General features: G+C 45.7%; 3 protein-coding genes and 1 pseudogene across 4 annotated transcripts; 3 read left to right on the top strand and 1 right to left on the bottom strand.

Annotated features, from left to right (window-relative positions):
- Nucleotides 1-19,003: 19,003 nt before the first annotated feature.
- LOC130705687 (carcinoembryonic antigen-related cell adhesion molecule 5-like) lies at nucleotides 19,004-62,953 on the top strand. Its single transcript, XM_057533726.1, is given in 8 exon segments — nucleotides 19,004-19,340; nucleotides 20,844-21,011; nucleotides 21,014-21,091; nucleotides 52,383-52,661; nucleotides 55,798-55,848; nucleotides 55,851-56,051; nucleotides 60,621-60,848; nucleotides 62,880-62,953. Coding segments are annotated over 8 exon segments (1,416 nt in total).
- Nucleotides 62,954-66,483: 3,530 nt separating this feature from the next.
- CEACAM20 (CEA cell adhesion molecule 20) lies at nucleotides 66,484-79,975 on the top strand. Its single transcript, XM_007198723.2, is given in 8 exon segments — nucleotides 66,484-66,535; nucleotides 69,731-69,875; nucleotides 70,419-70,696; nucleotides 71,490-71,783; nucleotides 73,223-73,501; nucleotides 77,072-77,350; nucleotides 79,559-79,673; nucleotides 79,882-79,975. Coding segments are annotated over 8 exon segments (1,536 nt in total).
- Nucleotides 79,976-88,570: 8,595 nt separating this feature from the next.
- ZNF180 (zinc finger protein 180) lies at nucleotides 88,571-119,386 on the top strand. 2 transcript variants are annotated; one of them, XM_007168103.2, is made up of 5 exons: nucleotides 88,571-88,807; nucleotides 91,737-91,826; nucleotides 104,689-104,763; nucleotides 109,448-109,574; nucleotides 110,695-119,386. In XM_007168103.2, the coding sequence occupies exons 2-5, from the start codon at nucleotides 91,776-91,778 to the stop codon at nucleotides 112,437-112,439; spliced, it is 1,998 nt and encodes a 665-aa protein (XP_007168165.2). In that variant the 5' UTR covers nucleotides 88,571-88,807; nucleotides 91,737-91,775; the 3' UTR covers nucleotides 112,440-119,386. The 2 variants fall into 2 exon arrangements, with proteins under 2 accessions (XP_007168165.2, XP_007168166.2); XM_007168104.2 differs by lacking the exon at nucleotides 104,689-104,763.
- On the bottom strand, nucleotides 100,452-102,206 carry LOC130705727 (tigger transposable element-derived protein 1-like; annotated as a pseudogene).
- Nucleotides 119,387-121,896: the final 2,510 nt, after the last annotated feature.

Here is a 121,896-nt window from a genome sequence, read left to right as displayed (position 1 = left end):
AGTGGGATTGCTGGATCATATGGCAACTGTATTTTTAGTCTTCTGAGGAACTTCCGTACTGTTTTCCATAGTGGCTGCACCAACTTACATAAAACGGAATGAGCTCTCGATCCACACAACTTGGATGCATCTCAGATGCGTGATGCTGAGCAAAAGAGGTTGGACACGAAAGACCACATGACATCTGATTCCATTTCCACGAACTGTCGAGAAAAGAGGCCTCAGAATGTCCGAGACTGGCACCAGCAGGCTTCAGGGAGAAGTGGTGTCTGGGACTTAAAACCAGGGAGTCATGCGCCCCCTGGTGGCTGACTTTCAGAGACAAAGTCGGGGTCCGCTGCAGCCATTTTCTCCCCTTGGTGGAGAGAGCTTGTCAGTGAGAGGATTTTTTTTTTTTTTTAATTATTTATTTTTTGTTGGCTGCGTTGGGTCTTCATTGCTGCACGCGGGCTTTCTCTAGTTGAGGTGAGCGGGGGCTACTCTTCGTTGCGGTGCGCGGGCTTCTCATTGCGGTGGTTTCTATTGTTGCGGAGCACGGGCTCTAGGTGCACAGGCTCAGTAGTTGTGGCTTGTGGGCTCTAGAGCGCAGGCTCAGTAGTTGTGGCTCACGGGCTTAGTTGCGCCGCGGCATGTGGGGGTCTTCCCGGACCAGGGCTCGAACCCGTGTCCCCTGCATTGGCAGGCGGATTCTTAACCACTGCGCCACCAGGGAAGTCCCCGAGAGGATAATTAATATAAAGAATAATAATGCACATTATACGTAACGTATATAATTATATGTTATAGTCACACATAATATATATACATATATGATAACAAACCCAAAGCCACGCTGTGGGCCAGGCAGTGTTCCCACAGGAAGGAAAGTTAATATTTTCCCTCTTTTTTTTTTTTTTTTAACATCTTTATTGAAGTATAATTGCTTTACAATGGTGTGTTAGTTTCTGCTTTAAAACAAAGTGAATCACTTATACATATACATATATTCCCATATCTCTTCCCTCTTGCATCTCCCTCCCTCCCACCCTCCCCATCCCACCCCTCTAGGTGGTCACAAAGCACCGAGCTGATCTCCCTGTGCTATGCGGCTGCTTCCCACTAGCTATCTATTTTACATTTGGTAGTGTATATATGTCCATGACACTCTCTCACCCTGTCACATCTCACCCCTCCCCCTCCCCATATCCTCAAGTCCATTCTCTAGTAGGTCTGTGTCTTTATTCCCATCTTGCCACTAGGTTCTTCATGTCCTTTTTTTTTTCCCCTTAGATTCCATATATATGTGTTAGCATACTGTATTTGTTTTTCTCTTTCTGACTTACTTCACTCTGTATGACAGACTCTAACTCCATCCACCTCATTACAAATACCTCCATTTCGTTTCTTTTTATGGCTGAGTAATATTTCATTGTATATATGTGCCACATCTTCTTTATCCATTCATCCGATGATGGACACTTTGGTTGCTTCCATGTCCTGGCTATTGTAAATAGAGCTGCAATGAACATTTTGGTACATGACTCTTTTTGAATTATGGTTTTCTCAGGGTATATGCCCAGTAGTGGGATTGCTGGGTCGTATGGTAGTTCTATTTTTAGTTTTTTAAGGAACCTCCATACTGTTCTCCATAGTGGCTGTATCAATTTACATTCCCACCAACAGTGCAAGAGTGTTCCCTTTTCTCCACACCCTCTGCAGCATTTATTGTTTCTAGATTTTTTGATGATGGCCATTCTGACCGGTGTGAGATGATACCTCATTGTAGTTTTGATTTGCATTTCTCTAATGATTAAGGATGTTGAGCATTCTTTCATGTGTCTGTTGGCCATCTGTATATCTTCTTTGGAGAAATGTCTGTTTAGGTCTTCTGCCCATTTTTGGATTGGGTTGTTTGTTTTTTTGTTATTGAGCTGCATGAGCTGCTTGTAAATCTTGGAGATTAATCCTTTGTCAGTTGCTTCATTTGCAAAGATTTTCTCCCATTCTGAGGGTTGTCTTTTGGTCTTGTTTATGGTTTCCTTTGCTGTGCAAAAGCTTTTAAGTTTGATTAGGTCCCATTTGTTTATTTGTGTTTTTATTTCCATTTCTCTAGGAGCTGGGTCAAAAAGGATCTTGCTGCGATTTATGTCATAGAGTGTTCTGCCTATGTTTTCCTCTAAGAGTTTGATAGTGTCTGGCTTAACATTTAGGTCTTTAATCCAATATTTTCCCTCTTGTGCATGAGAACAAGATGAGGACACTGAGGGTCAGAGGGGTCACGCAACTGGAGATCACACAGCTTGTGGGGCATGAAGTGGGATTTGAACCTGGTCCGTCTGAGTGCAGGGAAATGGAGAGAAGCTGCTCTGAGGGTGCGGGGGCCCTGGATGCTCAGGTCCATGAGACCCAGCCCCATCCTGTCTTTGATTTGGAGGCAGCCTTTGATCTCTTGATAAAAAACCTCTTCACACTTGAATGATTTCACTTTGGGATTTCCTGCCCTTTGAGGCCAGCAGTGTGTTGGCAGTGCATGGGCCTCCTCAGGGGCCCCAAACCCTGACTTGCTTTGAGTGCCCTTCTTGGGGGTGGTTTGCTTCATTGAATCATTGTCCATCTAGTGGGGCAGTTTCCTGCTGAGCCTCTTGGGAGTGGTTTGCCTTCCTCTTGTGTGGCCTCCTTTGTCCACTGCCCATTGATACCTAGTTCATGTCTCATGACCAAGGGGATGAGGTGGGGGTGACCCACGACACAAAAGCTCACAGCTTTCTTTGGGGGTCCCTTCCCTCAGAAGGCTCAAGCAGCCTCGGCAGGCACTAAGAGCTGGAGGGCTGTGCCTTTAGCAACCCCAGCTGGATGTGACCATTCTCTTCCACAGCCTCAGGATTGTCACTGAACCAAACTTGGGTCTGCTCACCAGCTTGCCGTAAAGCCAATCTCCTGACACTGGGTTGTGGTGAAGGAAAGTGCGGTGTTTATTGCAGGGCACCAAGCAAGGAGTATGGGCATCTAATGCTCAAAAGACCCAAACTCTCCAATGGCGTTCAGAAAAAGGTTTGTAAAGACAGGGTGGGGGAGAGTGTTGCGGGGTGCGTGATCAACTTGTGGACATTCTTCTGCTTGGTTGGTGGTGAGGTAATTGGGAGTCAACATCATCAGCCTTCTGGTTCCAACTAGTTTGGAATCTCTGTGTTTGTGGTCAGCATACAGTTAGCTTCTTCAAGGATATGGCTCAGGATATTATCTATAGTCCTTGAGGAGGAACTAACGGTCCTTGACTTTGTTTGATGGCTAAACTATTGTTGTTTTGTCTTGTTTGATTGTTTTCCTTTGTTTCTGCATGTTTCTCACTTCTCTGATTAAATTGCTCTTTGAAACTTGCGGAAGGCCTAGGAGGCTAAAGCTTTTCTATAAACAAGAGGCAGGTAGAGGACTTGGGGGGAGGTTGTCTGTCCCAGGAAGGCCCCATGGGGTCCTGCTTCGTGAAAACCCCCCTTTCTTTGATACTCCTCAATCGTGATGGGGAGCAGGTTCAGGACAAGAAAGGGAATAAAGTTGTGGATAGACAGGTTAATTATAAACTGGGCAGAGGGACTTGGTTTCAGGATCAATTCACACAGCTTGCATGAATTCTTTTTTTTTTTTTTTTTTTTTAAGGTCAAGTTGTTTTTGTTTTTTTGTTTTTTTAAAATTTATTTATTTATGGCTGTGTTGGGTCTTCATTTCTGTGCGAGGGCTTTCTCTAGTTGTGGCAAGCAGGGACCACTCTTTTTTTTTTTTAATTTTATTTATTTATTTATTTATTGGCTGTGTTGGGTCTTCATTGATGCATGCGGGCTTTCTCCAGTTGCTGCGAGCGTGTGGGCTTCTCTTGTTGCGGAGCACAGGCTCTAGGTGCGCGGGCTGCAGTAGTTGTGGCTCGTGGGCTCAGTAGTTGTGGCACGCGGGCTCTAGAGCACAGGCTCAGTAGCGGCGCACGGGCTTAGTTGCTCCGTGGCATGTGGGATCTTCCCGGACCAGGGCTTGAACCCGTGTACCCTGCATTGGCAGGCGGACTCTTAACCACTGCGGGGGGCCACTCTTCATCGCTGTGCGCGGGCCTCTCTTGTTGCGGAGCACAGGCTCCAGACACGCAGGCTCAGTAATTGTGGCTCACGGGCCCAGTTGCTCTGCGACATGTGGGATCTTCCCAGACCAGGGCTCGAACCCCTGTCCCCTGCATTGGCAGGCAGATTCTCAACCACTGCGCCACCAGGGAAGCCCTTGCATGAATTCTTATCCCATTTAACTGGGTATAATATTAAAAACGATGGGGGTTTAACATGTGTTTATCACTTAATTAAATGTAAAATTTAAGATGTAAGATATATCTAATATATCTCCATACAGCTTTCAGTAGTGTAAATTGAACACTCAAATAACACAGTCTAATGATATGAATTTAAAAAGCAAGGGAAGGCTTAGCTCATAAGGAAAATGACATTGCAAATGTGAGCTATTCTTTTAAAATTCTTTTAAAATACTATTTTTAAAGAGGATTTAAAGTTGATTTATATGTATCTTTGATGGGAAGCATTCCCTAACAATTCAGCTAATTCTTAGAGTTAAATGTGATCTAATCACCCACAATCTTATACACATGTATATGCTGTAATGTTTTACTCAGACTCATGGAATCATATTTTACATAATTTTAAATATGCTGCCATCCTTTGCATAGAAATGCGAACTACAAACTTTGATGTAGGAAATTTTGAAGATCATAGTGTATTTAACAAGGTATAGTTTGAATATAATTTCAAGGTTTTCCTTTATATACTTATGCTCATAAAAGCTATTTATCTCAAAATGTGGTATATTATTAAAAATACAACATTAACAAAAAACAACAACAGTTGCAGCAGATGCTCTCAGAGCCTTGCCCACATCCCTCATATGTTCCGTGGCACTCTAGTGGACTTCCAGTGTGCATCTTGGTACCTGTGAGCTATTTTCTGGAACCACAGAAGGCCACTCTGCCAGCATGGGCCAGACTGGGAGTGCCAGGAAATTAACACCCTGGGGGAGCAGCCCTCAGGTGACAATTGAGGGAAACTGGAGCAAAAACAGTGCCCTTGCCCCTCAGGTGTGCACTCTGTCCCACTTCCCAGACTCTCCCTGTTGGCTTGATCTCTGGTTACCTGAAGTGGCAGCTGGCTTAGTGGCCACCCTTTATTATTTAATTTCCCTTCCCTGTATCACCTCCCACCGCTGTTCACTGCACTCCCCAGACTAACTAGGAAGTTTCAGGGTCATCTTCTGGGAGATTCTAAACTAAGACAATAGCTAATACTTTTGAGCCCTTTTTGGTGCCAGGTCTGGTTCCAAGCACTTATGATTTCATTTAATCTTCACCACAACCTCAGAGGTGGGTACTGTTGTTACCCCCATTTTAAGGATGAGGAAACTGAGGCACAGAGAGGAGACATCTATCCAACTGTGGTCGGCTGAGTAATGGTCCCCTAAAGATGTCCACGTCTTAGTCTCTTGAACCTGTGAATATGTTACTTCACATGGCAAAAGGGACTGCAGATGTAATTAGGCTAATGATCTTGAGATGGAGAGATCATCCTGGCTTATGTAGATGGACCCAGTGTAATCACAAGAGTCCTTAGAAGAGGGAAGCAGAGGATCTGAGTCAGAGAAGGAGGCATGATGATGGAAGCAGAGGTCGGAGTGATGCGGGGAAGGAGCCGTGAGCTAATCCAAGGAGTGCAGATGGCCTCTAGAATAGGGGAAAGGCAAGGAAATGGATTCCGCCCTAGCACCCAAAGGAATGCAGCACTGCCAAGCCATCGTAAATTTCTGACTTCCAGAACGGTGAAATAATACACTGATGTTTTCTTAAGCCACTATGCTTGTTGCAGTTTGTTATAGCAGCCACAGGAAGCTAATATACCAAGAGAACTAGATGGAAGCTCCATGGCCTTCTATGACCTCACCAGGAAAGTCATGCAGCATCACTTCTGTCTTACACTATTGGTTGAAACAGTCCCAAACTGGCCCAGATTCCAGGGGAGGGGTTGTGGTCCCCACCTCTTCGTGGGAGGAGTGACAGAGAATTTGCAGCCATTTTAATATCTTAACAACCTCATGATAAACGTATATCGGGACTTCCCTGGTGGCGCAGTGGTTAAGAATCCGCCTGCCAACGCAGGGGACACTGGTTCAAGCCCTGGTCCGGGAAGATCCCACATGCCGTGAAGCAACTAAGCCTGTGCACCACAACTACTGAGCCTACGCTCTAGAGCCTGTGAGCCACAACTACTGAGCCCACCTGCTACAACTACTGAAGCCCACGTGCCTAGAGCCCGTGCTCCACAACGGAGAAGCCACCGCAATAAGAAACCCGCGCACAGCAATGAAAAGTAGCCCCTGCTTGCTGCAACTAGAGAAAGACCTGACGCAGCCAAAAAAAGAGAAAAAGTATATAGTAACCTCTATTTATCAGATGAGGAAATGGAGGCTCAGAGAGGTCTAGTAATTTGCCCAAGATCACTCAGCTGGAAAGCAGTGAGTCAGAATTCAAACCCAGAGCCCATACTTGGAAGCATTTCCAATTTGCTTTCTAAATCAATGTGTTCAGAGCCCTTTGCTTCCGGAAGCCAGGATGTTGACACCTCTCACTTCCTTTTTTTAAAATTTATTTTATTGAAGTGTAGTTGATTTACAATGTTGTATTAATTTCTGCTGTAGAGCAAAGTGATTCAGTTATACACACACATATATATATTCTTTTTCATGTTCTTTTCCATTATGGTTTGTCACAGGGTATTGAATATAGTTCCCTGTGCTGTACAGTAGGACCTTGCTGTTTATCCATTCTATATATAATAGTTTGCATCTGATAACCCCAATCTCCCAATCCGTTCCTCTCCTCTCTCACTTCCTTTATTCCTTCCCTGCTAAGTGGATCTGGCCAGATGCTGATCACACATGATTGTGATGTCAGTTCAGACAGATGAACCTCAATTCCACGTGTATTTTAGGAAAACTAACACTTAAGACTTAAGAGAGCTAACGGCATACAATAAAGAGAAGATGAATCACTATTCCAGACAGCAGAATAACTGGAGCAGACAGAACAAGAAGTGAAAATAAGCTTGATATCCTCTGGTAGATGAAAGAATATTGGAAGTGGGAAGCCAGAGGAGCACATTATAAAGACGACGCAGCCAGAGGCATTCGTTGTGAAAAGTATAACTGCTGAAATGAAAAGCTCAATAAGTGGGCATCATAGAATGCAGGCAGCTAAAGATGAATAAGTGAGCTGAAATGTCAGGTCAGAGAACCTTCCATGAGGACTTTCGTGGTCTGGAAGCAGCAGTGAGGAGTAAAAGGGCCGCCCACCTGCCTCTAATCTCGTTGGCAAAGATCTGTGGGAGAGAAGAAAATAACCACCCCTAGAGAAGGCTACGGGAAGAGATGTTCCCTGGGGGAGAGCAGGTTTCCCTTGGAGCAAAGAGAAGGCAGAAGAGGTTGCCTTCTCTGACCTGGTTGGTACAGAACCTGACTTTCTGGGAGCTCAGTGGAAAGGTTTCAGGAGTTGTGGTGAGAGGTGGGAAAGTTGGGGATGGAAAGTAGAACTTGCTGAGTCATAAGGGGATTAAAGTGTAGAAGATGAAGGGTGATCTAGGCTTCTGGAACCCCTTGTGGTGACTACCAGAAATTGGGATGAAGGTCAGAGTTAGTTCTGGTGGATGCAAAGTTGTGGAGAGAGGTGGCTACCAAGGCTGTGGGCACTGGAGACAGGGAGGGGCAGAGAGTCTGTAGCTTAAGGCCTGACAGTTGGGTTTTCTCTTTTTTGTAATGCAAGTGCCTGATTTAAGCTTTGAGTGCTGAGGCATCCACTTCAAAGTTGGCTATCTGGACTAAAAACGTTACCAGTCACGTAACTATTGGGTTGGCCAGAATGTTTTGGCCAACCCAATAGATAAAGAGCCAGACTACTTCCACACCCCACCACTCTCACCCCACCTCCTGCCCCAGGCTCCTTTGTCTTAGAGATCTTGGTTCGTTTCCATAACTGACCATTCGGGCCACTTGTTTTTTTCTCTTCCCATGCTTTAAATTCCCACTCTTATGCTCTAAATTCACCAATAAAGAGTGAACCCACGAAACCTTAGGCCTCCACCCTTGACCCCAATGAAAGCAGAACCCCAGGCCTGTGCTGGTTCTCTCTCTCTCTCTCTTTCTCTACCCATGACCTCACTGTGTGAGCCCAGGTATGCTGTGTAATTTCCAGGACCTGTAATAAAACTTTTCCCCCTAAGTTTCCTGAAGGATATTGCTGAAGGGTGTCTTGCAATCATCATAAGAAGCACAAGGGCCAGTCCGGCCACAGCATTGTTTGTCGATAGGCAAGACCAGCACACAACACAGTCCGAGGTGTTTAGGACACACCTGTCTGGCCATCCCCGAGGCCTCCAGTTTGCTGGGGTCACCTTGCCCTCTAAGTTTTAACTGTAACTACAATACATTCACCAGTTGACTCAGTTTCTGGGCATTTATTCCACAGATACTCTTGCACAGGTATGAGCTTGGGAACCACACAAATGTCCCTACACAGGGGCCTGGCTGTATAAGCTATGATATAGTCTTAACAGTGGAACACTATGCAACATTAAAAAGTTAGGGAAATAATGCACGATGTAAAAAAAAATTGGTGTAGAGTAAGGCGAAAAGAGTAAGCTCCAGGACTGTGCTTATTAAATGTAGACCCTCGACGTGGCTTCTGAGCCCTCTCGGCTCAGTCGAGTGTAATCATGTGTCTCCCAATGGTTCCCTCCCTCGTTCCTACCCTGAGCCCACAAGATGGGGGGTCTGGGCAACCTCCTGCCTTTCATACTCACCTTTGGGGTGATCAAAACCATCCCTCCACCAGACTCATCTCCCCGAAACTGGACCCCACTATTATTTTATGACAAAGGCAACCCGGTTCTGGGGCCCCCTACGATCTTCAACTGGAAGCCCACCTTGGAGCCAGTTCCCCCAAACTTTCCAGTTGTCAATAAGCTGCTCAAAGCCCAGAATAAATCCAGCCCTGCCTGGACTCACTAGAGTGGACTCTGTTGTCTGCAACCGAGAACTCTGCCTGCTGCAGTAATAAAGTGGGTCGGCATTCAAGAGCACAGCCCCGGGACACCCTCAGCTCGGGCATCCACAGCTTATGTCCCGGGGCTGGAACCAGCGTGCTACCTGTGTCTCTGCTCCCCATGTGAAGAATTAATTGTCCTGCTTTAAAATTTTTTTTTCTTTTGGCCTCACCTCGCGGATTGTGGGATCTCAGTTCCCCAACCAGGGACTGAACCTGGGCCACGGCAGTGAAAGTGTCAAATCCTAACCACTAGACCACCAGGGAGCCCCCTTGTCCTGCTTCTTTATGTCACTAGCTCTCAATTCAAAGTCCAAGGAGGGCAGGTCAGGTTGCCTGACTCCTGGTCATGTGTCTGTTTCCTATCTCAAGGGAGGCTGGGAAAACAAACATCTGAACTTTGAGGCTTCAGTTGGGAAGGATGCGCTCAGCCTATTCCCAAGACCCACGTGGTCGGCGTTTTTCCAAACACAGGAAGGGATGCCAGACAGCTAAAAATTCCAACAGATATACACCATATCGCTTATTAGTTTGGTGTAGATCTTTCTAGAGCTCTCAAAATATGTGTACATAATCCCGTGGTTGTTGTTTTTTTTTGTTATTTGTAGGTTTCTTTCCAATTAATAGTACGTTTTGGGGGATCTTTCCATATCAGTACTTACCTCATTATTTGTAATGACTTTCTAATATCTCATAGTAGAAATTTACTAGCATTTATTTAATCACTCTGTTATCAATCAACATTCAGCTTGTTTCTAATCCTTTGCAATTAAGAACAAAGCCTCAGTGAACAACCTGGTACCTATACCTTTGTCCACATGTGTGATTATTTCTGTAGGATAGACTCTCAGAAGTGGAATTTCTGGATGAAAAGGGTACACGTATTATACATTTTAATAGATACTGACATCCCAAAGATTTTTATCAATTTACTTTCTCTAACAGTGTTTGGAAGGGTCTCTTTTCCCAGTCCTGTATATAATTAATAGTTCACATTTTATTGCCCATCTTTGTGTGAACATTCATTCCTCAATATTGTTTTAAATTGCATTTCTTTCACTAGTGAAGCTGCATCTCTTTTCCGAAGTGCGTTGGTCTTTTGAAGATGATAGGCTTTGTGAATTGCCTAGCTGCATATTTTACCCATTTAAAAAATTGTGCTGTTTTTCTTTTTCCTATTGCTATTTAGGAGCTTTTTGTATATCAGGGATTTTAAGCATTTGCCTTTTCTAAGTGTTACCCTTGTCAACATTCACGTCCTGGGACACTAATGGGGCAGGGCCCGTGAATGGCCACCAGGGGTCGGAGCTTCCCTCAGCCAGGTATGAAAGACTGCCTTTTGGCATTGGGAGGGATATTCAAGGGATCTCCTTGCAGAAGGGCTTGCTCTGACTCCTTATATCCTTTGCTTCTTATCTTTGAGAGGTTTCCTGGTTAACTAAGGGGATATCAAGGGGGACAGCCACTGGCATTTTCTCTGGGCCTTGGCAGTACCACCCCCATGTCTAGGGGCAGAATAGAATGGTAGTTAAGAATATGGGCTTTGGGTGGTGGGGGGAGGGAGGGATTGGGAGTTTGGGGTTAGCAGATGCAAGCTATTATAGATAGGATGGATAAACAACAAGGTCCTACTGTATAGCACAGGGAACTATATTCAATATCCTGTGATAAACCATAATAGAAAAGTATGAAAAAGAATATATATTCTTTTATATATATGTGTATATATAATATATATATATATAACTGAATCACTTTGCTGTACAGCAGAAATTAAACACAAGATTGTAAATCAACTATAATAAAATTTAAAAAAAAAAAGAATGTGGGCTTTGGCATCAGACAGATGTGGATCCTACTCCCAACTCTTCCCCTTTTGAGCTTTGTGTGACTGGAAAGTGACCTGGCCTCTGAGCCTCCATTCCTGTCTGTGTGCCATGGGAATGAAAACCCTCACTTATTTGGATTAAATAAACTGCTGGGTGGCAGGATCTCACACATTCAGTCATGAAATATGTATTGAGCACCTATTATATGCCAGGCACTGTCCTAACTTCGGGTGGATGACAAAACAGACAGAAATTCTGGCCTCATGGAGCTGATTTAGGGGGAGGCAGATAATCCACAAAAAAAACACAAGGCAGAGAGAGGGTGTCAGACAGTGATGAGTGCTTCGGAGTGAAATCAACCAGAGAGGCGGGACACAGAGAGAGCTGGGGTGTGCAGAGAGTGGTCAGGGTGTAACGGGACGAGACTTGTACCAAACCCAAGTTCGGCAGCTCCCTGCTTGAAAGGCCAATACTCAAGAGACAAGTGTTGGTGGAAAAGGAAAAGTTGCTTTATTCAGGAGGCTAGCAACCTGGGAAAATGATGGACTAATGTCCTAAGACCATCTCCAAGTTGCCGGTTAGGAGACAAAGGTTTTTTTTTTTTTTTCTTTTTTTTGGCTGTGTTGGGTCTTCATTGCTGCGCACAGGCTTTCTCTAGTTGTAGCGAGCGGGGGCTACTCTTCTTTGTGGTGCGCAGGCTTCTCATTGCGGAGGTTCTCTTGTTGCGGAGCATGGGCTCTAGGCGCGTGGGCTTCAGTAGTTGAGGCACGTGGGCTCAGTAGTTGTGGCTCGCGGGCTCTAGAGCGCAGGCTCAGTAGTTGTGGTGCATGGGCTTAGTTGCTCTGCGGCATGTGGGATCTTCCCCAACCAGGGCTTGAACCCGTGTCCGCTGCACTGGCAGGCTTATTCTTTTTTTTTTTTTTTTTTAATAAATTTATTTATTTATTTATTTTTGGCTGTGTTGGGTGTTCGTTTCTGTGCGAGGGCTTTCTCTAGTTGCGGCAAGTGGGGGCCACTCTTCATCGCGGTGCGCAGGCCTCTCACTGTCGCGGCCTCTCTTGTTGCGGAGCACAGGCTCCAGACGCGCAGGCTCAGTAGTTGTGGCTCACGGGCCTAGTTGCTCCACAGCATGTGGGATCTTCCCAGACCAGGGCTTGAACCCACGTCCCCTGCACTAGCAGGCAGCCTCTCAACCACTGCGCCACCAGGGAAGCCCGGCAGGCTTATTCTTAACCACTGTGCCACCAGGGAAGTCCCGGAGACATTGGTTTTAAAGGCCGAGTTAGGGAGGGCGTGACAGGGTTTATGATCAGCTTGTGTACAATTCTCGGATTGTTTGGCATCAAGATACAGTTTTGAGCATCACCTATCTCGTTTCAACCAGTCTGGGGTCTACGTGCTTGCAGCCAGCAGCTTTCATCTGGTGGGGTCTGCTTCCTGTAACAACAGCGTAGGAATGTGTGTCAGGCCTTTATCTGTAGCTTTCAGGGAACAGGGAGCTTGGGGACTGCTCTGTGGCTGATTTAGAGTCAAATTGTTACCAGTTTCCCCACCCAACTGTGATTCTTTGTTTCTACATCCTCACATTTTCTAACTCTTGAGCCAGCCTTTTGAGACTTGAGGGGAGGCCTGGAAGACTAAAGCATTTCTACAAGCAAGAGGATGCGGGGGTGGGGGTTTGTCCTGGGAAGGCCCCATAGGGTCCTGCTTGGTTACAAGGGAAGGTCTCTCTGAAGAGGTGACATCTGAACAAGACCCTGAATGAGGTGAGGGAGGAAGCCTGTGGATATCTAGGGAAGAGTGTTTGGGGCAGAAAGAAAAACAAGTGCAAAGGCCCTGAGGCAGGACTGCGCTCTGTTTACAAAACACTGGAGAGACAGAGTGGCTGGAGTGGCGGGAGTCACTCTAGGGACTTTAGCATTTTTGCTGGGTGAGATGGGAGGAAGCTTTTGACCAGGGAAGGGACAATACCAACTTAGGTGCTCATAGGATCCCTCCCGCTGGCTGTCATGTGGGAACAGACGGTGGAAGGTGAGGGCAGGAGCAGGGAGCCCAGTGGGCAAGCAACCGCAGTGGTCCAGGCGGGAGATGTTGATAGTGCTGCTGGAGCTGGTAAGAAGTAGTCAGGTTCTGGAGAGATGTGAAAGCTAAACCACAGACTCTGCTGTTGCATTGGCAAAGCTGGTTTCCCAGTAAATATGGGTTTCCTTTCCTTTTTGACCAGCCCACCTAAGGCTCCCGAAGAAGGTTTTCACTTCCCATTTCCACATGGGACCTCAGACTGGCCCGGACACGTGGGAACCCAGCCAGGGCCAGACTTCAGAGTCCCTGGGCCATCCAGGGAAGTCGCTTGCTCTCTCTGGGCCTCTGTTTCCCCAGTTTTACAGCAGGACAGGGAACTTCCAGCAGGCCCTGCCTACGTTTGCCTACCAGGAGAGCAACCAGGGCGAGCAAAGGGCATGAGTTCCGGGCCGGGGACCTGGTCAAAGATGAGGAGATAATGGGACGTTGAACAGTAGTAAACTGAGGAGGGCTCTACCAGCCTCTCCCTGGGCTGGCTGCCAGAGCACTTGCACACGGCCCTTGTCAGGGGCATGGAAGTCCAAGCCATCTCCCCTCAGAGCTGAGGTTCTGGGCTGGATCCACCACCTGCCTGCCTCTAGAGGCCCTGGCGATTTCATGGGATGTTCTCTGCAGACCAAGGCCCCTTCAGGAGGAAGCACTCCGGGGGACTTTGACGGCCCATGGCTCAGCATCTTGATGTTCCCCATGGCCGGGGCGAGCCCTGGGTGGGGACCCTGCTCGTAGGTGAGGAGTGACTGAGGGCTGCGGTGGGGGAGGGCGTTTCTCAGGGGTCTGGCCAGCCTTCAAGGCCTGGCTGGCCCCACTTTTGACTCCCCATAGCCCATGTACTTGACATATATTCATCGTGCTAGATCCAGGGACGGAGTTTCTCTCTGTTCAGTGATCATGTCTAAAAGGGAGGCTGTGGGGCAGGGTGGCTTTGTGTGGGACCAGCCAAGTTAATGTCTTGCTTTAGCTCTGTCACCTCTGTGACCTGAGGTAAGTCACTCAACCTCTCTGATCCACTCAATTTCCTTATTTGGGAAATGGGCAATGATTGGACCCCCCCTTAGGGCTGCTGTGAAGACCAAATGAACACTGTTTTGAGTGCCTGGAAGGTAGTAGGCAGGGGGCTTTAGGCTGTGATTAATGAGAATGATGAAAAGATAAAAGGCAGGGACTAGGATTACAGTCCGGTAAGTGATGATACTCTCCGATCGGGCTTCCCTGGTGGCGCAGCGGTCGAGAGTCTGCCTGCCAATGCAGGGGACACGGGTTCGAGCCCCGGTCTGGGAGGATCCCACATGCCGCGGAGCGACTAGGCCCGTGAGCCACAGTTACTGAGCCTGCGCATCTGGAGCCTGTGCTCCGCAACAAGAGAGGCCGCGACAGTGAGAGGCCCGTGCACCGCGATGAAGAGTGGCCCCCGCTTGCCGCAACTGGAGAAAGCCCTCACACAGAAACGAAGACCCAACAGAGCCATAAATAAATAAATAAATAAACCCAAAAGTTAAAAAAAAAAAAACTCTCTGATCCTCACCAGGTACTGAAGATGGGCCAGACACTACTGCTCCAGGTGCGTTCATAAGCAGCTCATTTGGTCCTCACAATCCCTCTATGAGGGAGCACTGTTACTATTAGCCCCATTTTCCAGATGAAGAGACTGAGGCCCAGAAGCAGCACAGCATAGTTGCCGACGTCATGGATTCAGACCCAGCTCTGCAAGATACACTGCGTGAGCTTCTACAAGCCATTTAAGCTTTCAGGGCCTCAGTCTCCTCACCTGAAAAATGGGTAGTAATAATCCCTGCCTCATAAGGTTGCTGTGAGATTCTGTGGGTTGCTACTTGTAAAGTATACAGAAAATCCCTTTTACACAGCACATCCTTAATATATGTTTGAAAGAAAACTGCCAGAGGTGTGGGTACCTTGCCCAGAGTCATACAGCCATGTGAAGTGGGTGCTAGAATCAGAGACTGGCTCTAGCATCTTCCCTGTTCATCACTTGTAGTTGCTTTTCAAGCCCTAAGGGAGGTACTTGGAGACCATGAGGAGGCACCCAACATACTCCCAGGAGGTCAGGAAACTGGTGGAGGTGATGTCTAAATTCATCCTTGAAGGATGAGCAGGAGTTCACCAGGCAAGGGGAGGATAGTATCTCCCCAGTCCAACCCTCATTGCCTTCAAGAAAAGAAAAAAAAAAAAAAAAAAAGAAAAGAGAAAGAAAGAAGCCCAGTGGAAGGAAAAAAGAAAAAGCACACACATTCCCATGATGTGGGTTTAATCTGGCTGGTATATGAAACTCAAGTGAGTGATCAGCAAAAGATGAAGAGATGGAGCTAGGGAGGAGAACAAGAGATATGTCATGAAGAGCTGCATGTATAAATCTGTTTTGCATGTCACAGATTATTTTCTTAGGCTGAATTCCTGAAGGTAGAATAGTTGGGTCACATTTTAATCCTTGATACATGACGTAAAATTGCCCTTCAAAATAACTATGTCAATGTAGCCTGCCACAAAGTGTGTATGAGAGTGCCCGTTTCTGAATATCTTTGCCCACACTGGGTATTATTGCTTTAAGAAGTTTTGGTGATTTTATGCCATTAAAAGTTTCCAAGGGGAGAATATTTCCATTGAAGTCCTGGGGACAGTGGTGTTTGAGGATGAGGGACCTGGAGGGATTTGTAGGATGGATGCCAGGTGGGAAGGATGGAAGGTAGGAGGGAGGGAGATCAGTTCATGGGTTTGACACCCGGACAGAGGTTCAAGTACATGACACCAAGTGGCTTTTAGTTTTGAGATGCTTCTGATGGGGGGGGGGAAATCCCAGTTGGAAAACAAGACCTCCTGAGGAGGTCCCCATCGTTTTCCCCTTCAGTGACAGGGAAATCACTACCTTGCCTCCTGAACAGCCTGTTACATTATCTGGTTCCTCTGACACTTTTCTGTTACTATCTGTATTAGTTTCCTAGGGCTGTCATAACAAATTACTACAAACTTGGTGGCTTAAAACAACAGAATTTTATCTCTCACAATTCTGGAGGGCAGAAGTTGAAATCAAGGTATTGGCAGGGCTGCACTCCCTCTAAAGGTTCCAGGGGAGGAGACTTCCTTGCCTCTTCCAACTTCTGGAGGCTCCAGGTGTTCCTTGGCCTGTGGCTGCATCACTCTTATCTCTGTCTCCATCTTCACATGGCCTCCTCCTTTGTGTGTCTATGTCTTCTCCTCTTTTGTCTCTTATAAGGACACTTGTCACTGGATTTAGGGCCCACCCAGATAATCCAGGATGATCTCATCTTGAGAGCTTTAATTTAATTACATCTGCAAAGACCCTTTTCCAAATAAGATCACATCCATAGTTTCCAGGTGGACATATCTTTTGGGGGACCATCATTCAAACCACCGCACCATCATTCTTATCATTGGAAATCATCTTCTAAACACAGTTGCATTCCTCACTATTCACTGGCCATGCAGGCTTCTTTTATTTCCTCAGACAGTCTATGCTCCTTCCCTCCTCTGGGTCTTTGCACATACTGTTCCCTCTGCCTGGGTGTCCTTTCCCCCATCTCACAATTTTTTTTTTTTCTCAATCTGGATGACTCCTTCTTCAGATCTCAGTCTAAACTTTACACCTTCATGTTGCCATTGCACCCTGCACCTCTTCATTAATACTGCGGTATGTAAATTTACATTTATTTGGATGGATGGATGGATTGTTAATGTCCATTTTTTCCATTGGACCATCCACAGGCTCCATGAGGGTAGGGTTTTGATTTTACAGTTCATTATCTTATCCCATTGCCCAGCTGTGGTCCTGGCACATGGTAGGTGCTCATCAAATGTTTGTGGTATGACTGTTGATTGAATAACAGTTGAAAGCTCCCATTTATTTAACTGCTGTGTTTCTCACTCTGTCCTGGGCATTTTACGTGTCTATCCTCATGAACCCTCAAGGCAGTGTTGCTTCTATTTTAAGAAAACAGAGGCTCAGAGGCTCAGTGAAGCCACCTGTCCTAAGTCATTGTCACAGGTTGGGTTTTTCAGAAGCAGACTCTGAAATGGAGTTGGGGGAGGTGTTATGAGTCGAATAGTGTCCTTCCCCCCCCCAAAAAGATATGTTGAAGTTCTAGCCCCTAGAACCTCAGAATATGACTTTATTTGGAAATAAAGTTGTTGCAGATGTAATTAATTAAGATGAGGTCATACTGCACAGACATAGAGAACAAAGGTATGGATACCAAAGGGAAAGGGGTCTGGTGGGAGGAATTGGGAGACCCTGATTGACACATACATATTATTGATACTATGTATAAAATAGACAACTGATGGGAACGTACTGTATAGCACAGGGAACTCTACCTAATGCACTGTGGTAACCTAAATGGGAGGGAAGTCCAAAAGGGACAGGATATCCGTATGTATATGGCTGATTCATTTTGTTGTGCAGTGGAGGCTAACACAACATTGTAAAGCAACCAAACTCCAGTAAAAATTTTAAAAAAACGATGAGGTCATAGTGGAATAGAGTGGGCCCCTTGCTCCAACATGCTTGGTGTCCTTATAAGAAGACAGCCATATGAAGACAGAGGATTGGAATGACGCTCCGACAAGGCAAGGAACGCCAGAGATTGCCAGCAGAGCACCAGAAGCTGGAAGAGGCAAGAAACAATTCCCCTACAGGTTTCTGAGCGAGCACGGCTCTGCCCATACCTTGATTTTGGACTTCTGGCCCCCAGAACTGTGAGACAATAAATTTCTGTTGTTTTAAGCCACCCAGTTTGTGGTACTATGTCATGGCAGCCCTAGTTAACTGACACAAGTGCAGGATGTTTATTAGAAATCAATACCTGTGAAAGGAAGGAGGGGGAGGCAAGACTGGGCAGAGAGAGAGAAATTGATCAGTGATGCAGGCCTGACAAAACTTCAACTGATTTAGCCGGGAGCTCAGGAGAGAGTATTGCCCCCCTCAGGGTTGTTCCGTATCAGGATGAAATGGCCAAGACTTGCTCAATCTCCGGATATAGGCCACCCTGGGAAGGACATGACCTTGGAGGAGATGACAGCTGGAGGCCATCTGCTGATTCATGGGGCAAGTCCCTCCTGGAAGTGGTCCTGTCCAGCTGTGGAGCTTTTCATGTAACTATCATCGTCTCCCCGAAGTCCTTTCTGACCCTCTAACTGGGTCAGGTGTCCCCTCTGGTTTATCGAAATCCCCTGGAATTCCACATCCCAGCTCCTCCCACTCGGGGCCATCACTGTGTGGGGCTGAGTCTGTCTCCCTCACTGGACCATGAGTCCCATGAGGGCACAGACTGGAATGGCTTGATCCCTGCTGTACAGAAAACACTAGTTAAATGAAGTAACAAATGGATGAATGGATGGATGGATGGAAGGATCAATTAATGGTGGTTCCCTGATGCAGCAGATTACACTAAATCTCCTTGTTCTATGCTCCCAGTGACATCTTTCCCCTAGATGATATTTTCTAAAAATAGCTCATATTTTGAGTCCTTACTACGCCCTTTAGAACTGGGAAGCCCCAGGAGGGCAGGGCTAGGACTGACTTGGTCACTACTGTGACCCCAACACTGCCCAGCACAGAATGTGGCTCAGAACAGATGCCCAGTAAGTGTTTGTTAGGTGAAAGATTAAATGAATAATCAACATTATACATTGACTAATACTTTGCATAACATTTGCTATTTTCTAGCATCACTGCCTCTGCCTAGATTCGGCAAAAAGGCCACACATATGTATCTGAAACGACTTAGTCTCCTGGGGTCATCTATACAGTATCTCCTTCCCCTCCCCCATCCCTAGTCCAAGGGCAGGGACCAAGGGTACAACGCTAGGCAGTTACTATCTGCAGGATCCCAGGCCAAGGGTGTCACGTACGTTAGTTCATGTCGTCTTCACAACAGCCCCATGAGGCTGGCGCCTATTTTTGGAGGAGACTGAGGCTCAGAGGGGGAAGGTCAGTGTGGCCACGTTCACCGAGATGGGCAGTGGTTTTGCTGGGGTTCAAGTCTCCTTCTCTCTCCATCCCCCCTTCACAGAGAAGCTGGCCCCACCCACCATCACAGCCTCCACCTTGGCGCCCCTGGAGCTGCGGGACTCTGTGACCCTGAGCTGCCAGTCCCCAAGCAATGACGCCACCTTCCAGTGGTACACTGGCAAGGAGCCTGTGGTGGGCAGCGGGCAGCTGGAGCTGTCCCTGGACCAGCAGAGACTGACTATCCACCAGGTGACCCGGAATGATTCAGGACCTTACCACTACGAGGTCAAGAACCCTGCCATCACCAGGCTCAGTGAGCCCCTGCTCCTCTGTGTCACCTGTGAGTGCCCATCCCACACCCCCTGCCTCCTTTAGGGTCACCTCCCTGAAACCCACCTTGCCTGGCAGGTTGGGCTGCGGGGGGCGGGACCCCGGGGCACATGGAAGGGTTATAAAGGCAGGATCAGCTGCAGGTGCCCATGTCTTTCCTTTTTAAAAAATAATTTATTAATTAATTTATTTATTAAAAAAAATTTTTTGGCTGCTTTGGGTCGTCGTTGCTGTGCGCGGGCTTACTCTAGTTGCAGTGAGCGGGGGCTATTCTTCGTTGTGGTTCACGGGCTTCTCATTTGCGGTGTCTTCTCTTGTTGCAGAGCATGAGCTCTAGGTGTGCAGACTTCAAGAGCTGCAGCACGCGGGCTCAGTGGTTGCAGCACTCGGGCCCTCTAGCACATGGGCTTCAGTAGTTGTGGCACATGGGCTCAGTAGTTGTGGCTCATGGGCTCTAGATCGCAGGCTCTGTAGTTGTGGCGCATGCGCGTCATTGCTCCGTGGCATGTGGGATCTTCCCGGACTAGGGATCAAACCCGTGTCCCCTGCATTGGCAGGCGGATTCTTAACAACTGCGCCACCAGGGAAGTCCTGCCCATGTCTTTCTAAAGCATAAATTGGACTCTGTTCCTCCCCTCCTCACATCTCTTCCATGGCTCTCTAGTGCCCCCCAGGAGGAAGTCCAGCCCACTTAGCCTGGGCTACAAGGCCACAAGTCTCTGTTGGCCCTCAAAACCTCATTTCTCAGTACTCCTTACACACCACGGTCTGGCTGAGCCCCAGCCCCACACACTGTGCCCTTTTTTTTGGTGCCTCCCTTCCCACCACTGCTCTCATCCTTTGCCTGAATAACTCCTCCTCATCTTCCAGGTTTCAGCTCAGGTGTCCTTTCCTCCAGGAAGCCTTCCCTGACGCCCCAGCCTGGGTCAGCCACCCTCTCTGGGCTCCTCCATCCTTGCTCAGCTCACTCTAGATCATTGCTGTCAGGAACAAGTGTTTCTCCCCAACTGGACTGGGAGCCCTGTGAGGGCAGGGCTAGGCCTGTCTCAGCCTCTGGTGTGTCCCCAAACCCAGGACACTGCCTGGCACAAAGCAAGAGATCAAAAAACACTTATTGAAAAGATGGATAAATGCTCCCTCTCAGCGAGACATGTGTCTGCCTCTCTCACGGGTAGAGACGGTGCTGGAAACAGCTCTGTGGCCCCAGCAGAACTCATCCAGACCCTCGTACACAATAAGCCCTGGTTAACGTTGGTTCATTTGTCCACTCAACATATAATTACTGAGCATCGAACATGTGCCTGACACTGACACAGACATAGCCCCTTCCCTCAAAGAGTATACAGACCAGTGCGGAGCCCACTGACTCAGAGAGGGGAGGTGAGCTGCCCAGGGTCACACAGCAAGTAGGAGCCCAGGGAAGGGACCAGATTGAGAGGAAAAGGCCGGACCAGGCAGAGACCCCAGGTTCCCGGCTATGACTCTCTCTGGGAATTTATTTTGGCTGCTACAGATGGTCCAAACATGCCCCCAGTAACCGCCACTGACCTCAGCTTCATAGTTGGGTTCGACCTCACCCTCTCCTGCTCCACCATGTGCAACCCTCCAGCCCAGTACTCGTGGACGATCAGTGGGAACCCAGGGCCCTCTGGCCAGCAGCTCTTCCCGTCCACCTGGGCACAGTTGGAGTCTACACCTGCGAGGCCACCAACCCTGCCTCAGGCAGCCGCAGTGCCACAGACACCCTGATTATCATCCCTGGTGAGTGGGTGAGTCTGGAGGGGACTCTGGTTGACCAAATGGAGCTTGAGGAGCCCTGGGAGACCACCCACGCCAATCGCCGCCCTTCCACAGAGAAGGAAGAAATTTGGTGGGAGGGTATTCAGGAATTCTCACGGTCACAGAGGAAGTTATTGGATGAGACCACAGAGCTTTATCCTAAACCCTTGAGTTTCTGAAATTCATCATTGTAGTCTTAGGAAAATGCCCTGAATCTCTGAGAATCTCTGGCCCTTGAGTTTCTGTCCCTTTAAGGTTTTAGCAGCAGCCCAGAGGTGATTAAAATCACCTCCTGATCAATGCCTTATTAACTTATTCATTCACATATTTATTAAGCAACTAATATGTTCCAAATACTGTTCTCGGCATCAGGGATAGAGTGATAAGCAAAGAGAGATGTGGTCCCTGACCTCCTGCAGCTTAAGGTCTAAAAGGAGAGGTAGGCCATTAAAAGATTGTCACACAAATAAATACATAATTGAAAAATGTGTTAAGTGCTCTGAAGGAACAGAAGATATAATGAGAGGCTAATGGGGTAATGGGGGTTCAGATTTACATAGAGTCACTGGGGAGGTGTATCAGTTAGCCATTGCTGCATAACAAACAGTCACAAGAATCTAGGTGGCCTTTCTGTCTATGATAACAAACAATTATCACATGTCTGCAGGTCACCTGGGACTGCTCTGCTGTTCTCAGCTGGGCTCACTCACACACATGCAGCTTGGTTGGGAGGTCTGCTTCTCCAGACTGGGCCTGGCTGGGCTGGACTCCTCACTGTGGGTTGGACTCAGGTCTGCTCCGCCTGTGTTCATTCTGAGGCTTAGGTTAAAGCAATGGCACCTTTCCAAGAGGGAGCTCTTCTTCATGATTATGGCAGAGGTGCAAGGGGGCACACCCAAGGACACAAGCACATTTCAAACACCTGCTTGCATCATGTCTGCCAACATCCTACAGTCAAAGGCGAGGGACAGGGACTTCCCTGGTGGTCCAGTGGTTAAGACTTCACCTTCCAGTGCAGGGGGTGCAGATTCGATCCCTGGTCGGGGAGCTAAGATCCCACATGCCTCGTGGCCAAAAAACTAAAACATAAAAAAACAGAAGCAGTATTGTAACAAATTCAATAAAGATATTAAAAAGGGTCCACATCAAGAAAATCTTTTTAAAAAAGGCAAGGAATATATTCTGCCTTTTGTGGAAAGGACTGCAAAGTTACTTGGTAAAGAGCGTGAATACTGGGAAGAGTGTAGGGAGGAGTGAGGTAAAGAATTGCAGCCAATGATTTAGTCTACCACAGGAGGCTTCTCAGAAGTGGTGGCATTTAAATGGAGACCTGAAGGATGAGCAGGAGGTGAGTTATTGAAGAGTAAATGGGAGTGGGAGAGGGACTGGCATGTGCCAAGGCCCTGTGGCAAGAAGAACTTTGGTGTGTGGAAGGAACAGAAAGAATACTAGCCTGGGGCATATTAAACAAGGAGAAGAGTAGTAGGGGGTGGGGCTGGAACAGTTAGCAAGGAATGATCATTTAGAGCCTTTGTCCTAAGGAACCAGGAGCCAAGGATGGTCCTTAATCAGGAGAGACACACAATCCAATCTTTTTTTTTAAAAAAATATTTAAATATTTATTTATTTGGCTGTGCTGGGTCTTAGTTGTGGCACACGGGATCTTCATTGCTGTGTACGGGATCTTCATTGCAGCATGCAGGGTCTTTTTTTTTTTAATTAATTAATTTATTTTATTTTTGGCTGTGTTGGATCTTCATTGCTGTGCACGGGCTTTCTCTAGTTGCAGCGAGCGGGGGCTACTCTTCTTTGCGGTGCGCGGGCTTCTCATTGCGGTGCCTTCTCTTGTTGCAGGAGCACGGGCTCTAGGCGCATGGGCTTCAGTAGTTGTGGCTCGCAGGCTCTAGAGCGCAGGCTTAGTAGTTGTGGCGCATGGGCTCAGCTGCTCTGCAGCATGTGGGATCTTCCCGGACCAGGGCTCGAACCTGTGTTCCCTGCACTGGCAGACGGATTCTTAACCACTGTGCCACCAGGGAAGTCCCAGGATCTTTTTTTTTTTTTAATTGCGGCATGGAGGCTCTTAGTTGCAGCATGCGTGCGGCATCTAGTTTCCTGACCAGGGATCGAACCCGGGCCCTGTGCATTGGGAGCATCAGGAAAGTCCCCAATCTTTATCTTAGGAAAAGATCTTTTTGCTGCCACATGGGCAGCAGATTGCACAAAGGCAGGAGATTAGAAGGACAGTTAGGAAACTGTAAATGTATCACAGTATCTGTGTATATATTATCTCTTTTAATCTTTATGAGGGGCAGTGCAATTATCATTTGACTGGAAGGACACTGAGGCATGGTTTCATGGTAACTCATCAGCTAGTGAACTCAGTCTGATGCCAGATCCTGTATACATAGCCAACTAGAGTAACGCTGTCCAACAGGAATATAATGCAAGGCACATATAGGATTTAAAATTTTCTAGCAGCCACAATAAAAGAGTAAAGCATAACAGGTGAAATCAATTTTAATAATTTTGTTAACCCAATATATTCAAAATATCATTTCAACATGCAATCAATAGAAAATTTGTTGATAGCTTACATTCCTTTTTTTTTTCCATTTTGGAAATCCATTGTTTATTTTATACTCATAGCACATCTTAATTTGGATCAGCCACCTTTCAGGTCCTCAATAACCACATGTGGCTGGCAGCCATCGTACTGGACAGTGCAGATCTAGACTAGATTATACTAACTAGACTGCATAGGAGGATGTGTGAATTTCCAGGCCCTGGGAGGAGGTGGCTTCAGGAAAGGGGTGAGATGCACAGAGGTCTAAGGGGAGGAGGTTAAGGATTGCAGAGGTCATCAAATTAACTGTGAGGAGGATCCCCCTTATCTCACTGCCGTTCCCTCTTTGCTCTGTGTCCCTGAGCAGAATACATGCCTCAGCCCAGCATCCTGGCTGACAGTGTCGCCCCCGTGGAGAACACAGGCTCTGTCACCCTGATGTGTGTCCCCCCAAAGAGAGTCATAGCTATCAGGTGGTTCAGAAACAGTGATGTCTTTTCCGGTGGGGGCCGAGGGGAGCTGTCCCCAGACCACAGGCTCCTCAGCCTCCGGAACATTACATGGAGTGACACCGGGCTCTACCAGTGTGAGGCCAGCAGTTCTGCCACTTCCAGCCTCAGCAACCCCCTCCCTGTAAATGTGAATTGTGAGTCTCTTTTGCCTTAGGCCTTGGGGGCACCCTGGGGAGGGAATGGAGCAAGTTCAAATAATAATAATAGTTACCAGTATTTGTTGAGCACATACCATGTGCCAGGCACTGTTCATGTTGGAACTATTTTAATCCTAACCCACAAACTGTGAAGCAGATACTATGATTATTCCCATTTCACAGATGAGGAAATCAAGGCTTAGAGAGGTTAAATCAGTTTCCCAAAGTTCATACGTGGTAGTCAGATTTGAACACAGCATCTGGCTCCAGAGCCCCGCACTTAGCTGTCTTGCTAACTTGTCTCCTCCTTGCTTCCTGAACCATGAGACTTAGAGGCCATCTCATCAAATGTCCCTTTATTATGACTGGAAAAACTGAGGTACAGAGAGAGGGAGAGGTTACCCAAGATAGGTAGGAGTTGTTTGGTTAAGGGGAACAGAAACCACACGAAGCTGAAAGAAACAGGAGAATGTACAAGAAGGTCACAGAGGTGCCATGTGGAAGCCAAGGAATTCTGGACTTCTCTTTTTTCTGTGGGGCTTTCATTCTCAGGGGTTGAATGACAGCCCCAGCAGGTCCACACCCACAACCCACCCCCTTAGCCACCACAGGAGAAAGAAAGTTCCTCAATCCTTTGCAGTTCCAGCTAAAGTCCCAAGGCTGACTCTCATTGGCCCATTTTCGGTCATGTTCCCCCCCCCCGAACCAGTCACTGTGGAGGGAGATACTGTGCTCTCATTGGACAGTCAGGGGTCATGTGTCTGCCCACAGCCTATGAGGGGCAAGCAGGAGGACCCACCCCAGTGGAACCAGAACAGGCAGACTGAGGCTGGAGGAGGGATAGTTCCCTAAAGGACTTCACTACTGGGCTGAGGAGTTTGGATGCTGGTCAGGCAAAATCTGCATATGGCCCTCAGCTGGGTCCACCCTGGGGCAGGAGTGGGGTTCAGTCTCTCTTTTTAGATAAGAGTCATGGGCTGGGGCAGCACCACCCCTACCCCTATGGGGTTGCTCTCAGCTCGATGCTGGGATTCCTAGCGCAGTGCTCACCCTGTGCCGCTACCTTCCTTTCCTCTCGCCACCGGCATGGGGATCGGTGGGTGTTTTGGTTGACAATCAGGCTTCATGCTCTCTGTATTCAAGCTTCTTCTCTTAAGAGGAATTGAATATTAATGTTAATAAATCAGATTAACTAGTCACTTATTGGCAAATATCTAGTACTGACCACAGGCCAAGCAGACACATATCCCAGTGAGTCCACACAATCCAGTGAGGTGGCCACTCTCTTCGCTGATTTTCACAAATGAGGAAACTGAGGCTCAGCACTAACACATGCGATTGCTAGGATCGGACTTCTGCCCGTCAGACTCCAAAACCTGGACTCTTAATCCTCGTGCTATAGCACCTCCTCTCACGGGTGTGTAAGGAATATAACTTAGAAGGAACAGTGGTCCCTCCACCTTCTTCCTTCTCTCTCCTTCCCTTCCTCTCTCTAACATGGTTGGGGGTGGGTGGGTCATGGTCCCATTTGTGGCAGAAGTGTGATAGAAGTCGGGCAGAACTGTGACTCCGTGGGCCTGGGCTAGAAGCAGAGAAAGTATAGCGCGTTCTCCTCCCTTTGAAATGTCTGTTCTGTCTTCCACAGATTGTCCTGATGTCCCGGTGATAAACCCCATGGACTCTACCTTTGTGGTTGGCTGCAACCTCACCCTCTCCTGCTTTGCCAACTCCAGCCCCCCTGCTGAGTACACATGGAGGGCGGATGGGAGTCCAGGGGCAGCAGGGCAGCTCCCCTCCATCCTGGATATCACACTGAACAGCTCAGGGCTGTACAGCTGCCACGCTGTCAGTGCAGACGCAGGCCTTCAGAGCATGGCCCAGCTGGCGGTCCACATCAAAGGTGAGGGGCCTCCTCTTCTTATCCATCCATCCACCCACCCACCTATTCCTCCATCAACACACATACCAGCCTATCTACCCACCCATTCACTTGCTTATCCATCCACATACCCACCCGTCATCCATCCCTCCACCCATCCTTCCAACTACCCACATACTCACCCAGCCACCCATTCACATAAACATTCACCCACCGACCTATCCATCCACCCAGATAGTCAACTCAGTATGGGCAGGGAGGGTCAGAGACTTCCAGGCGGAGGAAACAGTGAGTGCAAAGGCCCTGTGATGGGATGGAGCAAGGAGAGTTTGAAGGCCTGGGTTTGGTTCACCTGGGTTCTCTGAGAAATAGAAGAGCCCTTATCATAAGACTTCGAGGTCTCACGATGAAACTGCTTCCATAGAACAGGTGCCTTCCCTCCCCGTGTCCACTTCCTTGGGGCTTAAAGATCAATTTAGGGGCACAAACAGCATCAGGCATCTTCTGGTCTCGGTTTGGCCTGGGGGTGAAGGAAGGTGGGCTGGGCATGGTTCTTGCCCTCAGGGAATATACAGTCTACAGTCTAGCTGGAAGCCAGGATGGAAACCTAGAAAGGAAACTCAGCAAATTACACCTGCGTGCATTCACTTATTCAACAGATTGCATGTGTCTTGATTATAAGACTCAAATTCCACGCGCCCCCCTTTTCACTTTGTTATTAGCATACCCACAGCCACCATTAAAACAATGATGCAATGGGTGATGGGCAACATCTTCAACTGAGAAAATACAGCATTTATGAAGCACCTACCGTGTGCCTAGAATGGGGTTAGGCCACAGGGAGACAGGAACGTAGTGTAAGCATGGTTCCCCCAGAACCCAGGATGAGTTTAAGTGATAGATGAAATGTCCTCAGGTGGTACCTGGAAATGGTGTGAGGTATCATGACATAGAAAGACAGTCCCTCTTAATTTAGTTCAGTCTTTCTGATTACATTGAGAGAAAGTCTTGATTTGAGCTAGTTATCTTTAACTCTCTCCTTAGCACTTGCTAATTTCTTGGCCTAACAAGGAGAGAACAAGACTCCGTTGCTGCATCTTGCTAGAACTGAGTGGCATCGCTTTGTTTATATGGAACTTCTTTTAGAAGTTAATTTTTTTCTACTTAAATTTATTTAATTAGAATTGTGAGTCGATATAAAGAAACATATTAAGGCAATAATGTAAGCGGGGAAAATATTGTGAAGGGAGAAAGTGAATGATGTTAGTAAAGTACTGTGTCGGGGAAAGAAGAGTGGGTGGGGGCTGGATTCTTGGGTCTTGGGCCTTGGGGGAATCCAGTATTCTCCTCTCTGAGCCCCAACCTCTCCATTTGCGAAAATAGACACTGGAATCAAGGAGCTCCCTCTTCGGGTCTTATGACTGGGAGGGCTGTAGATTAAAGATGCTCAGCTGAGAGGGCAGTTGAAATCCAGGGTGGGTGGATGGTTCACGGTGGTGTCAGGCCTCTGTAGTGGTTCCACATGGCCGCTGTAACGATTCCGCTCTTGGTGGCTTACAACGACACACAAATGTATTCTCCTATGCTTCTGGAGGTCAGAAGTCCAAAATCAGTCTCATGGGACCAAAGTCAAGGTGTAGGCAGGGCTGTGCTCCTTGGGAGGCTCTAGGGGAGAATCCATTTCCTTGTCTTTTCCAGCTTCTAGAACTGCATCCCTTGCATTCCGTGGCTCATGGCCCCTTCCTTCATCTTTAAAGCCAGCATCACAGCATCTTCTCTCTTTGACTCTGCTTCTGTCTGCTTCTGTCTACTTCTTTCTGCTTCTGTCACGTGGCCTTCTTTATTCTGTGTCAAATCTCCCTCTGCCTCCCTCTTATAAGGAAACTTGTAACTGTATTTAAGGACCCACCTGGATAATCCAGGCTAAAATCCCTATTTCAAGATCTTTAACTTCATCACATCTGCAAGGTCTCTTTTTTACCATGTAAGGGAACAGTCACAGATTCCAGGGATTAGGAACTGGAGATCTTTGGGCACCTACCACAGCTTCCCCCACTCTGTTTCTCTTCTGCTCCATAGATGCCACATCTGAGAATGACCAGGGCCCAGCATTCTATGGGCCACCCATCCCTGGAGGGGGCATCGCTAACATCGTGCTTGGAATGGTGGTTGGTATTGCTCTGACGGCCACTGTGGCCTATTTCCTGGGCTTCATGAGGGACCAGGTAGCCGTGATTCTCTTTTCCCTAAAGGAGGGTTGGGTACCTGTCTATGAAGGGAGCTTGAGGTAAACGGGAGTCCTGGATAGGATGAGGATAGAGAGAGATGAACCAGATTCCTGAGTTTTCCTTCTGCTTTGATGGAAATTTATGGTGGACAAGTTGGCAGAGCCCAGATTGTAGAGGCCTTGAATGCCAAGCCGAAGGCCTCAGACTTTACCCTGTTGGACCTGGGGAATCAAAGAGTGCTCCTTGCACGTGAGACACCCCTCCACTCCTCTGGGCCTGGTGGGACGGCTGGCTAGGAGAGGGTGCAAGGGTAGTGAGTGGGGAGCAAGAGATGAGTGCTCCTTTCTAGGTATGGAAGCTAATGGTGAAAAGGGAGGCATGGGACTCTTTGCAGAGACCTTGAACTCCAAGCTGAGGACTTGACTTCTCCCATGGGGAGTTAGTGAGTGCCATCTTCAGGCAAATGTTCAACATCCTTCCCTTGATGTAGGCCTGGGGCGTGGAGATGGGAAGGTGTTGAGTGAGGGACGAGAGAATGGAGTTCCCTGTGCATGTGTGTGCATGTGCCCGTGTGTGTGTGTGTGTGTGTGTGTGGTGGGGAGTGTGGAGGGAGAGGGGTGGTGATGTGCACTCATGGTGGGAAGGCTGGCAGGGGTTGTATCGTGGGGGCCTCCAACACTAGACCAAAGGATTTCATTCCTTGTCCCGGGGAGGCAGTGAACAACTACGCCCCTTATACTGCGCCCCCCTTCCCCACCCCCAGCCCTGGGGCAGAACCTAAATCCTCTCTCCTTTGTCTTCCCCTCCAGATCAGGGCAGCTGTGTTTTCTCACCTGTAAGTCAGGTCATTATTGCTGACAGGGGGTCACCAGATACGTTGAAACCAGGGCTGGGGGCGGTGGGAGTGAGTATGGGGGGTGAGGGGGAGGGAGGAGCTTGGAAGCTGTTAAAATACCTCTGTAGATAAACCATGTGCACCTTCTTGGCCTCTGGGGGGGATGAGGAGGGGCCCACTGACTGGTCTAAGGACTCCTGTTTACCCCAACCCCCCTTCCCTTTATTACCCTCAAAAGATGTATGAAGAGTGAGAGCTTGAAAGGGTGGGGAGTGATTGCAGGAAGTCAAGAGAAGTTGAGGCAGCTCCTTCTCAGCCGGTCCCAGTCCTGGCATTCCCAGCTCAGAATGCACATCATGGACAATGTGAACATGATTCCATTGGAATGTCAGCTCCGTGGGGCAGGGCCTTGTCTGTTTTGTTCGCTACTGTGTCCACAGTACCTGGAGTAGTGCCTGCCACACAGTAGGTGCCCAGTATATATTTGTTGACTGATTGAGTGAGTGAATAGATAATTTCTGGGACTGCAAATTCTGCGAGGACCAATGCACAGACTTTCAAAGCAAAAGCACTGGATTGAGTAGATGCGTCACCATCTAAAATCAAGGGCCTCTATCAGGCAGAGTTCTCCCAGACCTCTCTGTGGCTGTTCCCTCCTCTAGTCCTTGGGCTTCCTGGGTTCAGTCAGTGAAGGTTGTGATGCAGGGAGGGGTTACCTTCATCTCCACACGTGGCTGAGCTTTAGCCCTCATTGATCCTGCTTTTGTACTTTGCAGATCCAGACAATTCAACGTGGAGTCATGGTCCAGAAGGCCAGATACCACCCCGATATTCACCACTTGGACTTTTCTCCTGTCAAAGAAAAGAAGAAGGCACCCCAAACGCAAGCAACATGTGAAGAGATGCTCCAACTCGGAAGTGCTAATTGAAACAACAGGATATAATTATACACATGGTAGCCTGGAAATCTGAGAAAGCTGGGTGATGACAGGTGTTCATGGGGACATAGGGTCACAGGAACCTCAGACACTGCTGCTGGGAATATGGGTGGGGACGGTGATTCTGTAGGACAACCTGGCAAGACTTGGGCAAATCAAGCATGTGCAGCTGCCTAGGACCCAGCAATTGTCCTCCTGGATACAATACCCCAAAGGATTGTTCTCACAGTCCAAAGGAACGTAGAAAAAGGTGTGCATTGTGGATGTCCACGGCTGGGGGAGTTGGCAGGCAAAATGGTAGATCCACGCTGGAGAGCGTTTGCAGCAATTAGAAGCGCTGTTTGTTCATGTAGCCACACAGACGGATCCTAGAAACGCGATGGTGACTGGAAAAAGTAGTGTATATTCATCAGAGTAGGTAAAACTAGCTGCTGTTGAGGTATCTTCTTTTTTTTTTTAATTTATTTATTTTATTTATTTTTGGCTGCATTGGGTCTTCGTTGCTGTGCGCGGGCTTTCTCTAGTTGCGGAGAGCGGGGACTACTCTTCATTGTGGTGCGCGGGCTTCTCATTGCGGTGGCTTCTCATTGCGGTGGCTTCTCATTGCGGTGGCTTCCCTTGTTGCGGAGCACGGGCTCTAGAGCGCAGGCTCAGTAGTTGTGGCTCACGGGCTTAGTTGCTCCGTGGCATGTGGGATCTTCCCGGACCAGGGCTCAAACCCGTGTCCCCTGCATTGGCAGGCAGATTCTTAACCACCGCGCCACCAGGGAAGCCCCGAGGTATCTTCTTTGTGTTGATTGAACAGTTCTGTATCCTAACTGTTGTGGGGTGAATACATGAATCTCTACATGTGATAAAATTTCATAGTACATACACACACACACACACACACATACACAAGTGCATGTCAAAGCTGGCAAAATATGAATTAGACCTGTAGTTTAGTTAATAGATTGTACCGATGTCAATTTCTTGGTTTTGATAACACCTAAGGTTAGGAAGAGCTGCATGAAGGGTACATGGGAACATTATTTTTACAATTTCTTGTGAGTTTTTAATTATTTTAAATTAAAAATTTTCTAGTTTGAAATTTTAAATTAAAAACCATTTTTAAATTTTGAGCATATAAAATAATGGAATCATCTATTGTAACAGTTAGGCCCCCAAATCTCAGTGGCTTAACAAAATAATAGTTCAATTTGGGTGGGTGGGGCACTCTGCTGCACGAGTCATTTTGGTGCCCCAGGCTTTGTCCCTCTTGGGGCCTCATTCCCCTCTAGAGCCTTCTCCAGTCAACCAGTGGATGGAGGTGGAGGATGGGAGGATTTTATGGGTCAGGCCTGAAAGCAACTCCCATCACTTCCATCACATCAGATTCCATTGGGCAAAACTTGGTCACATGGCCACACCTAACTGCAAGGGAGGCTGGGAAATGTAGTCCAGCTGTGAGTCCAGGAGGAAAATGGGAACACAGTACTGGTGGTCCTTGACCATCTCTGCCACAGTAAGAAACAGGATGAGAATTTTGACACAATACCAGAGTCACACATTTTAAATATATGAACGCCAAAGAGCAATACCCATTTTTAAATAACACAAACAAATAAGAATATACACTTTAAATCCGGTAGAATGGTTGGCTGTACGGGAAGAGAAAATGGATTTGGGAAAAGTGATAAACTGAAATAAATATATAAATATGATGATGACAATGTGCCATAAACAGAAGACTGAGTAAATTGCGCCTCTTTTCCTGAGATCCAACCTTTTATTTTTTTATTTTTGTATGTTCTATAATGTGCTTAGTATATTAACATTGTCATACTTTTTTTTTTTTTTTTGGCTGTGTTGGGTCTTTGTTGCTGCACACAGGCTTTCTCTAGTTGCAGCAAGTGGGAGCTACTCTTCGTTGTGGTGCGCAGGCTTCTCATTGCAGTGGCTTCTCTTGTTGTGGAGCATGGTCTCTAGGTGCGCGGGCTTCAGTAGTTGCAGCACGTGGGCTCAGTAGTTGCAGCACGTGGGCTCAGTAGTTGCAGCTCGCGGGCTCTAGAGTGCAGGCTCAGTAGCTGTGGTGCGCGGGCTTTGTTGCTCGGCGGTATGTGGGATCTTCCAGGACCAGGGCTCGAACCCGTGTCCCCTGCATTGGCAGGCGGATTCTTAACCACCGTGCCACCAGGGAAGTCCAAGACCCAACTTTTTAAAAAGCCACAGGTTCTTAAATCCTCCATGCTCCCAATTCCTACTCTCAGCCCTTGTGACTTTCAAAGGGTGAGAGTAGATGGAAATTCTCAAAGATCAAGACCCTGCCTTCATCCCTAAGTCCTACAGAATCAGATCCAGCACCCAGCACAGGCTTAATAAATGCAGGCTGACCCAGAGCCTTCCCCCAGGAGTGTGTGACTATCATCAAATGTGTGGTCTCTCACAGGAGGGCTGGGAACCCTGTGCTGGTGGGCAGTGGCTCCCTGACCTGATCCTCTCATCCCTGGCACCCCCAGCCTCACTTATTTTAGTTATTGGAACTTTTTGTACACCTTCCACCACAGGGCCTTTGCTTATACTCTTCTCTCCGTCTGTAACACTCGTTATGTAAAGGAAGGATTTGGTTCAGCTGCATAAAACAGACACTCAAAGTAACATTGGTTTTATTAATATAGCAGTGTAGTTCTCTCTCATGTGAAATAAATTATGGTAGTTTGATTGCAACAATGGCCCCAATTCTCCATTCCCTATATCCATGCCCCTTGTAATGTGACTTTACAACTTTTCCCCTCAACAGGTGGAGTCTATTTTCCTGCCCCCTTGAATCTTGGCTGGTCTCATGACTTGCTTTGACCAAAAGAATGAAGTAGAAATAACAAAGTGGCAGCTCTGAGCCCAGGCCTCAAGAGGACTTGTGCACTTCCTCTGTCTCTCTCTTGAAGCCACTAAGCTTTCGGGATGTTTGTTACACAGCAATAGCTAACTGATAAACATATCCCAGTCTGATCTTGTGGCTTCATGGTCACCAGAGATCCAAGCTCCTTCTATGTTCCTGCTCTGTTGTACCACGCATAACTTCCTTCTGTAAGTTTCCTCATTGTTCAAAATGACTGCTGGAGATCCAGCTGTTACACTCCTGTTACTCTCTTTGCCTGAATAATTCTGACCCACCTTTTTGATCCCAGATCAAACATCAGTTCCTCAGGAGAACATCTCTGATGCCTAGACCATGCACTCTCATTGGATCATATACCTTTCCTTCATACCGCTTACCCCTGGCCCCAGAGTGGCTTGCATTCCACACCTAGCTATGCCACTTACTACTTGCATAACTTGGGCAAATGACTTTCCTTTTCCAAGCCTCAGTTTTTCCATCTATACAATGGGGACATTGAGAATTAAATGAAATAATGCATGGTGTACATATCTGGCAATAGTAAGTGCTGACCAACTGGCAGGGAGAATGTACTTTGCCAGCTTGAGAGGTAGAATAGTGCAGTGGGGAGGAGAGCCAGCCTGGGAGGGTTCAAATCCTGGCTCTGCCTCTGAACTTTGGGCCAGTGGTTCTCTGTGCCTCAATTTCCCCATCTGTCAAATGGAGATGGTGATAATAGTATCTCCTTCCTAGGACTGTGATAAAGATGAAATGTGTTCACCATGTCGCAGGACAGCATCTGGCCTTTGGTAAGCATTTCCTAAATATTATCGTTATGAACTTCAACAGACCCATGAGGCTAATTAGCTGCTGAGGAAACAGGTGATGCTACTCAAGGTTACAGTCAGTTTGTTAAGGATCTCGCCATCGGGGACCGACTGGATTGTGGAGAAGAGAAGGCCCCTGCAGACGATGAACACAACATCACTGATCACTATGGCAACAGTTATCTCAGAGCCCTGGCCTGTCCCCACCGGCCTGTACTTGGCTTCCAGGCAGGAGGCCAACACGTGTGTGTAACCTGGCATTCCCGAGAGGCTATCAGACAGACTCTGATCAAAGGGCCACCCAGGGCACTCACCTGCCTAACAGGTGTCAACCATGCTTGGACGGAGTGACTGGGGTGAAACAGGGCCTCACTTCACTGAGTCTTGGTTTCCTTTCCTGTAAAATGGGTATAAATCCCCCAACTCTACAGGGCTTCCTTGAGGACGAAATGTGATTGATCTCATAGGACACTTGGCAAACAACAAGAACAGTGGTGCTGATATCAAGAGATACCCTCTTCTGATTTGTGTCTATTCTGTTTGGGATCAGACACATTACTTCCTCTGGGAGTCTCCCAGATCCCTCAGGGCTGAGTTAGGGGCCCTACCATTAGTATCCCACAGACTCATATCTGTGGTAGTGAGCCATTGTCACCTTGTCATTACATCCTTGACTTTGTCCTGCCAGATTGCAAGCTCCCCAGGTGTGTGCTGGGTTCGCTCACTGTGGACCCCCTAACATAGTAAGAACCCAATATTTGTTGAATGAAAATTATGTTTTAGGCTCTCTGGGGATTAAACTCATATGGATCAATGAATATTTTTTATAAAAAACACAAAAAACCATGGGATTCCCAATTAACAAATGGGCAAAGGATCTGAACAGCTACTTCATTAAAGATGATATACAGATGGCAAATAAGCACATGAAAAGATTGTCAATCATTAGTCATTGGGGAAATGCAAATTAAAGCCACAATGGATGCCCACTAGCGCCTATTAGAATGTCACTGGCTAAAATTAAAAGGACCAACCATACCAAGTGTTGGCGAGATTATGGAACAACTGGAAATCTTTTTCACTGCTGGTAGGAATGTAAAATGTTACAACCACTTTGAAAAAGAGTTTTGCAGCCTCTTTACCCTCCTAGGTATTTACCCTGGAGAGATGAAATCACGTTTCCATACAAAAGACATATAAAGCATGTTCATAGCAGCTTTATGGGTTAACAGCCAAAACCCGGAAATAAATCAAATATCCATCAGCAGATGCACGGTTAAAAAAACTGTGCTTATAGCCATACAGTTGAAAACTTCTAAGCAATGAAAAGGGATGATTTACTGATACATGCGATAACACGTGTGAATCTCAAAATAACTATGCTGAGTAAAAGAAGCCAGATAAAAGAGTACATACTGTGTGATTCCATTCAGCTAAAACCCTAAAAGAGCAAACGGATCTATAGGGACAGAAAGCAGGTCAGTTGTTGGCTGGGGTGGGGCTGTGGGGAAGGGCAGGAAGGAGGGATTACCGCAGAGCATGAGGACATGCTTTGGGGCGATGGGTATGTTTACCATCTTGATTGTGATGATAGTTTCACTGGTATTTAGATACATCACAACCTATCAACATAGACACTTGACATGCAATTTGTTATATGTCAACTGTACTTCAGTAAAGCAATTTAAAAAACAAACCAACAAAAAGGGATCCCCATTTTTCACCTATTAAACTGTTAACATTGCTTGTTGTTTTTAAAGATCACACCCAGGGTGGTTGAGTATGACATCATTTCAAACACTGAGTTGTAAACTTGATAGAAGGCAGCTTGGCCGTGTGTATCAAAATGCCTTGAAATTTACATTCATTGTGACCCATTCATTCTACTTCCGGGAATATTTTCCAATCATAGACGTGTACAAAGATAGAGCTACAAGGGTGGACATCATAGCCTTATTTCTTTTCTCTAAATTGAGATATAATTGGCGTATAACATTGTATTCGTTTTCCGTGTACAACGTAAAGATTTGATATACGTATATATTGCAGAGTGAATTTGCAGTAAGTTTAGTTAACATCCATCACCTCACATAGTTACAATATTTTTCTTTTTTTCAATTTTTAAAAACTTTTTTATTTTTATTTTTTTTAGCATCTTTATTGGAGTATAATTGCTTTACAACAGTGTGTTAGTTTCTGCTTTATAACAAAGTGAATCAGTTATACATATGTCCCCATATCTCTTCCCTCTTGTGTCTCCCTCCCTCCCACCCTCTCTATCCCACCCCTCTAGGTGGTCACAAAGCACTGAGCTGATCTCCCTGTGCTATGCGGCTGCTTCCCACTAACATATATACAATGGAATATTACTCAGCCATAAAAAGAAATGAAATTGAGTTATTTGTAGTGAGGTGGATGGACCTAGAGTCTGTCATACAGAGTAAGACAGAAGAGAAAAACAAATACCGTATGCTAACACATATATATGGAATCTAAAAAAAAAAAAAAAAAGGTCATGAAGAACCTAGGGGCAAGACGGGAATAAAGACGCGGACCTACTAGAGAATGGACTTGAGGATACGGGGAGGGGGAAGAGTAAGCTAGGACAGAGTGAGAGAGTGGCATGGACATATATACACTACAATATTTTTCTTGTGATATGAACTTTGAAGATCTAGTCTCTTAGCAACTTCCAAATATAAAATACAGTATTGTCAACTATAGTATATCTTTATTTCTTAATATAAAAATAATCAGAGCTAACAAAAACATCCAATAGTCTAACATTAAAGTGTTGGTTATATAAATTATTTTGCATCTATATAATAACATACTCTGAAGCCATAAAATGAAGTTATTGAACAATGCTTAATGACATAGATAAAGGTACCATGTCAGGTTTTTTTTCTTTTATTTATTATCATGTCTGTTTTATTACTCATCTTTAATCACACTTGTGAACATCTTTTATTTATTTATTTATTTTAACATCTTTATTGGAGTATAATTGCTTTATAACAAAGTGAATCAGCTATACATATACATATATCCCCATATCTCCTCCCTTTTGCGTCTCCCTCCCACCCTCCCTATCCCACCCCTCTAGGTGGTCACAAAGCACTGAGCTGATCTCCCTGTGCTATGCTTCCGACTAGCAATCTATTTTACATTTGGTGGTATATATAAATCCATGCCACTCTCTCACTTCATCCCAGCTTACCCTTCCCCCTCCCCGTGTCCTCAAATCCATTCTCTATGTCTGCATCTTTATTCCTGTCTTGCCCCTAGGTTCTTCATGACCATGTTTTTTTTTAGATTCCATATATATGTATTAGCATACGGTATTTGTTTTTCTCTTTCTGACTTACTTCACTCTGTATGACAGTCTCTAGGTCCATCCACCTCACTACAAATAACTCAATTTCATTTCTTTTTATGGCTGAGTAATATGCCATTGTATATATGTGCCACATCTTCTTTATCCATTCATCTGTCGATGGACACTTAGGTTGCTTCCATGTCCTGGCTATTGTAAATAGAGCTGCAGTGAACATTGTGGTACGTGACTCTTTTTGAATTATGGTTTTCTCAGGGTATATGCCCAGGAGTGGGATTGCTGGGTCATATGGTAGTTTTATTTTTAGTTTTTTAAGGAACCTGCATACTGTTCTCCATAGTGGCTGTATCAATTTACATTCCCACCAACAGTGCAAGAGGGTTCCCTTTTCTCCACACCCTCTCCAGCATTTATGGTTTGTAGATTTTTTGATGATGGCCATTCTGACTGGTGTGAGGTGATACCTCATTGTAGTTTTGATTTGCATTTCTCTAATGATTAGTGATGTTGAGCATTCTTTCATGTGTTTGTTGGCAATCTGTATATCTTCCTTGGAGAAATGTCTATTTAGGTCTTCTGCCCATTTTTGGATTGGCTTGTTTGTTTTTTTGATATGTGAACATATTTTAATGTAAATAAATGTTCCGCTCTAATTTTACTCCTCAGATTTGCAAAATATTCCATTGAATGGGTTTACCACAGTATATTTTCACAAATACCCTATTTAGGTAGTTTCCATACTTTTTTCTTGCTGTAAACAATACTTTTATGATTAGCCCAGAAGTAACTATTTTCATACATCTTGAATGATCGTCTTAAGATAACTATAAGAGGCATTGTGAGTTCAAAGAGGGGGGTGCACATTTTCCTGTCTTTGGACACACCTTGCCTAATTGCTCTCCAGAAAGCTTGCCCCAACGTACACTCTCCTTATTCTTGCCAGTACTGGATGCTATCATTTAAAAATTCTAGATCAGTGGTTTTCAAACTTATTTTTTCCTTTGTTTTCTCCCCTACTGATCAGGTAATAATATTTGCCAACCCTCTCTGCAGCTTCACTTTGCTTCCCAAGCAGCCTGCATACTTGGAAAACCCAGGGTCAAGGTGATTTGAAAGTAAGTTTTTTTGTTTGTTTGTTTTTAATTATTTTGGCTGTGCCGGGTCTTAGCTGCGGCACGTGGGATCTTTAGTTGCAGCATGTGGGCTTCTTAGTTGCGGCATGCATGTGGGATCTAGTTCCCTGACCAGGGATCAGACCCGGGACCCCTGCATTGGGAGCACGGAGCCTTATCCACTGGACCACCAGGGAAGTCCCAATTTGAAAGCAAGTTGCTTCCCTTGTCATCTCTAGGCCTTTGAACCAGGAAACTGCTGCCAGGCAGAATCTGAGGCGGAGAGGCCACCTTTACCTTTATCTTGTTATCACTTGTTCTGGTAGGCTCCTGTGCACGGCCTTCAAGGCTGTCCAATGTCAGCACCTCCATACCAGGCTGCAGGCGCCTAAGAAAAATTAACCCTGAGACCAGGCTTGTGCCAACAGCGCTACAATGCCATGCGGGGCCAACACGACATGCCAGCCACACCAGTGGTACCTCTGGGACACAGAGGACCTCTGGGACAACGGAGGCTACCCCGCCTGCCCTGGGGGCACAAGGCCACATGCCTTGTCAGCAAATGCAGTGCCAAGCTGCTCTTTCTGACCTCGGCAGTGCTGGACCTAGGTAGCTGGAATGTCGCAGAGCTTAGAGGAATCTGCAGAATTGATGAGACCCCAGCCTGTTGCGAGTGGACCCTGCCTTGCCCTTTCCAGGTTCCCAAACCCCCAAGGCCCTGGGGGTACTTCTAACTCTTACTGGGAGATCTGGGGTGAACAGGGCTGGAACTCGGGGAGCAGGACTGATGAGCTCTCTTTGGGGATGAGGGAAAACCAAGGACCCTGCAGGGGAGAGGGGCTTCTCAGACACTCTGGCTTTTCTTCTAGGCCTGGACTCTTTGACTGAAGAGATAGAAAGACATCATGAGGCCATTAGACCATCGAGGCATCAGGAAAACATGGCTGGCCCCTGGGAGGGTCCCTGCAGAGGTGGTGGGCTTTGGAAATGTCTCTGTCTCACAGGTAACAGCTACAAGACCATAATTCCTGATTCTCTTCCCCAAGCTCCTAAGTCCCCCCTGCGTCTTCATGCCTCGGGTACGGCACCTCCATCCTTTCAGGTGCTTGTGCCCCAAACCTCAGAGCCATCTCTGACTTCAGTCTCACGCTCACACCCCACATCCTATCTGCCAGCAAATCCTATCGGCTTCAGATTCCCAGTCTCACCATTTCTCAGTTTTATTGTTGCAACCACTGTGGTCCAAATCACTGATGTCTCTTGCCTCGATTGTTGCAGATACTTCCTAACTGGTCTCCCCTGCTTCTGCCTTGCCTGGAGTTGCCACGTATAGCTGCACAAGTTGTGCACTGCACAAGTGCTGGCAGCACTGTTTGCGTTAACTGTAATGTGAATGGCAGTTCACTCTGTGGAGCTGAGTGATGTAGCAACTCTACCCTCAGACTCCAAAATCAATTCACTCTTCAGCCAGAAGGGTCATTTCAGAACAGAAGGCACATCATGTTACCCCTTAGCTCAAAAGTCTCCAGTGGTTTCCTAACTCTCTTGGAACACAATTCTTAAAATGGTCTACAAGTGCCTAAATGAATTGTTCCCAAACAGAGCTAATACCGCCCCACTGGTGGGTATTTGGCAATGTGTGGGGATGTTCTTTGGTTGTCTCAGTGCCTTGGAGGGAGGGTCAGAGGTGCTGAACTACTCGCAATGCACAGGACAGTCCTACATGATGAATGACTGTCTTGCCAAACATGCCAATAGCATCCTCTGACCTTATCTACTTCCCTCTCTCTCTTTCACTCAGTTCCAGGCCCACTAATCTTTCTGCTGTGCCCTCAAAACAGCAATCTTACTCTGCCTTGGGGCCCTGGCGCATGCTTTCCCCTCTCTAAATGTCGAACTCCTATGAGTGAGAATCTAAGAGGGGCTGATTCTAGTGTTGAATGTGGCTAGGAGTCTCCCTTCTCTCTCAGCCTTCTTTCTGAGCTCCTGCTGCAAGCAGGTGTCTGCCCAGTTGACCATCACCTCCATCCCTTCCCGGGCCATGGAAGGGAACAATATCACCCTATCTGTCCAGGGGCGCCCTTTGAATCTCATCTCCTACAACTGGTTCTGAGGAGCAACCACTTCCCAGGATACCCGGATCCTTAATTTTAAATTCACCAACCATGGCCACACTCCAGGACCAGCCCACACCAGCCGGGAGATGGGCAGTGCTGATGGTTCCCTGACCATCACTGATGTGCGAGTGTCAGATGACGGAATCTACACCCTGCAGCTCATCTCTCTGGATGGGACCAGTGGCCATTATGCTATGCTACTTGTCTCTAGTCTAGTAAGGGCATTCCTGTCGGTGGCGGTGGGGGTGGGAATGCTCTCTGGTGGGAATGCTTACTGGCAATTGTAAGCATTTATTAAGCGCTTTCTGTGTACCTGATGCTATTCTAAACCCTCTGGAAGTAGGAGGTCATGGCCCCTCACTACAACTTTTAGACTAGATTATGAACAGGGAAATTGAGGTTCAAGGATGCTTAACAACATGGCCAGTGGCACCTGTGGAGCTGGGATTTGAACCCAGTCTCTGCTTAACCCTAAAGCCCGTGTTTTTGAGTACTGCCTCAAAGTGTTATTACACATAAGTAATATAATATTACACCCTCTCCTTTATTAAGGTAACACACTCTTAACATGTTCTTTTTCTGAGGAATTATGTTGTATCATTCCCGTACTAATACTTAATTTTACATAATTATCACATAAAATCCTTTATATACAATATATAAAGAGTTCCCACAAGTAAACAAAAGGGAAAACGCTTCAATAGAAAAAGGAAGTGTAAGATTTGGATAAATGGTCTGTAGAGGAAGAAATATAAATGGTCAATAATGCTATGAAACGATGCTCAGTTTCACTAATAATAAAGGAAATACAAAATAAAGCAAGATACAATTCCTCACCCACAAGGCTGTTAAAATTTTTTTCCAGGTTTATTGAGGTATAATTGACATATATGACAATATGACATAGGCATTGTGAGTGATTACCACAATCAAGTTAATTAACATATCCATAACACGACACATTAACACATAGATGCCTTGTGTGTGTGTGTGTGTATGTGATGAAACATTTAAGATCTATTCTCTCAGCAAATTTCAAGTATACAATACAATATTATTAACTATATTCCCTATGCTGCAATTCAATCCCCGGAAATTATTCGTCCTAAAACTGAAAGTTTGTACCCTTTGACCAGCATCTCCCTATTTCGCCCACTTCCTCAGCCCTTGACAACCACCATGCTATTCCCTGGTTCTATGAGTTTGTCTATTTTAAATTCCACGTATAAGTGAGATCATACAGTATTAGTCTTTCTGTGTCTGGCTTATTCCACTTAACATAATGTCCCCCAGGTTCATTCATGTTGTCACAAATGTCAGGATTTCCTTCTTTTTTATGGCCGAATATCCCAGTGTGTCTATGTGTATACACACACACACACACACACACATATATATATATATATATATATATATATATATATATATATATATATATATATATATATACACACACCACATTTTCTTTATCCATCCATCCCTTTCCATCCCTTGGCTATTGTGAATAATGCTGCAATGAACGTGGGCACAGATAACTCTTCAAGATTGTGATTTCATTTTCTTTGGATAGATACCCAGAAGTGGGATTGCTGGATCATATGGTGGTTCTATTTTAAATGTTTTGGGAAGACTCCATACTATTTTCTATAATGGTTGAACCAATTTACCTTCTCACCAACAGTGTGCAAGGGCCCCCTTTTATCCACACTCTCCCTGACACTTTTTATCTCTTTTCTTTTTGATAATAAGGGCTGTTAAAAAATTTTAAGGTGTGGAAATAGACTCATAGACATAGAGGCCAAGGGGTGGGGGGAGGGAGAGGGATGGACTGGGAGTTTGGGGTTTGTAGATGCAAAATATTACATTTAGAATGGCTAAACAACAAGGTCCTAATGTGTAGCACAGGGAACTATACTCAAGATCCTGTGATAAACCATGATGGAAAAAATATTTAAAAATAATGTATATATATGTATAACTGAGTCACTTTGCTGTACAGCAGAGATTGGCACACCATTGTAAATCAACTATACTTCAAATAAAATTAAAAAAAAATTTTAAGTGTGATACCAATCAATGTTGTCAGGGGCGTGGGAAGTGAGTACTCCCAGGCATGGTTGATGAGGGTGTAGGGGAACTTATAAAAATTGCAAAAATTAAAAAGAATACAAAGAGTGTCCATATATCCTTCACCTAGACTCACCTATTGTTAATACTTACCCCCATTTACTCTATCATTTGTGCTCTCTGTCTCTCTGTCTCTGTCTCTCCCCTTCCCCAGACTCCATCTAAAAGTAAGTTACAAACATCATGACCCTTCACCCCTAAATACTTCAGTGTGTATTCCCTAAGAACAGGGATATTCTCTTACATAAGCACACTTATGGACTTCATAACTTTACCGGGATGCAATACTTTTATCTAATAGTCCATCCATATTCCAACTTTGTCCATCGACACAATAAGGTCCTTTTTAGCATATTTTACCCCATCCAGTACAGGAGTACAGGACCCAGTCTACAGTCAGGTACTGCATTTAGTGTCCCCTCTCTTTAGCCTCCGTTAATCTGGAACTTTTCCACAGCCTCTCTTTTTTTAAAATTGAAGTATAGGTGATTTACAATGTGTTAATTTCTGCTGTACAGCAAGGTGATTCAAAGTGTGTATATATATATTCTTTTTCATATTCTTTTCCATTATGGTTTACCACAGGATATTGCATATAGTTTCCTGTGCTATACAGTAGGACCTTGTTGTTTATCCATTCTACATATAATAGTTTGCATCTGCTAACCCTAAACTCCCATCCCTCCCCCACTCCCCTCTCCCTTGACAACCACAGTCTATTCTCTATGTCTGTGAGTCTGTTTCTTTTTCATACATAAGTTCATTTGTGTCATATTTTAGCTTCTATGTATAAGTGATATCATATGGTATTTATCTTTCTCTTTCTGACTTACTGCATTTAGTATGATAATCTCTAGTTCCATCCATATTGCTGCAAATGGCATTATTTGTTCTTTTTTATGGCTGAGTAATATTCCATTGTATATATGTACTACATCTTCTTTATCCATTCATAGGTCGATGGACTTTTAGGTTGTTTCCATGTCTTGATTATTGTGAATAGTGCTGCTTTGAACATAGGGGTGCGTGTATCTTTTTGAATTATAGTTTTGTCTGGATATATGCCCAGGAGTGGGATTGCTGGATCATACGGTAATTCTATTTTTAGTGTTTTGAGGAACCTCCATACTGTTTTCCATAGTGGCTGCACCAACTTACATTTCTACACATCATTATCAGAAGAGTGACAGTGCCCTGGTTCCTCGGGGAGAGAACAACAAGAAGCTAGAGGGTTCCCTTTTCTCCATACCTCTCCAGCATTTATTATTTGTACACTTTTTAATGATGGTCATTCTGACTGGTGTGAGGTGGTACCTCATTGTAGTTTTGATTAGCATTTCTCTAATAATTAGCGATGTTGAGCATCTTTTCCTGTGCCTGTTGGCCATCTGTATGTCTTCTTTGGAGAAATTTCTATTTAGGTCTTCTGCCCCACAGCCTCTCTTCATCTTTAATTGACATTTTTGAAGAACATACATACCCCTTTACAAAATAGAAAATTTCTCATTTTGTGTGTGTCCAATGTTTCCTCGTGATTAGATTGCAGCGGAGCATTCTTGATCTTGAATACTACATGAGTGATGCTGTGCTCTTCTCAGGGCATGTCCATCTGTCCATCATTGTTGATGTAATTTTGATCACCCAGTCAAGGTTTTGCCCACTTACACCACTGTATGAGTACTGTTTTCTTTTTCCTCCCTTGCCACAAAAAAGCATTCTGTGGAAAGACACTTTAAGACCATATCCTATCCCTAATCAAAATTCCCTCCGGGATTTATCATCTACTGATGATTCTTTTTTTTTAAATTAATTAATTTATTTATTTATTTTTGGCTGTGTTGGGTCTTCGTTTCCGTGCAAGGGCTTTCTCTAGTTGTGGCGAGCGGGGACCACTCTTCATCGCGGTGTGCAGGCCTCTCGCTATCGCGGCCTCTCTTGTTGCGGAGCACAGGCTCCAGACGCACAGGCTCCAGACGCGCAGGCTCAGTAGTTGTGGCTCACGGGCCTAGTTGCTCCACGGCATGTGGGATCCTCCCAGGCCAGGGCTCGAACCCATGTCCCCTGCATTGGCAGGCAGATTCTCAACCACTGCGCCACCAGGGAAGCCCCCGCTGATGATTCTTGCTTTGGAGGTGTTTACTAGGAGGGTTGCAAAGATGGTTTTCTAAGTCCAGCACTCTCTCCACATTGACCAGTCAGCACTTGGAATTCTGTAAGCAAGAGCCCTCTCCCCCTCTTTCCTATCTATCATCTATCATCTCTCACTCTCTCTCTTTCTCTCTCTCTCCTTATCTTACGTCTACCTACCTTCCTACCTACTCATCTATCTGTGTGTCTACCTACCTTTGTATCATCAATCTAAATCTATCTGTCCATCTATCTTACCAATCTATCTGTATCTATCTGTCTCCATCCTACCTATCTATGCATCCTATCTATCTATCATCTATCTATGTATCTATCCATCCTATCTATCTATCTATCCATCTATCATCTATGTATCTATGTATCTATGTATGTATCTATGTATCTGTCTATCTACCTATCCATCCTATCTATCTATCTATCTATCTATCTATCTATCTATCTATCTATCTATCTATCTATCTACCTGTCTTTCCATCCTATCTATCTACCTAACTATCCATCTATCTATGTATGTATCTATGTATCTGTCTATCTACCTATCTATCCATCCTATCTATCTATCTATCTGTCTTTCCATCCTATCTATCTAGCTAACTATCCATCTATCTATCTATCTACCTATCTATCCATCCTATCTATCTATCTATCTATCTATCTATCTATCTATCTATCTATCTATCTGTCTTTCCATCCTATCTATCTAGCTAACTATCCATCTATCTATCTATCTATCTATCTATCTATCTATCTGTCTTTCCATCCTATCTATCTAGCTATCTAGCTATCTATCTACCTATCTATCCATTCTATCTATCCATCTATCTATCTATCTATCCATTCTATCTATCTATCTATCCATCTATCTTTATCTATCTATCCATCCATCCGTCTAATCTCTCTCTCTCTCTATTACTATCATCTCTATCTATCATCAGTATGGACTCATGAATTTCTATTTTTAATAGTTTATAACTCATCACTGTATTTAATATTTTGGTGCTTAAAATATTCTAGATTTGGCCAGTAGGAGCCTCTTTAATATTTCTTGTGTCATGCCCCCCCCCCCACCCATTTTAGCACCTCTTTCATTTCTGGCATAAGATATTTCAGGCTCATGTCCATATCCTGCTTCAGTCCTGGATCAGCCATTTTGCGGGGCGGAGCCCTGGTTCCTTTTAGTGGAGAATGGCATCAGGGTGTACTCATTACTACTGGGATGTCTTTCTTTCTAGGACATTTTGGAGAACAGAGCTAGGAAATATATGCATGTACACACACATACATACACATATAAACACCTATACACATACATTATATACAAGTGCACTTATGCATACATATACACAAAATTATGCATATTTTCAAAATCATGAGTTTACAACAATACCTCAAGTTCCAGGTTCCTTCTTACCTTCCCCCATTCCATATTTGTATGTTTCTTCTTCCACAGTGAGAACGCTGGCTCCCAACAATATTAACACATTTTCTTATTTGCTCAATATAATAATTTTCTCATTGTAATACATCTAAAATATTTTTGAATTGCTTCACCTATACCACTACAAAAAAGTCCTACTAAAAAGAGTTCTGAATTTATTTGCAGTTCTCCTGCCAAAAAGTGTGTGTATATAGTCAAATAATATATTCGCAAATTACTTGGGTGGTCTCTCCCCCCACTTCCTCCCTTTCTTTCTCCTCAGTATGATTTTGATATTCATTTGAAATACAACTAAGTTTGTTTTAGTTTGCTTTTCAGTTTTATTTCTCCCTCTTCCAATTCTTATGGATTTAGTATCTTGAATATATAGAATAGTAACATGATTCCAGAGGTCAACACTACACATAAAGATGTACCCAGAGAACTGTCCCTCCCTCTCAAACCTTTTCCACCTTTATGGGTAACCAACTTTATTGTCTTCTGGTTTATCTTTCCTATTTTTTTTTTGTAAAAATAAGCAGATATGTGTATGTTTCTTATTGTCTCATTTTTCTTAAACAGCAGATAGTATACTATAAATGTTCTTTGTATTATAAATGTTCTTTGTATTTTGCTTTTTTTCACTTTACAGAATTTCTGGGAAATTACCCCATGTCAGTTCATAGAGCTCTTCCTCATTTTTTTTCTCATTTTTTAAAATAGCTGCATAGTACTCCCTTGTGTAGAGGTACCATAATTTATTCAACTGTTGTCCTATGCTTGGGCATTTAGGTAGTTTCCAACATTTTGCAATGATAATGTTGTAACAAATAACCTTCTGCACATGTGTTTTCACATTGTTGCAAGTGTTTCTTCAGCCTAACCTCCTAGGAGTGGGATTGCTGGTTTGAAAAGTTAATGCAAAATAACAAGCATTGGTGAGGATGTGGAGAAAAGGAGCCCTTGTGCACTGTTGGTGGGAATGTGAATTGGTGTAGCCGCTATGGAAAATAATATGGAGTTGCCTAAAAAAATTAAAAATAGAACTACCATATGATCCAGTAATTCCACTTCTGGGTATTTATCCAAAGAAAACAAAAACACTAACTCAAAAAGATATATGCACCCCCATGTTCATTGCAGCATTATTTACAATAGCCGAGATATGGAAACAACCTGTGTCCATCGATGGATGAATGAGTAAAGAAAATGTGATATATATGGAATATTATTCAGCCATAAAAAAGAAGGAAATCTTGCCGTTTGTGACAATGTGGATAGACCTTGAGGGCATTATGCTAAGTGAAATAAATCAGACAGAGAAAGACAAATACCATATGATCTCATCTATATGTAGAATCTGTTGTGGTCCGAGCGCGGGTTGGAAAAGAATCTCCAAACACGAAGTATTTTAGAAAAGAGAGAGTTTATTGAGAACAAAGAACAGAGTTAATGAGGGGTGCTGCAAATACAGCGGGCTGACTTCCTGATAGACCAGGGCCTAGTAGCCAACTTTTATAGCCTCAAGACAAAGACAATTCCTGCTGGCAGGATGGCATTAGGTGATTGGTCAGGATGCTACAAGGTTGCTACATGGTGAATATTTTACCTACTATGGAGTCGGGGGCTATCCCATTTAGATTAGGAGAGCCCATGGCAACAGTTGCTATGGGGGCTTGGTTAATTCCGGAGTTTTTGTCCTGTGTCCTTGATGTAGGGCTCCACAGAATCTAAAAAAATTTTTTTCAAGCTGAGCTACAGATATAGAGAACAGACTGGTGGTTGCCAGAGGTGAGGCGTGGGGTGAGCGAAATGGGTGAAGGTGGTCAAAAGGTACAAACTTCCAACTGAAAATAAATAAGGCATGGGGATGTAATGTACAGCATGATGACTGTAGTTAATAATACTGCATTGCATATTTGAAAGTTGCTAAGAAAGTAGATCTTCTTTTTTTTTTTTCAAACATCTTTATTGAAGTATAATTGCCTTACAATAGTGTGTTAGCATCTGCTTTATAACAAAGTGAATCAGTTATACATATACAATATGTTCCCATTTCTCTTCCCTCTTGCATCTCCCTCCCTCCCACCCTCCCCATCCCACCCCTCTAGGTGGTCACAAAGCATAGAGCTGATCTCCCTGTGCTATGCGGCTGCTTCCCACTAGCTATCTATTTTACGTTTGGTAGTGTGTATATGTCCATGCCACTCTCTCACTTTGTCACAGCTTACCCTTCCCCCTCCCCATATCCTCAAATCCATTCTCTAGTAGGTCTGTGTCTTTATTCCCGTACTGCCACTAGGTTCTTCATGACTTTTTTTTTTCCTTAGATTCCATATATATGTGTTAGCATACTGTATTTGTTTTTCTCTTTCTGACTTACTTCACTCTGTATGACAGACTCTAACTCCATCCACCTCATTACAAATACCTCCATTTCATTTCTTTTTATGGCTGAGTAATATTCCATTGTGTATATGTGCCACATCTTCTTTATCCATTCATCCGATGATGGACACTTAGGTTGCTTCCATGTCCTGGCTGTTGTAAATAGAGCTGCAATGAACATTGTGGTACGTGACTCTTTTTGAATTATGGTTTTCTCAGGGTATATGCCCAGTAGTGGGATTGCTGGGTCGTATGGTAGCTCTATTTTTAGTTTTTTAAGGAACCTCCATACTGTTCTCCATAGTGGCTGTATCAATTTACATTCCCACCAACAGTGCAAGAGTGTTCCCTTTTCTCCACACCCTCTCCAACATTTATTGTTTCTAGATTTTTTGATGATGGCCATTCTGACCGGTGTGAGATGATATCTCATTGTAGTTTTGATTTGCATTTCTCTAATGATTAATGATGTTGAGCATTCTTTCATGTGTTTGTTGGCAATCTGTATATCTTCTTTGGAGAATTGTCTGTTTAGGTCTTCTGCCCATTTTTGGATTGGGTTGTTTGTTTTTTTGTTATTGAGCTGCATGTAAATTTGCTTTTAAGGAGTAAGGACAAGGCGGGGAGGAGTGAGACAAATGATGGGGAGGCATAGGCAGTAGTTTTCTGGGAAAGAGGCAGGGCTTTCCTGGAACGGGGGTGTTACCCCTTTACTGTCCCTTTTTGATCTCTGCCTTCTGGTCATGGCCGTTGGGGTAGGTGTGTCATTTAGTTTGCTAATGTAGTAAAATCAGCATAGAATGAGGCTCGGGTCTGTTGGAGGTCAGACTCCTCACCATCTTACTTTCATCCGGTTCTGTGTTTTTGTTTTTGTTTTTTCTAAATTTTTATTAGAATATAGTTGCTTTACAGTGCTGTGTTAGTTTCTGCCATACAGCAAAGTCAATCAGTTATACATATACATATATCCACTCATTTTTAGATTTCCTTCCCATTTAGGTCACCCCAGAGCATTGAGTAGAGTTCCCTGTGCTATAAGTATGTTCTCATGAGTTACCTATTTTATACATAGTAGTGTATATATGTCAATCCCAATCTCCCACTTCATCCCAACCCCTCCTGCCTTGGTCACCATAAGTTTGTTCTCTACATCTGTGACTTTATTTCTGCTTTGCAAATAATAATATCGCTTAGATGAATTTATTTGGTTCTATCTGGTTTTTGGTTTTCTCTTCCTATAGCTTCCTTTCTTTGTGTCCAGACCTAGTGACTTAAAGATATTATGTTAGTTCCTGTTCAAGGGAGGGGTAGGTGGGTTTTGAGCAAGGGTCTGGTGGCAACTCTGGCAACAGATGGATAGGAGCATGTATGGACCGCTGAGCAGGTAGATAGATGGTGATGCTGGGCAAGCTGAATTAAATGTCCAGGCTTTTGTTCTACTCTTCCAGAAGAATTTGGCTGAGGAGCACAAAGGAAAAACACCTAGAGGCTGAGGCATAGAGAGAAACAAAGAAGCAGTTACTTAGGAAAAGAAAGCACGCACTCAGAGAAGAATGCCCGCGTCCTCGCCTGTGGGGAGCACCCGAGGGGCTTTCTGACCCCTCTTTTTATTTCATTTTAGTTCCTTGAATGGGTGGAGGTGTTTTCAGTTAGGGGTGGGGTATTCATTGTTGGGAGGATGGGGTGGGATCTTGATTGCACCTGGTTACATCAGCTTCCACTATTGCGGGTCTGGCTCCTGAAGCCACTGCACGTGAGCTCTAAGAGCCATTTCCCCTTAAATTTTTCCTTACTAGTCAAGCGCCGCACGTGGAAGGTTGTAGAGTGGTCATTTGCAGCCTGTGCATTTTTATTGCGCATGCTCGGCCATGCTCTGCAGGTTTTTATGGTCAGGGTTCCCTATTCAGGTGTCACAAAGTTTAATCAAAGTCTAATTTATGTTCTTGTTGCTGATGCCATCCCCTCCATGCTTCATGATCTCATTCAGTGCAAAACAAGGAGGTGCTTTTGGTTTTTTGTCTAATGCCTATACATGAGGAGACTCTCCTTGGGCCCAGTCTGTTGCCAAAACCTGGCCCTGTTCACTGGTGCCGAACAGAAATGCGGAGACAAGAGTTTTGGGTGAAGTAGAAAAGAGTAGCTGTATTGCTTTGCCAGGCAAAGGGGGCCACAGTGGGCTAATGCCCTCAAAACTGTGTGTCCCACCCTGGAGGAGGTAGTGTTGCAGCAAAAATAGAAATGAAGTTTTCCCTCCCCTGAGAACAAGGAAAATAAAGGGAACCGTGAACAGGCTAGAGAAGAAACATAATCGGGCCTGAAAGAGTTAATCACTCCTAGTTTGTTGTTGTTTTTTTAAACTGTTACTAATCTGTAGTGTCTGCAACTAGATTTGTACTTCACAAAGCTAACCTATTACTCTTTAACACTATGTGAATTACATCCTGCACTCCCTTGTAGCAAATCACCCCTTGTAGCATTTGCATTTCAGAAAAAAGGTCGCAGACCTATAACACAGAGACAAACGGACCCAGTTACCGGGCTGCCTGACGCCAGCTGTGACTGTTTTGAAATAATGCAAGAAGAAGAAGAATGCAAGACCTTCACTACTTTGATCCTTATCATACACCCCTGACTTCAAGCCCCGCGTATAAAATCTTCTCCGATTCCCAGAGTGAGGGGGGGGGCACAGTTCTTGAAGCGCTATCCTGCTGCGTCTTCCCTTCTGCCTGGCAGAAAGATAAAGCCATCTCTTTCTTCCTCCAAAATCTCTGTCTCCGTATTTCTGTTCAGCATCAATGCATAGAGAAGCCGGGATTTCGGCAACAGTAGTGAGGAGTTTTCTAGTGTTCAAGGAGCAGGGCATGATCAGCTCGTGGACAATTCTCCAATTGGTTGGCATCAAGGAGAAGTTTCAAGCATCATCAACCTTCTGGTTTCAGCCAGCCTGGGGTCTACGGGCCTGTGGCCGGCAGTTTTCAGCTGGTGGGGTCTGCTTCCTGTAACAACAACGTAGGAATGTGTCAGGCTTTATCTCTATCTTTCAGGGAACTGGGAGTTTGGTGATTCTGCAGTGTGGCTGGTTTAGAGTCTAATTTGTTACCAGTTCCCCAGCCAACAGCTATTCTTTGTTTCTGCATCTTCACATTTCTCAATCATTAACTTTTTTTTTTTTTTTTAGCTGCGTTGGGTCTTCGTTGATGGGGCTTTCTCTAGTTGTGGCGAGTGGGGGCTACTCTTCATTGTGGTGTGCGGGCTTCTCATTGCGGTGGCTTCTCTTGTTGCCGAGCACGGGCTCTAGGCGCGTGGGCTTCAGTAGTTGAGGTGCATGGGCTCAATAGTTGCGGCACGCGGGCTCTAGAGCGCAGGCTTCGTAGTTGTTGCACATGGGCTTAGTTGCTCCATGGCATGTGGGATCTTCCCGGACCAGGGATCGAACCCATGTCCCCTGCATTGGCAGGCGGATTCTTAACCCCTGCGCCACCAGGGAAGTCCCCCCAATCATTAACTCTTGAGTCAGCCTTTTACTTCAAAGGACAAGGACACGGGGGCTTGTACATGGTTTCAAGTCGTATCTTTCTTGCCTCAGTGGGACGGTGGATTTGTGGGTAGGATGGAGGTGAGGGAGGGAGGGAGGGAGGAAGGAAGGAAGGAAGGAAGGAAGGAAGGAAGGAAGGAAGGAAGGAAGGAAAGAAAAAAGGGTGAACCACTGGGTGGATAGATGTATGAATGTCTGAGCTGGTGGGTAAATAGATGAACTTATGGACAGGTGTATGGACAGGTGATTGGGTGGACAGATTAGCCCATGATCTGTCAGGACTCAACATTTCTACCTCTCCCTAATTTTCCTGCAGAGACACTTCCCCAGCCCAGTGTCACAGCCAGTAACTTAGCCCCAGCGACGCATGTGGAATCCAGCAGCCTGCACTGCTTCCCCCCAGGGAGCACCGTGGCCCTCCAGTGCTAAGTCAGCGGCCAGAATCTCTTCCCTGGAGGCTGCAGGAAGCTGTCCTCAGACCATAGGACACCGACTCTGCAGAACATCACGAGGAACAGCATGGGGCTCTGCCAGTGTGAGAGCTGGAACTGAGCCACCAGCAATATCAGCAACCCCATTCTCGTCAGAGTCATTTGTGAGTTGAGGGCCTTGCTAAAGGATGGGTGGGGGTACCCCAGAGCTGTGGCTGAGCAGTGAAGCAGGGGCTGAAGTCCAGCTAGTTCTGGTGGCCAAGTTGGTGGTGTCTGCCCTAAGGCAGGGGACTTTTATTATTTGCATAAAGGCCTCATATTGGTTGGGGGTCCTGTTTAAGTCTCCCCAGGCCAGAGGTACTCCGTCCCATTATGAGACATGTTACCAACTTCCCAGCAGCGGATCCAGCTGGGCATTTAGGAAAGCTTGCAAACCCCATGTGCAAGGACGTGAAACCCTAGCTCCACCAGCAATAAACAAACTCCACGGGGTGGGAGATTAGCTCACGGATCTCTTTTCAGCACCCAAGTAGGTCCTCAGTAAATATGTGTTAAATGTATGAATTAATGAGCGTGTGGCCTTGGGGAAGTGGTTTTTGTACTCCGAGCCTCAGTTTCCCCATTGTTAAAATGGGAATGATAAAACCTACGCTGTAGGATTTGGTGGAGAGTCAAATGAATGAAAGCATTTACAGTACCTGAAAATGTATCTGGCACATTGTAGGAGCATGGTAAATGATAGCTGTTGTCATTGCTAATTAATGCATGATGTTTGATTGACTCTTAATTATTCAATAAATTGAAAATATTTAGAGGCTGACTGTGCACCAAAGCACTGTGTTAGGTCTGGGGTGTGCAACAGGAAACAAAGCAGATCCCTGGTCCTGTCCTCCTGGGGTTTCTACTCCAGTGGAGGAGACAGACCTGTCCCAAGACAGTGGCAGCCCAGAGTGGGCAGGGCTCATATGGGGGAATCTAGGAGGCTGGAGGAAACCCAGCAGGGGTGCTTGACCAAGCCTGGGGGTCAAGGAAGGCTTCCTGGAAAAGAAGACCTGAAAGATGAATCTGGAAGAACCAGGTGACAAGGTTAGGGATAATAATGTTCTAGGTGGCGAGAGCAGCTTGTGCAAAGGTCCAGAGGCACAAAGTAGCAAGAGAGATCATGGAAACGCAGAAAAATAGGAGTAGAGGTGAATAGAGTGAAAGATGAGTCTGGAGACTCAGGGTTGTATCATGCAAGGTCTTGAAGTCCTTGCCAATGATTTGTTCTTTACCCCTAACGGCACTGGAGAGCTTTGGAAGGGTTTTAAATAGAGGAGTGACAGGGTCAGATTTGCATTTTAGTATTTGCATTTAAATATTCTCTAGCCTGTCATGTTGAAGGTGGATTGGGGGAAATGAAAAGGCCATTCCGGAGGCTCGGTAACAATCAGGAGGATAGATGATAAAGAATGAACCAGGACGAGGACCACAGGGAGGGGATGGAGGTGATGCATCCTGAGGCACAAGGGAGGGAGGACTGATGAGACTTCTCCACCTCTGGCCTTAGTGACGGGATAGAGGACGGTGCCACCTTCTGAGATGGGAAGCCAGAAGGAGAAGCAGCTTTTGAGGGAAGACACTGTTTTAAAATATAGTATGTTCATTTGGAAATTTGAGGTTCAGTAAGGCCAACAGATCTGGAGACAATTGCCATTGAAAAGATAGTTTGTTACAGTTCACAAAAGGAGGGGGTGCACTACACCACGACGGCTACATGGGGAAGCACCAGGGTCAGCCAGGAGGCAGAAGAAACCGTGAGCAAGATTCTTTACTGCGGTTTCTGTAGGAAGAAATGGGGGAGACAGAGTAAGCAGGTTTAGGATTGGCTAGTTTGAGTAATCTCAGTGGGTTCTGGGGGCATAGAGGCTGTCCCTTGTTGTCTGGGACCTGCCCCAGGGTGGTTAGGGCACATAGATAGTAGCCTGGAGTGTGACAGACGATAAAGGAGGTGATTCAGGTGTGGGCTCTGGTTTGGTTGGTTTGCATTTGCAAAACTTGCTCGTGAGTAAGTTATTTAATATCTCTAGGAATTGGCTAGCCCTGGGAGGGGCAGTCCTCCCAGGATTCAAGTCCTCCCCCACCCCCCAAAAGCTCCAAGATGTCAAAGCATCAGAATATAACAAATAAAAGACATGGTTAATACGGACACCAAGTTCAGCGTTGGACCCGGTGAGCTTGGGGTGTTACGGAGACATCCAGCATCCAGCAGGTAGATGAGTGTGGAGCTTAGAAAGAGGAGTTGACTGGAGATGTCAGTTTGGGACTCAACACACTGGGGGTGGTGATTTAAGCCTTAGGAGTGCATGAGATTGTCTTGAGCGGGGATGTATAAAATGAGAAGGGTAGAAAGCTAAGGAGTGTGAGTCCCGGGGTCCACCAGACTCAGGGCTCCAGCGGAGGAAGAGGAGCCCACAGAGGGATTGACAGGGGGTGGTCAGGGGCAGGGAGTGGAGAGTGGTATCTGAGCAGCCAAGGGGGTGGGCTTGAGAGTTATTTAACCAACATGGGTTGAGCACCTACAGTGTGGCAGGCACTGTGCTAGGTGCTGGGGACACAGCAGTGACCACAACAGACAGAAGTCCGTGCTCCATGGCACTGACATGCTAGTGGGAGGAGGAAGACAGTAAACAAATAAGCAAATAAAAATACAATGTCGGGTGGTGATTGGTGCAAGGACGAACCAAAGTGAGAGCAGAGAGAGTGGCAGAGAGTGGTCAGAAAAGTCTTTTGAAGAGAAGACCCGGAGGAAATGAGGGAGCATGCCATGTGGATATTTTGGGGGAGAGGAGATTGCAAATTCCAAGGCCTGGAGGTGGGCGTGTGCTTGGTGCCGTTTGAGGAGCAGCAAGGGGGTCAAGGGTGAATGAAGTAGAGTGAAGGGGGAGAGTGAAAGAGATGAGGTCTGCCTTCCCACAAGAGAGGTAATAGGGGCAGATAGCACAGGGCCTGTGGGCCGTTGGTGAAGGCTTTGGCTTTTACTCTGTGTGAGATGGGAGACAAGGAAGGGCTTTGTGCAGAGGAGGGATGACATGTGACTTAGGTCCGGGTAGGGACTGAACAGGGTCCCTCTGGCTGCTTGGGGGAGAATAGAGTGCAGAAAAGCAAGAGGAAAGCAGGCAGAAGAGGGACGATCAAGTCTCAAATGCTGCTGTCCACTGGATGGGGATGAAAAAGTGTCCTGGGGGTCAATGGCCCCACAGCCTCTGATGAGACAGACCTTCCTCTTCCCGGTGGCCTGACCCTCTCAATTCTCTGCAGATGGCCTAGACCCTCCCATGGTCAACCCTCCAGACCCAGAGGACAGGGCTGGCCAGCCCTCACCCTGTCCTGCTTTGCTGACTCAAAGCCCCCTGCCCAGTACCATTGGGAGGTCGATGGGAAGTCAGGCCCTGCCACTCAGCACCTGGTCATCCCTGAGGTCTCCCTGGGCCAGGAGGGCAGGTATACCTGTGAAGTCTCCAAAAGCATCACTTACCTTTGCAGCTCAGCCAGTGGAAAGATCTGGATCTCAGGTGGGTGCGGAGATGTCATGGTGACAATGGCTCAGGCTCTCTTGCCCTTATATAGGTTGTGTTGGGGTTTGTGTCAGCCATACACTATCTCAATAAAGCTGTATAAGCCCTCCCACAAAACTCAGTGGCTCAATACAGTAAACATTGATTATGACTCACAAATCTGTGGGTGATTCTCCTGGACTTGACTGGATCACTCATGCATCTGTGATCAGCCGTGGGTTGGGTAGGTGGCTCTGCTGATCTTGGCTGGGCTCTTTCACATGTTTGGGGGCTGGCTGGTGTAGGATGGCCTAGGCTCTTGGTATCTCATCCTCCAGCGGGCTAGCCTGGGCTTATTCTCATGCATAGGCAGGAGTTGGAGAGAGAGAGAGACAGACAGACAGAGAGATGGGGTGGGGGGGTGTATGGAGGGAGGGAGGGAGAAGGGGAGGGAGGGAGGAGGAGGTGGAGGAGAAGGAGAAGAAAAAGGAGGGGCAGGGAGAAGAAGGAGGGGAGGGAGGGAAGAGGGAAAAGAAGGAGGAGGAGGAGAATAATACTAATCTAAGGTGAAAGCAGAAGCTGCCAGTTTTGAGGTCTATGCTCAGAATTTGCATAACATCCCTTCTTCCCATTCTATTGGTCAAAGTAAATCACATGACCAGCTCATTCAAGAGGTAGGAGGAGCTGAAAAGTCACATTGCAAAGGGCGTGTATTCAGGGAAGAGCCTAATGGGGACACCTTTGCAAGCAACCCACCAGAGGGCCGTCCTGGGAACAATGACTGCACGGTGTGTTGGTCTTACAGGATGCACCTGGGAAGCCGAGGAGCTGGGATTGCACCCCAGCCTGCCTCAAGGAAGCTGCTGATTCCTGCACCAACCATCATTAGCTCCAGGTCATTCAAAGACAATGGCTGTTGGCTCATTGCTAACACTTCTCACAGGCATCCATGAGACCAACATGGTACAAACCGGTCTTCTCCCCAACCTATTCCTTCTCTGTTCTTGATGTATCTACTGTTCTAACATCCCCCGGATTCATCCTGGCCCTGGTCATCCATAAAAGAATCACAAAAGCACAAAGGTCCCAGGCTCCCTCCTAAATGCCTTGTACATATGAGCTCATTTACTCCTCCTCAGCACTCCGTCAGGGGGGTACCATCGTTACCTCCACTTTACAGATGGAGAAAGCTGACTTCACACAGGTGAAGTGACCTGCCAAGGCCACCGAGCCCGTGAATGGTGAGGCTGGGATTGGAATTCTGGCTCTAGTCTCTATCTTTCATGCTCTTGGGAAGCCAGGCTCATCACTCCTTCCCACAGCGGCCACCTTGGTCCAAGCTACACAGGTCACATGTGTCACCTGGACACCTACAATAGCCTCTTCCTCGCTGGTCTCCCTTTTCCATGGTGCCATCGTCCTGCCCTGCCCAACATCAACTCTGCAGCCACAGTGGGCTCTTATTATTATTTTTTTTTTTTAATTTTTTTTAAATTTTTATTTATTTATTTAATTTTTATGGCTGTGTTGGGTCTTCGTTTCTGTGCGAGAGCTTTCTCTAGTTGTGGCAAGCGGGGGCCACTCTTCATCGCGGTGCGTGGGCCTCTCGCTGTCGCGGAGCACAGGCTCCAGACGCGCAGGCTCAGTAATTGTGGCTCATGGGCCGAGCTGCTCCGCAGCATGTGGGATCTTCCCAGACGAGGGCTCGAACCCGTGTCCCCTGCATTGGCAGGCAGATTCTCAACCACTGCGCCACCAGGGAAGCCCGGCTCTTATTATTTTATTTTGTTTTATTTTCTAGGTAATATTTGATTTTCATTTAACTTTCTCTCTCAAGTTCTTTTTTTAAATTAATTTTTATTGGAGTGTAGTTGCTTTACAGGGTTGCGCTAGTTTCTGCTATACAGCAAAGTGAATCACCTATACAGAGTGAGCTTTTGAAAGTGCAAGTCAGTGGCCTTGCTCTCCTGCTTAGAGCCCTTACATGTGTTCCCATTGCTCTTAGGACACATTCAGAACACTCAGGTGACCACCAGAGCCTGATGTGGTCTGGTTCTGCAGGCCTTGGCAGCCTGTGACTCCACTCAGGCCTCTGCTCTCGAACTCCTCTGGTTGGAGCCCGCTGTGTTCTCCTCTTGCCTCATCATGTCACTTCTCATCTCCATTGCTCCCCTGCTGATAGATCCGGTCCAGGCTCACGGCTTTAAACTCCACCCGTATGCCGGTGAGTCCTCCATGTGTATATCCAGCCTGGTCCTCTCGGTGAACTCCTGGCTCATATCTCCAGTTGTCTGCTTGACGCCTCCACTTGGAGGTCTGATAGGAATCTCCAATGCGGCGCAGCCCAATCTGCACCCCTCACACTCCTCAAAACCCACTCTACCCACTTCTTCTCCATCTCATCGGATGGAAACTCCATCCTTGCAGATGTTCAGGTCATGTATGGACTCCAACTCCTCTCCCTCCCCATGTCCAATCCCACTGGCTCTGCCTTGAAAATGTATCCAGAACCATTTCTCACCTCCTCCGTGGCCTCCACCCTGGTCAAGCCACCACCATCTGCTGTGTGGCCCATGGCAGTCACCTCCTCATTGTTCCCCCAGTTTCCACTCTCGCCTCCTATAGTTTGCCCTTCACACCTCTAAACTCAACTCTTGTGACTCTCCTCTCACTTGCTCTCAACCACACCAGCCACTTTGTGGTTCCTCAGACACGCCTGACATACTCTTGCCTCAGGATTTCTCTTCCCCGAGGTGACATCAGCATGGTTCCCTCCCTGTGTTCAGGTCTTTGCTCAGATGTTCTTTTTTAGTGGCGTCTACCTCCACTAACCTATTTCAGATTCTAAACTAGCCCACTCTCCTGCTCCACCTTGTCTCTTCTGCTCTGTGGTTCCTTTCCCTGACCCCTGCTCTTATCTCCTTCTAACCCAGTAGATGGTTTACTTAATTATCATACTGATTTTTTTCTTAGTACTTTACTTTTTTAAAAAAATTTTTATTGGCGTATAGTTGATTTACAATGTTGTGTTAGTTTCTGCTGTACAGCAAAGTGAATCAGCCATACATATACATATATCCACTCTTTTTTAGATTCTTTTCCCATATAGGTCATTAGAGTATTGAGTAGAGTTCCCTGTGCTATACAGGGAAGTCTATACAGTAGATCCTTATTATTTATCTATTTGATATATAGTAGTATGTATATGTCGATCCCAATCTCCCATTTATCCCTCTTCCCCGCCCCCCTGGTAACCATAAGATTGGTTTTTACATCTTTAACTCTACTTCTGTTTTGTAACTCAGTTCATTTGTACCATTTTTAAAATAAATTTATTTATTTATTTTTATTTTTGGCTGCATTGGGTCTTCGTTGCTGCACGTGGGCTTCTCTTGCTGTGGAGCACAGGCTCTAGGTGCGCGGCTTCAGTAGTTGTGACTCGTGGGCTCTAGAGCGCAGACTCAGTAGCTGTGGCGCACGGGCTTAGTTGCTCCGCGGCATGTGGGATCTTCCCAGACCAGGGCTCGAACCCGTGTCCCCTGCATTGACAGGCGGATTCTTAACTGCTGCGCCACCAGGGAAGCCCCTTTTGTACCATTTTTTAAGATTCCACATATAAGCAGTATCATACGATATTTGTCCTCTTTCTGACTTCACTCAGTCAGACTGATTTTTTTTATCTTCAGTCTCCCTGTCAGATGGTCAGATCCATGAGGGCAAAGACCATGTTTGTCTTGTTGCCTGCTGTGTCCTCAGTGACTAGAACAGTTTGCTGAATGAATGAATGAATGAATGAATGAATGCCAGTCACTCTGCCCAGGAGACTCACCCTTTGACCAACTGATCTTGGATTCGACATTTGGATCTCAGCTTAAATGTCATTACCTCCAGGAAGCATTCCCTGATTACCCCAGGTTAGATCTCTCCTCCTGTAAGAGCCTCACAGAGCATCCCATTCTGCTCATTTATCACAGTGGCATGAGTTTAATGATACTTATTTGCCCCATTGTGTGTTTTCTGTCTCATTTCCCTCCTAAAGTGTAAGCTCCAGGACGGCAGGGACTTCTGTCTGCTCTGTTCCCTGCTATATCTCCAGTACCTAAAAAAGTACCTTGCACACAGTAGGTGCTTAATAAATGTCTGTTGATTGGGGAATAGATAAATATGATCCCCAGAAGCTGAATAATGGAGGGGTTCAGAGTATGGGTTCTGGCATCAGTATGTTTCAAGTTATAACTCTACCACATGTGCGATCTTGCTTAGGTAGTTTAACCTCTATGTGCCTCAGTTTCTCCCTCTGAAAAATGGGGATATTAACAAGCCTATCTTACAGAGTTATGTTGAGCAATAAATGAGATCATATAGTTTACTGGTCATTATCACTGTTAGCCATGACTATTATAACTGTTATCTGGTCCTTCTCTGGGCCTCAGTTTTCCAGTCTGTAAAATGGGGGCGGGGGGGGGGGAAAGGGCACACAAAGGGCATGACCAGCTCAGAGGACCTGAAACTCACCCTTGTACCTGCTCTCTCTCAATCTCTCTCTGTCTGTCTTTCTCTCTCTCTCTCTGTTTCTCTCTCCTGCAGAGGCTCCAGAGAATGACCTGCAGCCGGCCTTGCTCAGGACCGCCATTCCTGGTGGGGGCATCGCGGGGATCACATTGGGTGTCCTGATCAGCATGGCACTCACAGGGACGGCCGGCTACTTCGTCGGGGTCTTGAGGTCCCAGGTATCAGCTCTGGGCTCTTCAGTGGTCACAGAGCTGGGACTGAGTGTCTGGGGAGTTCAGAGGGGGCTGCAGTTCTGGGAGCTGTGTGGGCAGGGAGCTGGGGTATCGACTGGGGCTGGTCTGCAGGGGAGGAATGTGCCCCAGGACCTGGAGACCAGGACTGGGGCTGGGGGTGGGACACTTCCCACTTGTCCCAAGTTTAGTGTAGTGATTAGATCTTGGGCTCCCCAGTTAGCAGAAGTGAGCTCAAATCCTCTGACATCGCCTTCTAGCAGTGGTGATCTTGGAAAAGTGACCCAACTCCTCCTGCCTCAGTTTCCTCATCTGTGAAATGGGGATAAATGTATCCATAGGATTGTCTTGACAGTTCACTAGCAACACTGGGGCTTAGCCAGTTTTTGCATTTGGTAAATGGTCACGAAATCTATTATTTTTAATAACATTGTTAAAGTAAATGTCAAATTATAACTAACACTTATATAGTGCCCACTAACTTCTAGCTATTATAATATTATATTACATCATTGTTAATCATAAATATTGCTAAATTACAAAGAGCTAACTGCACCAGTCATAGTTCTGGGTTTACTCATGAAAGCCTTCCAACAGCTTTAGGAAGAAGCTGTGCATATTATTCTTTCCAGTTGAAATGGAAGCTCACAGAATCAGAGACTTGCCCAGGGTCACCCAGGATCTGCACTTGACCTCATATGCCAAGCTGCCGCACATGCAAAGAGACCTGGGTTCAAGTTGCTGCTCCACCATTTCTGGGCTTTTGTCACCTTGGATGAATTCTTGTATATCCCCTGGGTCCTTTTATACTGCATCCTTCCTTTTCTCATTTATACTGCTCCTGCTTTTCCTACACAGTGGGCACAAAAAGTCAGTGGTACAAAACTGAATTTCCCGGGTGCTCCAAGAAGACTCAGCTATATGACCCTGGAGAAAAACTTCACTCTCCCCTCTGGGCCTCAGTTTCTTCATATAGAATAGATGAGAGCTAGACAGGAATCTCTTTTTAAGCAGAGTAATCATTTTGAGTAGACTTCTCACAGTAAGTTTTACAAGTTTTATTATCCTCTAGGACAAAGGGCACAAGCCCCATAAACTCTAGGCTTCTAAATGATCAGGGTTTTCATCACAAGGTAAGCAATTCCAATAAACATTTCCAATGGTGACTGGACAGGGTACCAGTTAGGATGCATTCCACTGCAAACAAAAGATAACCTGGCTCACAGTGGCAAAACCCATAACTGTTACTTTACAAGGTGTCCCAGGCCTCAGTGAAATCCTTCCATTCATCCCTCCATCCTCAGTTTGTTGAATATCCTCCCCAGCTTGCTACCTCATGGTCTCAATATGGCTGCCTCAACTGTAGATATCCTGCCCTCACACCACATCATTGTGGTAGGCAGAAGAGATGCCCATGCCCCAGTCTGTGAATATGTTATGAACCTGTTACATAGCAAAAGGGACTTTGCTGATGTAATTGAGGTTACAGACTTAAAGATAGGGAGAAGAGTAGCCTGGATTACCCAGGTGGGCTCAGTTGAATGACACGAGCCCTTCAAAGCAGAGAATTTTCTCTAGCTGGAAACAGTGGAGAGGTGCGGCAGAAAGGGAAGTGGAGAGATTCCAAGCGTGGGAGAGATTTGTTGCGTGTTGCTAGCTCTGAGATGCAGGGTTCATGTGCAAGGACAGGGGAAAAGCCTCAGGGGCTAAGAGTGGCCCACAGCTGATAACTGGTGAAATGGGGACCTTGGTCTTGAAACTCCAAGGAATTGGATTCTGCCAACAACCTGAGTGAGCCTGGGAGCAGATTCTTCCCACAGCCTCTACAAAAGAGACCAGCCGGCGACGGCTTGATTTCAGCTGAGAAACCAGCTGTGCCAACCTGGACTTCTGACCTTCAGAACTGTGAGATCATGAATTTGTGTTGTTTCCAGCCACTAAGTTTGTAATCATTTGTTACGTCAGCAGTAAGAAACTCATATGGTTATTTAAATGCAGGAAGCAGGGGATGGCTCCTTGGGACCCTGCCTCTATTTTTTCAGAAGTTAATTAATTCCCAGGAACCTCTAGATGTCTGTGTGTTTCACCCTTTCACCTCCTTCAGGTTGTTCTGGATACTGTATCGAGACTCAGACCACCCGATTTAGTCCTGCATCCATGCGCACCCCAGCACTCTGACTCCCTTGCCCTGATCCCCATCACTTTCTAACATCATAGATAATTCAGTTATTTATTATGTATCTTGCTTATTGTTTGTCTCCCTCCATCCCTCCCCCATCCTTGCATAAAATGTAATTTCTTTAAAAGCTGAGGTCTATATTTCATTGCTAAAAGCAGTACATGTTATCATCTAATTAGGACAAACTTAAAATTGGGCAAATGATGCATATTATATGAAATCAGTATTGTAAGGCCTGCTTTTGTAATCAAAACTGAGAGATTGCAGAACGCTGTACTGATAAATATCCCTCCCCTTTCTAATACCATGTGTTAACCTGTTTTCACGGAGTGGCTATTCAGAATTGGCAGGTTCCCACATTCTATTCAATTTAACCAATATTGGCTTGTTTTTTTCCTAGTGAAGGCTTGGTTTTAAAACATTGTGATACTGATACAGGGAACTTGATACAGTATTTGTATCTATTTTTATGATTTTTTTTATTGGGGTATAGTTGCTTTACAATGTTGTTAGTTTCTGCTATACAAGGAAGTGATCAGCTATATGTATACATATATCACGTCCCTCTTGGACCTCTCTCCTAACTTCCCCTGCCATCCCACCCATCTAGGTCATCACAGAGCACCGAGCTGAGCTCCCAGTAAGCACCTAAAATAGTGCCTGGCACTAGTAGAGACAAATAAATCTTTGCTGAGTGAATGGTGGGGGGCAGCCCTAGGGCGGCAATATGGGTTGGAAGGTCAGCAGAAGTCACGCATGGGAAGACACAGCCGTGAGCCAGCCTGCCCGGCTGAGACTGTTAGGTGAGGGTGTGGAGGCGGGAAAGACCTGGGTTTATTTTCACCTGTTAGAAAGAAAGTGGAAGTTGGGCTACAGGAAGGAAACAGAAAGTCCTTCTTTCTTGTAGGGGCAGGAAAAGACAGAACCTGCCATGGGGAGGGGTGTGGGTAGGTGGGGATTTAGGGAGAGAAAACCTTGTTCCTTATGAAGGGGCAGATTTGGGAAGCCCACTCCAATGGCAGCTGTGTCCTCTTGGGGGGGGGCGGAGGGGAGGAGGAGAGGGGGCCCCAGGGTGGGTGGGACAGAGCAGAGGTAGTCGGGAGAGAAGCCTGGCTGAGGAGTGGGTGGGTGATCAGAAGACTCAGATTTTTTCGGGAAGAACAGGATGGATGGTGGAGACCTTGAATGCTGACTTGTCTACACCAGGTGCCCTCAGCCCAGGAGCCATGGAGTTTGGGAGTGTGCTGGGGTAATGTGGTCACAGGCGTTGATGGATCTGGGTGTACAGAGGAGATGGGACTGGAGGTCTCCAGAAGCCACTTTGGGACCTTGGAAGGTGGTGCTCATGGAGGTTAAGAGGCAGGTAGACCAGAATCCCTGGCCTGAATCAGGCAAGTCATCACAACTCTGTAAGCTTCAGTGTTCTTAAATGAGATGGAATAATAATTATCGCTTACCCTACTCTACTTTTCATTTTTCCATAGCATGTATCATCTTCTAATATCCCACATAATTTACGTACTTGTTAAGTTTATTGTTTATTGTCTCTTTACCCACTAGAGCAGTATTTTCTGTTTTGTCCCCTGCGTTCTCCCCAGAGCCTAGAGCAGGTGCAGTTGGTGCTCAGGAAGTGTGTGCTGAATGCCTGAGTGTATACCTTCCTCACAGGGGCTGCTGTGAGTATTACAACATGCAACAGTCAGAACACCTAGATGGGATTCGCATGTACTGAGCGCTTACTCTGTGCCAGGCGCTGTTCCCGGTACTTTCCCAGCGTTAACTCCTTTGATCCTCACAAGTTTCTTGTGAGGGGAGATTGTTGTTTATGTCCAGTCTGCAGATGAGAACATTGACATACACGGGGTGACATAACTTTCTAAACAAACCACAGCTGGGGCATGGAGAACTCAGGCCACAGCTTTCGAAGAGGCAAAACCGTTACCATCTCCATCTTATAGCTGAGGAAAGTGGCCACCAGAGAGGGGAACTGAGGTACCCAAGGCTACACGGTTTGCAAGTGGAGGAGCCAGGATTCCAAACCCTGAAGTTTGGCTCCAGAGCTGGTTTGCTCAGCCTCATGCTTCGTTGGAGCAGATACATGGTGACTGCCTGTGACATGAATGAGATCCAAACAGGGGCAGCAATTCAAGGCAGGTGGGCAAGCCGAGATCTCTTTTCCTCCATGCTAAGCTGCCCCTCATGCCCTGTGTAATCACTGTAGAGTTTTCTCAGCCTTATCTTGATCCACCTACCCTCTCACTTCCTTTCTTCTGGAGCCACTTGAATTTCCTTCTGTGCCTTCAACTCAGCACCTTCTCATATGCCGCTCCCTCTGCCTACCAGAGTTACCCCCTGGCTCATCCCTGCATCCTCCAGATCTCAGCTCTGATGCCCCCTCCTCCGGAAAGCCATCTCTGATCCTCAGGCTGGGGCAGGCACCCACTCTGGTTTCCCCCACCCCAGCCCTGCCCACTCTGAGTCATCGCTGACTGGGGACAGGTCTGTCTCCCCTGCTGGACCTTGAGTTTGTGAGGGCAGGGCTGGGGATTTCTTGGTCACTGCTGTGTCCCGACACTACTAGGCAAAGGAATCAGCCCAGAGGAAGAGTTCGGGGAATATCTGTTATATGAATGAATGAATGAATGAATGAAGGTAAAGAAAACATGGATTAAAGGTAGTTCCCTGACCTGGTTGATTACGTTCAATCTTGGTTTTTTTAATGCTCCCAACAGCTTGTCTTGCCCAAAGGGATTTTTTTTTTTCTAAAAAAGAAGAATTAACTGTCATATACTGAGCCTTTTTTATGTCCTCCAGGTCTCAGCTCAGATGCCTCCTCCTCCAGGAAGCCTTCCCTGCCCCCTCCCCACAGGCTGAGTCAGGCACCCCTTGGGGCTCTCCCCGCCCAGCTTGCTCTGTGCCATCCTGCCCTTCTGACTCCAGAGCCCTTGTTTATGACCAGGATTCCATTTCCCAAGCATCACTTCAGCTCATTTAATATTTCCAGGCTGCTCATAGTGAGCTTGGCACTGTTTTGTTAAGCTCTTGACAGCCAGGAACCACCATTATTGATTTTATTGTTAGAGCTGTTGACAATGATAATCTTAGTTCCTGGGCCCTTTAACATTCTTGAATTGTCCCACCCTGGCACCACCTCCTCCTGGCTGCTCCCTCATCCTGGCAAAAACAGCGAGGAGGGGGGCTGGGGGTGGCAAGGGGCATCATTCTCAAGGGGATCCAGGGCCAGAGGGCGGGGCTTTCTTTCTTCTTCCCCACCTTGGGGGAAACCCCAGGCTTCCCGGGGCTTCTGTTCTCTCCGTGCTGGGAGGAGGAAAGTGAGCCCTTGGGTGGAGGGCGGAGGCGGAGCCCAAGTCTGTCCGGGGAGCCACTGTCATCCAAGTGCCTTTGAGTTTGAGTTTGCAGCAGGGCAGAGGGGAAGAGAGGGGAGCTGGAGGGGCCGCAGCTGGAGTGAGGACGGCGTCTGTGTGCACAAGCCGGGGAGACAGTCAGCTTGGTGCTGTGAAGTGAGCCCATGGGGTCCGCTGACCTACGGGGCCACCGCTGGGCAGAACTCCTGCTCTCAGGTGAGTGCGCTGCTCTCTTCAGGTGGGGCGCGGCGGGTGTGTGTGTATAATGTGCATGAAAGAGACACAGAGAGAGACACAGAAATACACAGAGACAGAAATAAACACAAATACAAAAGACATTGACAAAGGGAGACAGAGGCAGAGACAATGACGTATGTACAGAGAGATGGAATCAGAACCACAGAACCAGAGAGAATCAGAGAGAAAGACAGAAATAGAGTGAAAATAACACTAGAAACTGCACCAGAGGGAAATACAGAGAGGGGCAGAGAGGAGAGAGGGAGACAAAGGAAAAAGAGCAAGAAAACTCTTCAAAGACACACAGAGAGAAATAGATTCAGGAAGAGTCAAGGCGGGGAGAGACAGAGACACAGACCCAGAAACGGAGCATAACAGAGAGACAGGAGTGAGACAGGCAGAGAGAAGACGTGCTAGCCCTGAGAGGCCAGGGCACGCGTCAGGACGGGGGTGGGTGTGAAATTCATGCTTAAAGGGCATCTAAGGCAAAAGGGAGAAACTAGAGTGTTTCGATTAAAAAACCGAAACAGATTCACAGATGTAGAAAACAAATTTATGGTTACCAAAGGGGAAAGCAGGGGGAGAGGGATAAATTAGGAGCTTGGGATTAACAGATGCGCACTACTATGTATAAAAGAGAAAAACAACAAGGTCCTACTGTACAGCACAGGGAACTATATTCAATATCTGGTAATAACCTATAATGGAAAAGAATCTGAAAAAGAATGTATAATACATATGTATGTATATGTGTGTGTATATATATTATACATATATATGTATATGTGTGTGTATATGTATATTATACATATATATGTATATGCGTGTGTGTATATATATATTATACATATATATGTATATGCGTGTGTATATATATAATACATATATATGTATATGCGTGTGTATATATATATTATACATATATATGTTTATGCGTGTGTATATATATATTATACATATGTATATGCACGTGTATATATAATACATATATATGTGTATGCGTGTGTATATATATTATACATATATATGTGTATGCGTGTGTATATATATTATACATATATATGTGTATGCGTGTGTATATATATATATTATACATATATATGTATATGCGTGTGTATATATATATTATACATATATATGTATATGCACGTGTATATATATAATACATATATATGTGTATGCGTGTGTATATATATAATACATATATATATGCGTGTGTATATATTATACATATATGTATATGCGTGTGTATATATATTATACATAAATATGTATATGCATGTGTGTGTGTGTATGAATCACTTTGCTGTACACCAGACAGTAGCACAACATTGTAAATCAACTATCCTTCAACTTTTATAAAAGCGTCTTGGAGGCAAAGACGTGATTTTGCAGTGTGTGGCGTGCAGAGGTGAGGGCTCAGCCCGGCTTTGCTGTGTGGCCCTGAGACCGGCTCTCCCCTCCGGTCGGAGCTTCCTGGCTGAGCCCGGCAGGCTGCAGGGGCTTTGCAGTCCTCCTGGGGACGGGGGTCTGACATTTATCAGCCCCATCATCTGTGGGTTTTTCTTTGAAATTTGCCTCCTCCTGGAGAGACAGAAGGCAGGGCCCTCTGGGGAGGGGGCAGGGGGAAAGGGTCCAGGTGGAGGATTTGCAGAGAGAGAAGTTTCCTCTTTCAGATGGATATGATGAGGCCCACTGTTGATGCTTTCACTCACATTCTTTCATTTATCCTATGACAGTTATGAGGCGGGAACTATTATTACCCTTGTTTTACAAATGGGGAAACTGAGACTCAGACAGAGGACATCACTTGCCCAAATAAACAGCAAAGGTGGGATTCAAAACCCAGGGAGTCAGGCTCTGAGCTTATGGGCTTTACCTCTAATAGCATTGAAGATAGAGAAGTACAAGCACAGGAAATAATAATGATGATAATAGTGATAATAAAAATAGTATAATACTATGGGACTTCCCTGGTGGTCCAGTGGTTAAGACTCTGCACCTCCACTGCAGGGGGCTTGGGTTTGATCCCTGGTTGGGAAACTAAGATCCTGCATGCTGTACAGTGCAGCCAAAAAACAAACAAACAAACAGTAGTACTAATAATAGTGACTGACACTTACTATGCACTGTCATTATCTGATATCAGACCTCACAATAACCTGATAAACTAAGTTCTACTATTCTCCCCATTTTGCAGTTGAAGAAGCTGAGGCTCACAAAGAGAAAGCCCTTTGCCCATGATAATAGAGAAAGTAAGCAGCAGAGTCCACATTATACTAAGAGCTCATGCCCCTAACCTGATTGAGCAGGGGATGGGGCACTGCTTGGGCTAAACTGGGGTCATTTGAGGGGTAGAGAAGGGCATAGCTGCCAGCCTCTGTTAATTGGGCTGATGGTTAGGGCAAGGGGGGAATGTCAAGGTCAGCTGCACATGGGCATGGCTGCTGGGGTTGAGGCTCCCCATCTATGCCCACAGTCTTTAAGTTGCCACAAAACCGTGTGCAAAATGGCCAAATGGAAAACTGGAAACTCCTACTACCTTGTTCCCTTTTCTTCCCCTGTGCAAGGGAAATCTCTGCCTGAGGGCAAGTATGAGGAAGTACGAAAGGTTAATTTCTCCCATCAAAGATAATAAAAGAAGTTCCCCTTTATCAGGGGTTGGCTCTGTGCCCATCCCTGGACCAGAGGAATTGCACGGTGTTGAGAGCGCAGTCTTTAAGGGCTGGCAGGCCAGGTTCCAGTTAGCTTTTGACACTTACTCTCTGGTCTTGGAAATTGACTTCACCAATCTGAGCATTCGTTTACCTCCCTGTGGAAGGGGGAGGCTGACCATGCATCTCCCACGGAGTGGGCATCGTTGGAGAGAGCACAGTAACCCTCAGGAGACCCAGTTAAAGGTTGACAGTGTTCATTACCACCCACAACAATCCTAGGAGGCAGATGACATTATTCCTATTTTACAGCTGGGGACATTGAGGCTCAGAGAAGATAAAAACATGCCTCAAGTCACATGGCCAATAAGTAATGGGTAGAAGTCAAGCCTCTACCCATTACTACAGAGGGGTGGATGGCCCCATCCGTGACCTCAGATCTCCCTCCACTTAGGAAGACCATAACTGGGCACCCCCAACACACCTCTTCCTCCCTGAATGCCTCCTCTTTCCCCTCCAGCCTCACTTTTGACCGTGTGGAGCCTGCCAGCTGCAGCCCAGCTCACCTCTGATGCCAACCTGCTTAAAGTCACCCGAAGTGAGAAGGATGTTGTTCCGTCTATATTTGGGGCCCCTTGGTCACCCTAGACTCATGGTAGATTCAGGGCACAGAAAACAAGGCTGTCATTCTGATTTCCGTCTCCACACCTCAAGCGCCCATCAGGGTTCCATGCCCAAAGTCCCAACATGACAAACCTGATTGGGCTCACTCAGGGTTGGGCAACAACTGGTCCGATCATTTGTGTCGAAGCTGGCGGGGGGTGGGGGTCGTGGTAAAGATGTGGGCTGTGGCTATCAGGGCTGTGGGTGGGGAAGGTTGGCTAAGAAGTGGGTAGGGGGACCTGTCTGTCATCCATGTTACAAGCTTGACTTCCTTGCATGACCCATTGTCATATCCCATACCCTCCATTTTATTTGTACCATCCCATTTAATGGGCCTTGGAGAGGGGAAGTGAGTGGCCCAAGATCACACCTAGAATGGGAAGTAGATCCAGCATTTGAGCCCATTCATGGAGCTCCAGGGTGTCTGCATGCAATTCCAATCCACCCCTGTTTCTCTGGGTCCCTCTGTGACTGTATCTTGCTTGGTCTTCCTTTATCTGTGTCTCTGCCTCTTGTTTCCCTCTCTCTGTTTCTCCCTCTGTAGAATCGCTGGCCAAGCCCACCATTTCAGTCAGCCAGGGCACAGCCATAGAGCACAGGGAAAACGTGACCTTCTACTGTGGTACCAAAGATGTCAACATTACCATCTACTGGGTCTCCAACAATCAGCCCCTGGTGTTGCGTGAGCGCATGCAGCTGTCCACGGATGGCAAGACCCTCACCATCTTCCCTGTCCAGCGGGAAGACACCGGGACTTACCAATGTGAAGTTTGGGGTGTCCTCCAGGTCATGAGCAGCGACCCCACCTTCCTGGTTGTGAACTGTGAGTCCCTCTCCATTCTCCCAGCCCCTCCCCAGCACCCACTTCCTTGGTGATCTCGTTCAGTCTCGCAGCTTTATTGTTTATTTCTTTATTTAAATAATTTATGGCTGCGTTGGGTCTTCGTTGCTGCGCACGGGCTTTCTCTAGTTGCGGCGAGCGGGGGCTACTCTTCGTTGCGGTGCGCGGGCTTCTCATTGCGGTGGCTTCTCCTGTTGCAGAGCATAGGCTCTAGACGTGCGGGCTTTAGCAGTTGCAGTGCGCGGGCTCAGTAGTTGTGGCACACGGGCTTAGCTGCTCCGCAGCATATGGGATCTTCCCGGACCAGGGCTGGAACCTGTGTCTCCCGCATTGGCAGGCGGATTCCCAACCACTGTGCCACCAGGGGAGTCCCCAGTCTCGCAGCTTTAAATACCATCCGAATGCGGACTTGTCCACGCTTTAACTCCAGACGTATAACTGTTTGATGTCTCTACTTGGATTCTCCTGGGAATGTCCAGCTTGACATACATAAAACTGAGCTCCTTAACTTTCGGATGTTTGATCCAAAATATTGCCTAGGTAGTGGTGAGGAAAGAGCATTTGCTGGCATGCTTTAGATATTTCTTCCAATCCTGCTTTATCCAGGGATGAAGCTGACATGTCATCACTGTCAGACTCTTGCATCTCCTTTGTAATGTTTCCAGAGCTTGAGTGGGGAGAAGAGAAAAATTAATGTTTATTGACTGTCTAGGTTCCCCTAAGAGAACTGTCACTGACGCTATTATTACTGCTACAATTGTTCTCTTCCTCCCAGATGGTCCTGACCCCGTCAGAATCAAGATGGAGCCCGGGGTACCCAACGGGGAGGCAGTTGAGGTGATAGAGGGCAGCAACGTGACCTTCTCGGTGGAAACTCAGTCTCACCCACCCGCTGCCTATTTATGGGTTTTCCCCAATGACTCCAAGCCCATCACGAGCTCGTTTCTCACCGCAAGCACATTTACCATCTATGCCGTGTCCAGGGAACACGAGGGCACGTACAGCTGCTTGGTGTCCAACAGTGCCACCCAGCTGTCCCACCTGGCTACTCTTAAATTCCACGTCCTTGGTGAGTCTCTTTCCCCTATATTCCTCCCCTTTGTTTCTCTGAGAATCAGAGCTACACCAATATCCTAGAGTTTGAGGAGGACCCAGTGGAGTGGGACTTCCCATGTGGCTGGTGGCAGATCGTGGCTCTGGCCGCAGGCAAGGACCTGGGTCCTGGCTTGACACATCCTCTCCAAGGCCTTGTAGGCTCTCTGTGGAGCGTCTGTCACTTGATTCTCTGCAAGTGGGGGAGGCGATTCTCTATACATACAAACACTGACACAACACTCACACACCCCATACACACATAGGGACACACACACAAATAACAATCACACATGCAGGGGACTTCTCTGGCAGTCCCGTGGTCAATACTCCATACTTCCACTGTAGGGGGCACAGGTTCGATCCCTGGTCAGGGAACAAAGGTCCCGCATGCTGCACAGTGCAGCCAAAAAAAAAACCAATCACACATGCATAGCACACTCACACATGTGCACCACAGACACATACAACTCACACACAACACGTACACAACATACAAAAGCACAGAATACACACACTCACACAAGATACATATAACACGTACCCAACAGATACACACAATACATGAAACACACAGTACATAACACATCACAGACACACAACACATACACATACCATACACACAAACCCACAACATGTACATACCATGCACTCACACATATGCACAGCACATACACAATACTCACACACAAAACACAGGCACATATCTCACATATGGAGCAAACAATACCACAGGCACACAACATATTCTCCCGTAAAACACATACACACAAAATGTAATATGCACACAGTAGACACACACACACATCATAGACACTCAACATCCTCATGTACAACACAGAAAACACCCCACATACCATACATTCAACACCGTCAACACATGCACAATGACACAGAACACACACACAATGCATAACTGTACTACACACACAATTTAGTGATACACAAAGCATATACGCACACAGTACAATATATACACATACCACATACACTACCACAGACACATAACATATACTCATGCACAGAAAATATATACACACACAATACACACTCACTTGCACACAAAGTACCTATATATACACCACCATACCTCACAGTCACAAAACATATACACACAACACACACATATAAATAGACACAAAGCACACACTCACACACAGAACACATCCACATACCACACACTCTCCATACACACAAAACCCGTAACACATTCACATAATTGTCACACAACACACACTCATACACAAAAGACTTAGATGTACCACCCACACAATACAGTCATATGCAAAACAGGTATACACACACACACCACCCACAACATACACACACAGCCCTGGAAAACTCTGCGGGCCCCATATGGGTGGGAGACTGACAGAGGGACCCTGGACCCCATCCTGTCTCTCTATGTGTTTCCAGAAAGGCTGACCAAGCCTTGCGTCATGCCCCCGAACCAGACTCTCGTAGAGAACGCCAGCCTGGTGGCCCTGACCTGCCAGACCGCCCATGAGAGAGCTGCAGCCCAGTGGTTCCTGCGGGGCCAGCTCCTTCTGCCCAGCAAGCACCTGGTGCTGTCAGCTGACAACAGGACCCTGGCCATCCATGGCCTTCAGCGCAATGACACAGGGCCCTATGAGTGTGAGGTCCTGAACTGGAGCAGCCGGGTGCGGAGTGACCCCCTCAAGTTGAACATCAGCTGTGAGTCGCCCCGAGCCGGGACCTTCTCCTCCTCCCTTCTCCCTCCCCTGCTTCAGTTCTTCCTTCCAGCCACTCATTCCATAATTATTGAATACCTGCTCTGTGCCAGGCATGTCTGGGCACCGGACAAGACAACCCTCATGGAGCTTACGTTCTAGTCGGGGAGACAGACCATAAACAGCTAAGCAAGGGAGATTCCTGGTGTGTCAGATGGCACTAGAGGCGGCACGAAAGACAGGCGAGGCTGGGACACTGGGGAGGTGTTGCAGTCCTAGCTGGGGTGGTCAGGGGAGGCTTCCCAGAGGAGGGGGTGTTTCTGCAGGAGGAGGCCGGGAGTGAGCCGTGCAGCTAGCCAGGGGAAGTGAGTTCCAGGGGAGGGAACAGCACGTGAGATGGGGCTGTGCTTGGCATGTCAGAGGAATGCAAGGAGGCCCAGGTGACCAGAGAGGTCAATTATGGGAACAGAAGAAGCTGGGAGAGTGGGGTAGACCGCACAGGGTCCTGCGGGCCATGGTGAGGACATTAGGAGCCACGGAAGGCTCTGAGCAGAGGAGAGAGAGGATTAGACTTGGGTTTGCACAGGGTCTCTCTGGCCCTTGTCTAGGGGCTGGAAGCAGGGGAGAGGGACGAGGTGATAGAAGGAGTAGAAAGAGGTGTGTTTGTCTGGGTCCATGGAGACAGATCTCAAGATGAGATTATATGTGCAAGGATTTTATTAAGGGAATGCTCCTGTGCAGAAAAAGTAGGGAGGGAACCTCAAAAGGCTGGGAGGGCCATCAGACTGAGATCTAAGTGTGACTCCGAGTGAGGAAGAAAGGGAGAGAGGGTTGGATGGGAGTGTGTGGACTGCCATGTAGTCTAAGGAACATCGTCAAGACTCTCGGGGAGCCCATGTCTCCCAGGACAGGGTCTGCCTTAGTTTCCCCAACACACTCAGGTACTGGCAGGGTGCAGCCCAGGAAAGGCCTGGGGGTACAGCAGCTGGGCTCTTGGTCAGTCACACTCTTACCATTGGAGGTCTGTGAGGCACCCTCTCGTGGTGGCCACAGTCATCCATCAAGAGATGATGGGGCTGAGCCAGTGGCAACAGTGGGTGATGAGAAGTGGTCAGCCATGAATATATTTTAAATATCAAACTCACAGGATTTGCTGCTCATTGACCTGAAGCAAGAGAGGAAGGCAGGAGTCAAGAATGACTCCAAGGGTTTTTTTGCCTGAGCTACTCAAAGGATGAAGAAGCCATGACCTGAGCTTGGGAAGACTGGGGGAGAAGAGGTCTCTGCAGGGAGAGAAAGTAGGGGTCCACTTTACATGTGCACATTAAACAGCAGGGGGATAGAGAGACATGGCTTAAATACATTGCTTTTCCTTCCTTCCTTTTTTTTTTGTGGGGGGGGCCGTGTCGGGTCTTAGTTGCAGCATGTGAGATCTTTCCTTGCGGCTCGCGGGCCTCTCTCTAGTTGTGTTGTGTGGGTTTTCTCTCTCTAGTTGTGGTGCGTTGCACGCAGGCTCCAGGGCGTGTGGGCTCTGAAGTTGCAGCATGCGGGCTCTCTAGTTGAGGCACGTGAGCTCGGTAGTTGTGGCGCGTGGGCCCAGCTGCCCTGCGGCATGTGGGATCCTAGTTCCCCGATCAGGGATGGAACCGGCATTGCAAGGCGGATTCTTTACCACGGGACCACCAGGGAAGTCCCCTCCCTTCCTTTCTTGCTCTCTCCTCTTTCCTTCCAACTCTGGTCATGAAGCCAAAAATGTCTATTTTGTTCTCTCTGTATGCTGAACAACAAGTAAGGCACTTGATGATAGCCGTGACTTTCAGAGCTCACAGCCTACTCAGGATTGGGAGATCAATAATCAGGCAAGGGCTTCCCTGGTGGCGCAGTGGTTGAGAGTCTGCCTGCCAATGCAGGGGACACGGGTTTGAGCCCTGGTCTGGGAAGGTCCCACATGCCGCGGAGCAACTAGGCCCGTGAGCCACAACTACTGAGCCTGCGCGTCTGGAGTCTGTGCTCTGCAACAAGAGAGGCTGCGACAGTGAGAGGCCTGCGCACCGCGATGAAGAGTGGCCCCCACTTGCCACAACTAGAGAAAGCCCTCGCACAGAAACGAAGACCCAACACAGCCAAAAATAAATTAATTAATTAAAAAAAAATCAGGCAAAAAAAATACAGTGTGATAGGTCCTGCCATGGGACCAGAGATTTGGGGAACCCAAAGGGAGCCCCCACCCAGTCTTGGGGATGTGGGAAGGCTCACCGTGAGAGGTGGTGTCTACCGCGAGACCCGAAGGACGCGTAAGTTAGCTAGGTAGAGCAGGCTCAGGAGAATAGCGTTCCAGAGAAGGAAGAGAGTATGCGATGACTCTGAGGGAATGGAATATCCAAGTAGGATCTTTTTTTTTTTTTTTTTGAAAACATCTTTCTTGGAGTATAATTGCTTTACAATGGTGAGTTAGTTTCTGCTTTATAACAAAGTGGATCAGCTATACATATACATATATCCCCATAACTCTTCCCTCTTGTGTCTCCCTCCCTCCCACCCTCCCTATCCAAGTAGAATCTTATTCCAGGATTGAAAGTGGGAGGTGTGGAGAGGTGAGTGGTGGGACTGGAGGGGTCTACAGGGACCCTGTGAATGAGTTCATCAGCCTTGGGCTTTGTCCCAAGGACCCTAGGGAGCCATGGAAGGTTCTGAGCAGGGGAGGGATAGTGTCAAGTTTGTACTTAGGAAGACACTTCTAGCTGCTGTGGGCAGGATTTGAGACCAGCACGGGGGGACCAGGATGGGGGCAAATGAGGGATCCTGATGGCCATGGGGTTAGGATGGAGAGAAATGAACAGATTCAAAGGATATTTAGGGACAAGGGCAAGATTTCCCTCATCTCCTGGAATGTCCCAACTAGAACCTCTTTGCATCCTTCTTTTTAGTAGTTCACATTAATTTCAATCAGACAAGACTCAAACTCTTGGTTTGCATGAGAAATCCAACAGCCATTTCCTTTGTTTCCTTCACGTCTATGGGAGGAGAGCCAAGTACCATTGGTCCCCTTCTGGCTTAACAAAGAAAATCCACAAGCATCTCTACCTTTGGGAATACATGGAGATGTAAATTTAGATATTGTCACCGGGCTGTTTGTTATTAAGAGATTCCATCAGAATTGTAAACATTTTGGAAGTTAGGGGCTACATTCACAGGACACAGCAACAATTTCTGAAGCCTGGATGTCTTATAAGGCTCCTTTGTTAGAATTCACTTTTGCAATGACAGAGGTTTTTGTTTTTTATTTTAATTTTGTTTTGTTTTGAATTTTCCCCCGCTCCATGTTGTGGACTACAATCTGTTTGCTCGGCAGCTAAGGAGGAAAGGGGAGCATTTTCTCTTTCTTCTCTTGCTGGGATTCCTTTCAACAGCAGTTGAAGAGCCCTTGTTTTCCAGGCTACAGCCTGGAATTCCCTTAGTTAGAATTGAGAAGGAAAAAAAAAAAAGGCAGAACTTCCAATGTGGAATTGAATGGGATGAAATAGGACATCTCGCCAGTGGAGGATGGGTGCATAACATTTGGATCTGCACACAGATGGCCCTGATCGAGTGGACATCACCAGGGGGTCGACGTCCGAGGTGGTCAGCACCATCAGGGCGGAGCTCAACTCCAGCCTGACCCTGCAGTGTTGGGCTGAATCCCAGCCGGATGCTGAGTTTCACTGGACCCTTGAACCCTCCACGAGTGTCTGTACAGGGGAACAGCTGGTCATCGAGGCCCTGACTTGGGAGCACCAAGGGATTTACAGCTGCACAGCTTTTAACTGTCTCACGCAACTGGCCCGCTCTGCCTCAGTCCTGGTCAGAGTGATAGGTGAGTCTTTCAGGTACACCTTCTCCTTGGGTCCAGGTGACTTTTCCTGATGCTGGCCTCAGCAATCTGATCTTCCCTTACCATGGGCTGGGGTGTGCCAGTGACTGTCCTGCAAGGGCAGGTTCCTAATCCGGAGCTGTTGGATCCCAGCTGCTAACACTCAGGCTCTAGAACCTCTACTTCCTACCTGTGTGCCCTGGTAAACTCTCCAGGCTGCTCTGAGCCTCAGTTTTCCTATCTGTAAATGGGGCTTATGATGCCTACCTTTCAGAATTGTTTAGAAGCACAGTGAGTCAGGGAGATCACCAATGAGAGAAGGAGTGAGCTGATAGGTGGGGTCAGGAATTATATTAATAACAACCTGGGTGTGACTGGCAGAGAGCCCCTGTATTTCTGCCTTGAGTTCTTGAGAGGGCAACATAGTGTCGCTGTTTGCCAGTCGCTCTTCACATCCTGGCTCCAGTGCTGTGTGACCTTGGGCATGCTACTTAACCTCTCTGGGCCTCTGATTCCTTGTCTGTAAAACAAACATAATAGTTGTGTTTACATCAAAGCATTGTTGAAGATTAATTAACATTTGTAAAGTTCTTATGGCAGTGCCTGGCATATTGTGTTTGCTAAATAAAACTATTCTTTATCGCGCCTGTGTCACACCCTGAAGCAAGCCTTTCCATATATATTATCAGCAAACATTTCTTGGGTACTCTTTGCCAGTCAGCTATGAGGCAGGCCTGTTGGTATTTCCACCGTTCAGGAGAGGTTGAGACTTAGAGACTAAAGCCCCATTACTAGGGTTTAAAAAACCGGCTGGCCATCTCAAGAGCAGTGTTATTGTTGTTGTTGTTGTTTGGCCGCAGGATCTTAGTTCCCCGACCAGGGATCGAACCCGGGGCCCCCTGCAGTGGAAGCGAGGAGTCCTAACCACTGGACCGCCAGGGAATTCCCACAAGAGCAGTGTTCTTAGTTGTCTGCAAAGTAGAGGACCCCATAACAGCTTTCCAAATTACCTCATTCAGTCTTCAGAACAGCGCTCTGGTCTTGTTAAGACCATTTGATGGATGAGAAACAGAGGCTCAAAGGAGGAAGCAGTGAGTTTGCTTGATGCTCACAGGGATGTTGTAGGGTTTGAATTGGATCATGTATGAAGGGCTCTCGGAGCTTAGAGCTTGGTAGATGGCAGCTTCTGTCATCATCATCATCATCGTCATCATCTTTGCCTCTTATAAAGCACCTCCTAAGTGTCGGGCACTGTGCTGGTCCTTTTACATGTGATCTCATTTAATCTTCTCAAAAGCCTGTAGGGTTACAGATTACTATGCTTGTTTAACATTTAAAGAAATGGATACTCAGAGAATAAAACCAAGAACTCCTCAGGCATCTAGGAAGCCCCCTCCTGCCCCTCCAAAGCAGAATCTTTTCCTTATACCCCGACCCTCGTGTGGCTGCCTTCTTCATTCCTGGGGCTGGACTTCACCCCTTTGAGAAAGGTTCTGGGCGAAAGTGGGATGGGTAAACAGTAGGCCAATGTTCATGATAACAACTGCCATTTATTAATCAGTCACTGGGTGCCAGGCATGAACATTCGTGACCTCATTTCATCTTTGCAACATCCTTACGCAGTGGGTACCATTTCCCCCACTTTGCAGATGAGGAAATGAGACTCAGGAAGAGTAGTTACTTTTGTCTGTGTCCACAGGGCCCCAGAGAGTCAAAGGTGGCTCACTCGGGGGAAAGCCAGGTTTCTGGTTGCCAAAGCCCTTTTCTGTCTCTGAAGGCCATGTTTGATCCATCATCCTAATTAGTAACATCGTCACAGCAACATTGACCGATCACTGTAGGTCTAAATACTTCACCTACATTGAACATACTGAACATTGCATATGCTGAACATGAATACGTATATGTTTAATCTTTTCAGCAACCGTATAGAGTAGACTTCATATTATCTCTCTTTACAGAAGAGCCAATGTACCCACAGAGTGGTTAAGTAGCATGGCATGGCCAAGGTCACACAGCTGAGATGTGAACTTAGGCTGTTTGACTCCAGAAATGATTCTATTACTACCACAAACTTCAGCTTCCCAATGGCTGGAAGACAAGTGCTCATCAAATTATCAAGTGGAGATAAAGCCACAAACTTGGGAATGGGGCTGGGGACAGGGATGAGGGTGTGTCAGGCCCAGGTCCTGATTCTCTCTCCTTGCCCAGGTCCCAGGTCATCTCTCTCTGGAGGGGCCATCGCTGGCATTATCATCGGGATCCTGGCCGTCACTGCTCTGGCCACAGGGCTGGGCTGTTTCCTCTACATCAGAAATGCCAAAGGGTAAACCTGGGAATGGGAAAGGGGGTGTGGCCCACAGGGGACCTGACTGGCAGGAGTGTTGCTGACCTTGGTGCTGAGCGGTATCCATGGCACGTGGGGAATTGAGAGGGTTTGGCCCATTGCCCAAAATGTACATGGGATATAGGCGGAGTCTGTGCAGATGGGCAAGGACTAGAGGCACAGAAGAACGATGGTCTTGGGTTTTCAGGCCCTCAAGGAGAACGACAGAGGAACCCATCTATGAGGCCACGACACCCACCTCTGAAGAGGGTCACCTTGCAGAGCTTGGTCGCAGTAAGTGACTTCATAGCTGATGCCCAGGGCAGCAGTGAGGTCTGGAGAAGAGGCTGGTGCAGAGAGCCCAGGCCTCTGCCCCCAGCTTACCCCCAAGTCACTCTGATATCATGGGCAAGCCCTGTACTCTCAGAGTCTCCAGGTCCCCATCTGGAAAATGGATGAGATTGGAGGTAAGAGCTCTGAGGAGTTCTGCCCGTTCCAACAGCCATAACACAAATAGGGCAACGTGCTGCCATTCTTTTCTTCCCCGCTCTCAGAACACTTTGTTAATTGAGTGCTATAAACAGAGAGAATCAATCACAACGCTCCTCCCTGCTAAACTCAAAACCAGTCTCAAAGTCCATGTCAACACAATGCCTCTGTCACCCTCTACTAATGGATGGGAATTGACCAAAGGCAAAATGAAACATCTTTGTCATGTCTGGCCTACGATTCTGGTATGATGGGCTCATGAAGTGGACGTCCCCTGGAGACTCTCCAATTCAGCTCAGTTTTACAGAGAAGAAAACCAAGGCCAGGGAGGACATACGATAAACCCAGGCTAAAGAGGACCCTGGTATAACTGGGGCTAAGTCTTAGACTTCTGTTCTCATCTGTGTCATCAGACAGCCTTAACTAACCCAGAACTTGATTTCCAGGACATTCCCGGGTTAAGATCACTGGAGATGTGATGGGGGGTCCTGGGGAGAAAGGAAGGAAGGTTTCTGCCACATCCTTCCTGGGGATAGAAGTGACCTGGGCAAATTGCCCCTTCCCTCCTATCTCTTCCTAACTCCAGCCCTGGGCTGGCATTCACTTTCTCTAGACTGGTGCATGCCTATGTATGCCAATGTACCCGACACTCAAGGACAGATCCAAGTCATAAAGGTGGGTAATGCTCCAGAGGTGCCCTCTCTGTTCCCCCAACTGTCGGGCCCTTTCCCAGCCCAGGAGGGCTGTTACAGTCCTACCTCTTGGGGTTGGGTGGGGTTCAGGCATATGCCCTTGAGGATGCCCAGTGGCAGCTTGGGTCTCTCTGCATCTCCTCCTTTGCTTTCTCTGGGGATCTCAAGACCTTCCATGGCTTTTTCATCTCTTCTCCTTGTCTTCTTTCTCTTCAACATGACAATGCCTAACCTGGACCCACTCTGGGAATCAGAAGGGATGTAACTGCCTCTGAGGCCTAAGCTATTTCCAAGAACTTCCAGGGGTGGCCTTTATCCCAAGCCCCACGACCTCTTCACTACTTTCTTTTCCCCCAGATGCGGACACTAGACCCTCCAGAGCAGTTCTATGAGGTAGGTTGGCCCAGCTTGATTTTATTAAAGAAGCTGCAAGCGAATACAATCTGAGAATGTTATATTTGACAAGCCTGAGAAGTCATCTTGTCTAGATCCTTCATTGAGCATTGCAGGGCCAGGAATGAGGCGAAAGTGGCTCAGAGCCTCACAGGGAGCTGGGTCAGATTCTAGGACTCTGGCTCCTATACTGTGCTGCTTCCATTTCCAGTGCTTGGAATTGGATTGCAAATGAAGTGGCACTGGCCTAACAAGTGATGGGGTGCAAAGGAAGTTTTGGAGTAGAGATTGCAGAGGTAGCCAGGTGAGAAGGAAGAGTTCTGGGCCAGGGGTAGGGCTCTGGGTCCTAAACCTATTTCTCCTTCTGATCCTTTGTAAGAACTGGGTCAAATCTCTTTGTCTCTGGATCTCTGAAGGGTGAAAGTTGGCACTTTCCAGTTGCTGTGATTCTAAGGCAAACTGTGCCTGCGGTCCCTAACTGATCTCTTTGTTCACTTCAAGAAGGAATCACCTTCCACAATCCATGGGGACTATTCTCGTGGCCCCAGGAAGCCATCGCCCAAGCTTGCATTGCATCCCTTGGTCCCAACTCTACCAAAAGAAAACACAGAGTCAAAATATGAGGTACTTTTATGCCACACTGAGTCTTTGGACAGATGGAGAGCTGCCACTAATCTGCTTTTTCCTCCTTGCTAAAGAATCTGTAGGATAAACTATCAAGAGATTTCCTTTCAAAAATCTTTTCAATCCCATTCCACCCATTTCCATCCTATCACTTTCTGGTTCATTTCATTCCATTCCCTTCCAATCTACTCCATTTTACTCCATCCCACATTTCCATCATATTTATTTTCACTCCATCCATTTCCTTTCTATCCATTTAACTTCATTTCCTTCTCACTTAATTCCAGCTATTTCCTCTCCATTCCAGTTAGGTTTATTTTTCCATTCCATTCCACTCCACTCCTCCCCACTCCATGTCTTTCCATAAAATTCCTCTTACTTCCTTTTCATTTCTTTTATTCCTCTTATTTTTCCCATTCCATTCCTTGTCATCACTTCCCACCCACCCCACTCAATGCCATTCCTTTGCATTCCATCCCACTCCACTCTGCTTTATCTCATTGTGTTCTGTTCATCTCTTTCTTCTTTCATTCCTTTCCATTCTTTCCCACTCCTCCCTATTACATTTTATTCATTTCTATTTTTTCCTTTTATTCCCGCCCCATTCATTTCTTCCACATTCCATTACTGTCTATTTTATTCCTATCACTTTCCATTTCCATACCATCACTTTATTTCATTTCCATTCTTTTCCTTCCCATCCCATTTCATTCCTGTTCTTTCCAGCCACATATTTAATCCACTCCATTCATTCTATTTCCTACTATTCCACTCCTTTCTAGTCAGTACCCTACTTATATGCATTTCCATTTGATTGGCTTTTGTTTCATCCCACCACCTTCCATTTCTTCTCATTCTGTATATTTCTTTTCCATTCACTTCATTTTCTTTCCATTTCCTTCTTTCTTTTCTCTTCATTTCCCCTTCCTCATCCCTTCCCTTTCCATTCAATTCTGTTTCATTGTTTTCTATTTCCTTTCATTGCACTCTCTTCCCTTCTATTTCTACTTTTTAGAAAAAATTATCTTACTGAAGTATAGTTGATTTACAACGTTGTGTTAGTTTCTGGTGTACAGCAAAGTGATTCAGTTATACATATATATAATAGTCTGCATCTGCTAATCCCAAACTCCCAATCCACCCCCCGCCACCCTTCTATTTCTTGTTCATTCCTCTTTAATCCATCTCACTCTGTTGTATCACATTCCATTCTGCTCTATTACCTGTCAGATGAACCATTCTCAAAAGATGTGAATGTCTATATATCTTAGGGTTTTTTTTTTAATAAGAAAGACAAACCCCTTGAAGGTAGTTCGGATTAATTAAGGTGTGGATTAATTGAGAGAACAGTGGGGAATCTCAGATAACTCAATGTCAGAAATTACTTGGGGGCCCTCATGGGGACTGTAGTCAGGAAGTTTCTCTCTCTTATGTTTGCTCATTTTTGCTGATCAATGAATTTGTTCCATTCTCTTCAGTCCAGATTTAATTCCTATGCAAGCTTCCTGGTCACTACTCCTCTATAATTTCAGATTACATATGACAACATCCTCTACTACGATTTAAAGGTTTCTAGGTTCAAATTCTTCAGAGGAGAAGCACACTTACTCCAGCCATTGTATGGATTGTGCTGACATTTGTCAGCTCTCCAATTAGCTGTGAACTGGTGCAAACATAGCCTTCTAGGTCCCTCTCTTCATCAGGGTCTGGGGAAAGGAGTCGCATTTGTTTCCTTTTATCAGTAGAACAAAAGCTCTTCCTGGAAATCTCACCCAGTGCACTTCCTCTTGTATCTCCTTGGGTCAGAATGCTGTCACATGGTATTTCTTCTTGCAAGGAAGGCTGAGAAAATGAGATGTTATCCTTCCCAGTCTCTTCAATAGAAGCAGGCAAGGGAGAAGATATGGGGAAGAGTGTCAGGTCAGCCCCCTCAGTGTCTGCTACATTCTGAAGGGATGAGAAGGAGCAAACAATGCAAAGCGTCTGGAGTAGAACATTCTGAGTTGACGGGCATCAAGTGAAAAGGCCCTGAAGAGAATGTCTTTGTTATCTGTTGCTGTATAACAGATTACCACAGACTTAGTGGCTTAAAATAACAGGCATTTATCATCTCACAGTTTCCTGGGTCAGGAGTCTAGGCACTGCTTAGATGGGTCTTCTGCAAGGCTGCAATAAAGGTGTTGGCCAAGTCTCAGGTCTCATCTGAGGCTTGACTGGGGAAGGATCCACGTCCAAGCTCATATGGTTATTGGAAGCATTCAGTTCCTTGCAGGCTGTCATAAAGAGGGCCTCAGTTTCTTACTGGCTGTCAGCTGGAGGCTGCGCTTTGCCATGTAGCCCTCTCCATAGGCAGCTCACAACATTGCATCTTGCTTCTTCAAAGCCACGACAGATGTCATGCTCTTATAGAACAGAATCACATACATGTAAGCATGTACATCCTGTCACCTTTGCCGTATTCCAATGGTTAGATGCAAGTCACAGGTCTTGCCTTCAAGGGGAAGATTACATAAGGGCATGAATACCAGAAGGTGAGTATAATGGGGGTCACCTTAGAGTCTGTCCTCCACAGTGGGGAAGCATGGGCCATTCCAGGAATGGAGAGATGCCAGCATGACTGAAATACAATGAGAAAGGAGGAAGACCTTCAGAATTTTCAAGGATGGGGAAGGAGAATGCCAGAAAGTTTGGGTTCCTACAGCAAGTAGCCCAGGAAAGCCCACCTAGAAATGGAACTTACCTTTTCTCTTTGTGTAATAGGTGCTTGTGAATCCAGAACACAACATGTACTGCCAAGTCAACCCCTTCATCTAACAGAAGCAGAGATCTTTTCTCCAGAAATCCTAAAGAAGCCATGCTTAATCATACATTCAACGACATTTATTGCGTACATATTATATTCCAGCCATTCTCTTTGTAAACCTTGTGACATTCTATTTCAATGTGTTTTTCAGGCTCTGGACCCTAGCTCCCACCAAATCTTAAGCTTTTGGCTCATGTTTCTTTAAAAGCAATAGAAACAAGGCAAAAGCGGCCTAGAATTAGAGGGCCAAGTTCTGATACCCAGAAGCAGGGGATGCCATAGTATTTGCTGCATCCCAAACATGGGCAAAGACTATTGATGGACACAGCAACCAAGGGAGAAGTGTGAGTCTGAGTCAGCCAGAGTAGAGCATGGGATGTATGCACGGGTCAGACGAGCAGTGTCTTTTCAAATCGTGGTAGAGGATAAGGAACAAGGAGCTATTAAGAGATGACAAGAGAAAACATAGAATGAAGCATGGGAATGAGGCACCTGGGGAGGCGTAGACATGAGATACTTAGAATCCTGAGGGGCTCAAGGATGGAGATGTGAGAATGAGATTTGCTAAAGGTAAAGAGGAGTCAAGGATGACCCCCAGGTTTCTGGCCAGAGCAACTGGATGGCTGGCAGACCACTTTCTGAAGCAACAGTGGGGGAGGAGCAAATTTGGGATAGAGAGGGGAAATCAAGAATTTGATTTGCCATGTCAAGGATCAGTTGGAGAATCAAGCAGGTAAACGTTCATAAAAGTCTAGATAGAGCAGGGCTTGTCACTGGGGTTTGAAGTTATGGGGCTAGATGAGATCTTGTGTCAGGGGTCCCCAGGACCACCCTCAGGCTCAATGATTTGCTAAAAGGATTCAGAGGACCTAGAAGTTGTCATACTCGTTGTTATGGCTTATTACAGCAAAAGGACAGAGGGTAAAATCAGCAAAGGGAAAAGGTACAAATGAAGTGGAGTCTGGAGGAAACCATGCATAAGCTTCCAAGGGTTCTTTCTCTGTGGAGTCACATGGGGATTCCCACGATATGTGACAACACATGTGAAGTGTTGCCAACCAGGAAGGCTCACCCTGAATTTAAATGTCCACGGTTTTTACAGGGGGTCAGTCACTGAAGCTTCCGACCCCCAGAAGGAAAGCAGGTGTGTTCACTATAGATCACATTGTATAACTATCTGGACAAACTGGTACAGGCATGCAAATACACTTCTACCAGATAGAACATTATAAAAGCTCAGTTCCCAGAAGCTGACCAAGAACTAGTGCTTTGAAATAGGCCTTTTTGGGGGAATGTGCAGGGTTTGAGCAACTTAGGCCTGCTGAGTTAACCCTTCCCCCTACAGATCCCAAAGAGACTAGATAACACAGAGAAGAGTAGGGGCTGACAAACTAAGCACTGGTGCCTCCAACATTTATAGTTTGAGGTAGAGGATCAAGCAAAGGAAAAGGACTGTCCTTTTTTTTTTTACCTGCCGAGAACTTCTTCCCAGCTTTCCTCCCGAATATCCTAAGGACAGGTCACACTCTCCGTCTCCCTTATCTTTATCTTTAAAGCAAATGAATTTACAACCCCCTTGCTCTTCAGTAGATGTTGAGTCCTCACCCAACTCCTTGCCAGTAGAACCTCAGTATGAAACTTGGGTCTCAGCCAATCCCCAAACAACGGAGAGAGAAATCTCTGTGTTAGTTGGGCATCTTTGTAGAAGGAGTTCCTGTTCCACAGTAGTGGCTGTTCCAAAGTCCCTATAAAATTCAGGTTAGGTCAGGGATTTGGGTGCTCCTGGAAGTAAACATTACCATTTGTTCATTTTGAAAGAATGAAAAAATGACCACACAAAAGACAAAGTCAGTTTTAAGTTATATATTACTAATGCTTTAATGTCTGAATATCTTGAAGTAAACACACACAAACAAGTGAACAGGAAAGAAGGAAGATGAGCTAACACTCAAAGCACCCCATCGTGATTTTGTCCTATTTGTACTGAATCTGTAGATCATTCTGCAAAATTTGACACCTTTACAACACAACCATTGTAACGTGGCATTTGCACATCTTTTATCTCTCTCAGTAGGGTTCTGAAGGTTTCTTCTAATGTCTCTATACACCTTACTAAATTTATTTGTAAGACTTTTTTTTGCTTCTGTTATGAATAAATGTGAACCTTTCTCTGTCTTGTTTGCAAACTTAGCATTGCTTGTGTAGAGGAAAGATATTGATGTGTAGGCAAGGGGCAAAATAATGTAAAAGTTAAGAGCATGGACTCCAGAGTCAGACTTCCTGAACTCAAATACCAGCTCTGCCCTTACAATACAATCTAAGGTAAGGTACTTAATATTATTGGGCTTCTGTAAAAGGGAATATCTGGTTTAAAATACTGTTAAGGAAGAGATGAAAGTATTATCTGTAGATGACTGTCTCACTAAAGAAGCCAGGAGAATCAAATGGAATACTATAAGAATTCACAACATTTCAATAGGTTAACCAGATACAAAATAAATATTTTTTTAAAAAAATCAACCACAATAACCAATTATAAGGAGCTTTGGGGGTAGAGATTACATTTCAAACAGCAATAATTTTTTGTTGTTAAAAGTCAGATTCACGTGAGGAAAACTACAGGAGTTCTTTGACAGCATTAAAAGAAAAAGCTTAAAAATACCTTATTTTCATATAGCAGGGCTCCAGTTTTTAGCCTCCTCCCTGATGGGGTGGAAATAACCATCACAATTTCCTCACAGGGTGATTGTGCTGGTTAACTTGACGATAAGATGTTAAAGTGTTTAACGGGGGGCCAGGAACCTTTTTTCAAAACAAAATATTTGTTGAGCAGCTATTATGTGCCAGATACCTTAGGTGCTGGGGATACAGCAGCGATCAAAATAGATATAAATCCTTTCCCTTACGGAGCGCAGGGTCTCGTGGTGAAGGCAGATAGACAATAGACCAAAAACAAAACCAAACCAAAAACAACAAAAATACACCTAAACTATATTCTACGTTAGTGAAAAGTTCTTTAGGGAAAAAAATAACGGTGGGGGGAGGAGGGGGTACGTGGGGAGTGAAGAGTGGGTTTGCAAGTTTACAATGGTTGGTGGGGGAAACGCCTCAAGAGAAGGTGACATTCGCCTAACGACCAGACGGTGAGGGAATCCTCAGAGGAAGAGCCTGCCAGGCAGCATGAACAGCACAGGCTAAGGTCCTGAAGTGGGAGCCTGCTGGAGTTGTTGGAGAAAGTGTAAAGGCCAGCGTGTCTGGAACTGAGCCAGGAAAACGCTCAGGAGATGAAGGCAAAGAGAAAAGAGGAGGGGTGGGGAACAGATCCTTAAGTCCTTATAGGTAGGGGGAAAAAAACCCTCAAAAAAAAAAAAGGATTCTTACTATTTTACTATTATTGACTACAAAAACATTTCAGACTCCTGAAGGGCTTGACAGGAGCTCCCTGGACTGTATAACGGGTTTGTAGCAACTATCTTTGCCCACGAGGACCAAAGGAGATGCTGAGCGCAAAGCGTCTGACAAAGGCAGCAGGCGCCCAGGAGGGGTCCCCGCCGTTCCCCTCCGGATCCCGTTTTCACTGTCACTCCTGGACGTCAAGCCGAGCCCAGGGCCGGCCTTTCCCAAGCCAGCCACTCCCCACGCATCGGTGTCTTGGCCTCGGCCTCCGATCTGGCTCCTCGTCTCGGCGCCCCGCAAAAACTCGGACACGCACATTCTCAGCCCCCAGCGGGGACCCCAACCCTAGCGCTTTCTTTCTGTGTTGCCGCGTCCGGGTGTCCACCTTCCCTAAGGAGCTGGAACCCCTCCCAATCACCGCCCGCGCCGCCGAGCCTTCTGGGAATTGTAGTCCAGGCTCGCCGAGCCCAAACGTACTTCCGGGTTCGGCCAGAAGCGCAGCCATTGTCCCGCGCGCGGACGTTTTTTGTCTCCGCGCACCTCGGTCCTTCGGAGGTTAAGTCGAGTGGCCCTGCGGATGCCGACTAGGGGAGGGGACAGAAGTAGCTTAACCCGAGTCTGTCGTGTGCAGAATTGGGGCAGAGAGTTGCTTAACCGAGCTCGTCTTGCCGCAGAGCCGTGCTGGGCACTGAGGCTGGGACAGGCCCTGCCTGGCCCTCGACCCGGTGGACGCCCAGGTTGGTGAGGGGCGGGGCAGCGCCGGGTGTCCCGTGCGCGCATGCGCAGGGTCTAGGCGGTCCGCTGGGATGGCGTGTGTGGGTGGGCGATCTGGGACCTGCGTGGGCGGTGCTTCAGCCTCGGGTCACAGCAGTTGGTGGTGATACTAGTGCAGCTGCAGGTCAGGGGACTGTGCTCTGCGCACGTGCGCGGGTACCTGGTCGGGTGTTGCTCTTAGGATGCTCTGGGGATGCCCAGGTTGGTGGAAGACAGGCTATATGCACGGGTGTGGGGGAAGATCCTGAGAACCCCGCCTCCCCCTCATCCAAGGCTGGAGGAGCTGAGAACGACTGGGTTGATGAAGTGCCCAGTTGCAGATTCTGGTTCTCGGAGGAGATGGGCTCTGTCATTCCTGTATTCTTGAGCAGGTGTTTGAGCAGGAAACACGAGATGGGAGGTGAGATTCTGGGTAGTTGACTCTAGGACCCTGGAGCAGACACCACTCTTTTTGCAGACCTGGGGGCGCCCTGGGTAGTGGACAGACTAAGTGGGAGTTGCAGTTTCTTGTTTTAGGAGAGGCAGCGCTACTTCAGCGACCGCCCCCCCCAACCCTCCCCCCCCTCCTCCCGCCGTGAGACTGGCTGATGGACTGTAGACTCCTAGGTTGACGGAGAGACCAGAGCCTAGAGGCAGGTTCTAAGAAGAGGGCTTCCTACACATGTTGGAGATGTGTGAATGGGAAGCAGGGACTTGGACCAGTGATCCTGGGACCCACGTAGGATAGTGCAGAGTCCTAGGACATTCAAGTTTGGTGAAGACACTGGGTGACAGGTGCAGAATCGGAGTCCCAGAATGACAAGCTGCAACAGCTGCCATCAGATTGACAGCTGTTTGGGCAGGAAGCAGGATGCTGCCAGCATGATTATGAAGTAGGTGTTCCCAGGACCTTTGCTCGGGCTGCCTAGCTTGCAGGCGTGAGAATGCTCCAGGTGGTAGAGGAACAGAGTCTGGGCTGCAGATTTGGACTTGGAAGGGGCTGTATGCTAGGTGGCACCCAGGGGTTGACGTTTGGGTTGGAGGAAGCAAAAGGCCCCGGTTCCCATGGGAGCTGCTCTGTCGTGAGCTTGAGAACCCCCAGGCTGGTGAGTGCCCAGGTTCTAGGCCTGATTCTGGAATTCTCTGCTCCAGTTACTGTTTGGGTGTTCTGAAGTTATGGCGGTAAGCAGGCAGTGAGGCTGGGGATCTGAGAACCCTCACAGGGGCTGGTGGGTACTTGAGGTATCCCAGGGAGGTTGAGGAACAGCTTGGGAAATGCAGCCTCTCGTCTCAGGAGCGGGAACTTGCACAGTGCCCCAGGCTGGCCGAGGGCTCAGGTCCTGGATGCAGATTCTGGGTGTGAGCCCGCTCTGCGTGCGTGGGTGTGCCAGCAGGAGGAGGGAACCTCGATGGGTGGCCCCTGTGCGGTGGCTGCTGGAGTAGAGGCCTGAGGGCCCCAGTTTGGAGCTTTGGGTTCTGAACTTGGGAGGGCCAAGGCCGCGCTCTGCACATGCACTGGCATTTGGGCAGAATGGGCGCATGGGCAGTCCTAGGACCCTGGTACTGCCTGAGGATGTCCAGGTGGGTGGAGGGAGCAGCTGCAGATTCTGGGCTGCAGAGGGGTAGGGCTGTGCCAGGTGCCCTCTGTGCACATGCGTAGGTACTTGGGTGAATAAAGAGGAGCTGGAGGTGGGTATTAGAGGGTGCTGGGGTCTTTGTGCCCCTGGCGCCCCGCTCACAGCCTGATGATGCCCAGGTTGGTGGAGAGACAGGATCTCCCTGAGCTGCAGGTGTCCAGAAAGATGTTTGGGAGGAATCTGGGCAGGTGCGACTCAAGTAGGGGCCTGGGGAGGTTGGTGGGGGAAGCAGTTTGGGTGCGGGTTCAGGGTACAGCTGCATTGTGAACTCACCCTATACTGTTTGAGTGAAAATCCAGTGGGGCTGAGGGGTGGGTAAGAGGGAGAGATGGGGAAGGGATGGCGTGCGGAGGGGGGGATTTGCCAGGGGCTGTTCTAGTCTCTGACCCAGAAACATCGAGTTGGTACAAAGACAACTGAGGTCCACATTCGGGGCCTAGGAGGGGCTGGCAGGTGCTGGTGTTTGTCGGGCAGCCCCTGGTCCCATGCCGGCTTTGTTTCTGACTCAGGCCTGAGGACACCCAAGTTGGTGGAGGGGCCAGGTCAGAATTACAGATTCGGGGCCCAAGAAGATTTGGGGTGGGGGAGAATCTGGACTGGCGCTCTTCTGGTAGGAGCCCGCCCACCCTAGAATGGTTGAGGGACCAGGTCCTGGGTGCAGCTGAGCTCTGTGCTTACACTTGGCTGTTTGAGCAGGAAGTGAGAGGCAATCCACCCGACAGGTGCTGGAGGGTCAGGCTTGTCAGTGGATCCTGAGAGGGGCGTGGCTACGTCATGAACTTCCTGCAGTTAGTCACGCATGGAGTTTGAGCCATCAAGCGCAGAGCCCTGCTGTTTGCCTTAGGAAGAGGTGCTGATTTGGGGCTGCAGATTCAGGTTGGGGGTAGCAGGTGCACACCAGGGGGTCCTTGATGTGCTGGGTGTTTGTAGGGGTCCCAGGATCCAGTGGGATAGAGAGGGACTGATTCGTGCTGCAGGTTTTGGTGATGGACGGAAGGCCGCACTTGGCCATGTGGTAGGCTTCCAGGTAGGTGGTCCAGAGGCCCCAGACAGGGGAGGAGCTACAGGCTAGAGCTGCAGAGCCTTGGCCTGGGAGAGGGACTGAGGGACTCTAGGTGCAAGCACAGCTATTCAGGCAGGAATCTATCTGGGCAGGAGCCTCTAGAAGCACAGTTGCCATGGGTACTGCATCCTGGAAGCAGAGACTAATCCAGGGAGGGGGGAGCCACAGGGGACCTGCACGAAGATGCTGTACTCAGGGCTTCTCCCCTTGCAGCTCAGGACCTCAGGCCCCTGCCTGTGCCTGGAGGAGAGCATGGAAGAGCGGGATGAGAAGCCCCCGGGACCCCTGAAGGCCAGCGCACAGGTAAGTGGAGCTTCCCTTCCCTTGGGAGACCCAGAGCTTGTCCCCACCCATGCCCCACAGCCTGATCCCCTGGGTTTGGGACCCTCTCCAGCTCTCTTTGCAGTGTTTTGGGGGCTTCTGGCCCCTCCCAATCAGCAGGCTTCTAACACTTACACACTATACGTTTTATGGGGCTCCCTGCATTTCCTTACCCTCTTAACCCAAATAACTCTTTCTGGAAGGAATTTGGCATCCTGTATCCAAAGCCCTTAGGGTACTGTTTACCCCTTGGCCAGCGACTCACAGCTTTGCTTGAGAATAAGCAGTTGGAAAGAATGTTTGAGAAAGTGCAATGCAAGAGGAGAGTTAATTGAATTCTAGTAAGACCATGAAACGGAATTCACTGTAGCCATTGATAGGATAAAAAGATATTTATGATCTACGTTAAGTAAATAGCATTTTGAAATGATTAAAAAAAGGACGTAGTTTGCGTGTGCATAGAAAATACGTTATAACATATCAGTTAACAAAGATTATCTGTAAGTTACGTTCCCAGTGACTTTATGTTTTTATTTACCTATCTATACTTTTGTACTCCTGTACAACGCATTTTAAGGTTAGGAAATTAATGATTTAAAGCATTTTCTTTGAGAACATTTCATTTCTTAAAGATGTTAAATTAGAATTTCACCTTTCCCTTCCTGGACAGTTCAATCCTGAAGCTATTAGGTGGGGCAGAGCTAGGTAGGCGTCTGCAGTTGAGGGAGGGCTGCCTGCTGTGGGGTGGCACAGTCTGATCAGGGTGACGAGGGCATCCATGTGTGAGGGCATCAGTGACCCAGCGGGGTGAGGTAAGTGTCCACACAGAGGAGGAGTTCTGGTTTGGGGTGACAGGGTCAGAGCAGGTGAGAAGAGCACCCAGAGAGGGGATGCCCCGGTGTGGGCAGCCCCAGTGCAGTGAGGGTGTCCACACAAGGGGTGGTCCAGCTTAGGGTGTCCGAGCCAGAGCCGGGTGAGACGGGCACCCGTGTTGGAGGTGGGGTGCGTCCTGGTGTGGCATATCACAGCCTGAGCAGGTTGAGGGCATCTACACGTGAGGGTGACTCGACGTGGAGTTTCAGCTCAGGCAGGACGTTGAGGGCATCCACACGGCGTCCAAGGCCAAGTGACTCGAGAGTGAGTCCCTGAGAAGAGGCCACCTGGCCTGCAGAGTCAGAGCCCAGGCAGGGTGGCGAGGGCCCCTTGGCAGAGGCCGGCCCCATGTGGGGCGGCAGAGCCCAGGTGGGCTGAGGAGAACTGTGTAGGAGAGGCAGTGGCAGTGGAAATGGGAGATTAGTTACTTAGAGGGGGGTCAGTCAGATAAACAAATCAAATAAGGGTCATGGTGAAAGTGCTAGGTGGCGTTTTGCGGGGGCTTCTTGGAGCTCCAGTTCTTTATGTCTCAGCGCAGAAAGAATTCAGCGAGAGGCCAAGTAAGAGATGAGTGATTTATTAGAACAGGACGCTTGTGAGGCTTACAGGTGGGCAGGCAAGAGGGTGCTGTGCCCCCCAAATTTAGTGGGCTACAGTTTTATAGTCAAAGGAAAAGTGGGGAGGGGGGAAAAGACCACCTTCTTCCTCATTCTTGAGTAGACCTCACGCTTCCATCATCAGTTCTTCCTCCACGTCGGGCAGGGGAGTTTTCTCGTCCCTACGTGATCAAGCCGGGAGTGTCATGGTGCAGTGGAAATGAGCAAAAAGGCGGTAGCGTATGCTAAAAAAATGGTAAATCATCTCAGGTTTTAGTATAATGCCACCTTTTCCTCATATTTTTGTTTTCAGTGCACACAGAGGAGCATGTGCTAGGCATCATTAACTTACTGAGCTCACTGGGCAGGATGTGGGTCTCATGCCACCGTTGTTTTATTGTTTGGGGGCGTGTCTCATGCTTCTGTCGCATGGCTTTGTTGCTGAGCAAGCCCGCTTGGTTTTGTGGTTAAGCAGACCTGTTTTCTTGAGTGATCATTAATTTACAGGGGTCTCCCATACTTCTTTCTTTACTTACAATCCCCTAGTGGCATTAACTATTTAATTACCTATTCTGTCCCTTTACTCTGTCCCTGTCAATCAATGGGAGGCAGGGTTCTCGCTGTCAGCTGTGGAAAGAGAGGACTTTGGAATGAACTTGGTGGTGATCAGTGGAATTGGAGGTATTGGTGTGGCTTATGGTTTTCAGTATATGTAGATGTAGAAATACATACAGATGTTGTGTACCTCTGTGTGTGTTTGTGTGTGTGTGTGTACACACAGATATACACATATATTTTCCCTGTCTCTGTCCGCTGTGAGGGCCTGAGAGCAGTGATATTCTGATACCAGTGTGCACCCCTAGGGTCCAGATCTCAACTTCTAAATATGCCACAGGTTTTATGAGTTTACTGTTAATGGATATTTAGTGTTCGGTTTTTTGCTGTTATAGACAGCACTGCTATAAATGTTTTTGATTATGTAAATGATTCCTTGTACACGTACACAAGAGTTTCAGAGAGAGAAGTTATGCAAATACAAATTTACATACATTTGCATTCACATCTTTATCAAAAGTACAGGTAAAATGAGGTGTTTTTTTTTTTTTTATTTATGGCTGTGTTGGGTCTTCGTTTCTGTGCGAGGGCTTTCTCCAGTTGCGGTGAGTGGGGGCCACTCTTCATCGTGGTGCGCGGGCCTTTCTCTATCGCGGCCCCTCTTGTTGCGGAGCACAGGCTCCAGATGCACAGGCTCAGTAGTTGTGGTTCACGGGCTTAGTTGCTCCGCGGCATGTGGGATCTTCCCAGACCAGGGCTCGAACCCGTGTCCCCTGCATTGGCAGGCGGATTCTCAACCACTGCACCACCAGGGAAGCCCTAAAATGAGTTTTGATGTGACCATTGGTATTGTACTTTAAGCTAGTAACTTCAGGTGTTTTCTGGGAATCCTAATGGTCCTTTCACCATCTTCTTCTATGCTATACAACTGAATTAGCAATCTACTCATTATGATTTTTACTTTCATCAAATATTTATTGATGGACTAACCAATGTAAGGCCCTGTGTGAGGTGCTGGGGAGAAAGATGACTTAGTTCTCACAGATGGAAAGGCTACATAGATAGAAAAAGCAAAAACATTTTCCTTCTTGTATTAGTTATCTCTGGCTGCATCTCTCAAACTCAGCAGCTTAAAGCAACCAACATTTTTTATCTCACACAGTACCTGAGGGTCAGGAATCTGGGAGCAGCTTATCGGGATGTTTCTGGCACTTGGGGTCCCTGATGAGGCTGCAGTAAGTTGTTGCCTGGGGCTGCTGCCTTTGGAAGGCTTGCCTGGGTAGGGGATCCGCTTGCAAGCTCACTCATGTGGCTGTTGGCGAGAGGCCTCAGTCGCACACCACGTAGACCTCTCCCCAGGGCTGCTCACAACACAGCAGCTGGTTTCTCCCAGAGCAAATGATCTGAGACAGATTAGAGAGAGAGCGAGAGGAAGGGACAGAGGGGGAGCGGGAGCTTGCACGCTTAATTGCGCACAACCAAGATGGAAGCCACAGTGTCTTTTATCATTTGATCTCAGAATGACACACCATCATTTCCTCTGTCGTCTGTTGGCCGCGCAGACCCACCCTGGTACCAGGTGGGCAAGGACTACATAAGGGTGTGAATACCAGGAGGCGTGGGGGTCCCTGGGGGCCATCTTGGAGGCTGGTTTCCACACTTCTCAACTCTGAATGGTCTGTAGTTCATTTTAATCGTTATCAGAAGACGCACGGGTGCTTTGGGCCTGGAGGTGGTAAGCAGAGCCCTGGCAGGGAGAGACAACCAGGGGGCCCAAGTCTTGGCTTTGAATGAGGGACACTCAAGAAGCGACTGTATTGGGACATCACCTGAGAGGTTTCGATGACTTACATACCTGGAAGTAACTCGGCCTTGAGGCGACTCTGAACCCTGCCTGCCTTCAGGGAGTGAGACCAAAACGTCCTGCCAAGGTGGTGGTGGAGCCTCGCCTGTTCCCTGTCAGTTTCAGCATCAGAGCCGGGCAGGTTGTTGATGAGTTGGTGACCCCGTGCTGGAGGGTCTGTTCTGTCCATTTGAGGAAAGTTGAGAAGTTTTCATAGATAATGGTGGGGGATGGGAGAGAGAATTTTCTTGTGCATGAGAACTAGCGAGACCCTCCGGTCAGGAGGATCTCTGAGAAAATCAGGCAGGGGAGCCTTCAGCTTTTGGTTTGAGTAGGGGTTGCTTTTCCTCCCTCTCAAATTAGTAATTAAGAAACTCTGTGCTCTCCAAATGGACCCTGTACATCACTTCCCTTGAGCTGAAATGTGAACTCTGCCCTACATCTCCTCTGGGCGATAAGAGAAATTAACACACCAAGGAGGGAAATTCTCCTCCTGCGATGCCTGTTAGAGTTAATATCCTGGACCTCCTCACAGATGGAGGAGTTTCCCAAATACAAAGCTTGGAGAATTGAGTTCAGTTATCATTCTGTGATTTGACCGGAAGCTTTGTTTTTTTCCCCCAAGAACCACCCCCCGCCCCCTGAGTTAGGTATGTTTGGTCAACTCTGTTTACAGGAGAGAGAGTAGCAAATAGTCCTAGGACTGATTTGAGCAAGGGTTCACTGTGAAGGGGACAGGCCACTCCATGAGGGCTCTGCTTGTCTCTCTTCCTCAGCCCTGGGTCACACATGGTTCCACTAATGTCTCAGAGAGAACAGTTATTTTTTGCCTGTAACTCTTCTCCACGTGGAAGTCAACAGGCTAATTCCTATTCCAATTCTGTAAAGTACACAAAGAAAAAGGAAACTGTTCCTTCATTACATGGAGAGGTGATTGTTGAACAAAAGGGATACTTTTAAAAATGCTCCAGAAGGACATTACGCTAAGTGAAATAAGCCAGACACAGAAAGGCAAATACTGCATGATCTCACTTACGTGTGGAACCTAGAAGAGTCCAACTCGCAAAAGCAGAGAGTACAATGGTGGTTGCCAGGGAGTGGGGGAAATGGGAAGATGTTGGTTAGATGTTGCAAAGGGTCAGTTACTTGGGATGAGTAAGTCCTGGGGGATCTAATATACAGCATGGTGACTAAAGTTAACAATATTGTATTGTGTCCTCGAAATTTGCTGAGAGTTGATCTTAAGTGTTCTGACCATATGAAAAAAATCGTAACTATGTACAATTTTTATTTGTCAGGTATACCTCAGTAAAGTTGTAGAATAAAATAAATTGTAAATAGTGAAAAAGAATAAAAATAAAAATGCTCCAGAGCACACAGAAGTGGGGGTAAAGGCTTTTCATTCCAGTTATATATCCAAAACCGTGCACTTATCTCTAGCCTTGTCACATTCAGACAACTCACACTGTGCTCCTGGTCAGTACTGAGGAGAATACAAAGGTGAAAAATATACAGTTCTTTACAGTTTAGGGTTCATGACCCAGGTATATAGACGTGGAAGTAATTCGAGGAGAATGATTTTACTGTTACAGTTAGGGTCCAATAAAAACAGCTAAGAACTAAGGGAAGAAGAGACAAGACTTTGTGCTATCTGGGAACGCTTCATGGAAGAAGTGGCATTTGCTCCGGAGCTTGAATGATCAGACTTTGAGCGATGGGGCCATGGAAAGGGGAGGAGTTCACATCAGGCAATCAGTGTTTGGACCATCTCTGGTGAACTCCGTGGACTTCAATGAGTTTACGAAACTTTATTACCATTTATTTCTGTGTGGGTAAAATTGACATGTCACTCCCTTCTTCAAAAGAGTTTAGATAATTGTGTGAGATAGTCTGTGTTGTTAAACACACTAGCAAATGATAGATATTATCTTAAGGAAACCGCAGGAGCTAAGATGTAAATACAGGAGACATTCCTAAAATGGTTGGTAATCCGAAGTGGATAGAAGGAGTGGGTGGGTGTAGGGGTGTGTGTGTGTGTGTGTATGTGTTCCCATACTTTTGTGACAACATGGTTGTTTTGTTTTGTTTCTTTGGCCGCGCTGTGCAGCATGCAGGATCCTAGTTCCCCGACCAGGGATCGAACCCAGGCCTCCTGCATTGGGAGCGTTGGAGTCTTAGCCACTGGACTGCCGGCGAAGTCCCGACAGCATGGTTTTTGAGCATTTAGTTTGAGAGAGTAAGTTGCGGGTAGGTTCTGGAGGCTGATGCTTTGAATTTTCTGAGAAGAAAGGGCGCCCAACAGAGGTTTCTTCTAACCAGAGGAGGGACTTGAACTCAGCAAAGACTTGGTGCCTTTGGGGACCAAAGGACAATGTGAAGGCTCAGGTAGCACATTCCATGTGGTTGTTTTACTGTCAACACACGTTTATGAAGTGCCTACTATGTGTCAGTACAGTCGGTCCTCCATATTCTAGGGTTCTGCAGATTCAACCAACCCAGGATCAAAAAAAATATTTTTTTAATTCCAAAAAGTTCCAAAAAACAAAACTGGAATTTGCTGCTTGCCTGGCAACTCTTTCCATCACATTTGCATGGCACTTACATAGCACTGACATTGAATGGGGTATTATAAGTAATCTAGAGATGATTTAAAGTAGACGAGAGGATGTATGTCGGTTATATGCAAGTACTGCACCATTTTTATATAAGGGACTTGAGCATCAGTGGATTTTGATATCAGTGGGAGTCCTGGAACCACCCCCCCGAGGACACTGAGTGATGACTGTACTGATTGAAGCACAATGAAACCGTGGTAAATAGGAGATAGGAGAGCTCAGCTCTTACGGAACCCACTCTAGTGGAAGTTGGATTTTTTTAAAAAGATATAAATATACGTGTGATGCAAAGAAATGAAAGCAAAGTGGCGGAATTGACTGCTGGGCTGGTGGCAGGGAAGGACATTTGGTGCAGAGATGACCGTGAGCAGAAGTGATCTCCCTTTTGTTTTCCTTGTGAAAACTTTTAAATCAAAAGATGTTGAAAACAGTTTTGATTAAAGAGAAAGTGCGTCCATATTCCCCAAGTAAAATTGTTTTAGCAGTTGTGGCAGATACGGAGCATTTTGGGGTTTTGTCTTTCCTAGTACCTGCTGAGTTAGAAACATGAAGTTTTTCAGTTCTTGGCATTGTTTCTTAACTGGTCTTAAATGTTAAAAACAAACAAAAAACGTGAAGGATTATGTAATAATGTAAAATACAGTCCAGTGTTTCTAGGTTTTCCTTTCTTGAGAAACTTCTCATTTCCCAGGTAGTTTTAGATTATAGGATGAGTTAACTTCTGGCCCTTAAGTTGTTAGAATTCAACGTCTGCCACTTTTGTAGCAAGAAAAGACAGCTTTGGTGTTGTCACACATTAAGAATGCGATTTCTCTTAGTAGCCGAGTTTCCATGATATTTGAGTCCGTTAGCAGTTTGGGGTCAAAACTTGTGGCTCCTTGGGGCTATCTGTAGTTTGGTTGTTGTTATTTTAGCCTTGTGAGTTAGATTTGTATGTGGGTTTTTAAAAAAATTTATTTATTTATTTATTTTTGTCTGTGTTGGGTCTTCGTTTCTGTGCGAGGGCTTTCTCTAGTTGCGGCAAGCGGGGGCCACTCTTCATCGCAGTGCGCGGGCCTCTCACTGTCGCGGCCTCTCTTGTTGCGGAGCACAGGCTCCAGACGCGCAGGCTCAGTAGTTGTGGCTCACGGGCCCAGTTGCTCTGCGGCATGTGGGATCTTCCCAGACCAGGGCTCGAACCCGTGTCCCCTGCATTAGCAGGCAGATTCTCAACCACTGTGCCACCAGGGAAGCCCCAGATTTGTATGTTTTTGTTCCTTGGCCTTGGAGCTATTCTGTAATGCCCAGGCAGCCATGTTAAGGCAGTTTAACCATCCTGGCATTTGTACTCAACAGTAATGCAGGCAATTAGCGGTTAAGCTTTCACATTGGGCCACCTTTACATTGCGACAACTCCAGTTCATTAAATACTCAGCGTTACCCTCAGTACCTGCCCAGGAATTATAGAGAGGTGTTTTTAGGCTTGGAGAAATCCTTTTCTGACTTTAAGCTAGCCACTTTTCATGACCCTTCCCAATGCAACGGTGAAATTTTATCTAGGTTGGTAAGGGAGGGAAATTGGCACACCTGTGAAAAGTACAGTAGTTTATCTCCTTTTAGTTTATGATTGAGACTGAATGATAACTGAGTTATAATCAAGAATCAACAGTAAAATCATCCCTCGGTATCTGAGAGGGATTGGTTCCAGGAGTCCCCATGTATACCAACATCCTCGGATGCTCAAGTCCCGTAGTTGGCCCTCCACATCTGTGGTTACACGTTCATGGATTCAACCAACCAAGGGTTGTGTAGTACTGTTCGTACTTATTGAAAGAAATTCACATGTAAGTGGACCCGGGCAGTTCAAACCCATGTTGTTCATGGGTCAACTGTACTTATTTCTCAGTGTTTGAAGATGTAAGAAGGAACAAAGTACACAAGCATACGCTGGAGATACTGCGGGTTCGGTTCCAGACCACCGCAGTAAAGTGAATATCGAAATAAAGCGAGTCACGTGAATTTTTTGGTTTCTCAGTGCGTATAAAAGTTATGTTTACACTATACTGTTGTCTCTTAAGTGTGCCAGAGCATTATGTCTAAAAAATGTACATACCTTAATTTAAAAATACCTACTGCTAAAATAATGCTAACCATCATCTGAGCCTTCAACAAGTCATACTCCTGTTGCTGCTGGAGGGTCCTGCCTCACTGCTGGTGGCTGCTGACTGATCAGGGGGGTGGGCGCTGACGGTTCGGGGAGCTGTGGCAAGTTTTTAAAAATAAGACAACGATGAAGTTTGCCTCATCCATTGACACTTTCTTTCTCGAACAATATTTCCATAGCATGGAGTGCTGTTTCATAGCATTCACCCACAGTAGAGCTTCCTTCAGAACTGGAGTCAATCCTCTCAAACCCCGCTGCTGCTGTATCAACTACGTTTATGTCGTATTCTAAATCCTTTGTTGTCATTTCAACAATCTTCTCAGCATCTTCACCGGGAATAGATTCCAACTCAGGAAACCACTTCCTCTGCTCATCCATAAGAAACAACTCCTCATTCATTAAAGTTTTTCCATGAGATTGCAGCAATGCAGTCACATCTTCCGGCTCCACTTCTAATTCTAGCTCTCTTGCTGTTTTCACTTCATCTGCGGTTACTTCTTCCACTGAAATCTTGAACCCCTCAAAGTCATCCATGAGGGTTAGAATCAGCTTCATCCAAGCTCCTGTTAATGTTGGTATTTTGACCTCTTCCCATGAATCACAAATGTTCTTAATGGCATCTGGAATGGTGAATCCTTCCCAGGAGGTTTTCAATTGACTTTCTCCAGATCTGCCAGAGGAATCACTATCTATGACAGCTATAACCTTATGAAATGCATTTCTCAAATTATAAGACTTGACAGTTGAAATGATTCCTTGCTTCATGGGCTGCAGAATGGATGTTGTGCTAGCAGGCATCAAAACATTAATCTCATTGTACCTCTCCGTCAGAGCTCTCAGGTGAGCAGTAATATTTTGAAAAGAATCTTTTCTTCTGAGCAACAGGTCTCAACAGCAGGCTTAAAATATTTGGTAAACCGTGTTGTAAACAGATGTGCTGTCATCCAAGCTTTGTTTTTCCATTTATAGAGCACAAGTAGAGTAGATTTAACATAATTCTTAAGGGCCCTACGATTTCCAGAATGGTAAATGAGCATTGGCTTTAACTTAGTCACCAGCTGCATTAGCCCCTAACCAGAGAGTCAGCCTGTCCTTTGAAGCTTTGAAGCCAGGCGTTGACTTCTCCTCTCTAGCTATGAAAGTCCTCGATGGCATCTTCTTCCAACCTAAGGCTGTTTTGTTTACAATGAAAATTTCTTGTTTAGTGTAGCCTCCTTCATTCATTACTTAGCTAGATCTTCTGGGTAATTTGCTGCATCTTCTCCATCAGCACTTGCTGCTTCACTTTGCACTTTTATGTTATGGAGGCAGCTTCTTTCCTTAAACCTCATGAACCAACCTCTTCTGGCTTCAGAATTCTCTTCTGCAGCTTCCTCACCTCTCTCACCCTTCACAGAATTGAAGGGTTAGGACCTTGCTCTGGAGGAGGCTTTGGCTTAAGGGAATGTTGTGGTTGGTTTGATCTTCTGTCCAGTTCACTCACACTTTATCCATATCAGCAATAGAAATGTTTCTCTTTCTTGTCATTCGAGTGTTCACTGGAGTAGCACCTTTCATTTCCTTCAAGAACTTTTCCTTTGCGTTCACACCTTGGCTGACTGTTTGGCGCAAGAGGCCTAGCTTTCAGCCTATCTCAGCTTTCGACATGCCTTCCTCACTAAGCTTAATCCTTTCTAGCTTTTGATTTAAAGTGAGAGATGTATGACTCTTCCTTTCACTTGACCACTTAGAGGCCATTGTAGGGTTATTAACTGGCCTAATTAAATATTGTTGTGTCTCAGGGAATAAGGAGTCCTGAGGAGAGGGAGAGAGACGGAGGAAGGGCCGGTCAGTGGAGCAGTCAGAATATACACAACATTTATGGGTTAAATTTGCCCTCTTATTTGAACACAGTTTGTGACACCTCAAAACAATTACAATAGTAACATCAAAGATCACTGATCACAGATCACCATGACAAATACAATAATAATGCAAAAGTTTGAAATATTTTGAGAATTAGCAAACTGTGACACATAGACATGAAGTGGGCAAATGCTGTTGGGAACATGGCACCAATAGACTTGCTTGATGTAGGGTTGCCACAAACCTTCAATTTGTAAAATGCGTATCTGTGAAGCGCAGTAAAGTGCAATAAAATGAGGTATGCCGGGGGAATTCCCTGGCAGTCCAGTGTTTAGGACTGTACCTCCACTGCTGAGGGTGTGGGTTCAGTCCCTGGTTGGGGAACTAAGGTCCTGCAAGCCGTGGCGAGGCCAAAAAAAAAAAAAAAAAGAGGTATGCCTGTCCTTGAACAGAGTGTCATTTGACAGGATGAGTCATTGTACTCGGTAGTAAAAACTTCAGGAAGCCACAAAGGAATTATCTTGTTTCAGAGTGGTTTTTTCAAGAGGGAAACATTTTTTGCTGTTTGGTAAATATTGAATTAAGGAAAAGAAATGTCATTAAAAAATGGATACCATGTTGAAACACAGACTGTGAACCTGCACCTCAATTCTGCTTTTCCAAAATATAACTGCTTTTAATGCTTTTGAGACTGCCCTTCCGGACTTTTCTGGGCATGTTTATAATTTATAAAAATTTATTCATGGTCTATATACAGTTCTTAATTTTTTCACTTCACAATATATTATAGACATCTTTCTGTCCTTTATATGCATCAATCCATGCAAATCTATCTTTTCTTCTCTTGGCTGCTAAATAATATTCAGTTATCTGGATGAAGCATAATTTATTTAACCAGGCGCTTACTGATGGACACTTAATCCACCGCCCCCCCCCCCCGTTTTTGCTATGATAATGTAACTCTTTAATGAGATTTCTTGTACATACATCTAAGTGTTCTTTCTTTCCTTCTTCTGTCTTTCTTTCTTTCTCTCTTTCCTTCCTTCCTTCCTTCCTTCCACATGGCTTGCAGGATCTTAGTTCCCCGACCCGGGATTGAACCTGGGCCAGGGCAGTGAAAGCGCTGAGTCCTAACCACTGGACCGCCAGGGAAGTCCCTAAGGAAATACTATCAAGAAGACTTACTGGATGTTACATTTTTAAAATATTACCATTAAAAAAACAAAAATAAAAGCAAAGAGTATATGTAAGAAACGGATGAAATCTGGATAAAGTCGGTACCTGAGTTAAAAATGTTGAACTGATATCAGTTTCCTGGTTTTGACAATGCACTGTGGTTATATGTGATAGTATCGTTGGGAGAAACTGGGTGAAGGGTACACAGGAACTCTCTCTGTTCTGTTTTTGTAAATTCTTGTGAGTTTTAAACTATTTCAAAATAAAATGTTATTTTAAGAAATACATTGCCAATCCAGGGAGGTTGTATCAACTTAAACTTCCACTAGGAGTATATGAAGCTCTTGACCCGTGGGCCACCAGGGCAGGAGTCATTAGCAACAGGCCGAAGAAACAGTCCATGTGGTTGGGATATTGGTTACATACGGGGGTTTGAGCAAATAAATAAATATAAATAGGATAATGGGACCCAGAGAAGGAAGGTACAAATATAGAAAGTGGGAAGGCTAGAATAAAGTGTGTTGTTGAATTGTAATTGGAATTATTGGTGTGAATTTAATGGTCTCTGATGTATAGAGGTGTCATAGAAATAGAGGTGTGATTTTATCTGATTGAAAGAGATGAGCATCTTTTTGTATATTCACTGGCCGTTTTATTTCTTCATAGTTGAGTTGCATGTGCATTTTCCTTTGTCTATTTTTCTTTCTTTCTGATTTGGAGGAAATCTTAACAACATAGATTCTTATTGGTGGTGCCTTTATCGGTGGAACTTTTTGCCAAACATTTTATGAAGTTAATTTGTTGATCTTTGTCTTTATCATTCTTTGGTCTTGCTGTATTACGTGTTATTTCCTTACAATTCCGTGATTCCGGAATTCAGGCAGGGTCCAGCTGGACAGTTCTTTTCTTCTGCATCGTTTCTGGGGTCACTCAGCTCCGTTCAGCTGGTAGCTGGGCTGGTCTGGAAGATGCACAAAGGCATCATGCTGTGTCTGATGCCTCTTGCTCCTCCAGATGTCCCCTCTCTCTCTCCACATGCCCAGCTTGAGCTTACCAGTGGGAAGGAGCAGAAGTTTGGTAGGTGGGATGTGTTAAAACAGATGGTCTGTCAAATCCTAGCCTACTCACAGTGGGAGTTTTGAGCCATGACTTAGCTCCCTGATTATTTTCCTTTTTCTCATCTGCTTTGCCTTCTCAGGACTGTCTCCTTTCTCAGGAGATTATCGTCAAGGTCGAGAGAGACGATGCTGGGTCACTGGCCGTTGCATCCCAGGTGAGTTGGACAGGGCCTCTGTCTTCACCTTGAGAAATGTACATGGCTGGTGGGTGGCAGAAGCCACATTGAAGTGAGCTGGGAAGTGAGTAGAAAATGGGGAAATAGAGATAAGAGTGGGCAACTTTTTACAAAAAGTTGGTTATCTATAAAAGATTGAAGAGAGTGATAACTGCAAGGAAATCTGAGGTTGAGGGTTGTTGTCTTTTATCCCCTAAAGGTTTGAAAGGATTTGGCTCTGTTTAAATGGTTGCAGGAAAGAGTAAGTGGAGGAAAAGAAGTTAACGGTCAGGAGAGAGAGGAGATAAAACTATAAAGCGGAACTCACAGATACAGAGAACAAACTAGTGGTTACCAGTGTAGGGGGGTGCAGTAGAGGGGTGGGGGAGTGTGAGGTACAAAGTATTGGGAGTAAGATAGGCTCAAGGATATATTCTACAACGCGGGGAATAGAGCCAATATGTTGTAATAACTGTAAATGGAAAGTAACCTTTCAAAATTGTATAAAAATTAAAAATAATCATTTAAAAAAGACAAAAGTGACAAAGCAGAGTCCTTGATTAGTGCCAGGGAAATTAATTCAGAGCATATGTGAATGCATTGACTCTATTAGAGGAAGAAGGGCTCATATAAGAAAAATGAGGTTGAGGAAATTATCTGAAGGCTTGTGTTTTTCTCTGTGAACAGTCAGGTGAAATTATCTGTTGAGCATGTGGGTGGGACTTGGAATGGAGAGATGTTTGACTAGAGTAGAGAAGGCTTAAAATAGTAATTTGGATTATGAGAGACAGGCTGCTGCAGGAGGTATAATAGGGTTGCTGGTCAGTCCGAAAGGCTCATTCTGAGATAGTGACTGTTTTTAAAATTTATTTATTTATCTATTTATTGGCCGTGCCACACAGCTTGTGGGATCTTAGTTCCCCAACCAGGGATTGAACCCGGGGCCTCGGCAGTGAGAGCGCAGAGGGATTCCCGATAGTGACTGTTAATAATACTCTATCCAGCTGCTTTTGTGGTTTTCTTTCCCTGTGGCGTTCTGTAACCTACTTTCCATGGAGAGCAGATTTGACATTCAGATTTGTTTAGTTTTTGTAGCCAGGTGTATTCAGTGGAAGCCTCATAGGTCAGGGTAATATTTGAAAGAGAATTTTTGAATATATCTAATAGAAAGATTAAGGTGAGTGATCCACAGGCTCTCACCTGAATAATGAAGATGGGAAAGATAAAAGAGGATGCCAAACAGAAAAGAAAAGACTACAGACTGGAGGATAGTGACAGTAGATATTTTAGTAAAGGCCCCAAACCAGCAGAGAATGAGAGGAGTAAAGGGAGTGATTAAGCAAGTAAAGTGGAGAATTCTGATGTCGTAATGAAAGAGTGAGCGCTTCTGGGTGTGCGACTTGAGAGGTGGAGTACTTGATGGTGATTTCAAGATCTGGGGTCTCACACTAAGAGTGAGGGGCTGGGAGTTGGGCTGGCCATATGAGTTGATGACTGAGAACATAGTCTGTGATGTTAGGGAAACTTGAGGTTGCATCCCAGTCACTAACCTTAGGCCTACATGTTAATTTCTCTGACCTTCTAGCTCTTCATCTGAAAAATGGTGGCGCTAATGGTATTTTCTCACAAGGGGCCTTGTGAGAATTAAGTGAGCGATAATTTATGCAACATGCTTAGCACACTGCCTGACACCACACAGTAAGTGCTTCATTAAAGTCAGTTATTTTTATAGTATTACCAGAGAACTCTACATGTGGGTGCTATAGACTGCACCAGATGAGACAGTACAAGTTCTTGAATTAGAGGATAAATCCTAGGTATTATAAATCTTCAGTGGTTGGGGGCGTGGGTGGTGTTCAAGAAGTTGGTACAACAAAGCTCCAAGAAGTGAGGTAAATGGCATGAGTTTCAGGGTAACTGGGAGGACACACACCCTCCTCCCCCTCTGTTGCTGAGACCCCTGGGTTGGGAGAGCATGACCACCCTGAGCCTGTGAGGACTGCAGAGGAGGGAGTCCTCAGGGGGGAAGTGTAGGTTTCTATTAACACAGGGATGTAGAGAGAATATTTGGTGAAGATGTAGGATTTCTTTTTTTTTTTTTTTTTTGCCGTGTTGGGTCTTCGTTGCTGCATGCAGACTCTCTGTAGTTGTGGTGTGCAGGCTTCTCATTGAGGTGGCTTCTATTGTTGTGGAGCATGGACTCTAGGTGCACGGACTTCAGTAGTTCCAGCACGTGGGCCCTAGAGCACGTGGGCTTCAGTAGTTGTGGCGCATGGGCTCAGTAGTTGTGGCTCGTGAGCTCTAGAGAACAGGCTCAGTAGTTGTGGCGCATGGGCTTAGTTGCTCCGCAGCATGTGGGATCTTCCCGGACCAGGGCTCAAACCTGTGTCCCCTGCATTGGCAGGCGGATTCTTAACCACTGCGCCACCAGGGAAATTCCGGATTTCATTATTATAGAAGAAGAGTTCCCAAGGGCACAGTTGAAGGGTTTGGGAAGAAATTTTGAGGACTGGGGAGTAGGGGACAGGTGAGAGGAAGAATAGAATAAGAGGGGATAGAAGTCCAGAAACAGCCAGTATCCATACGCTGAAGGACCTTTTCAAATGGGTATGTGATAGGCCTTGTGAGAGTCAGGTGAGAGGAGAGGATTTCCATCAGAATTTGAACCAGGATTATTTTGATATATTACAGAGTCTACTGATATACTATTGATTCACTTACTGAAATAATTTACCAAATATATAATTAGTCTATACTATACACCAACACTGTACTAAGCTCTGGAGTTACTGCCCTCATGGATTACAGCCTAGTGACAAAGATGACCATTATGCAAATGATAAGAAAGCATGGTGAGTCTTATGATAGAAATTCCTGGAACTTTGAGAACATATAGCCTGGGGTGCAGTGGGGAGTGCTAATCTAGTCTAGTATTATTTATTTAACATTTGAAGAAGTTTAATATTAAAAGGACCTACATTAAACAGTGAAGGGGAGTGTTTATCAAAAGGAAGCATGGATTGGAGGTTGAAAAACAGTACCTGTAGATCCATGTTCAGCACAGGGGGCAGTTTGCAAGTGGTATTTCTTTTCCTTTTTTTTTTTTTTTTTAAGTATTAGATCAATGTTTTATAAAGATCTTAAAAAAAATATGACCTGAAAGAATAACACATATATTTGTAGGTTCTTCTGGCTGAACTTTCCATTTCTTTAAACTGCTGCTTAAAAATATTTAATTATTGTTATTACCTATAAACATTGTGGTTCTGATTATTTTCTTTGACTCAGTTCATCCTTGTAAGATCTTCAATCCTGAAGAAATGGCACAAAATGAATAATGAGAAATAACAAATGATATTTCTGAATTCCATTTTGGGGTAACTGTGAAAACCTTTGAGATTTTAGTGAAATTTATGGGCCACAACTTAGAAAAAGGTACAGCAGCATTTTGCATGGAGTTTCATGGGGTTCAGGGACTTCATGTCCTATGCATGAACCACAGCTTAAGAACACCCCATCTATTTAAAAAGCCTTGGCAAGTGGCATTCGACTTCTGTGGTTTTTGCTGCCTTTGGGTAAGGACAGATCACCTCCAGCACTTTCTTGGAACAAAATTCCTGCCCAAAAGTCTTAGAAGGAGGTTTTTTTCCTGCTTAGAGGAGGCAGTCCAAGAGACCCCCTTTACATGGCAGTAATGACAGGCCCTATGGTGCAGCTCATAGTGTGGACAAAATAGAAATATTTTCTGAAGACTTAAGAGTTCAGGATAAAGGTCTCATTGGCTGTCACTTATTTTTTGAGGCTTCTCAAACCTAATCATCTTGATAATAATTCCCAGCCTTTGTTTTTATGGGTAAACTCTGGTAATGGCTTTTCATATATCATTACAGTTAATTCACTCAACAGCACAATGAATTGGGTATCATTAAGCCTAATAAATAGAAATGGAATAAACTCACCATTAATAGGCAGATGATCAGATTAGATTTTTTTTTTTAAATTCAGACATATGCTCTTAATAGATGAGAAAACCCACGTCTCTTTTCCATATCCAGTGCTTTTAACCTGTACATACTGCCTTTCATTAAGGTCCACATTTCATTTTCTGTCTCAGGCATCAGTAAAGCCTGTGTGCCAAGTCTGGCCTGTCACCTGTTTTTTGAAAATAAAGCTTTATTGTAACACAGCCACATCCATTTGTTCATATATTTCCTGTGGCTGCTTTCTCGCTATAGCAGCAGAGCTGAGTAGTTGTAATAGAGACTGTATGGCTTGCCAAGCCTAAAATATTTGCTCTCTGACCTTTGAGAGAAAAAGTTTGCTGACCCTGTTCTGTTAGTTTCTCGGGAATTTGGAGGGAATTCCTAAGTAAGAATTCTATATTCACCAATGCAAAAATCAGAATAAGCATTTTCTTTAAGGTCAACAAGAGAGAAAACAGTTTATGTCATTTCCTATCTGGTGTTCCTCTTTGGGGTTATATAAACAGGTCCAGCATCCAAAACCCAAAGGGGCTCACCTAGGAGGTACCTGGTATCCCTCGACTAGAATCCTTTGAATGTTGATCATATCAAGACAATTTCCAGGCCATCAGGTTTTCTTTCTTCCACCTGTCAAACTTTTCCTCTGTGAACATTGGAAGGAAATGATACCCAACTGAGCAGGAATGTGTGTCCTGTTTTAGGAAGGAGTGAACTTCCAAAGAGTGACTGTGGACTTCACTCAGGAGGAAGAAGGCACTTTGAACCCTGCCCGGAGGACCCTGGACAGAGATGTGATCCTGGAGAACCACAGGCACCTAGTCTCTTGGGGTAAGAGTACAGTCCCCTTTAATGAAGTCTATATATTGAAATGATTTCACAAGAGCTAGGGAATTCAGAGGCCAGAATGATTTTGGCCACACATAGATTGCATTTGTGCTTTTTATTCCCCAGTGAAATTTTAGTTTTAATTTGTAGGGTAGCAAAGGTACAGATTCTTGGGTTTGAGCTCATGCAGTCTTCTGGACTCCTAAAGGCCAAGGACTGGGACCAAATTCTGAAGTGATTTTCTTTTGTCCCCAGCCCAAATACCCAAAGTCCTGTATCTTTCCCTATCAGCTTTTCAAACCAGATGCAGTCTCCTAGTTGGAACAAGGGGATAAGTATAAAAAGAGTTTCTCAACACGCATATCCAGGTGAGAAACAGACATTTAGGTATAGAAGATTTGTTTGAAAAATCCCCATAGGGCATGCTGCATATTTCTCCATCTCCCACACCTGGTGGACTATATACATCACCACTTTTTCCAAGTGTACTTTCTGTTGCCTGGCCTAATAGCTACCAAGGCTTCTTTTATGAGCTAATCTTCATCCTCTCTCACTTGGAACTAAAGGAATTCATGGGGCCATATTAGCCCCTAAGGCATTTAGGGAACCTGGGATAACAGTGCCCCCATTATTTTTTCCTGGTTCACAAAGTAGTTTGACCTTGTCTTACTAACACAGACTGTGCTAGCAAGTTTCATGCCTCCAGAAATTCCTAGAAATGTAGGCACTAATTTCTATTTCAGTGAACATATATCTAGCACTAAAGAAGGTAGCAAGGACCCTCTATTTTTTTTTGCTAAGGATTGCAAAATTGTTTTGCAATTCTGTAGATTATGCATAGGGGATCTTATTTTGGAATATGGAGATATTTGACATCTAAAGTCTTTTTATTCAGCAACACTAAGATTGAAATAGTTTCATATTAATGCCTTGTTATGCTGTTGGACTATGGTAGTTCTCTGCTTACTGCTTCATCCCATCCTTTTGCTTTCTCAATTCATGTTATAGGTCCATAGCTGAAGACAAATCCACATATAATTGCATACTTTCTTATCAGCTTTTATTCCCCTATTCCAGCTCTAACATTTTTTTGGCTAGGGTGTTTTATTTTGCTTCCTTCCAGACTCGGCAACTGCACTTGGAAGAAGAGAATCAACATCAAAGCAGAGCATTTTTGGTGATGAACCATCCCACAGAGTGAAGATAGAAAGGTTGACAAGAGATGAACCTTGGTTATCTTCATGTGAAGAAGTTCAGGATTGTAAGGAGCTGTTGGAGAAGCAACAGGAAAAACAAGAGAGACTTTTGAAGGAAGTGACATTCACTCACAGAAAAGCTATTAGTCATGAGAGAGCCTGCAAAAGTGATGACTTTGAGGAGAAGTGTGGTCTGAATTCCAGTCTTCTTTCACCACAGATGATACCCATAAGAAACCATTTTCATAAACATGCTTCACATGTTAAAAAATTGCATTATAATTCCATGGTAAACACTCATCAGATGATTAATGATAGTGAGAAACTCTGTGAAAATAAAGAATGTGGAAACCTCCCCCAGAGCATTCATTTTATTCAGTTTACAAAAACTCAAACAGAAGATAAATCCTATGGATTTAGTGACAGTATTCAACATTTTAGCCATGATAAACCCCTAAATCTACATGAGAAAATACACGCACAAGGAAGATCTTTTGATTTTAAGGAATGTGAGCAAGTTTTGAACCACAGTATATCCCATAATGAACAACAGAGAATCCCTGTTGAAGAGAGTCAGTATAAATGTAATAAAACCTCCCAGAGTTCATCCCTTGCTCAAAACATGAGAAATCTTTCTGAAGAGAAACCCTTTGAATGTAATCAGTGTGGGAAATCCTTCAGCTGGAGCTCTCATCTTGTTGCACATCAGAGAACTCACACAGGGGAGAAACCTTATGAATGTAACGAATGTGGGAAATCATTCAGCCGCAGCTCTCACCTCGTTTCCCATCAGAGAACTCATACTGGAGAGAAACCTTATAGATGTAATCAGTGTGGGAAATCCTTTAGCCAGAGCTATGTCCTTGTTGTGCATCAGAGAACTCATACTGGAGAGAAGCCTTATGAATGCAGTCAGTGTGGAAAGTCATTCAGGCAGAGCTACAAACTTATTGCACATCAAAGAACTCATACTGGAGAGAAGCCCTACGAATGTAATCAATGTGGGAAATCATTTATCCAGAGCTATAAGCTTATTGCCCATCAAAGAATTCATACTGGAGAAAAGCCCTATGAATGCAATCAATGTGGGAAATCCTTTAGTCAAAGTTACAAACTTGTCGCGCATCAGAGGAGTCACACAGGAGAAAAACCCTTTGAATGTAATCAGTGTGGAAAATCTTTCAGCTGGAGTTCTCAACTTGTTGCACACCAAAGAACTCATACTGGAGAGAAACCCTACGAATGTAATGAGTGTGGGAAATCTTTCAACCGCAGTTCTCACCTTGTTATGCATCAGAGAACTCATACTGGAGAAAAACCCTATGAATGTAATCAGTGTGGGAAGTCCTTCAGCCAGAGTTATGTTCTTGTTGTACATCAGAGAACTCATACTGGAGAAAAGCCCTATGAGTGCAGTCAGTGTGGGAAATCCTTCAGGCAGAGTTCATGCCTTACTCAACATCAGAGAACTCATACTGGAGAGAAACCCTATGAATGTAATCAATGTGGTAAAACATTCAGCTTGAGTGCTCGACTTATTGTACATCAAAGAACTCATACTGGAGAGAAACCCTTTACATGTAATCAGTGTGGGAAAGCTTTCATTAATAGTTCTAAACTTATTAGGCATCAGGCAACTCATACTGAAGAGAAACCCTATGAATGTAACTAGTTTGGAGATCTTTCAGCCAGAGTATATCCCTCCCTCCCTCCCTCCTTCTCTCCCTTCCTCCCTCCTTCCTTTCCTCCCTCCCTTCAGCCCCTCACTTCCTCCTTCCCTCCTTCCATTCCTCCGGGATTACATGTATTGGAAAGAACTACCATGAAAACAATGTGTGTGGAAAAAGCTTTCAGTTAGCTCTTTGTTATTGTGTATCTGGAAATATGTTCTGGGGAAGAAATAGAGAAGAACTGTGAATCACATATTTTACTTAGCAATTCCATGTTAAAAAATCAAACTTGGCCCTAATAACACATTCCCACAAAAGTAATAACTATTGGCACTTTTCCTTGCAGAAAGCACTTCGACCTGAGTTTGAGAGAATTATCATTAAATGGGCAATATGCTGTGGAGTGATTGCCAGTGAGGTGGACCTCTTTTCCAATAAAGAATAAATGAGAATGCTAATACCGGTGGGCTTGTTGTTGAGAAGGTTGGGAAATTGCTGTAGCTTTAGAACTTAGACTGGAAAACGGTATTTCAGTGTACCATTTTCCAACATGATTTCCCTAGCAGCTACTTAGTAATCAGTTTCATACAGCACTTTCTCTTATATGTGAAGATTTTGTAAAAATTAGGGAAATGGCTATGAGATGAACTGAAAAATGCAGGGCAAGAGTATAGAACATTCATTTCTGGAACCATCATGGTAAGATATTTGTGTTTGGATCAGGATCTAAAGGGATTCTAGGCGTATCTGCTTTAATTTTAGGTTTATGCCTTTTTTTTTTTGAATGTATGCTTTTTTATAATACTAATAAGTGATATGAGTAATAGTCAGAAAATACAAACATTTCCATCTCTTTGACCATTTAGGAAAGACTGGACAGTCAGATAGCAAAGATCCCTCAGGGTTCTGAGAGTTCCATTTGGATTAGCATGAACAGGTTACTCCTTAGGACTTAGATTCCCAGGAATGTTCCTCATTGAGAATAAAATATTTCCCTGGGAATGTGGAACTGGAAATTTAAGCCAGAGGGACTGAGAATGCATGGGCAGTATGGAGGGCAAATGGGCTTTTTTTTTTTTTAACCCATATATCAAAAGCAGTATAAAAGAGCTCTATTTTTAAGGTGTTTTTTTTTTTTTTTTCTCCCATCATGTAGTATTGTCTTTTTTTTCTCTGGGGTATGTTCCCTAATGGGAGAATCCTCTGAGTGGGAAGGTACTGCCCTGGCTAAGTGCTTGCCACCTAAATTAAGCTCACAAGAATGCTTTTAGTGAGGTAATATTTGTAGCTTCTCATTGGTTTTTTAGATTTGGTTCACAAGTCTTTCTGGCCTTTGCCCCTATATCATGAATTCTAATCCTATGGATTGTCATGGACCTGAAACCTCTGATCCCAGAGAGTTATTGAAAAATAGGCTGAGAGTTGAACTGAGAGACCAGAGAATAGAGGTAAATTCCCTGGAGAAAGAAAAAAAAAAAACCAGCTAAAGTGCTATCTAATAGGGGTTACCCTTAGTAAATTCTGTCCCCAGGATATGACCCTAAGTGGATTCATCTTTATGAGGGTTAAGCCAGAGAGTGCAGCACACCTCGCAGTGACTGAAGTTCTGGGGGAACAGTTGTTGACGGCTGGAAAACTGGCTGCCAACCCCAGGAGAATCTTCAGTCAGTCCATGAATGCACAGATAGAGGAAGAGAAGGGGTTCTCCATGCACTGCCTTTGGGGGAGGACATAAAATTGTGAAAATGCTAATTTGGCAGTGGGACATGGTTAGGCTTCTTTTCCCCAAAATTATAGATAAAACCAATATCAGTGCTAGGTACAAGTGGATGATTTTCACTGGGCATGTTGAATCTTACTTTGAAGACAGGAGACACGATTGTACAAATGAATTTAAAGCCAAATGGGCTAAGAAGGAGGCCTGTGAAGATTTCAGGTTTGGGAAGGGGTTTATCTCAAAGTAATCTTTTTAGTGTTAAAAATATTTCATTGAAAATGAAATTGAAAAAACTGCAGAGAATTTTGAAGTGAGTATGTGTGTGATTGTGTGTTTCTTGGCCAGGTTGAATACGAGTCATCTGTGTGCACTAAGTCATAAGTATTACATCAGCTCCTAGGTGGTGAATTATGGTTGCCAAGTGTTTTGAAGTAAGGTAGATTCAGTAAATAAACAAAAATGTTAATTTCATTATTTGCTCAGTAATTTCCCTCTGTAGGAAAGGTATTCTTTTAAAAAATGGTCAACCAATAATGAAGAGAAGTTAAAGTGACAGTGTGCTAAAAATAAATATTTAAACCTCTGAACCTAAAATTTAGGTTTAAAAGGGGGAATCAGTAAGTTGATTTTAATGACATATGTATGACACATATATAACCACATATGTCCCCTGCATAAAAATTTTTGTGTAAAATTCACAAAGTAAAATTGTACTTTGCCATAGCAAAATGTATAGAGATTTGACAGGCCAAATTTCTTTCACCATACTCCAGTAAAATTAGAAATAAGTGAAAGGTGACCAAAGCATTTTAAAATACATGGATGTTGAGGAATACTCTCTCTCCTAGAACCAATTTTTTAAAACATTTTTATAGTTTTATCCAGATATAATTGACATAAGTTTAACATGTACGGCATAATGACTTGACTTACAAATATTGTGAAATGGGGACTTCCCTGGCCGTCCAGTGGTTAGGACTCCACACTGTCACTGCCGGGGCCATGGGTTCAAGCCCTGGTCGGGGATTAAGATCCCACAAGCGCAGCCAAAAAATATATATATATTGTGAAATGATTACCACAATGAGTTAACATCCATCATCTCATATAGATACTAAAAGAAAAAAAAAAGTGGGTTTTTTTTTTCCTTGTGGAGAGAACTCTTAGGATTTGCTCTCTTACCAGCTTTCAAATGTACCATTCAGCAGCATTAACTGTAGTCATCATGTTTCCTCCCACACTCCTGCTTAGTCTTCAGTACTTTTGTACTTTGTCCACCTTATTTTGTGGTTTGATGTTTCAGCTTACTCCTAGGCCTGACAAAGATAAACGTGCTTTTAATTTGTTTGTTTTTGTTGTTTTTATAAATTTATTTATTTATTTTTGGCTGTGTTGGGTCTCCATTGCTGCACGTGGGCTTTCTCTAGTTGCAGCGAGCCGGAGCTACTCTTTGTTGCAGTGTGCGGGCTTCTCATTGCAGTGGCTTCTCTTGTGGAGCATAGGCTCTAGGCACGTGGGCTTCAGTAGTTGTGGCATGTGGGCTCCAGTAGCTGTGGCTCACAGGCTCTAGAGCGCAGGCTCAGTAGTTTTGGCACACGGGCTTAGTTGCTCTGCGGCATGTGGGATCTTCCCAGACCAGGGCTGGAACCCGTGTCCCCTGCATTGGCAGGTGGATTCTCCACCACTGTGCCACCTGGGAAGCCCCTGTTTTTGTTTTTGTTTTTTGTTTTTTTGTCCAAAGAGATTTCAGCTTGGAGCAGGGAGGGAATCCAGACTTTTTGATGCTGTTTTCAGATATGCCTTTTATATTTCTAAATTTCTTTTGGATTTTGTGCTTAATCAATACCCTTTATTTCGTATGTCTCATTTCATGTACTTGATAAGACCAGTTAATCTTACCTACGCCTTTAGAACTTTATCTTGAAAAATCAGTATTCTTCCTGTTTGCTGAAAGAGGTTGCACATGGACTCAGTTTCCCTTTAGAAGATTTGATGAGTTACATCAGTAAATTGCATATTGCTCTTTACAAATTATAGCAGCCTGGGTTCTTAATTGGAAAGCACATGAGCCAATTCTAACCAGTTGATTCAGAAGATATTAGGTGGCTTCAAGAACTGGCAAGAAAGACAATGTTCAGGGCTTCATAGAAACAATTGCTGAATCATGCTGCAGAGCCATGAGAGTTCCTCAGTGTTCCCAAAGTTCCTTGAGATATAGTAAAAAACTAACTATATCTTCTGATTCGAAGTCTGGGCAACTGCCTGGTTCTGGTGGATCGTAGGCTGTGCCTGCACCTGAGTTGTGTGGAAGGTTAAGATGCCAGGGCCACCAGTGCCTAGTGTTTCCTGGAGCGTCCATAGTTGTAGATGGGCTCTGCCTTCCACTCATACTAATTCTTTGGGCAGTTTGTCATTCATAGAATTGTTACTCATTTGCTAAGCAACAGTAAAGGTAAAAACAAAAGATTTCCAGTATAGCCCGCCCTTGCCTAGCCTATATGTCAACATTTTCTTCACTCTCTACATTTTCACTTAACTTTAATATGTATATGCAGTCTCCTACTTAACCTATCACAGCTCTCTTACAACCAAAAACGTGTACTCTCTTCCTCACCCAGGGCTTCATATCTTTGCTTCCACTTCCAAGTCTGGGATCTCTGAGTGGTGTCCATTCCTTTTCTAATGAAAAACTCCTCATGTAAAAAGATGGTTCAGACGCTGGGCATTTAGAAAGGATAGGGGGATTATAAACCAGGTCAAATTACCAAGCAAATATTCAGTAACTTTTGTTGTGAGTAGATATGGAAAAGCTTTCTAAACCTGCTTTTGTAAAACCACAAACAAGTTGGTGACATGGGCAGTTTTTACTGCTTAGGATAATTTAATCCTTATTTGGATTTGTTTGGGGGTCTAACTAAATCAGTGTTTGTTTTATTATGCTTTGCAGTAAAAATAGTATTGTTACATTTTAAAATATCACTTTCGGCATTTGCCAAGTGGATCTTCATGTTGGAACAGTAAAGTTGGACCTTCTGTCTTATGGCCAGTGTGGTACTGATTTGTAATCCACTGAGGATGGCATTTCAGTGGAAATAGGTTGATAAATAGGATTGATAAACCTTTCTGTAGTAGTTATATCACCTTTCTGGACTCTTTAACATCTTTTGTGTTCTATTGAGGTCATGACAGTCTTCATGGTCACCTCCTCTCTTCTTCAGGGAGGACTCCTGGAAGTTAACTGTTGGATCAAGTTCTTGAAACACAGATATTCCTTTTGAGTATTGTTCCTCTTTCCTGCCCAGACTCTACTAGTTACTCTCTGACAGTGTTTGCTTAGATCTGGACTGTTGATACCTATGCCTGTGGTTCACTGCACAACAGATCCAGCAGGTTGGTGATTCTTCTGACCAGAAGCTCTTCTTCTTGTTCTATATTTGGTTTGTCCACATGTTTCTCCACCATTGCTCGCTTTCTGAAGGGACTAGGACCACACTACCCCTGCCAGATATTTTGTGGAATGCTGGAACTTTCTATGGGTGTAAGTTCCTGATTTTTCTGTACTCTTGAAAAAACTTCATGGACATGCCATTAACTTTAATTGATAATTTATTTTTAAGAAGTAATACGTGGCTGTCATCATAAGTGGAATGTGCTGAAATTTTAGTAGTGGGGATTAGGTTATAAAAGGACCAAACCTATGGAAAAGCCAGAAGAGGGTTTTCTGATGAAATCTCAAAACTGTTTATCTGTAGTTTCTGGTATTACTATTCTCTACTAATTATATGGGGTTCCATCACTGAAACTCTCTGCTTTAGTATTTATGTTGCACTGGGTAGAGGGAGTTGGAGTCTCTTTTTGTAATCTGGTGCTTTAATTAGATATAGCTGATAGAATTGATCATCTAAACCTGTATACAATACAGCCAGTTCCAAGATGTGTCCCCAGAAAACTGGATGCCCAGTCACCACAGGCTACACCCATCCCCAGGTGGTGTAGCCTCTACCTTGTATGAGTATCCAATCATGGTTCCTATGTTCACATGGGAAGATGGGATGACTACTGTGTTTGGAGTATTGTTCTCTGTTACTGCTGGATAAAGTCCAGTTGCATTTTTTTATACAAGGAAAACTGAAGTTTCTAGCTTTAAATGAAACTATAAAATTGTGGGGGGTTGTGTTTATGAAACATTCAAATTGGTCAGAAAACACTGAATGAGAAAAAAATGTTTAAGTAAAAGATGGCAACTAGGTTAAAACAAGAGTTAAATTGGAAACAGCAGCATTAGTTCACACCCTTAAAAGCTGGGCAGCCTCTTGGGTTGCACATCATCCTGGGGATCCATCAGTGATGCAGCAGCAATTTGAAACCAGGGCTCTTTGGTGAGTAGCTTATGTTAAGGCAGAAAGATAGACATGGACTTGTACTATCTTGTAGATAATAGGTTAAAAAACACTTCGAGAGACATTTGGGTGGTGTTACATATGCCACAGGGGCCACTAACCTGTGTGGAATTCCTGCCAACCAAGCAGGAATACTTTGAGCATTGAGAAACCATTAGTCATGGACAGCTGGACCAAGGTAGGTCAATACAGAGCCATGGGTCCTTCGTGAGATGCAGTATCAAGTGTGCTGAAGAAAGGCATTCTTAGTCTGTTCAGACTGCTATAACAAAAATACTTTAAACTGGCTGTATCAGCGACTGAGGACTCACTTCCTGCTCCTTAGCTGCACATCTTGTTTTGTCCTCACAAGGTCTCTGAGGCCTCTGTAAGGGCACTAATCCCATTTGTGAGGTACCCTCATGACCTAATCACCTCCCAAAGGCCCTCACCCCCTAATATCACATTGGGGGTTAGGATTTCAACATATGAGTTTGGTGAGGGGACACAAGCATTCAGTCCACAACAGGCACAAACTCAACTTCTAATAGCCTTCAAATAAAGGTGCATTATATTGGTCAGTCCCAATTGCCCTGCAGGCAAGTGTTGGTCATCATTAATTTTATAACATGTGAAAAATAGGCTTATATGGAGGTCCATACAGAAAAAAGTCACCTTCACTAAGATGAAGATCTGGAAACTACACATTTTAATCTCACAATGAAAGGGGCATCTAAAATTCCAGCTTAGGCCCCTCACTGACTGACACTGGAGGTTGATCGCTTCATTACTTGCCTCTGGTGGATAGGCCGCGGGCTCTATAAAGACACATAAAGATGCCATTAATAAAGGAGCCCAGTGATGACGTAGAGGGGTGGGATAGGGAGGATGGGAGGGAGGCTCAAAAGGGAGGGGATATGGGGACATGTGTATGCATGTGGCTGATTCGCTTTGTTGTGCAACAGAAACTAACACAGTCTTGTGAAGCAATTATACTCCAATAAAGATCTATTAAATAAATAAATAAATAAATAAAAAATAAGGGAGCCCAGCCCCAGGTGTATTTGGTCATGTTTATCATTGAAGGGAGCAGATAAGGGGGAAAAAGTGATTGGGATTAATGATAACTCAACCTTCCATGAGACCCTCGTTTGCTCTTTGTTAAAACTTAGGAAGAAAACAAGAAAAAATATGTAAATGAATATGGCCCATTTCATCAAATGGGAGTGGAGATGGGGCAGGCAAAGTGTAGATTATTTATCCAGGAGACAAACCATAAAGGGGGGGAAATACAAATACCAACTCTAAAGCAACGCTAAATATATGGCTGAGGGAGGCTTAGGAACCAAATATCTAGATAGAATTCTGGTCGATAGTTCTTTTCCTTGTGTGGTTTTCTTAATCCCCTTGCTTTTAACAGTTGCTTCTATTTTTCAAGGTTGGAGGGCCTCACATCACTCAGCCAGATGTGCTAGAACCTGATTGAAATATGGGCTTACTTCCTCTTGTGGAAAACAGTACTCCATCTATCAAACATCTGGGACAAATTAGACTATAATTGGTTTCCTACTGCCCCCCAATTTACACAAGTATAATTTAAACAATTTAGTATAATTTAAATAATTAGATGATCTAATGATCTAGAACCATCGAATTCCTAACCTCATCACCCGAATGCAGTCAATCTACCTACCTAGCTTCGATTTCCCCAGATGATAAGAACAAAATCTTAATTTATACAACACATATCAACACATAACAATTTAATTTAATTTAATTTAATTTAATTTATATCAACACATAACAAAAAAAACCCACAACTTTTCCTTTACATAAGTGGTTCTTAAACTTTGCCATGCATCAGAATCAGAGGGAGTGCTTCTTATAACACAGATTTCTGGGTCCCGACCCGAGAGTTTCTGATTCAGTAGGTCTGGGGTGGAGTTTGGGGGTTTGCAATGATTCTGCTGGTCCAGGACCACAACCTGAGAACCACAGCGCTAGAACGGTTTTAAGTATTTAAATGGAATTAACTTATAATATATCTGGCTCACAAACGTTCTAAGTTCTTGCCTTAAATTGTGCCAAACTTTTAACTTTAAATCAAATTAGGAGAGGAAGTTTGTGTTGGGCGGAGTCTGGCAGCCAGAGCTGAACGAAATGCGTGAGAAGGTGTGAAGCCCCGCCCCTTCCCCCGTCCCCGCCCTCCTCCCTGGTATTTGAGCCCACCCCGGCTTCTCTCCGCTCAGATCTTCCCAGGGGAGAGCAGCGTTCAGTCTGGGTTATCTGAGCCGCCTGCACTTGGTCCTTGCAGAGTCCTCCCTGTGTGGAACCCGATTCAGAAGACAGAGGACAGAACACTTGGTAAGTCTGTGTCTTTTGTTTGTTTGTTACTGCATTTGTCTCGAGACCGTGGTCCACCCCCCCACCCAACCCACCCCCGTCCTGCCACACACACACACACACAGCACACTACTCTCCATTTGTGGGGTCATAAAAAAAAGGAGGAGGCTCTGGGAGCTGCAGGCTCCTCAATCATGTCTTCACCTAAAGAGAGTGAAGTCCTATCTGGCTTCTCCCCTGAAGGGTCCCCCAGCCCTGACTCGCCAAACTACATGCTACTCTCTAACCATCCCCAGATTTCTGCAGAAGTCAGCCCATCACCCACAGGAAACACCTACTAACTCACAGAACTCACCAGCTTCCTCTCCCATGTCCCTTATCGTTTCACCCACAGCCCTCAGAGAATTCCCTGGGTCCCCCAGCTACTGTCACACACTTTGCCCGCAGAAGGGACACTTCTAATGGCCGACTTTACCACATTGGCCACTGGCAGCCCTTGGCTGGGCAGTGTGACCCTCCTGCCTGATTCCACAGAGGGACCCTTAATCCAGAGAGCAGATGGGAATGACAGAGTTAGGAGCACCTGATACCAAGTACCACCTCATCCTTCTCCCTGATACCGTGGCCTTGAAGCCTAGAACCACAGTGATTGGGCCAAATAGTAGAGATACATAGTACATACAACTCCAAATGTCATTTGTTGGAGGATGCAGGTTACCATGTTAGGCTGACCAATGAAAAGTAAGGAGCAGAAGAAGAGGAGAACGGGAAATGAGCCGAAGGTAGCTGAGTACCCAGTTTTTGACCTTGACAGTGGAGGTTTCTTGATCTTTCACAAAGATCCCGAGAATCACTGCTGTGAGTACAGACAAGGAAAGAGCAGTGCAGGCCAGCACCATCCCTACAGTGTCTTCAAATGCCAGGAAGGTCACGATCTGGGGGAGACAGCGGTCTCTCAGCGTTTGTGTACTAATGACTTGAGCACTCCACACAGTGTTTCATATCTGAGAAAACAAAAGC

Source organism: Balaenoptera acutorostrata, chromosome 19 (genome assembly GCF_949987535.1).
Source record: "Balaenoptera acutorostrata chromosome 19, mBalAcu1.1, whole genome shotgun sequence".
Classification (NCBI taxonomy): Eukaryota; Metazoa; Chordata; class Mammalia; order Artiodactyla; family Balaenopteridae; genus Balaenoptera; species Balaenoptera acutorostrata.
This window is presented reverse-complemented; position numbering and strand designations above follow the sequence as displayed.

Bases quoted from the DNA above. Each gene is read 5' to 3' on its own strand.
- ZNF180 (XM_007168103.2), top strand. From the start codon at position 91,776: ATGGAAGAGCGGGATGAGAAGCCCCCGGGACCCCTGAAGGCCAGCGCA. The intron at 104,764-109,447 runs GTGAGTTGGACA...GTCCTGTTTTAG, and splicing joins CACTGGCCGTTGCATCCCAG to GAAGGAGTGAACTTCCAAAG. The intron at 109,575-110,694 runs GTAAGAGTACAG...GCTTCCTTCCAG, and splicing joins CAGGCACCTAGTCTCTTGGG to ACTCGGCAACTGCACTTGGA.